Source organism: Delphinapterus leucas, chromosome 3, assembly GCF_059928025.1.
Source record: "Delphinapterus leucas isolate spDelLeu-1000000601 "Yukka" chromosome 3, BTC_Dleu_Yukka2, whole genome shotgun sequence".
NCBI classification, from domain to species: domain Eukaryota; kingdom Metazoa; phylum Chordata; class Mammalia; order Artiodactyla; family Monodontidae; genus Delphinapterus; species Delphinapterus leucas.
In genome coordinates, this window is record NC_143131.1 from 159,471,766 (window position 1) to 159,615,944 (window position 144,179).

Below are 144,179 nucleotides of genomic sequence, written 5' to 3' on the forward strand. Positions count from 1 at the left end.
GCAATGATGTAATCCTATTCCCTTTTCCAGTCAGGGCCCACGCTTAACCCAATCAGCCTTGGCATTTCCTTGTTGACCACATTTGTCTAGGGGCACCTGGGCAGGTCACCACAATTGGCTGAAGATGAGGTTTTTATTCTACAGATGAGAGAAGGCTTTCTCTCTTCCCACCCAACAGGAACAAGGAAATATGTTGCTCTACTTACTGCTGGCATCCATCTGCAGCTGTGAGAAAAGACAGGCTTGGACAAAGCCCATGCAAGATAGCCTGCCTGGAACCTCCTTTTCCGCTAGATTTCCTTCTCAAGTGAGTCAATTTAGGTCAGTGTTTCTATTACTTGCAGCCTGAAACGTCCAAATGGACCCCTTCCAGCCTGAGCCACTCTTAGACATGTTCCAGGAGCCACCTGACCCCAAGTTGGTGCTGGAGAACCTTCTGACTCTGAGCCCAGGACAACAGCAAGCCTGCCTCTGGTCACAGGTTGGGACTCCAAGTGCATCTGTTATTGTCCCTACCTAGATCTATGTCCCATATGCTTGTGAGTGCATCCTTGGGAAACCACTGTGTTTTTTTTCCACACCAATAACCAATTCCTCAACTGTCCAGACACCAGCCAATTCTGACAACAACTGGGTGTCCTATAATCTAATTCACTCCTGACACTAACTACTTGGAGTTAACATCAGACTCCACAGGTTAAGGGCTCAGTCCCACAAGACTGTCCCCACTTCAGATGCCAGTTGCAAGTATCAGATACCCAGGTAATCCTCACTTCTGTCCAGCTCCCCAGGTGTTTCCCGCCACACACACACACATGTTCCATATTTGATAGAATGACTCATAGGATTCAGTAAAATACTAATTATTACCAGTTCATTATAAAGGATACAACTCATGGGCTTCCCTGGTGGCACAGTGGTTAAGAATCCACCTGCCAATGCAGGGGACACGGGTTTGAGCCCTGGTCCAGGAAGATCCCACATGCTGCAGAGCAACTAAGCCCGTGCGCCACAACTACTGAGCCTGCGCTCTAGAGCCCGCAAGCCATAACTACTGAGCCCACGTGCTACAACTACTGAAGCCCATGCGCCTAGAGCCCATGCTCCGCCACAAGAGAAATCACCACAGTGAGAAGCCTGTGCACTGCACCAAAGAGTAGCTCCCACTCAACGCAACTGGAGAAAGCCCACGTGCTGCAACGAAGACCCAATGCAGCCAAAAATAAATAAATAAAATAAATAAATGAAAGGATACAACTCAGGAACAGCCAAATGGAAGAAATGGGGACAAGATATGGGGAAGGAGGGTGTGTGGAGTTTCCATGCCCTCTCTGGGCATGCCACCCTTCCAGCACCTCAAATGTGTTCACCAACCTGAGAACTCTCCAAACTCTGTTGTTTAGTAGTTTTATGGAGCTTCTACTACATAGGCATGATTGATGAAATGGTTGGCCATTGGTGATTAACTCAGTCTCCTCACTGGAGATTGGGGGGTGGGGCTAAGTGTTCCAACCCTCTAATCATGCCTTGGTCTTTCTGGCAACGAGCCCCTATGCCTGAAGCTATCTAGGGGCTCCCAGCCACCTCATCTCCTTAGCATACAGAAGATACTCTATCACTCTGTAGATGCCATGGTTTTAGGGGCTGCATGACAGGAACCAGGGGCAAATATCAAATACTTATTTTTTACTGTACCACAGGCTCCATTCTCAGTCCATGGAGTTGTGTTGAAGGGACTCCATGTCTGCCTCCAGGAGTGCCCACGTGGTAAGGTTTGGCCAGTCAGAGCATTTATCCACTTGGTCACAATGGCTGTCTCAGTGGTGAACTCATGAAATAAGACAAACCAATGAGACTCAGAATATAGAATGGAAAATCCATTGAGAAAGAAAAGAATTTTCTGTCCTGCTATGCCCTTCTGGGATTCTGAAAGAACAGAATGTTCCCCCTGGACCTGCTGGAGGTCATCTTGTACCCATATGGGGAGAGCCCACCTGAGAATGAAGGAAGGCAACCAAAAAGAGAGCAAGGCTGAGAGTGGGTCAGAGGAAGCCCAGCTCTGATGATATCATTTGACCTCTTAGATTCACTTGTGCCTGAGCTTAGACCATGCCCAGACCTTTCATAAGTGACCAAATAAAATTTCCTCAATAATGAGCTGGATTTCTGGTATCTGCAACTAAAATGGCCCCAATTAGTACATACCACCCCATGCCTACAGGGCCACCAGGCTGTTGTGGGGTCCGCCCCAACTGCTCTCTTCACTCATACCCCAAAATCCTCACTCCTTCTTCATTCTTAGAGTTGGGTCCCCTCAGTCAGGAGGCCTAATTTAAGAATCTTCTAAAATGAGCGGGACAGGTGACATTTGCCTTCAGGATGTCAAGACATCCAGAGGCCAGGCATAGAGTTTTTCTGCACTCCCACTTTCTCTATATCAGTGAGGGCTGCTTTCAGATACAAATAATGGGAAATCTTCCACACAGTGGTTTGAAAAAGAAGCACAAAAGAATACAGAAGGACCCAGGCTCCTTCACCCTCCCTTCTCCACCACCCTTAGTGTGTGGTTTCCATCCTCATGATCCCATGTGGGCAGAAGAAAGGGTAAGATGTGGCAGCAGCAGACCTTCCCTCCCAAGACACTAGCCAGAAATGCATCTTGGTTGGAATGTGCCCTGAGGGAGGGGATCTTTATTTGCTTATGTATTCCAAGTTCTTAGAACTGCTGCTCAGTCAAAATGAGCTCAATGAAGGAGTGAATAGATGAATGGATGGATGGATGCCGTACAGGAAAACTGAGTTTTTAACCTCCTATAGCCTCTACAGTGGAGTCAGGCAAGAGAGGAGGGGCTGGAATGGCCACTGAGTGATACCTCATAGCACCTGCCACCCATTCCCCAAGTTGGCATGCGGTCTCCTGGCTCTCCCCATGGCCCCTCATCCTCCACAGGTAGGATCTCTTTTCATACATCTGAGCAGGTCTGGATACCCCCACCCCAAACTTTCTTAGGAGATTCTCACCCACCAGGGGGCATATGCTTCACTGGGAGATGTGTTCTCCACGTTTTGGTAACGTCTCCTAGGGCAAAAATGATTGGCAGGAAGGATATCCAACTGTGACTGCAGCCTGGGTAACAAGCTGCTCCCCCCTGCCTTCAGTAACAACATTAAACCAAACTGGCACAATTTTTGAGTAAGGGCTAATAGGAATATTGCCTGCATTCATACCTGATGTGCTGCAATAATGTGAGATTTATCTTCAGCGAAGATGCACACAGTCAATAGACCAAATTTATGTCTATTTTTGCTCCAAGGGCTGGGGACGGAATCATTCAATGTATGGAGAGTATTAGTCCTGTGAAGGAGAATTTGACTGAGGGTCACTGGGAGCCACCGCCCCCCCAATTCTGCCAGCCCAATACTGCACAATCTCCTTACCCTTGGCTCCACAATCCCACTACTTCTAATAGGTTCCAATAGGTTCTTCAGTGGTCTCTTGATGGGTCATCAGAGATAGCTTTTTTATAATTGCAAAAGGAACACAACATTTTGAAAATAGAAAAAAAATGTAAAGTAAAAACAATTACCTTCTTGGCCTTATTCACACATGTGAACTTATTTTACAGAGTGATAACCAGAGATTTATTTTGTGTTCTGTGTCTACGCTCAACAGTACATCATAAGCATTCTTCACATTGCTACAACTTGTTCAATATATTAAGAGCTGCATAATCATCCTCAAATTTGTTGTACCATAATTTGCTTAACAAGTAAATGAGCTTATTTCCAACGTTTTGCCCATATAGCTAATGCTGCAATAAACATCTTTGCGCACATAGTTTTATTTTTCTTGTGTTGCACGTTGTTTTAAAAGCAGCATGAAGCCTGGTGTCAGCTCTGGACTGGCAGTTTGCTTTGCAGTAATCCCCAGGTGAGAGAAAAGCTGCTGGGACTCTAATATTAGTCTTGAAGCGGATCACAAATAAATGGAAGCAGCACGGCCTCCCAGCTGGATGACAGGTCTGAAGAGAAAGATTCGAAACCCCACTTCTACTTCTGGAAGAAACCAGCGGCATTCACCTGGCAGGAAGTAGGATCAAGCAGCCTGTGTGGTTTTCCTGCAGCAGACAGAGCTGCCCTTGTCTCCTGTGCCACTGGGCTATGTCAGCTCTGGGGGCTATTTCTCCTCCACTGATGTTCCCTTGGCAGGCTGACAGTCAAGGTGCCCTGAGTTACTAGGATCAAGGTGTAGGCACCTGACTCAAACTAGACCAGTCAGATGCTTTCTTCCTGAAGGGATGCAACGCTGACTTAGCCCAACAGCTGTGCCCTGATGAAGCCACCCCTCTGTTCCCACTGCTCAGACTCCCAGAGTCGGCTCGGTGTTGTCCTTTCTGAGACTGGCCCTGCTACCTTGCCTTCACCAGACAGCTTTCCAAAAGAGTCTCTTTCTGTACACATCTCTCCAGCCTGTGAACAGAGGGTCCTTCCAGATACAGCCAGGACCCCTGGCAAGGGGCCCTAGGGATCCCAGGGGCCACCACCCCAGGTCAGCCTGAGGACCAGCAGTCAGACATGAGGGCTGGTCTGCCCAGGCTAGCTCAGCCCAGCTGGCATCTCCTCTCTCAGTCATTCGTCACTCTGACCAAATAAATCTTGACAAAGGACGAGGTGATGCCTTCAATCCTGCTAAAAGGTTCCCACCCCAGCAGCCTGTGCCCACTCAGCATCGGCCCCAGGCCCCACCCGAATTCCTGGAGGAGCCTCTGGCTTCCTGGCCTGGGCCAAGTACCAGGAAATCCAGGCATCTTCTGAATCCTGAGCCTGGCACCAACCTGCAGGACTGAAATGAGTGAGGGTCCTAGAGCTGGCCAAGACTGGTCTCCACCCCAGGGACACCACCTCATTAGCTGGGACAAGTTCACTGGGCAAAAATCTCACTTCTCTGAGCTTCAGTCTCCTCATCTGAAGAATGGGCATACAATCCCTATGTTTCAGAGTCCTCAGGAGAATTAAATTCTGGACTCAGGACCTTTACACGTTCCAGATCTGAGCCGTCTTGTCTCTCATCACTCCTCCGTCTACAGGGATTTTCATAGCATCACCCAATCCAACGCCAGGCCCACTCTCATGGAGGTGGCCTATGAGCCCTGGGCTCAGAGGACCGCCAGTGTGGCAGGTCCTCACTCCCCACATCCCGCCATTACTTCCCTGACGCCACCCCACCAGGAAAGGCTGCCACTTCCTTCATCGAGTGGCCCTTTTGGAGGTGAGAAGACCCTGGGTCACTTCCATTTTTTGAGGTTCTTGGTATATTAAAAATGAGGAAATTTACAGTAACTGTGGTATAACTTAAGTGTCCACACAAAAAAGTATGAAACAATAGTATTCATATTATTGACAAGACAATGGCAGAAAAGGCAGTATATTTTCTGGTGAACTCTAAGCAGTATATCTGGGGTAGGACAGAAGCTCAAATTTGCAGGACGGCCATCTACTTCTTATGATCTGCTGGAGCTGGGCCTGTGACCTCAAAGTCTGAATTTCTAGAAAAAGTCATAACCAAACCCAATGCAGAAACTTCATTTGATCCCATTCAAAGAAAACATGGGGGCCAGGGGGGATTTTTAGACGTTTAGGAACCTTTGAATAGGGTAAGATATGGATTATTTTACAGAATTGCTATTCATTGTTTTGGTCATGGTAATATAGAAGAACAGCCCAAAGGGTCATAAAATGGTTCAGGAAAACAATTTAAAAATAAAAGCGATAGGTAAAGCAACCAAATGTTAACACTGGCTGAACCCAAGTGATGAGGTACAGGGCTTCACTGTGCCATCCTCCAACTTTTTCTTATACTTGAAGTTTTTAGTTAGGAAAGATTAAGAGTTTTGGATTACCAGTACAAATGTATTTTACATTTTTCTAAATAAAATGCTGTTACCTTGTGCCCCTGCTTGCAGTGGGGCTCCCGGTGCCTGCGTGTACAGGACACTGACCAGCCTGAGGGTCTATCCGTTCAGGACAGTCTGTTCTGGGTAATGGCTGTGGGAGGGCAGTACTGCAGTCCTCACTCAGGCAGCCACTCAAACCCTCACAAGTCCCTGTGCCTCCAGTAGCAAGTCAGAGGGAAATGGGGTGACTGCAGCAGCTATAGCTTCCAGGCACCCATCATCTGATTTGTAGCTCTCAGGACTATAGAGGGAGAGGTCATTAGTATCACTTCACAGAGGGAAATTGACCTCAGAGGGAACATGAGCTTGCAGAGGTCACACAGTTGACATGTAGCCAAGCAGGGATTTGAACCAGTGGCATTCTGGTACACCACTCACAACAGTCGAAAGGTTGAAGCAATCCAAGTGTCCATTGACAGCCTGATAAACAAAGTATGGTATATACATACAAGGGAATATTATTCATCCTTAAAAAGGAAAGATTCAGACACATGCTACAACATGACTGAGCCTGAAGGACATTATGCTAAGTGAAATAAGCTAGTGACAGAAGGACATATACTGTATGATTCCACTTATATGAGTGGAATAGTGAAATTGGTAGAAACAGAAAATAGAATGGTGGTCCCAGGGGCTGGGGGGAGGGAAAAGTTATTGTTTAGTGGGTACAGAGCTATCAGTTTTACAAGATGAGAAGAGACTGGAGGCGGATGGTGATGACAGTTGCATAATAATGTCAGTGTATTTGAGGGCTTCCCTGGTGGCGCAGTGGTTGAGAGTCCGCCTGCCGATGCAGGGGGCACGGGTTCGTGCCCCGGTCTGGGAAAATCCCACATGCCGCGGAGCGGCTGGGCCCGTGAGCCATGGCCACTGAGCCTGCGCGTCCGGAGCCTGTGCTCCGCAACGGGAGAGGCCCCAACAGTGAGAGGCCCGCGTACCACAAAAAAACAAATAATAATAATAATGTCAGTGTATTTGATATCACTGAACTGTGCACTTAAAATGGTTATGACGATAAATTTTATGTTAGGTGTATTTTACCACAATTTTTTTTAAAGGTAGCTTTGTATCACTACTTATAAATGAAAAATCTCTTGACCTAATGGAAAGGTCTCCATAAAATGAAAGACTATTACACTCCAAACGCAGGTTGTTGTTAACATTGCTCTAGATGCTGGTGCCTGCTGAAGCTGTGTACGAAGACCTCATCCCACTTTGTTTGAAGGGGGATCGTGTTAAAAGCACTTTAGATCCAACTTCCTCCTTGACAAATTCAGAAGAGCCAAAAGAGAGCTTGAAAGGACCTGCTTTCTCCCCAACTGACTTAACAGGGTGGCGTCTGTGGGTCTCTGTAATTGTTTCTCATGCCAGGGGGCAGGAGCACCCCACACTCTGAAACACCCTTGTAAGGACAAGGTACTAGGGGGCATGAGCTTTTCAAGCAGGGGCAGGCCACAGCATGTTAAGTAATAGGAGCAGAGTAAGCAGACCCCACCACAAAGAGCCCTACCATGTAGGCCCGAAGAGGCCCAGGACTGTTTGGAAAGGGAATTCCTAGGTCTCAGGTGCCTGAGCAGAGGTACCTTGGTTCCAAGGACTCCTTGCCCTGTGAGAGGGGTCCAGCTGTGAGAGGGCCAGAGCAGAGCCCTCTTTCAGTACAGGGCCTAGGATGGTGGCCTGGTTACTTCCTGTATGCAAGTAAATAAAACGCAGTCTCAGGACAGGACATGGACTAGACAAACAAAGGTAGTGGGGATGGAAGGGAAGGAATTGGAGGGAGAAATTGTTAAGAATGTCCATAAGAAGGCACCAGTGGACATCTGATGTGTTGGCCTGCACTACATCCATACCCTTTCCCTGGAAACTGCGCCTCAGCTTTCCTTCAGGATGCTGCCTCTCTCTGGGATTCTCAGTACAGTTGGTTGAGCAAGGATGACTTCCACCCCCTTTCCACTATAGGAGGCAGGAGATCCAGGCCTGGCTAGTCAGAAGATGCCATCCTTCCTCCCCGCTTCATGGCAATGATGAGTACGCTGCCCAATATCATATAAGCTCCTGAATTCAGCTACACCCAAATCTAGACTCACCCTTCCCTTTCATTTATGCTTTAGAAGGGTGCACAGCTTAACTGATACAGTGTGTGTGTGTGTGTGTGTGTGTGTGTGTGTGTATAGGGTAGTGTGTGTGCTGGGGGGTCTGGGGTGGGGGGAAATTCTCACCACAGTCTCCGCCTTGTCCAAGGGCCTCTGGAGGTTTCATCTAGTCTGTAAGGGGTCCTTCCTAATAACTCAGATGTCCTTAAAGATCCGGGCCTAGTGAGCCCTTGTACTCTTATTTGCACAGAAGCATCCTCCCTCCTGTGATGCCAATTATATGACTTGGAGTTGACCAGTTGAAATGTGAAATCCCATTGACATTTAATCTTTAATTTTAAAGTTTTAGCTCTTTTTCTTTTGTAACCTCATCTCAAACTCTTCCAGAGGCCCTTGGAAAGCCCCCAGGCTCCAGATCCTAGGCGCATCACGCCTGACGTACAAACACGGCCGGGCGCGGGTTAAGAAAGCGCCGGGGCCTCCTAGGGCCCTCGTGCAGGCGGGCGGGAGCGGACAGGCCCTCGCACGCATGCGCGTGGAGGCGGGGCTGAGCCCCAAGCCTGCGCCGTGCCACCCGGCTGACAGTGGGCGGGGCGGTGGCGAGCGCGCGCCTGAGGCAGCAGCTCGGCGACCGGGATTTTGTGCTCCAGAGACCCTTCTTCGGGCGCATCTCCCACCCCTGTCGTGTCCTTGCGAGGCGCCCCCACTCGGCGGGACCGGCCCCGGGGAATGGAGAGGGCCCGCCCCCATGGCCCTGGAGGGACCCGGAGGAGACTATCGCGCGCGGGCTGACCCGTCGTCCTCGCCGAAGGGGCCCATGGGCGCGTCCCCGCGGGCCAGCAGCGGACGTGAGGGCGGCGAGCAGCAGGGCCGCGGCACCGAGGAGGGCCGTGCTCGTGCCCGGCCCTGCACCGGCCGCGCGCGTGCGCTCCCGCAGCCGCGCCGGCCGCGCCCGCGCCGCCTCTCGGCGCCGGCCCGGGAGCCCGGTCCGAGAGCAGCGGCGGCGGCAGCCGGAGGGACGATGAGCGGTGCGGCGCGGGCGGGCCCGGCCCGGCTCGCCGCGCTCGCGCTGCTGACCTGCAGCCTGTGGCCGGCGCGGGCAGACAACGCGAGCCAGGAGTACTACACGGCGCTCATCAACGTGACGGTGCAGGAGCCCGGCCGCGGCGCCCCGCTCACATTCCGCATCGACCGCGGGCGCTACGGGCTCGACTCGCCCAAGGCCGAGGTCCGCGGTCAGGTGCTGGCGCCGCTGCCCATCCACGGAGGTGAGTGCCTGGCAGCGGAGAGAAAAGCCGTGGCGAAGCGGCGGGCGATGGTCCCCGGTCCCTGGCCCCGCGGGAGCCGCAGCCTGGGCGCGGGGGCGGCGGCGCGGCGCCCCCACCCCGGCCCGGATTGTCGCGCAGCTCGGCGGGCGGCCCCAGGGTCGAGGTTCCCGTCGTGTGCACCCCCGTCTGCTCACTGCTGGGATGAGGCTTCAGACGCGTTGTTGGGTTCTTCTTTTGAGAAAGACTTAGAACGTTCCTTTTGGTTTAGTTAGCTTGTTTACAGGAAGGCATTGAACTGCGAGTTTGCAGGGACAGCTCAGACAAAGGAGGTGGTGGAAGAGCGCAAAACTAGTTCATGATGGATGAGGTCTTAACCTGTATTTTGGAATCCGCAGGTTCGGTCCCGAAATCACAGACTTAGCGCTGCATTGAATCTCAAAGGATGACGCCCTTTTCTAATAATGTAGAAGCGTGCCGTTTTTCTTAAGTGGCAAGTGAGAGGAGGGTGGAGGAGAAAAATGGGCATCTTCCCTCTTGCTTTTGGCTGTTATTCTGCCCCACCAGCTTTACTGTAATTTGACGCCTGAAAATCACACGTTATGAAGAATCCAATACCAATTGGAACCTGTAGCCAAGTCTTCAGGTCACGGGAGTCTACCAAAGGGGAAATAGGTAAAATTTTCGAGAGCTGTCTCTGAAGCGTTTGGCTTAACCTTACGTCTTCCTATTATCATAGGCTCTGTTTAATTATTTGGTATAAAGCATATATTTGTATAAATTTCTGGCCATGTTTTAAAGGAAACTTTTCCCACACTGTGGAGTATGATTTTGTTTTTTGGCCCACAGCAAACTTTTTGGAAAAATGCCTACTATTCTTCTCAACCTCCACCCACTCTCACCCTGAGAATGCTGAGAGGGGACTTTTTTTAAGCTGCTGTTCATGTTAACATGACCTAAACTAGGCAACCTAAATAAGGTAATGGTGTTTGGTTTTATACTCTAAAATATTAAAACATCATGCGCCTTCTGAGATCTGTATTCGAATGCTAATGTGCTAAGCTGTTTTCTTCTTTGAGACAATCTAGCTGAGGAAGAAGAATCAGGTAAGGCTTTGACTGTAGCCTGTCCCCAGTTTACACCTGCCTTTTAAAAGTTCATTTTTACACCAGTAATCAAGTGTTAGGGTACACTTCTCATCTCCACTTTGTTAAAAAAGGCAGTTAGGGTCCCACCTTGCCCACAGAAACAACTTTGGCCTTTGGTTCATTCAGTAAATATTTGCTTGCTTGTTCTGTGCCAGTCACTGTGGTTGGGACACATAATGTTGCCAAACTATGGCACTGACAATGGTAGTCTATTTTCTGGTGCTGAGATCTGTGAGGGTCACGTGGAAGGGGAGGAAGAGGAAGAGAGAGAGGCAAACTGTTCTAGAGCAAGAGCTGGCCCTGTGCAGTATTTTGAAATCTGTGGTTTGCTTTGGGGCTTGATTCCCCCAGGCACCCCAAATACATGATCCTCATTTTAGATACTTACCTCATAAGTGATCCATGTTCTGAAACTACTTGTTGCTTGCCTGTCACCCCAAACAAAAGCTCCATCTTTAAGAAAACTTGTTTTAGGTGTTTGGATAGAAAGGTATTGGGCACTGATGTGTGGGTAAAGGTTAGTCCTATTCCCCTGTCAACGAGGTGGTAGCATTAAAGGATTAAAGGTTCTGAGTCGTGCTGTACATAAACTGTGTGACACTGGGAAAGTACTTTGTGACTCTAAGAAAGTAATTCGGCCTTTTAGTCTCAGTTTCATCTGCAAAGTGGAATGGTGAAATGTTTACACCATAAGGTTATTGAGAAGTTTAAATGATTCCTGCATTCTTACAAGAGGAGATTTGTTAACCTAAATGAACCTCTAAATTGGTGGAGTTTAAACACGGCATCAATGTGAATACATTGGAGCAGTGTGTGGAAACTGAGTCTGCAGTCAGTTTCCCTGAGTGTCTGTCTTCTCTTCCTGTCCTCTGTTCTCTAGAGGCTCAATTTGTATCTGCACAGCATGAGATTGCTCCATGTTTTCTCATGGTGTTGGTGGGATCCTGCAGGTTTGGGTCTGGCTTTGTACTAAGAGGTCTGCGCACATAGGTTCTTTCAATCCAGCAAACACTAATTGAAAACCTACTGGTACCAGCCACCATCCAAGGCACTGGGGCAGAGGGAGGGGCCACAGCAGTGAACAAAACAAATCTCTCTCCTCTTCCTGAATCTCACAGTCTAGTGGCGGTTTTTATGTCAGTTTACCTGTAAATTGTTTCTAAACCGATGGATTAACATGAAATCTAAGACATTTTTGTGCTTTTGCAGCAGGAATTTAGGATGTATTTTATTTTTGTTTCTTGGTTTTTTGGCTGCACCATGCACTCGCAGGATCTTTAGTTCCCTGACTAGGGATTTGCAGAGTCCCAACCACTGGATGGCCAGGGAAGTCCCAGGAATGTATTTTAAAAACAAGAATTGTGGTAGAAATCTCTTAAAACTTTTCCTGTTTAAGAAAATGGCTTATGTCAATTATACCTCAAATAAAAAAAGAAAGAAAACGGTTTAAAATTTGAGTAATATTTGGGTATTTCACATTATGATATTCTTGATTTAGTGAGTCTCAAATTTTTGTATTTTTAGAAAAAATTATGCATTCCTTCTGACTCTTAAGCTCTTATAATTTGATTCTTAACATGTTTATTGAAGATTTACTGTGTGTTGACACTGAACAAAGTGATGTTCAAATTACAAAAAACAGTTATGAGACAGAATTCCTGGCAAAAAAAACAGCTGTGGTCAGTAGATGGGAAATTAATGAAAATTCATTTTGAGGACAAATGTTTGGTAGAAATGAACATAAAGACAAAATAACTTTACAGTTTTCCTAGAGCTTAACATGATGACTCATTTTAAATCTATTACTTGGTTTGTGAAAATAAAAACCTTTCTTGTTATTTTGCATTGTTTCTGTTGATTAGGCATGTATGAATTACTGATCAAGATTTATTTGTCCTATATCTTTAAAGGGTAGATTGGCTATTTTTTCCTTAGATGCTTTAGTATTTTAAAAGTACATTTTGGAAACTTTAAACTTTATAAAATATTTCATAAACAAGTGTTGTACTTTGAAAATATATTCTTTATCATTAAATAGATGTAAATGGAGATTCATTTGTTTGGTGACAGCAAATTTCATATTTTAACTGATAAAGAATTCATTTTTAGAAAAGGACTTTTGAAAGAACACACCTAATATTTATGTACAGATCGTGGTTGTTCATGGTTGCTTTCTTACTACTTACTCAAAGGGTGAGCTTAGATCTAGAAACAAATGTAAACTAGCTAGCATTTACTGTGCAGTGGACATTGTAAATGTGCTTTATGTGTGTGCACACTAACTTTTTGTTTGACCCTAGCGTGGGGGTTGGGAGAGGAGAAGGCCCTGTTGTTGATGATGTCATTTTGTATGCAGATGTGCTGGTGGGAAGAATTTGGTAATGGCCACTTAGCCTAGAAATGTTCAGGATTGGATGTTACAGCCTTGGAGAGCAATTTTACCAAATAATAAACTTTTTTTGGCCATCTTGCTGACTGTAGGGTTACAATAACATTTTTTAAAAAATCTTAGATTCTTATGTTTTATGTGATTCTGTTGGAAGAATCCATTAAGCCTGAATTTGGTTTTTAAAATTCTGAGAGTAAAGACGATTAATGTGGAAACAAGATCTTGGATGAAAAGGGCCATGTGATGTTCAGTTTCATAATGGCAAAGGCAGGGGCTACTGGGTATAGTTAGAGATTTCAAAATATTCAGAGAAAAAGTAAGTGTGATCCTAGAAGGAGAGATCCTGAAAGGAAGGAAAATTCAGGAGCTGGAGGCTCTAAAAACCAGATTTTGATATAAATTAGATGACCAAGCAATATATGATAAATTATATTTGTGTTGAAATTTAATAATTTAGAATTTAACAATTTAGAAAATGTTTTTACATACTGTATTTTTCCTTTGCTTTTGGATGATTCATTAGCATATAAATATTTGAATATATATATTTAAACATTTGACCTCCCCACCAAATATCCATTCTGCTGTCATCCCATTTCTCTGTTTCTCTTTATGGCAAAGTGTTGTCTATACTTGTTGCCTTCAATTTTTCCTCCTGTTATTCTTCACATTGTGAAGTTCTTTGATTGTTGTGCCAGTGATTTTGATAAAGACATGACATATTTAACTGAAATATTGGACTACAGGATCCTTAGGATCTCAGTATATGGAATGGTGGGCTGAAACTAAGAAAAAAGTTAATAGGAATGAATATGTAGTCTTGATTTGGGTAAAAAAAAATAGCTGCAGGGAAGGGAGTTGAGAGGAGATAAGGCTTAGAGCTGCATGTCACAGGGCAAAGCCTGCTCACTGACGAGCTCATTCTAATTTTGCATGCGTTTGAGCATCTGGATCCTGGGTAGCACTGGTCGCACTTCGTTATAGGCCAAGCACACCTTTAGTTCATGTTCAATTCTGACTATGAGTTTTAAGAGATGAACAAACTACAGAGCATTGTTTTGATATTACAAAAGGGAAATCCTTCATTTGAAGGAACGTTCGATTAGATGGCTTCCAAGATTCTCTCCATCTTGAACAAAGTGTGACTGTAAAGTAATAAGACAAATCTTGTTAAACCTGCTGGAATAAAACCATTAAGGATACTGTTTTTTTCACACCAGTCACATGGGTGTGTATGTGTGCATATATATACATACATACTGTACAACAATGAAAACAAATTTAAACATTTAGAATTTGTTTTGTGAGATTATCTTTTTGATTGAACAATTTGAAAAATACATGCAATATACCAAATCTTTGTCTTTTCTGGATAGATTTTAATTTTGACAATTGAAAATTATTTTTGATGCAGTTTTTTAATGTGCTTGTGAACTCTTTCTTTAGATAATTCTCAAAGAAGTCTGGTAGTGTTTTGGACCATGTCCACATCACTGGGATGCATGGATAGTCCTCACAGCTGGTTCTTTTAAGTATAGCAACCTTGACTTATTTACAAAATGAAATTAAGTTGTCAGGATCATCAACATTTGTTTGTCTTATCATCTTAGAGTATTTTATGCACTAGGCATTCATTTTTTTCCGTAAATCATAGTAAGTGTAGATTTCTTTACTGCTGGAAGCAATTTTGAGTGAAATAAAGGGAACCCTTCAAATGTCAAATGAAGTAAATTAAAAAGTCCTTGATAAGCACCTACTCTGTGCTTGTGTTATACAGGTTCTGTGGTGTGTGCAAAAGACGTAGTATGTAATTCTACCTGAGAGAACTTGGTTTTCTTGTTGAGATCAGTCTTGTCTGGATGGCATAAACGGGACATGCCATTGTAGAAGGTGGTGCAAGCTGTCTGCAAACTCCAGCCAGGGGGCCAGCCACCTGTTATTGTAAACAGAGCTTATTGGAACACAGCCATGCCCATTCACTCACATGTCTGTGGTTACTTTCAAGGTACACTGGCAGAGTTGAGCAGTTATTACAGGAGCCTGTATGGCTTCCAAGCCTAAACTACTTATTCTCTGGCCCTTTAAGAAAACTTTTGACAACCCACAATCCCTGTTCTAAAGGTTCATTTATACCTTAGTTTTTCCCATTAAAACTATGTTATGGATTTATGGGTGAGAATTTGATTACTCAGTTGTCCCAAACTGTGAGCTCTTGGAAATTAGGGACAGTGTCTTCTTTGTTTCAGCCAAACACCTAGGACTGTGCCTGGCACTAGCAAGCCACTGTAATATGTGATTGCATTTAATCCTGTGGTGCTTGGTCTGGTAGTGAAACTGATAGCAGGCATTGCTGGAAGCTGTATGGTGGGATGGGGGATGGTGGGGTGTTGATGGACAGAATATACTGTAGGGTCTCTGTTATTATGCTAGATCGTAAATGGTACAAAGATCAGAGAAATGAAAAATTATTTGGACTTGTAGTCTAGAGAAGTTCCATTGAAAATGTGGAAGTTGAAGTCAAACTTGATTAGTTCTGCTTCCAGCCATAATGGAGTAACAGACACCAGGTTTATCTTGCCACCTCAAGTGACTGGAAAACCTGACAAAGGTTTAGAAATAGGTCAAAAAACAGCACAAGACAGTGATCCCTGAGAGAAAGGAAATAAACAACAGAGCTCTGTGACCGCCTCAGTTTACCTCCTGGAGAGTTTCCAAGCTGCAGCACAGGGAGGGGGGTACCCAGAAAGAATCTGGTGGTCTCCCCGAGTTGATGAGACAGAGTTCAGAGCTCAGGGAGGCAAAGGCAGCTTGAATGTGTGAGGAGGTCAAGTATAGGAGAGGAGGGAGCTGCACAGAGAGCAAGCTCTGGAAAGCTGCAAGGGGTACCCTCAAGCCTTTGTTTGAGTACCGATCTGCACGTTTTATGGAGAACTGTTAAAACTTAGCAGGTGGAAGAATTGTTGGAGTTCGCACAAGGCTGGGAATAGTTCATATTCTCACTAATCAGAGTAGAAAGACCTGATGCACAAGGCATGGAGTGAGGCCAAATTAGCCCTGGAGAAAGCCTGTTCTGGACCCACCTACCAAAGGTTAGAAGCAGACCTTAAAAGGATCAGATTTATTCGAAGTAACTAATCCTGAACAAACCCCAATAATATTTAAAGGAATACGGTAAAATCCAGCTCCCCAAAACATGAAATCCAAGACTAGCATCCAATCAAAAATTAGCAGACAAGCTAAGAAATAGAAAAACATGACCCATAACCAGACAGGAAACAGGCAGTAGAAACAGTCCCAGAAATGGGGCAAATGATGGAATTGCAGATAAGGATGTTAAAACAGCTATAACAAATATACTCAGTTTGTTCAGGGAGGTAAAAGAAAACTTGAACATAATAAGGAGAGAAATGGATCTAAAAAAGACCCACATCAAACTTCTAGCAGTAAACTCAAACCTGAAAAAGTATAGGATTTATATTGACAGAGGAAGGAGTATACTGAGAGGATGGTATTTCCTGCTTTGGTGTTCTCTCTTTATCCCAGGCAGTGATAGAGTTAATATATATTGGGTACCTACTGTGTACCAAGAATGGTGCCAAATACTGTACATGGATTATCATTTAATACTTGTAACAGCTCTCGGTGGTACTATATCCTCATTCTGTGGGTGGGAATTTAAGGCACTCCAGTCTCGCACTGAGTGTTTTTTTTTCTTTATAGCACTTAACATGGTTGGAAATTATATATCTATCTTGTTTGTTTCTGAAGGCAGAGATCCTGTCTCAGTGTCCACTCTTGCATACTCAGTGCTTAGTGTTGAGCCTGGAACATAGGAGGGTGGCACCGGTAATTAGTGTTGGACGAATTAAAGCGAGTGAGGTAATCCACCAGCTGAATCCTGTGGTGATTCAGTAGAGTTTGGACTTGAAGTAGGTCTGTCTGACTGCAGAGCTTATACTTTAACCACATCTTGTATCGCTTCCCAAGTGGGTTTAATAAATTATGATATATCTATTTAGTGGAATGTTACACAGCCATTAAAGGGGATCATTGTGAAAGCTGGCTATATCCTACAAAAGTAAATACATAGTGATTGAACTGTGACTGTGTTAAATATGCTTACAGTGGACAGGGACTCAAAAGTAATATGCAAAAATTAAAATGGTTGTGTTATGTTGATTGGATTGTGGGTGACATTTCTCATTTTCTTTTCTCTCTCATTTTTTTGAAATTATTTTTAATATAAAACCTTCTCCATAGGGGGAAAGTCATACTCTCTAAAGTGAACAAGTATGTGTCTAAGGTTGGTATTTATTTTAAGTTTATTCCCTAGCTTCAAGAAGAATTGAGTGAATTCCAAGCAGTGGTTAGAATGAGTAGAAAACTGGAAGATACTAGAAATAACTGAAGAGGGCATGTTTTTCACCAATAAGAAAAGAGGAACTCTCATGTTTTTCACCAATAAGAAAAGAGGAACTCTAAGACCAAGTATTCTTGTCTTAACAGGAATCAAGCTAAAATGTGTCATCGTTTTGAGCAGTTAGTGAATCCTAGAAAGGGACAGGACTTGGCTTTTGTATGATATTTTTATCATGATGATATTAATGCTTTTATTGGTTTTGTTGGCTTTCACTGTTTAAGATCAGTCTGTAGTTAAAGCATGAAGACTTAACTATGGGTAATCTCCACTTTTTGAAAGTTCGCTTTACACTTTGCTTTTATGAAAGACCTACATTAGTACCTTTTTTTTTTTTTTTTTTTTGTGGTATGCGGGCCTCTCACTGTTGTGGCCTCTCCCGTTGTGGAGCACAGGCTCCGGACGCGCAGGCTCAGCGGCCATGGCTCACGGGCCTAGCTGCTCTGCGGCATGTGGGATCTTCCCGGACCAGGGCACGAACCCGTGTCCCCTGCATCGGCAGGCGGACTCTCAACCATTGCGCCACCAGGGAAGCCCTAGTACCTATTTTTGATTTCCTCTTCAGAAATCTGAAGAGGATTTTCTCTTTTAATGGAAAAAAGGCAAGAAGCGAAAATAGCATTCAGCATTTGTTTTGTAGCCTGACAAGCCAGTGTAGAGGCAGCTGCACCCAGAGCAGTGAGAGCGGCCCTGCCAAGCTCCTGCCCTGGAACGACACTCAGCATCTTAACATTGAGCTGCTGTAGCTGTGAACCGTGTCTGTGAGCATCTGTGCTCTATCTTGATTTATTTTGTGGGTCCGTTAGCAAGATGTGTCCTGCAGTAATTGCTTCTTCTCTTTTTGCCATTTTGGCTTACAAAAGTTTTCACAGGAATGCTCGACTTTTGTGTAGCAGAGAAACCTGTATAATTGCAGACCAGAAAGGAAATGTTATCAACCTTAAGAGTATACAATTATAAATAGATGACAAAGCTGGAGAAATAGAAGAGAGAAAGGAGATATTAGGGACAGGTGAGGGCCAGTATCTTCATCTCATCTCACAGGTGAGGATTCAAGAGATAGTCTGTAATTGCAGAAACTAGAAAGGTTTAACTGCAGTGGAAAATAATGAAATAATAAAATCAGAAGAGGGGGAGGATGGAGAAGTGTTAAGTGAGCAAAATCCTAATTTGTGACATCGTAAATCCACAGACAGTGTCTAAAGTTGAGAAACCAGGAAATAATGGCTGTAAGCCTTTTTAGAACTAGTGGAAGGTGACCACCGGAAGAACTAAAAAAGAGCTAGTTAAAAATGGTTGCCTCTGGCGACTTGGGGTGATGGGGTGAATGGGACTGGTGCACTTTGCTGTATGCCATTGGGTGAATTTGTCTTTTTTAATCCATGTACACAGTATGATTCCCACTCTTTCCCCTGTGTGCACTGCAAATGAATTCTGCCCCCTATTTTTTTTTCTTTGAAGAAGCTCCCTGTTTTCCCAACATCTGAGCTCCTCTCCATTCATCTTCTCCATTCATCTTCTCCATGCTTTCTGTCACCCAAGCAGCTGAATGTTGCTGGAGAAAAATCTTAGAACCCAACTGACTGAGGTTTGAGATCATAAAACTTAAGCAAAAATAAATGGGCACTTAACAATATCCAGTAATCCAAAAATATTTTCTTGTAAAGAAATAAGAGAACTCTTTGTGACAACAATTTGTTCTTCTCTCCACATGCCTCCTGCGACAGCTTCCTGTATCTTTACTTTTAGCCTAATCTTCTCCTCTGAGCTCTGGATTCATATATTCAACTGCCTACTTGGTATCTTTAACTTAAATTTCTCAGAGACATCTCCAGATGGATAAGCTTCAAATGGAGCTTTTGATATATATTTATTTTTTGCCTTCCAGTCTGCTACCACTGTTCCCCAGTCTTCTCCATCTCAGTAAATGACATCTCTGTCCGCTCTTGTTATTTAAACAAATTTCATCCTGGCTTCTTTTCCTCACATTCCACATCTGATCCATCCTCCACAGTTTACCTTCAGGGTGTATCATATCTATCTGTTGCTTGCCATTTTCACTCCTGCCATCTTAGTACAGGCAGCTACCGTCTCTTACCCTTTTTTGGCCTTTCTGCTTTTTCTCTTCCATCAGTCTTTTCTCCTTGGTAGCCACAGTGATCTTGAAGCTTCACCCAGTCATGTCACTCCTTGCTTAAACTACCCTTCAGTGGTTTCTTATTGTCCTTAGAATGGAAATCTGAACTCCTTACTGTGGTATACAAGGCACTTGCTGCTTGGTCTGGCTCCAGCCTTTCCTTCCCTCAGGCCATTCATCTCACCCTTGCTCACCATGCTGAAGCTACCTGTATTCTGATATTCTTTCGTTCCTAGGGCTTCTAAGTTTTCTTCACAATGTGTACCTTCTTGCTGGCATCCCGCTCACCTCTACCTCCTACTCTCCCACACAGTGTTTGCTGTATTAGTAGAGCTTTATGGTTCTTTGATACTGTATAATGGCCAGTTAAAAGGGCCATGGAGATGGAGACATGGGGAAGGAATTTTAGAATCTAAGAACTTAACAGTCATCAGTGATCATCAAGTCTAACCACCCATCTGAGGCCTCAGCATTACTATCCGATGGTTTTACAGCTCAAGCTTGAACAAATGAGTGACAGAAATCTACCACATTCATCTCTGGAAAACAGAATGTTAGAAAGTCTTTTTTTCTTTTGGAGGAAAAAAAGGCAGTTCAAAAATTTGTAGACAGTAGTTAATTTCCTTGTCTGACTCAAGTCCTCTAACCCTTAGACTTCATATTCCTATTTCTATTGACCATTCTTAAGAATATGGTATTGTAAACCATAGAAAGCAATATTCCACTTAAAGGATGCAGTGAGTTGAATAGTGTCCTACAAAACTTCATGTCCACCTGGAAGCTCAGAATGTGATCTTATTTGGAAATAGGATCTTTGCAGATGTAAGTAGTTAAGGATCAAGATAAGATCATACTAGTTTAGGGTGGAGCCTAAATCCAGTGACTGGTGTACTTATAAGGAGAAGAGAGGATACAGAGAGACAATGGGAAGATAGAGGTAGACAGAGATAGGAGTTACGCTGCCATCGCCAGGGAGTGCCAAGGATTGCTGGCAACCACCAGAGGCTTCAGAGAGAGACATGGGACTATTTCTCCCTTGGAGCCTCCAGAAGGAGCCAGCCCTGCCAGCACCTTCATTTCGACTTCTGGCCTGAACTGTGAGACAATAAATTTATGTTGTTTTAAGCCACCAGGTTTGTAGTCATTTGTTACGGCGGCCCAAAGAGAAAAGCATAATTGAACAGTATTGCAACTTGGTTTCACCAATGCAGAAAAGAGTAGAATGCTTTTTTTCCATCATTCTGAACACCTGCCTACAGTCATGTAGGTTCTTTTGGTAGCCCTAATCACTGACTCATACTGAGATTACTGCTGATTAGACCTTCTAGGTCTTTTTCATAGAGGCTGCCCTAAGCCAAGTGATTTTACCTTTACAGGGTTCAGCCTGTTCATTCAGCCTTTCAGGATACTTTTTGAATCCTGATTTTTCATCCAGTCTTTACTCTTTCTAGCAGCTTTGTGTCACCCGTGAAGGTGATGAGCATACTTCCTGTGTCTTCATGTAGGTCAGTGGTTCTTAACCTTCTGGGATTATGGATTCCTATTAAGACTTTAATGAAAGCTGTGGACCTTTCTGATGAAAAATACTTATTTGTGTATATGTACACAGAGTTTTCAATAAAGTTTAAGAGGTTCAGATGCCTGTTGAGGCCTCAAGTGGTCCACGGACCCAAAGTTAAGAACGCTGCTCTAAGTTATTGATAAAAGTATCGAAGAGTGTGAATGAACAGACCCTTGTAGTGTGTTTCTAAAAACCTTCTAAGATGATTGACATTATTCCATTAATCAGCACTTCTGGGGGAGTGGGGAGGGCATTTAACCATTTTCTAATTCACTTTATTGACTTTGCATTTAGTACATATTTCTTTGTCTTATGATATCATAAAAGACATAATCAAGTTCTTTGATGGAAAAAAACAAATATATTGTATTTACTTTGTTTCTGATTTGCTAGGAAGGAGAAGAAGTGCGTTTTTATGGCTTAATAGTATGTTATTTTCCTATTGCCACTGTAATCAATTACCTCAAACCAGGTGGATTAAAAGAACACAAATTTATTATCCTACAGTTCTGGAAGTGAGGAGTCCTAAATGGGTTTCACTGGGCTAAAATCAAGGTGTTGGGCAAGACTGCATTCCTTCTGGATGGTCTGAGGGAGAATCCATTTCCTTGTTTTTTCCAGCTTCTAGAGAATGCCTGTATTCATTGGCTCATGGCCCCTTCCTCTATCTTCAAAATCAGCAGTGAGGCATCTTCAGAGCTTTCTGTGACTCTGATCTCCTACCTCTCTTCCACATTTAAGACCCTGTGATTACATTGGGCCCACCCACATAGTCCAAGGTAATCTCTTTATTTTAAAGTCAACTGATTACCAACCTTAATTCCCTCTTGTCATGTTACCTAACATATTCACAGGTCCCAGGGATTAGGATGGAGACATTGGGAGGATTGGGAGGAGGGCATTATTCTGTCTCCCACACATTGTGAACCTGTGCAAGCACCCCATGATTATAGCTTCCTCTTCTAAGTGTCTACAAATTATTCCTTGAATAATTATTTCTGAAATTTTTCTAGGGATTAATAGTACCCTAACTAGCCCATAATCTACACAGTCCATCTTTATCAGTTTATAAATATTGGAGTGCTATTTACACAGGTTAGTTTTCTAATGTCTCTCTTCTATGATTGCTCAAAGATCATTGTCAATGATGCAGTTTCTCGTTTGCATGTTGTCACCAGACTATAATTCTTCTGGATCAGAAATCCTAAACTCATGTGGGACAGCCCTTCAAATACTCATTCAGCAAATAATTGTTAAACACGTGTACGGCAGGCAGGACAAGAAGTTCCTTCATGCTGTCTGGTGGCTGTCTAGTGGAAGAAGCAAGGTGAGTCAGCCCCTGTGTATTGTCTAGTGGTGAAAACAAACATTAAACAGATAATAACACAAGTAATAATTTAATAATAATTCTTGGGGAAAGTATCAGGATGCTGAGAGAGCATAAATGAGAGAACTAATCCAATCTAGGATGCTCAGGGCAGGCTTCTCTGAAGAAACAATGTTTAAGCTGAGGCTAAAGCAGGAGCAGATATTAAACTAAGAGGGGCACAGAAAGGAAGACCATTTCAGGCCAGGAACATATATGAAGACCAAAAGGTACAAAGAAACCCTTGGTGTGCTTGAGGAACTGAAAGGAGTTGAGAGTAAGGGGAAGAGTGGTATACAGCAGAGGTGAAAAGGTGGGTCAGTACTTTCTAGGCTGTGTTAGGATTTTGGGCTTTATCGCAAGAGGAGTAGAAAATTATTGAAGGGTTGGTCGGTTCGTTTGTTCGTTTAATTTTTAATTATGGTAAAATACATGTAACATGAAGTTTACCATCTTAACCATTTTAGATGTACAGTTCAGTAGTGTTGACTAGATTCACGTTGTTGTGGAACCAATCCCCAGAAGTCTTTTCATCTTGCAAAACTGAAACCCTATACCCATTAAGCTATGCCTTTCCTTCTCCCCCTAGCCCCTGGCAGCCACCCTTCTACTTTCTGTCTCTATGAATTTGACTACTCTAGAAACCTCATATAAATGGAGTCATACAGTATTTGTCTGCTATAACATACACAGAAAAATACACCATCATAAGTCCACAGCTTGATGAATTACTGCAGCAACCACATTGACGTCACTCTGAACCTTGTCAAGAAATAGAGCATTATGAGCTCCACAGAGCTCCCTGGGAGTCCCCTTTCAATCACTACTTCTCCCTTGCTCCCTCCCCAAAAGTAAATACTGCCCTGACTTTGAACACTAGAGATTATGCCTGCTTTTTAACTTATATACATAGAATCATGGTATGTATTCTTTTTCATCTTGCTGATTAGTTTCTTTTGCTCACATCATACTGGTGAAATAAATTCATGTCATTGCATATAGCAATAGTTTTGTCAGTGATCCAGTGCATGAATATATCACATTTTACCTATTCTGCTGTTGAAGGACATGTGAGTTGCCTGTTTTTTGACTGTTACAAGTAATGCTGTCATAAACATTGTGTACATGTCTTCTGTTACATAAAATATATAACATTTTATTGGAGATATGCTTAGGGAGTAGAATTATTCTCTCCCTCTCAATTTTCTTTCAAGCCTGGTATGTCCACAACAGTTCATTATCTTTCCTCCAAAAATCTGTTTCTCCTCCAACGTTTGCTGTTTCAGTCAACACCACCTTCTACCCAGTGTGTTATGCCAGAAACTAGGACATCATCTTTAGACCCCCACCCCCTCATATCTAATTAATTACCAAGTCCTGTTGATCCAAATTCCTGAATATGTCTAAAATGTATCTATTTCTCTCCACATCCATTGCAACCTTCTCTAATCTCTTACCTAGACTGTGGCCTCCTAACTGGCTTCCCTGTGTCTACTGGTGCCCTCTCTAACCCATTCCCTGTAGTACTGGGGCACAGACTTTTTGGTTGTGTGTGTACATTTATCCCCAATATATGTATTATACTTAGAAATGTTAAACCACACTGTTGGTCTTCTTTGACATAGTACCTTAAAGCCTAACACTTAGGTTAACAGCTAATAACAGCTGTAATAAGTGTATTTCTAATAGTGTTTCATGATCATTTCTAATTTGGGGGCTTTCTTTTACAAATCTGATTAGTTGGGTTTTTTAAAACCTTTTATGGTAACTAAAAAGAGGTTGTACAGGAGTAGAAATGTCAGCTCTGCCAATTTATTTTTGCTTTATTTTGTAGGGATGTTTTTAAGGCATTGTCCATTTAATGAGGGACATTTAGTTAAAAGTAGATGGTATCATGTATAAATCCATGTAACTGAGTATATATGCTATTTTGCAATAAACTGAAAAAACATATGTGTGAGGGAGTCACTGACATCCGCTTTACATTTGTGGAATCACTCTTCATTCAGGATACCTCAGATACCATATGAGATACACCACCATCTGACATGGATTGAGAAAGGCAGCCTGTGTTAATCCATAATTAAATGTCATTAAACCTTTGTTTCTCATTTATTATTACAGAGTGATTTTTTTTTAAAGTTGAGTAAATTTAGAAAGGTCACTAGATACAAGATCAATACAAACACACACACAGTCAATTGTACTTCTGTAGACCAGAACAAACAATTAGAAAATATATTTGTAATATCATTTAAAATGTCATTGGCCCTGAAAACTACAAAATACTGTCACAAGAAATTCCAGAAGACCTAAGTAAATGGAAAGACATCCCATGTTCATGGATCTAAAGACTTAATACTGTTATAGTGACAGTACTCCCCCAAACTGACCTACAGATTCAATAACCCTAAGAAAATACCAGCTGGCTTTTTGCAGAAATTGGCCAGCAAAATGTATGTGGACATAGAATTTTCAAAACAATCTTGCAAAAGAAAAACAAAATTAGAGGGCTACATTTCCTGATTTCAAAACTTACAAGTCACTGTGGACTGGCATAGACATATAGATCAATGGCATAGAACTGAGAACCGGAAATAAACCCTTAATTTATGATCAATTGATTTTTGACAAAGGTGCCAACACAATTGAGTGAGGAAAAGAACAGTCTTTTCAACAGAGGGTGCTGGGACAACTGGATAGCCAAGAAGACTGAGAAGGAGAAGAAAGAGACCAAAGAAATATATATTGTCTCAAAAGTTAAGTGGTTTGCTACCTCTGACACTGCTGAGGAGGATGGCATGCTGAGGACTGGGAAGTAGTCTTTGCATTTGATGATGTAAAGCAAAGTGACTAGAAATTTGGAAGAAAGCAACTATAACATTTTTAAGTTTGCAAACACCAGGGCAAAGAAAGCTGGGTAATTATAAATTATTTTAATGGGATGAGAGATTACTTAAAGAAACCAGCATGAATGCACAAGCTATGAACAGCAGTTTTACTGAACTGGGAGACCTATCCTAAGAATATATTTGCTTTCTTATGAACTCAACCCATTTCCAGGGTGCTTTAGCCCTGCTCTGGTCGTCTTAGTTCTCAGGTTGTTCTCCTTTACAGGGAAACAAGAAAAAAAGTTTTTGAGAAATGTTTTCATCCATTGTTTTGTTGGCCCTGAGCGGTGGACCTATTTCTTTCCTATTCTTCTTGCTCAGAAAAAACTTAAATCTTTTGGGAAGGGATTGAGAGAAGCCCCTTTGCTTGTTCCTGTCATTATTGGCAACTTTCAACTCTTTCTGGGCTTTTTAGTTTTGGGGAGAATCTTTATAAGTCTATATTGTCATCCTGCATTGGCCTTTACTTTGTACGAGTCTTCCTTAAAGTTGAATTTATCTTGTGCATTCTTGCTGGCTTCTTCATTTCCTTTCTCATCAAGGTGATTTGTAATTACCCAGCATTTTTGCCCTGGGTTTTGCGTACTGTAAAATGATAGGTTGCTTTCTTCCAAGTTACTAGTCACTTCACAATCTAGGTATATGTTATGTTCTGGGTAGCATTTTCCTCTGGTTATCCCTAGCAATTATCCTTTGGGAGACAAAATGAACAGTAAAGCAGATCAGGAACTTGTTAGACATCCTGCTTTTAGCTAAATGAGATTTCTGCAGTTTTGTAGATGACTGGAATCCCTATCAGTACTCTATCTTGTCTGCCAGTTTTGTGATCTGTAAAGAACTTTTGTATTTACTCCATTTGGCCAGTTGACCTTGGTATATTGCCCCCGTCAAAGTCTCATTTCTATCTCTCAGACATATTCTGAATTCTTCTTTTCATTTAAATTTTCTTGAAGGATGTACATTGTCTTGATGTAAAATAACTGCTTTTCCTTTTTTCCTCCGAATAGTAGGTTCTTAGGTAAAGTATTCTTTTCTATTATTATCGGCCAATCTTGAGACCCGCTTCAACAAATCTCATTGGTTATTTTGTATATTTAGGATAAACTTTAAATATTTTTCTCATTACTTACATTTATTGGTTTACGAACATCTCAGATTATGAAAACTTTAAACTTCCTGTTCTCATTTGTTTTCTTATATGAATAGTTTCTCACCGTGTTATTTTTTTTCTAATTGTCCTCCATAGGGACTGATTTCATGATATTTTTTTTCATGTTCTCTTACCTCCTTCCTCAGCAGTTTCACTTAAAGTCCTTCCTTCAGTCAGTGGTCAGTTAGCCTCTGGACAAATACTTCTCCTGTTAGTGTGAGTGACATTGTTCCTAGCCCATAATTTTTTTTTTCATGAGAATGAGTCATCTCTTTTAACTAACATCATTAATTCAAGGGATAGCAGCAATATCACACACTTAGCTAGCACCTGTGAAATGTAAGAAATAGTGGGGAACTGTGTCAATAGAAATTTGCATGAAACAAGGACCCTTGTTTTTGTGTATGGTGTAAGATAGTGGTCCAGTTTCATTCTTTTGCACGTGGCTGTCCAGTTTTCCCATCACTGTTTATTGAAGAGACTGTCCTTTCCCTATTGCATGTTCTTGGCTCCTTTGTAGGAAATTGATTGACCATATATGTGTGGGTTTGTTTCTGGAGACTCTATTCTGTTCCATTGATCTATGTGTCTGTTTTTATGCCAATATCATACTATTTTGATTACTGTAGTCCTGTAATATAGTTTGAAATCTGGAAGCATGATGCCTCTAGCTTTGTTCTTCTTTCTCAAGATTGCTTTGGCTATTTGGGGTATTTTGTGCTTCCATACAAATTGTAGGATTGTTTATTCAGTTTCTGTGAAAAATGTCATTGGACTTTTTGTAGGGGTTACACTGAATCTGTAGATTGCTTTGGGTAGAATGGACATTTTAACAATATTAATTCTTCCAGTCTATGAGCACAGATTATTTTTCCATTTATTTGTGTCTTTTTCAGTTTCTTTTGTCAGTGTCTTATAGTTTTCATTGTACGGGTCTTTCACCTCCTTGGTTAAGTTTATTCCTAGGTATTTCATTCTTTTTAGATTTGATATATTTATTTATTTTTTTTTGTTGGGTCTTCGTTGCACACAGGCTTTCTTTAGTTGCAGCAAGCAGGGGCTACTCTTCATTGCAGTGCGAGGGCTTCTCACTGCCGTGGCTTCTCTTGTTGCAGAGCACAGGCTCTAAGCGCACAGGCTTCAGTAGTTGTGGCACGCGGGCTTCAGTATTTGTGACTTGCATGCTCTAGAGCACAGGCTTAGTAGTTGTGGTGCATGGGCTTAGTTGCTCCGCGGCATGTGGGATCTTCCTGGATCAGGGCTCGAACCCACGTCCCCTGCATTGGCCAGTGGACTCTTAACCACTGCACCACGGGGGAAGACCCTATTTCATTCTTTTTGATGTGATTGTAAATGGGATTGTTTTCTTAATTTATCTTTCTGATAGTCTGTTATCAGTATATAGAAACACAGCTGATTTACATATATTGATCTTGTATCCTGCAACTTTATGGAATTTGTTTATTAGTTCTAACAGTTTTTTGGTGGAGTCTTTGGAGTTTTCTATATACAATATCATGTCATCTACAAATAGAGACAGTCTTACTTCTTCCTTTCAGATTTGGATGCCTTTTATTTCTTTTTCTTGTCTAATTGCACTGGCTAGGACTTCGAGTACTGTGTTGCATAAAAGTGGCAAGAGTGGATATCCTTGTCTTTTTCCTGATCTTAGAGGAAAAGCTTTTAGGTTTTCACTGTTGAGTATGATGTTAGCTGTGGGCTTATCATTATGTTGAGGTACATTCCCTCTCTACCCATTTTACTTTGTTGAGAGTTTTTATCATAAATGGATGCTGAATTTTATCATATGCTTTTTCTGCATCTATGGCGATGATCATATGACTTTTATCCTTCTTTTTGTTAACGTGGTGTATCACATTGATTTGTGGATGTTGAACCATCCTTGTGGTGGGAGGAATACATGATGGATAGGAGCCAGCAGAAAAGAGAGCCTCAGAAATAGTTGTATTCAGTGTTATGATGCTTTTGTGGAATGGGGAGTGATGTGGATAAAATAATTAGCACTTGTGTAAGTGTACTATGATACCATGATTGTACAAGGACCTAGCAGTGATTTTTAGTTATTTTGATTTATAGCATCTCTTATGCATGAAGTATTTGTTACATCAGTTGTAATAGAAATTATTTCTGAACATGACTTTTCAAGTTAAGTGATTTGAGTTAGCCATCATTTAAAATTACTGTTAAGATGCTTTTTATTATGTCATGGAGAACATCCAACAGATATATATAAGTTCTAAGGATGTAAAAAATAATCAAAATCCATTTGAGATCTACAGTAACTAAGTATAGAAGACAAACGATAATGGATAGCTATTGGCAATTAAACTTGCTGACAGTTCAGCTACGTATGACCCTTCTTGCAATGTTGATTGATATATCCAGCACTCTAGGTGTACAGAAGATATTATATTGTTTCCTTTTCCTTTAAAATCCTATAAGAAAAGGTAGTGAAAAGTTTGTTTCTTCAGAATATATCCGAAGAGGTTAAAATTGGTGATTAATAGATCGTATTTATTTTACTTCTTAAAAATATTAGATGCAAAAGTAAAAAGTAGGTAACATTTGAGAGCCTACATAATTAAAATGTTTTGTTCAGCCTCTTCTCAACATAAGAAACAGAAGACAATGGAATATTATCTTTAGTGTGCTAACAGAACAATAACAATTTAGACTTTTTACCCTAATTTATCATTCAAGAATGAGGGAAAGTGAAAGAAGTTTTCAGATGTGTAAAGACAAGTTTACCCGAAAAAGCAAGTTTACCCTTAACAGATCTTCATTGAAAGAAGTTCTAAAAGATGTAGAATAAGTGAGAAGGAGGAAACACAGAAGGGAAAATTGAGATGTGAGGAGTACTGTGATGGTTAATTTTATGTGTCACCTTCACGGGGCCACAGGGTTCCCAGGTATTTGGTCAAACATCATTCTGGGTGTTTCTGTGAGGGTATTTTTCGATGACATTAACACATAAATTGATAGATTGAATAAAGCAGATTAAAGCAGATTGCCCTCCCTGTTGTGGGTGGACCTCATCCAGTCACTTGAAGGCCTGGATGAAACAGAAGGGCTGATTATCCTCCAAATAAGAGAGAATTCGTCTTGCGTGACTGCTTTCAAACTGGACATTGGCTTTTTCCTGCCTTCGGAGTTAAACTGAAACATCATCGCCCCCTGGGTCTCGTGCCTGCCAGCCTTCGGACTGGAACTCCACCATCAATTCTCCAGCTTGCTGACTTACCCTACAGATCTTGGGACTTGTCAGCCTCTGTAATCGCATGAGCCAGTTCCTTACAAAATAAATCTCTTTATACACACACAAATATCTTACTGGTCTGTTTCTCTGGAGAACCCTGACTAATGTAAGGACTGACAAGCATCTGTAGGTAAAGTTTAACAAACATTGACTGTATGAAACATTGAATATTAGGGAGGGGATAATTAAAGTAAGGTGGAACTGCATAGTGGGCAGTTACACATACGATGAAAGGTGGTGGTTGGAGTCTCATTCTGAAGCGGGGGTGAATGGTCGTCTCCCCAGAGTACATTCACGTCCTAATCCTTGGAACCTGTGAATGTGGAAACGTTATTTGGAAAAAATGTCTTTGCAGATGTAATTAAATTAAAGATCTTTAGATGAGATCATCCTTGATTGCGTAGGTGTGTCCTAAATCCAATGATGAGTGTCTTTATAAGAGACAGAAGTGAAGAGACAGACACAGAGGAGAAGGCCATGTGAAGACAGAAGCAGAGGTTGGAGTGATGCAGCCACAAGCCAAGGTCACCTGGAGCTCCAGAAGCCAAAAGAGGCAAGCAAGGATTCTCCACTAGGACCTTCAGAGGGAAGATGGCCCTGCCAACAACCTTGATTTAAGACTTCTGGCCTTCAGAACTGTGAGAAAATAAGTTTCTGTTGTTTAAACCACCAAGTTTATAGTACTTTGTTATGGCAGCCCTTTTAAGAGCCTTGTGTTATTTAGGAAGAAGATAGAGGCATTGATTAAATGTAAACTTTTTATCAGATATGCATGTTAATTTTTTAAGGGTAACTTCTAAAAAATAGAACTTGAGTATGTAGATGGAAGAAAAGAGGGTAATAAAGAAAATTTTTCTTTATTCATTCAGAAGTGGGGGTGGGGGTAGTATAAAGAAGCTTAGGGATAATAAGAACAAAGTAAAGTCATAGAAACAGATACAAATATATCATATAACTTAAACAAACTAAACCTGGTAGTTGAGACTCCTTTTGCAGTCTAGTGAAAAAGAAAACTGTGGACTTCTTCTCAGGATAGTGATCAGTACAAAAGTAAATAGGATTAAAGGAAACCAAGTATACTGAAACACAGTATCAATGTATTTAAAATATTTGTGACATAGTAATAGATGTGATTATTAACATATCAAGTAACAAGCTCTTGGTGTGGGTTTAATAACTTTAATTACCAGTATTTTGAGATCACAAAAATTAATGTAGTTGCTATTGGTTACAGAGTTACAGATGAAGAAAATGCTAAATGTCAGTTAGCGTTTAGTGAAAGTAAAGACGATTTCCCTGGCCTCCTGGATTCTACCCATGTATCCTTGTCAAGAACCCTTGCTTTAAATGTTAGTCTTCATACACTACCAAACGTAAGGTAGATAGCTAGTGGGAAGCAGCCGCATAGCACAGGGAGATCAGCTCGGTGCTTTGTGACCGCCTGGAGGGGTGGGATAGGGAGGGTGGGAGGGAGGGAGACACAAGAGGGAAGAGATATGGGAACATATGAATATGTATAACTGATTCACTTTGTTATAAAGCAGAAACTAACACACCATTGTAAAGCAATTATACTCCAATAAAGATATTAAAAAAAAAAGTTCGTCTTCAAGTGAAGCTCTCCACTCCTGAATAGCTACCACTCCCCTCGAGGGAGGGAGGCAAAGAATTGGCATCACAGCTGCCTCCCTGTGTCAAAGGACTTTTCCAAGAAGCTTTCTTCTTATGATTTGATCTTCTTGGTGGGTTTGAGTTGCCAAGGATCCCAATGGATTAAGAGAGCCCCTCAGCAGGGATAAAGCCCCAGTCTTGACCTTTGCCGCTTGACTCACATGAGAAGTGTGAGTGCTCCAAGTAACAAATTCCTGCTTAGATTGATTACAGATAAGGAGGACATTAATCCTGTGTCAGAACTGGAAACTCCAAGGTAGGGCAGCTTTCAGGGTTCAAAGATTCAGCACTCAGCAGTGTTACCAAGGATCTTGTCCCTTTCAGTGTCCCTTTGTCATCATAGCTTTAACTTTATCCTAAGATTGTTCCCCTCTTTATCACAAAATGACTGCCAGCAACAACTGGAGTCACATGTTTCCTATTCACATCCTGTGGAAAACAGAGAAAAGGCCTCTCCTTCATATGTAATTTAACTTCTGTGTGCCTCATCTTAGATTGTCTGTCTACCTCCCTCCCCCCTAAAGCTTGCTCTCAAGTAGGTGTCACTTAAAGCATATGACTGTGTAGAGGTGATGCCCAAATTAAATTAGGTTTCTGTTTCTAGTTTTGGTTTGGGGTGGGTTTTTTTGGCAACTGATAGAATCCATTTGAAACCTCAAGGTGATCCCATGGCCTTGCCTGGAAGTGGGGCAAAGCTGCCAGGAAACAAATAAATTAGAAAGTGACTGACTGTCCATACACCTGCCTACAGGTGCTCTCCTATGCCTCCTTCTGTGTGAACCAGTAAAGACATTCAAGAATGTCTGTTAGCTCATCAAAGCAAGACCATCTCTTCCCTGCATTTAATTATCTGTATTCCTCTCCTGATTCTTAGCATTCTGATTTAGTTGTATATATTGGAAACTATGGATTTATAGAAGTAAAATTTGAAAAATAGTTTCTCAGAAAAGGGCTGATTGGCATGAAATGTTAGTAAGCATCATTATTCCAGTAAAAAAAAGTCTGCCATCAACGTAGAGAGAATTCTAGCTCTGGAGAGTCTTAGACCTACATCCAAGTGGTTTGAGTGTTCATGTGGAGGGAATGGAGTCAGTCAAGAAGACTAGGAAGGAGGGCTGTGAAGGAAGAGGAGGAAGAGGAAAACCAGGAAGATGAGAGCCCTGAAAGCCAAGAGAGAAGAGTGCTCAGCTGGGACAGATGTTACTGCGAGGTCAGTTTGGAAGAGGATTAGGCATGTCCTGGGATTTAGCAACACCGAGGTTATTGGTGCCTTTTAATCAGAGCACTTTTAGTGGAGTGGCTGGATGCAGAGGTTAAAATGTGATGAGGAATGGGTGGATACCGAGGAGTTGAGAATCACAGGTACAGGCAGCTCTTGAGAACAGTGGCAGTAAAATAGAATCTTTTGAGATATCTTTCTTTCTTCTCCTTTATTTTAAGATGGAAGAGACAAGCAGGTTTAAATGAGAGGAAAAAGAAAAAGAGGGAATGATCATTAATACAAGGTTCCTGAGAAATCAAGAAGGGCTAGGGTCCAGATCACTTTTGCAGGCCATTATGATAACAGATCCTAACAGAAAAAAAATGTAACAGAAGTATGGGGTAGGGGGGATTTAAAAAAGTATATACAAGGTTAAGAGAAAAAATTGAAACTTACAAATAAGTTAGCAGAAAGTTAAAACAAAAGGAAGAGTAAACATTTTCAACTAGACTAAACAACTGATAAAGATAAGTAATAAAAAGAAATAAGATGTTAGATTTCAGTGAAAGTGTAGAAATAGTAAGAAAGTAAATTTATCCATGGAAGTGTGAAGGGATGAAAGCTAGATACTTAAGTCCAGTAGCTGAATGTATAAAATTAAGAAAATTGGGTGAAAAACAAACTTGTGGTTACCAAAGGGGAAAGGGCGAGAGGGAGAAATTTGGGATTAACAGATACACACTACTATATATAAAATAAACAACAGGGACCTACTGTATAGCACAGGGAACTATATTCAGTATCTATAATGGAAAACAATCTGAAAAAGGATATATATATGTATACATATACACACATACATACACGTACACACACACACATATAAAACTGAATCACTTTGCTGTACACCTGAAACTAGTACAATATTGTAAATCAATTATACTTCAATTAAAAAAAAAAGTTGGGAACAGAAATAAAGAATTCTATTTTTTCCTTTGAATCATAAAATTAAAATTTAACAAACGGAAAATAAAGGCAAGGTAGAAGTAAGAAATCTAAAGATTAAAGAGATTATAATTAATGTGAAAACAGAAAAGCAAATAATCAGAACGTACTAATAATGGAAACATCTAAATTTAGGGTAACTAGTTAGGCTCATTTTTATTTTTACTTCTTTTGTAGGAAACAACTGATAGAACATTACCCCTGTCAGAACATTACCACATGAAACAGAGAGGTCTTTGGCACAGCTTTTTCTTTATATCAGGTCTTGCTTAATCTCCCTCTGTCATTCTTCTCTTGCTCCCGTCATCAGGTAAGTTAAGTGTGTGCTGTATGCCAGAGATACTGGCGGAGATGCTAGATCTCATGCTTTAGGAGAGACTTAGAATAAACAGCCAGTTACTAATAAAGTGTGATAAATGCTAAAATAAATGGAATCTCAGGGTACCATGGAAACATGAATAAAGCACCCAACTCAGCCTTAGGAGACTGGGAAGGCGTTCCAGAGAAGATATTTTAGCACAATCCTGAGGCTTAGGAGGTGGTCAGCAAAGGAGTGGTGGGACTGGCATTTAAGGTGGAGGAAACAAGACACGCAGCCTCTGAGAGCAAGAGTCACATTGGGGTACCTGTGCTGTGTGCCTAAGGAATCCAGCAACCATGCATCAGTGCCCTAGCCCCACAAGGCTCTTGCAAGTTCTCAGGGCGCAGAAGGAAACATCACCCACACAACAATGTGGACATCACTACTTAGCAGATGGAGTGTTTGCATTTTTAAGAAATGGTGTGAAATTATTAAGTGAAATTAATCAAAGTGGAGAACTTCAGGCTGCTCTGGGGTAGGGAAGAGAGATTTTATTTATTTATTATCTACTCAGAGAGCCCTTTAAATGTTCATATATTTAATATCAGCCTTTCAATATATCATCTTATTTGATTTTCACAAGAGTTTGAGAGAGGCTCTTAATCTTTGTTCTGTGTTCTTGTGCTAGTCACTTGTATACCCGCCTCCTTTCTGCTTGAGCAGTTTTCAAGTGTTTTAGCCTCCAACTTCCACTAAACCTTGAACCATTATGTTGCTCTTTTCCTTTCCTAAATTTCTAAGCACTCTCTGTGTTGGCACTTTAAACTACCTAGCTGATATTTAATTTCTGTGCCAGGCATGCCTCCTCAATACATTTAGTGGTTCTTTAACATTTAAGACCAAGATGTTTGGTTCTATTGTATTTCTCCTTGGTATTTAGTACGATGCTGAGCATTTAAGTTAATATTCATTGAGGTGAGGATTCCATAATTGTTCCTGTCCAGAATTGTTTGGTTCTTGTCAAGGAATAAATAAAAGTCTCGTAACTATTTCTGGACTCAACAGGAAAGGCCATACAGAAAAAAACTGAAGTTTTTCAGTAATGTAAAATTTTTTTCCAGATTTACTGAGGTATAATTGACAAAATTGTAAAATACTTTAATATTTTATATCACCTATAATTTCACATTTTCATTATGACTTTTAATGAAAAAAATTTACTGGTTCATAGATCTTTTATGCCATACTACCATGTCTTCACTTAATAAATTGCTTCAAGTATAAACAACTGGTATTAAATTTTGCAGTAGTGCCACTTAATCACAATCAGTCATCAGTCCTCTTGGGAATTTGTTTTAGAGCTGTTGACATTATTTTCATTGTTCAAGTTATTTTTTAATTACAGAAAAGAATAGATAGATAAAATAAACATACCATGGTACTGATTATGAAAACCCCTTATTTTCTTTTTCTGAATAACTACTTCCTTGAACAAGAACTGGAATTTCTTATTATTGCATATTCTTACTGATACAAATGTTTTCAAAGACCTTTTGTGAATGATGATTTGGATAAATTTGGGGGAGCAGGAACATTCTTTTGCTCATACAGTCTGTTGTTGGCGTTTGTTTTGATGATGCAGTTGTTCATAGAATCTGTTCTTAGTGGGTGGGCATTCCTTAAGAGAATTTTAAAGTTTTCCTTCAGTGTATTTGATTTTGCTCTGTTGTTGCTCCCCTCGGTGTCTTTTCAGTGTTAGACATTGTGACAATTAGTGAACTGCTGTTCTTCTAAGTGGACAGTGATACTGTCAGAGCATCAGGGAGAAAGAATGAAACAGAGTGGTAGTTATTAGGAGCAAAGGGTATGGAGTGGAGGTGTGCTGCCGGGCTCTGGGTAGACTTCACACACATTTGTGTAGAACATCCCCATGGCACCAAGCTGGATCACTAGGACAAGATAGGATGGCACCCAGAAAACTAAGGGAAGGGAAGTTAATTTTTTCAGCACTCAAGGGTAGAAGAATTATTATAGACTTTTTCACATACGTAACTCTGGTAAGGTAAGAATTGTATTTCAATCTTTTTTTTTTTAATTGGGGTATAATTGATTGACAGTGTTGTGTTAGTTTCAAGTGTACAGCAAAGTGAATCTGTAATAGAAATACATGTATCCACTCTTTTTTAGATTCTTTTCCCATATAGGCCATTACACAGTATTGAATAGAGTTTTTTGTGCTGTACAGTAGGTCCTTATTGGTTATCTGTCTTATATACAGTAGTGTGTATGTGTCAGTCCCAAATTGGAAGATTGGGATTGACACATACAGTCTTTATAAATTAGTAGAAATAGAAGATCAGAAAATTGAATCTGTGACAGTGCTCGACTAAGAAATCGTTAATCTAGAATTTGGACCCCAGGTCTTGCTGCTTCCATAACTGTGTTGTTTTCTCTTTACTGCACTGTGAATGAGTAAGAAATCATAGGGAGGACAGGATAAGTCACAGGAAAAATAGTGAATGTTTCACAGAAGACAAGCATACAGATCTCTTCAGATATTCTTGAAAATTTTCCCAAGACATTGAGGTTATCATAACACATTGGCTAAACGCTTATATTTTTTTGTTGTTGTTGTTGTTTTTTTGCGGTACGCGGGCCTCTCACTGTTGTGGCCTCTCCCGCTGCGGAGCACAGGCTCCGGACGCACAGGCCCAGCAGCCATAGCTCACGGGCCCAGCCCACGCGGGATCCTCCCGGACCGGGGCACAAACCCGTATCCCCTGCATCGGCAGGTGGACTCTCAACCACTGCACCACCAGGGAAGCCCAACGCTTATATTTTTAAACAGCATAATTATCTGTGAAACAGATATTACTGAAAGTAAACAGTCTGTTTCAGGATTTCAAAGTTTCATGATGCCTTCACTGTGTCTTTCAATAGTTGACTACTAAAATCATGACATAAGCTTTTTTCTGTCTGTTCAATTTGACTGAGAAAGGACTAAAGTTTCAGAGTGCAGAAACTGTTTAAGGAAAAGGATGAGTCATAGTCGTCGACAATATCAACCATGGCGAATTGTGAAATCATTTATCTCCCACTTACTGTGTATTAGGAGACCCCTGGTAGCAAATATGCTCTCATTGCCATCCATCACCATGATAATAAGAGAATTTCTTTTGCTAAGCAATGTGCTTCTGGGGTGTAGAAAGCAAACATTTCCTCACTGGTGTTGTCTTTTTATACACTTTATTATTGATTAATATTTATTTAATATTTTCATTATTTATTTGCTTCTAGTGTTACCCTTTTGTGCTGTGTTCCCCTCCCTCCCTCCCTCTCAGCCCTCAAAGTACTGGTGACCGGCTCCAGGAGGGCTTGGGCCCATTGTCCTCTGGCACTGCATACCTGCAGTCTTCAAAATAACATTTGTGACTTTTTTCCTCCTTCTGAACTGCCCTTCCCTTTTCATTTTAACCTGTTATAAATGCGAGGATGAGGAGTGGAAAGAGCAACCGGGACAGCTTTTTAAGATTTGCAAAGAGTGCTTGAGCTATGATTACCGTATTTGCAGGATCAGAAATTGATGAGCTTCAAGTACAAATTTAAATGTACTTGAAAAAACTGTCCTTCCAAATCTAGGACAATGACCATGTAATTTATTGTCCCAAGGGATAGTTTTGGTGTCTTTATGTATCTTGTTAGACAGGTGGATATAGTAAGTTAATATATGTATGCTAATGTGAAACTGTAGGGTAATATTTACCAGTAAATATAAATTAGAGGAATAACATCTTAATTCTAGTTTCATGTTATTTTAGCTAATTTAAACTTTCAAATACAGGCCTGAACTTTTCTAATTTCCTTTGACACTGAGAAATTGGTTCAGGCATGCTTGAATTTCAACAAGACTGCTGGGTAACTGAACCAAAGATTAGCTTGGCTTCCTCATTTACCCCAAGCAAAATCAGTCTCCTTGTGGTGATGGTGGGAGATGGGGATCAAGAGATGAGTAACTGCAGATGAATGAGCAGAAGTCAGGGTAGCTCAGTCACTTGGGTTTCTGGGGGGTTCTCTGTATTTGCGTTTTTTCCCTCCTCTCTTCACCAGCCTACATTGGATATTATCAGTCTTTTATATTTTTGTCAATCTATAAAGTTAAACAGAATTTTTCACGGTTTTAATTTGCATTACAGGTAACATTTTAATGAAGCATCTCTCTCCCTGTGCAGATATAGATTCAGATTCATTGCATTGTCCTTTGTGGATGTATTTATAGCTCTGCTGGCAGTGAGCTGCTTGAAGTGCTATAGAGCTGTATGGTATCCAGAGAATAGTTGAGCACTTTGATGAAGACTTGATTGCTTTTATTTACTTGAGGAAAAAATTAATGTCTGTTTTCTTTTTCTTTTCTCATCTATTTAGTTGCTGATCATCTGGGCTGTGATCCTCAAACACGGTTCTTTGTCCCTCCTAACATCAAACAGTGGATTGCCTTGCTGCAGAGGGGAAATTGCACCTTTAAAGAGAAAATATCACGGGCTGCTTTCCACAATGCAGTTGCTGTAGTCATCTACAATAATAAATCCAAAGAGGAGCCAGTCACCATGACTCATCCAGGTAAACAAAAAAAGGAAACTGTAGACTTTGTTTTTCTTCTGAGAAATGATTGCTTTATAGGTAGGAATTCTACCTCTTGCTCAAACCATATCATTTCCAACATAATTCAATGATTATATTTATTTTTGGTGTTGCCATTTCTTTGTTGAGATGCATGTCTTTTTTTCCTTTAGTTGAACTTTTTTCTTAAATAATGACCATAAAAGCCTGTAAAACTTGCACTTATTAAGTAACTGGCTGTGACTGAATCCTTAGTCATTTTACATTTTACTTGATTACTTTGAAAAATAATATATTAGATTTAGAATCATTCATCCAAGTTATGTCATGGATTCTTAAGGATTACCTGTTTGAGAAGGATGCTTTTTATCTTATCAGGATAAATGTTGAAACTGACTTAGTAAGTATTATAATTACAGTAGTAATATTTCTTCATTTCTTGTGGAAGCATTTAGGATATTTCTAATGTACCTGTTTTAATAACAATAGTTGCAGTTTATTGAGCACTGCTGTATATATGGCAGGCACTATATGGCTATGAGCTTTTTTGGGTTTTAAAAGAATTTATTTTTTAGAGCAATTTTATGTTCCCAGCAAAACCTGGGCTTTTTTCAGACTGGGTTTTTTCATTTAGTAATATGCATTTAGGTTTCCTCCATGTCTTTTCATGACTTAATAGCTCATTTCTTTTGAGTGCTGAATAATATTCCATTGTCTGGATATACCACAGTTTATCGAGTCACCTACTGAAGGACATCTTGGTTGCTACCAGGTTTTGGCAATTATGAATAAAGCCACTATAAACATTTGTGTGCAGGTTTTTATGTGGTCATAAGTTTCCAGCTCCCCTGGGTAAATACCAAGGAGCATGATTGCTGAGTTGTGTGGTAAGAGGATGTTTCATTTTGTAAGAAACAGTCAAACTGTCTTCCAGAGTGGCTGTACCATTTTGTATTCCCACCAGCAGTGAATGAGAGTTCCTGTTGCTCCACATCCTCACCAGCATTTAGTGTTATCAGTTTTTGTATCTTGGCCGTTGTAATAGGTTGTTTTAATTTATGTTTCTCTGATGACATATGATGTAGAGGAGCCCCCTTTTTATATATTTTCGTAGCCAATCCTCACCATAACCACGTATGGTACAGGTACTCTCCCACTTACAGACCAGGAGACTGAAGCAGGCAAGGGCCAGCAGAAGAGAAGCTTAGACAAAGGTTTTTTGATGGTCTTTCAGTTCACCAGTTCACTCTCTTAAAATTGAAACCTAGATAAACTTTCATTCTGCATTCATAAAACTTTTAAAGATTAATGACTTATTTAAAGAATTTTTTTTTTTTTTTGGCTACGTTGGGTCTTCGTTGCTGCGTGCGGGCTTTCTTTAGTTGCAGCGAGCGGGGGCTACTCTTTATTGTGGTGTGCGGGCTTCTCATTGTGGTGGCTTCTCTTGTTGTGGAGCATGGGCTCTAGGCGCACGGGCTTCAGTAGCTGTGGTTCACAGGCTCTAGAGCACAGGCTCAGTTGTAGCACATGGGCTTAGTTGCTCCACGGCATGTGGGATCTTCCCGGACCAGGGCTCGAACCCGTGTCCCCTGCAGGAGGATTCTTAACCACTGTGCCACCCAGGAAGCCCAAGAATTAGCATTTTAATCATGTAGTTAATATTCACATAATCGATTTTAGACAGTTATCTTGCAAAGATCTCACCCTAATTGAGGGTCATTGATACTTTTGTGTGTATCTTGATAGGATAATGCAGACGGACTTAAATTTTATTGCTCTGACTTGTTTTCTTCCCTTCAAATTAAGAACTAAAATTTTTTTTTGTAATTGCAAAAGTAACACATGCTCATTGTAGAAAAACTGAAACTAAAGAAAAGTTATAAAGAATAAAACAGAAAGAACGTGTAATTTTCACTATCCAGAGATCACTTTTCATTTCTTCAGGGAAACCAAAAGGAAATTAAGGGTCAGTCTGATTTTGCAGGACATCGTGTGTGGGAACACTGAATTCAAGACTGGTTTTTCAAACTTTCAGTTACCAGGGGTAAGGTGGGGGGATAAATTGGAAGATTGGGATTGACATATACACTACTATATATAAAATAGATAACTAATAAGGACTTACTGTGTGGCACAGGGAACTCTACTTAATAACCTGTAATGGCCTATATGGGAAAAGAATCTAAAAAAGAGTGGATATATGTATATGTATAACTGATTCACTTTGCTGTACACCTGAAACTAACACAACATTGTAAATCAACTATACTCCAATAAAAATTTTTTTTAAAAAAGACTGGTTTTTCTGCTTAGGTCTCAGAGCAGGTGACAGTTTGCTCTCCTCAGCTGCCTTAGAGGTAAGAAAAACTTTGGAATTTTGGACCTTATCGATTTCTTCTTACTGAAAACATGAAAAATGAATAGGGAGAAATTCAGCTGAGCAGAATGTATTTTTCTTCCTCTGTGATGTTATTTTACATACACAGAACCACAGAGAAGTAGCGAGAATGAGTCTTTTAAGTATGAGAAGATCTGGGGATTATTAGAGAGGGAATTGAATTTTTTTAATGATTTTTGTTTAAAAAAGGAGGGAATTCTCTATAAATTAACATGGATTTCACATCTGTGTTCCTTGAAATGTTAGTGTATCCAGATATGTTCCATAGATGACCCATGGAGAAAAAAGGTAAATGATAAAATAAGTTTTGGAAAATGCTTGAAAAGTATTCCACTATTATCCTAATAAACATAATGAGGTCTCTGAGAAGTCTTAAAGACTTGTTTTAATTGATTAACCTATGGTTTCCTAAATTTATTTGACCATGTAACTTTTATCACATTTTAGTATACAACAACAAAAATAAGGAAATTTAGGGATAGAGTTTGAGGATATAGTCTTAGGAAATGGAACTTTTGTAAGGCAAATGGAATGTAGGAGCAATAGGAAATGGCTTTGTGTTGTAATTAGATACACAGAAAATTAGAAAGAATAATATGAGACAGTGACTTGATAACAATACTTTGGAGAGAAATTTAGCACCATCTGATACGTTAAAGAACTCACACATTGTGATCCAGTAATTTCACATCTAGATACGTGCTCTGGAATACTCTTCAAACTTTGATGTGAGTGTGGCTCCCCTGGAAATTTTGTTAAAATACAGATTCTGATTCAGTAGGTCTGGGGTATAGCCTGAGATTCTGTATTTTTAATAAGTTTCCAGGTGAGGCTAATGCCACTGGCCCACAGATCTTGCTTTGAGAAATAGGTAAAGACAAGAAAACTAGGTTTTAGTCTCAGATTTTCCACTGACCTCCTCTGTGATGTAGGCCACGTTGCCTACTGTGTGGGAAGACCTTTTTCGTCTCTAAATCTATTTCTCTGGAAGGCCATGAATCCCTATTATGTAGGATGACAACATAGAAAATCTTTATGCTCTGAGAACCACTTGTTTTCCTGGCTCATTAATGTGTCACTGCTTCTCTCTCCCTCCATAGAGCCCCTTCTTTTCCTGTTTCTACATGAGGTTCAAGGACCCTTCCATCAGAGTCACTAGATTCCCCCAGTGACCTATAACTCCACATCTCAAGGGGTAGACCCAAAGATCCATGCTTTAGTCCTCCCTTGCTCTCATGTCAATTCTATCCACCCTTCATTTAAGAAAAGAAACCTTTGTGCTATGCATTGTGACATGAACTAATACGAAGTGGTAAGAGTTGAAAAAAAGACCCCTGGTCACACCCTCAGTGAGTTTACTATCCAAGGCCCCTGCAGTCTTCACGGTGTCTTTTTGTACCTCTTGACAGTACTGTCCTTTTGCTTTTATGTTGTCATCATTTGCATACTAGACCGGCAGTAGAGAGAAGACTGCGGGTTTCTTTAAGTTAAAGTTTGTGTCTTATCTTTCTATTCTCTGCAGTGGGCAGCAGAATACCTTGAACAAAATAAGTATGTGCTACATTGAAATGATTTCATGAAGACATTTAGCTTTGTTAAGGTTTCTTTCCATTTAAGGATATATTTTATAACTAATTTTTAAATTTTACATTGTTAAGTATAGGTATTTCATTTTCTTGCCTTGTTGATGATGTTTCAGGAGCTTGTTCATGTTTGTTCTAATGAATGCCCTTCATCTGGTGACTGAAGGACATCTTTTCTGGCGTAGTGTCCATGACATCACTGACAGGAAAGACCGCTCAATTTGTGGTTTTATTTGTTACCTCTAGTTGGCAGAATAAGTTCTTTGTAGTGAACAGATATGTGGCAGTGTAAAGGGGGAAGTTATGGGCTCTTGGATAGTTTAAAATAATGCACATTAAAATAATACACATTTGTCTGAAAGTTAAGGATTTATTTTCCTGGTTTTTAAAAATTGATATAGACTTTACTGTTTAACAGTCATAAATTGTGTCAGATCGTTGTCAAATTGGAGATCTCTTTTATAGTTTTATTTGTATGTCTGTAAGAATCTGTGGACATTTTTTTCATTGTTAATAGGAAGATGAAGTAATTTAGATAAACATGTAACCAAATAATAATGTTGCTTTTCTATCTTTATGTCAGTTAGCAGTATCAAATGCTGCTTATTGTTTCTTTGGCTGGTTGAATAGAATTAGTTAAATAGCTCTTCGCCTTTTTCCCATCATATTCTCTTTTTAAAAAAAAAGTATAGGGCTTTCCTGGTGGCGCAGTGGTTGAGAGTCCGTCTGCCGATGCAAGGGACACAGGTTTGTGCCCCGGTCCGGGAAGATCCCACATGCTGCGGAGCGGCTGGGCCCGTGAGCCATGGCCGCTGAGCCTGCGCGTCCGGAGCCTGTGCTCCGCAATGGGAGAGGCCACAACAGTGAGAGGCCCGCGTACCACAAAAAAAAAAAAAAAAAGTATATAGCTCTATATTTATTATCTAGCAATGAATAGAAAAAAAACATACTTTGTAAAATAAAGAATAAATCACTTTGTGAATAGTAAAAATTCACACTTTATGAAAACAAATAAAGATAAATCACAAACATATTGCAAAATATCTTTAAATATCCATAATTTGGGGCCACTTAGTGTCAATCTGTTATTTTATTCTAAAGCCCATCAAGAAAATGGGCTTTTAATAATATATATTATTAATATATAATAATACATTATAATATCAATATAATAGTCATGCTATTGTTTTAACTGTTTAAAGTTTTTAGGTTTTAATTGTATATGGATTTAATTACCTCAGAAAAGGTTGAGCTTGCATTAAATGTACTGCTATAGCAGGAAACAGAGTCTTAATTGTATCTTTTGGCCTGAGTTTGCATATACCTCTTCTGTATCTTCCATATGATCCATCTACTTTTTCAAAAATTCATAATTATCAAGAAAAATCTGACACTGAAACATATAAGCAGTAGCTTTTAAAAAATAACAGCTTTTTAGGCTTCCCTGGTGGTGCAGTGGTTGAGAGTCCGCCTGCCGATGCAGGGGACACGGGTTCGTTCCTCGGTCTGGGAAGATCCCACATGCCGCGGAGTGGCTGGGCCCGTGAGCCATGGCTGCTGAGCCTGCGCGTCCGGAGCCTGTGCTCCACAACGGGAGAGGCCACAACAGTGAGAGGCCCGTGAACCGCAAAAAAAAAAACCAGCTTTTTAAAAAAATGACTGCTGATGATTCTGTTTAAAAACTTTTCTTATAAGCTCTAAATTTGTCCTTTATTTCTCTGGAAGTGGAGAGCCCCTCCCTCTGCCAGATACTTAAGACAACTTATCTTCTAGCCTTCCTGTCTAACACGGACATTGCAGGCTCAGCATCCTGAGTAAATTGTTTGGACTCATCACTTAATTTGCCTTTTTTAAATTAATTAATTTATTTATTGGCTGAGTTTGGTCTTTGTTGCTGCGTGGGCTTTCTCTAGTTGTGGCGAGTGGGGGCTATTCTTCGTTGTGGTGCGTGGACTTCTCATTGTGGTGGCTTCTCTTGTTGCGGAGCACAGGCTCTAGGCTTGCGGGCTTCAGTAGTTGTGGCTCACGGGCTTAGTTGCTCCGCGGCATGTGGGATCTTCCTGGACCAGGGCTTGAACCTGTGGTCCCCTGCATTGGCAGGCAGATTCTTAACCACTGTGCCACCAGGGAAGCCCCTTGATTTGCCTTTTTATCTTGCCTGTGCTTATCCTTTCCTCTCCAGAAACAGAAGAGGAAGAAGCTAAAATAATGTAAAGGATCTGCATGGGGTTTAGAATACTGGCTTAGAAATCAGTTCCATAGGTTACAGGACAAAAGACATTTTTTACTTGGTTTCTGTTCATATGATGATGACCTGGATTTACAGTTGCAAGCTCAGAATTAGTCCCACAGGCACAGCTGCTAAGGAAGATGATGCAGCCTGGCTGCATGTGTCAGAGGTCTGGTGAGGCTACTTACCCCTTAATTGATGCCTTACAGTGCTCCTCAATTCAGGTTTTTCAGGGGGTGGGATGTGAATCATATCGGGGCAGGATAATTCTTTGCTCTGCAGAACTGTCCTTTGTATTTACAGAATGTTTAGCCTCCCAGGCCCATTCCTACTAAATGCCAGAGGCACCCCTCCATGTTTGTAACAGTATAAAATCCCCCAGAGTTTCTAGACAGTCTCTCCCTAGGAGGGCTTTTCTACCTACTGTCAAATTCTAAGTCTACAGAGCCTTTAGAGGAGGAATGAAAAGAGATCCTTTGTTGGTGAGGGTAATGGCAACAGAAAAACTGATGAATGGAAAAGTGATAGGCTTTTATATTTACTCACATATAAGCATTTCTGGTGTTCTTTTTTTCTTTCTACAGTTACAAGTTCCATCTGGTGTCATTTCCCTTTCAATACAGAATTTTTTTTAATCATTTCTTGCAGTGCAGATCTGCTGTGATGAATTCTCTCATCATTCATTTACCTGAAAGTGTCTTTTTTTGCCATCATTTTTCAAGGGCATAGATACAGAATTCTGGATTTCAGCACTTTAAAAGTGTTGTTTGTTTTCTAGCCTCCTTTTTTTCTGATGAGTTGTTCCCTTTTATAGAATGACTCTTTTTAAAAATAAACCTTTTAGAACAGATTTACATTTACAGAAAAATTGCAAAGATAGTACAAATAATTCACATAGACCCTGCACCCAGTTTCTCTTATAATTAACATCTTACTTTAGTATGGTACATTTGTTATACTTAATGAACCAATATTGGTACATTATTATTAACTAAAGGCCATACTTTATTGAGATTTCTTTAGTTTTTATCTAATGTCCTTTTTTAGTTCCAGGATCCCATCCAGGATATCACATTACATTTGGTCATTATGTCTCCTTAGGCTCCTCTTGGTTATGACAGTTTTTTGAGGACTACTGTTCAGGTATTTTGTAGAATGTCCTTCAGTGGGATTTGTTTGTTTTTCTTATGATTAGACTGAGGATATGGGTTTGGGGAGGAAGACCACAGAGGTAAAGTGTCATTCTCATCATATCATATCATGTACTACCAATATGAGTGATCACTGTTGATGTTGACCTTGACCACCTGGCTGTTTGTCAGGCTTCTCCACTATAAAGTTTCTCTTTTAGGACTTCTTTAGTGGTCCAGTGGTTAAGAATCCGCCTTCCAGTGCAGGGGATGCAGATTCAATCCCTGGTCGGGAAGCTAAGATCCCACATGCCGTGGGGCAACTAAGCCCACGCGCCGCAACTGCTGAGCCCACACGCCACAACTAGAGAGCCTCTGTGCTGCAACTACAGAGCCCACGCGCTCTGGAGGCCGCATGCCACAACTAGAGAAAAGCCTGCGTGCCACAATGAAAAGATCCTGTGTGCCACAACTAAGACCTGATGCAGCCAAAACAAATTATAATAATTAAATAAATAAATAAATAAAGTTTCTCTTTTCTCTCTTCCATGCAACACTCTTCAAGAGGTCATTGTGCACAGCCCACACTTGAGTGGGGAGTTAGGCTTCCCCTCCTTAGGGTAAAGTATTACATATTTACTTGGAATTATTTCATCTGGATGATTCATCTCTTCTCTCTTTATAATTTATTCAGTCATTTATATGTATCAGTATGGACTCATGGATATTTATTTTATACTTTGTATTGTAATACAGTGTTACTTATTTTTTTGATCAAATTATTTCAGCTTTGGCCATTGAGAGTTCTTTCAGTTGACTCCTGTGTCCTTTGACATGTTGCCATTACCATGGGTGTTGGTTTTTTGTTTGTTTTGCTTTTTTGAGGACTTCCTTCTTTTCTGGTTCTGTAAGATGCTCCAGGATCATCTTGTATATATTTCCTGTCCCAGTCCTAGAATCAGCCATTTCTCTGAGGAACCCTAGGTTCCATTTATTGGAGAATGATACTAGAAACCAGGCTCTGGGTATTAGGTGTACTTGTTACTACTAAGGTTCTGTTGCTTCTGGGCCTTCCCAGTTGACAGAGCAAGGAAATATATGTGTGTATACTAATACCTGTATATGCACATATCTATAAATATTTCTACATATAACCATTTGCATCTATATTAAGCTAAGAATAAGTTCATACTTAGGTCTCCAACTCTAATCCATTACATTCTAATCCATTACATTACATAGATCATTCTAATTTTCTCTCTTTGCTTATCTGTAAACTCCCACTCCAAAAGCGAGAAACCTGGCTGACACCAACCACCATCCATTTTCTTAATTGTTCAGTTCACTGAGCTCTCAGACTTAGAAGTTCTTAAACATAAGTAACATATTGTAAGGCCTTTGGAGTGCTGGTGCTTGGTGTGAAAGCTAATGTAAATTACTTTCTTCTCAACCTGAATCTTCCCTGGCTGGAATGCCTAACTGTGTACTTAACTTTTCTTTCTCCACTCATTAAAAATTTTTTATCAAGAACTTGTACCTAATCAAACTTATAAGCTTTTATACAGCAAAGGAAACCATAAACAAAATGAAAAGACAACCTATAGACTGGGAGAAGATATTTGCAAGTGGTTCAACTGACAAGGGCTTAATTTCCAAAATATACAAACAGCTCATATAGCTCAATATCAAAAAACAAACAACCCAATCGAAAAATGGGCAGAAGACCTAAAGAGACATTTCTCCAGAAAAGACATACAGATGGCCACTAGGCACATGAGAAGATGCTCATCATCACTAATTATTAGAGAAATGGAAATCAAAACTACAATGAGGTACCACTTCACACTGGTCAGATGGCCATCATTAAAAAGTTTACAAATAATAAATGCTGGAGAGGGTGTGCAGAAAAGGGAACCTCTTACACTGTTGGTGGGAATGTAAATTGGTGCAGCCACTATGGAAAACAGTATGGAGGTTCCTCAAAAAACTAAAAATAGAGTTGCCATATGATCCAGCAAACCCCACTCCTGAGCATATATAAAGACAAAACTATAAATCAAAAAGATACATGCACCCCTATGTTCATAGCAGCACTATTCACAATAGCCAAGACATGGAAACAACCTAAATTTCCATCAATAGATGAATGGATAAAGAAGATGTGGTATATATATACAATGGAATATTACTTGGCCATAAAAAAGAATGAAATAATGCCATTTGTAGCAACACTGGTGGATCTAGAGATTAACATACTAAGGGAAGTAAGTCAGAAAGAGAAAGACAAATACCATACGATATCACTTAACATGTGTAATCTAAAATGTGTCACAAATGAACATATCTATGAAACAGAGACAGAGAACAGACTTGTGGTTGCCAAGGGGGAGGGGGTATGGAGGAGGGAAGGATTGGGAGTTTGGGATTAGCAGATGCAAACTGTTATATACAGGATGGGTAAACAACAAGGTCCTACTACTGTATAGCACTGGGAACTATATTCAGTATCCTGTGATAAACTATAATGGAAAAGAATATGAAAAAGAATATGTGTACATATAGCTGAATCACTTTGCTATACAGCAGAAATTAACACAACATTTTAAATCAACTAGACTTCAATAAAATTTTTTTAAATTGAAAAAGACTTATAAGAAAACATAAATATAAGTATCTTAACTTGAAAATGACACAAAACTAGGTGGATCTTGGAACATATAACAACAAAAAGAAAGTATTCATTAGGTCAGCCTGCAAATGGGTTTAAAAAAGTAACAAGGTTTTGTGGAGACGTGGCTTAAGTAACAGTTCAAGTGGAGGACAGCTGGGAACCTTCAATCATGTAAGCTCAGCATATGCTAACATGTGCCATGGCTGCTAAAAAAATATATTGAAGGCTTGGCCTGTATCCTTGTGAACATAATATTCAGATTAAGGAAGACATTAGTCTCATACTGCTCTTGATATTGGAAGTATTCATTCTTTGTTGAAAGAATTGAAAAAGACATTGAAAAATGATGTCCAAAAAAAGAACAGGATGGAAAAAGTCTATAAACGTGTTTTATCAAACACAGTTTGGAATTTGAGCATCAAAATGAATAATGATAGTGCTTTAGACCATTAAGTAAAAAAAAAAAATAGTAACTATGACTTCATACTGATGTAAAAAGTAAAATAAATTGAAAGTTTGATGAGGAATGGAATACTTACCTGGTCTCGAAATACCTCCCTACAGAATATTTAATAATTACTAGGGGAAAAAGAGTAACTTCACAGTGGAAATGCCTGGAGGACATCTCTTTTACAAAATGATCAAAGTGAATGTCACCAGTACTGGGATATATCAAAACTGCGCCACCTGGGAGTATTCACTGAAAAGAGCACAGCATCACTTCTGTGATGTTACTGCCAGAGGTATATGACCTGAGTCTAGCCACAAGGAAACACCAAATAAATCCAGAATGAGGGACATTATACAAAATAACTGGGCTGTAGACTTCAAAAGTGTCAAGGTCGTGAACATCAAGCAAAGTCTGAGAGACTATTCCAGACTAACGGAGACTAATGAGACATGACTGTTAAATGCAATACATGGCTCTCATCTGGGCCGCTATAAAGGACATTATTGGGAAATTGAGTAAATTGAATGGACTCTTAGATTAGTAATGTATCAGTGTTAATTTCTTGATTTTGATGGTTGTACTCTGTTTATAAATGGTTTTTTGTTTGTAAAATACACACTAAATATTTGGGGGTAATGTGGCATCATGCTGGTAACTTACTCTTGAATGGTTTGGGGGAAAGGTTTTTATATGATATTTCTAACTTGTAAATGTTAGATTCTTTAAAAAATCTTTTAAAAAAGAATAATTAGGGACTTTGTGACTAATTAGTATGGAGAAAAGATTGAGGTGGAGCCCCAGGGAAGATGTCTTTGACTATCAGAAGGACTGTTGTGTAGAAGAGGAATTTTCATTGATTCTAGAAGGTGTTTCTTATATTTGATGGCATCTTACAGTTTATTGACAGGATACAGTGATGATGCACCTTACAGTTGATGGTATCTTACACCATCAGTAAGTGAAATACAGTTTATTCAGTGGTGCTTCCAAGAGCCATGAATGGGCACTTAGGAATCAAGATTTTAGTTATAAAAAAAACCTTTCTAATACTTAAAACTACCCATGGATAGAACCAGTTACCTACAAAGAGTCAGTAATTTATAGGGTGTTACTGTATTATGTTGAAGATGACCCCTAAGAGCTCTTCTAACTAAAAGATTTGATGACTCTCTCAGTGTCTGGTGATGTCTTCCTAATTACTTTCCTACCTTTCTGCCTCTACATGAAGGAAGAAAGTGGCTTTCTTTTCCGCTGGTCTTTGCTCCTGCCGTCTTTTCTTTTTTATGATGTAGAGATTACCTGATGAACGCATATAGGCAGGAGATAGTATAAGAAAAGAAACTGACATTTGAGTGCTGGGCATTGAGCCTTTGCTCCACTTGTGTGATGTTGAAGAACTTCCTACTCAAGGAATAAAAGAACAAGGATTCAGTAGACCCTTGTTCTTTTTGAGGATAAACTACAGTCGAGGATCATCAGGAATTATCAAGCAACTCTGGAATCGCTCGGTGGCTCACACATGGAGCTCCTGTATGTCAGCCTTGGGGCAGGAGGTTTAGGTTCAAACTGCAGCACAATTTCAAGTTAGTCAGTGTTGTGAACCTTGTGGGCATCAGCTGTATACCCATGGTGCTGGCATTTTCTTGAATCAGTACAGCTGCTCTCAAACCAGTGCACTTCCACAATGACAAAACTTCACCTTTCATTCTCTTGCTCCACACCCTGTGTCCCTCCTTTATCACAGTCATTCACTTCCCTGCCTGTCACTTCTCAGAGGCCTTGACTCCTGACAGACTTACCCACACATGGTCCTGCAATCATCCTGGCCAACTTCAGAGTCCTTGTGGAGAGTGAACACCCAAACCTAAAATTCTTTCCTCAGATCCTTTGACCATTCCACCTCACCAGGAACCTAGGCCTCATTATTTCCTGGAATTTTTATATTCTGGAGTCTCAACTCCAGTGTCCTATTCTCCGACTATTGCTTCTTTTTCTCTCCCTCTCGTGTCATTTGGGTTTGTTGAAGCTTCCTGTTCCTTGGGCTCTCTCTCTGTTTTCTCCCACTTATCCTCCTCCACACTTCACACTTGCATTCTACTTAGATCACAAGCCACTATTTCAGTCACTTTGACAGCTTCATTTGGTTAAGAAGTGTCTACCATCACATGACTATCAGTTACCTTTAGGTCCATTTGCCTCCCAAAATGCCCTGAGTGTCAAGGAGTTTGAATTTTATTTAGTTGATGGAAGGGACACATGAAAGTTTTTGAACAGAGGAATGACATGACAGATGTGTTTTAGAAAAACCACTGACAAATCTCAGTAGGAGATATATAATTGATATAACCTGTCATCCACATTGATCAGAATTACTGCTGTATTCATTTCATAATAGAATGTAACATCTTTTTTTCTCCCTTGAATTCTTTAAGGGGTCAGTGAAGACACAAGTGAATATACTACGTTTGAATAAGTGAAAGTGTTGTAGATTAACATCGAGAAGGACTTAAGTCAGTGGAAGTGAGAGTTAAGAGAAGCCCTCAGATCATAAGTGAGCAGATTCATTGAGGCACAAGCACACAGGGCTCAGCCAGTCTGTGCAGTGTGACTGGTAGGTTAGTACAGAAAATCCCTGACCTACACCTACCTTTTCCTTCAGCAGCAGCCATTCTAGACCTTTAAAGAAATTTTAATCTCTTTCACTTACAATATATGGTGTTCTACTTTACATATAAAGAGGTCATTGAATTCTATAGGAATAACTGATGCCACTATCAGAAGTTATAAAAGTATCATTGCAGACACTTAATGTGGGAATGCAGCATTCCCCTGAGCTATTTTTTATGGGAAATTTCCTAAAATTATTTAAGAGCTTTAAAATTCCTTAAAACATTGGCAGCTGATTTGAACTTAACAAACAAGTTCATCTATTAAGGCATAAAACCTCTGCTAAATGGGATTTTGCAGGTAAGCTTATAGTACAAAAGTGAAAGAGCTTATAGTAAAAGCACTTTCTCCACTTGTGGCCTAGTGCCTCAAACAGTTCATTTGCTCTTTTCCTGTATCTGCCTTTCTAGAGTTAAAGTATCAGCTGCCCGGCTGAATTGGGCTTGCCCTGAGAGTCATTCTCAGGAGCGGGGTGACGAAGACAGTTGAGGGGAGAGGATGGTGATTTCTGATACTTCCCAACTGCGGGGACTCCCTGAGCTGAAGCTCAAATCCTCTTGGAAGCCAGGAGGATTGTGTTGGTCAGCAGATACCTGAGTGTTTCCCAAGGTGGTGGGAGAAATTAGAATAGGAGTTCCAAAATATTGTGGTGGGGGCTTTGTGGTTTCCTCCAAAGAATGCCTTCCTCTGCTTTCCATGAGTAATAATAATACAAGTAGAATAAGCTCAGTAAACTGTAGCATTTATTGAGCATAGGCCATGAAGCCTGCAGGTAATATCATTTTTTGAAAGAAGAAACTGAAGTTCAGAGAGGTTAAGTATCATGCTGGAATTTGAACTTAGACATCCTGACTTCAGAGCCCAAAGGAGGTTAATTCTGAGGTTCATTTTTTGGCCCCTGAAAATGGATTTTGTAGTCAGGATTATAGCAGCATTACCATATTTTTCCACTTACCCTTTTTTCCCATTAAAAAATAGAAGTGCTAAGTGTTGCAGGGAGGGGGACTCATTTTTACAGAAAAAATGCCAACCCAGAAGTTCTGTTTATTTAGTAGGAAAAAAAGATAAGTAGAAAAATATTGAGTACAGAACCACTTTACAAAATGTAGAAGAAATCATAGTGTTAGAAAAATCACCATTTTGCAAACACTATTATAATAACTGATTCAGGTGGGCATTAGTGGGTGCTCAGAACATTGAATGAAAGATTATTATTAGCCAAGTGATAAAATTCGCCTTCATCAATAAAGGTAAAACCCGACATATGCTTCCTGATGTAGCATACTAGAAGGACATAACGTCACCTGTGTAGCATTCCTACCAAAAATGTTTACTTTGGAGATCTAATCATGAGGAAACAATCAGACAGATCCAGGTTGAGGGACATTTTTAAAACATACTGCCTGGACTCATCAAAAAAGTTAATGTCGTGAATGACCAAAAGGGACTGAGGAACCTGTTTTAGATCAGAAGAGACTAACAAGAAGAGACAACTAAGCACAGTACCCACATCCTGATTAGGTACTGGGTACTCAACTAACCTAAACAGTTCTCAGAGTCATTATTAGAATCAGAAGTATTTTGAATGTGGACAGTATGTTGCAGAACAACGTCATATCAGAGTTCACAGTTTCTTGAGTATGATAAATGAACTGTGTCCTTGTTCTTAGGAGATAATACTGAAGTATTTAAGAAGGAAATGTCATGATGTTTGCAACTTATTCTCAATTGGTTCAGCAAAAATAAATACAGAAAAGGTGAAGTGTTACCAGTTGACAGATCTAATATAAAGTGCATGAGTGTTCATATAGTATTGAAATTATACTATAGGCTTGAAAATTCTCAAAAGAAGAACAGAATTGTTTATTAAAGTAGCCATACTCAAGCAGAGGAAACAGATTCACATTAAAGAATAACAATGGAGAAAGTTTTCAATAAAATAGGTGAAATCAGGTATCACAACTAGGTTTTTACTTAATTGGCATCTCTGGCAAATTAATCCTGGCTGCTGGGCATGTTGAAATGCATGGGATTTCTGGGGCCATATTCATGATTTATTAGTATTGTTTGCCAAGGGCTTCAGATGTGAGAGTGGTGATGAATGTTCCAAATATTTGTCATCTTTCCTTGAATGTTCACATCGTTACAGTCTAACTAGTTCTTAACTCTTTATCAGTCACTACTTGATCTAACCCTAATTTTATCCTGAGCTTACATATTCTCTGGCATTAATATCCTCCCCCCACCCCACCCCACCCCAGAAGCTGGGCCAAGGCTTCACAGTCTTTAAAAGTGAAGTGTCTGAGCCAATCCTTAAATTAAGTTCTTTGAGCCCAGATCACCTTTTATGGGTGGGGAATGAGGAAGTCTGTGAACCTCTCCTGAAATTAGAAGGGGGTGCCCTACTATCAGATTCTCTAAGGGATTTACGACCTAAAATGGTTGAGACTAATGCCTTTGCTGGTATTCTGATGATCTGCTGTAATCATTTTTCACTTTGTTTGACCAGCAGTGTTTTAGCCTCCTTTCCTGTCACTCTTCCCAGTCTCCTCCGTTGTAGTAGCATCATGACACTACCTGTGTTTGGCTCCTCTCTCTAGTCCCTTTAAAATTGTCCTTTGCTCTTTGAGAGCAGATGCAGTTTTCATGTAATTAAGAGCAAGTGTAAAGGAAAAAGCACTCTTGTGTGTCTCTTTTACTACTCACACAGAAAACTTCACTTCCGACACTTCTGGTCACCAAATGTTTGTGGGGGTTCCCCCATACCAAGCAATTTTCAGCAACACTAGCTGCGTGTCCTGTAATTCAATTTGATTCTGACACTATCTGCCTGGGGTTAGCATCAGATCCCACAAGTTAAGGGCTCAGTCCCACAAGACATCCCACCCCCCACACCACCGCTTCAGGAGCCAGTTGCAAGTCCCACGTTGTCACCAGTACTTCTGACCCACTAGCTGTAAGTTGAGGTTCCCACAACCCCCTCCTCCGGTCCAAAAATTTGTTAGAATGGCTCACAGAGCTCAGGGGAAAACTTACATTTACTGATTCATTATAAAGGATATAATAAAGAATACAGGTGAAAACGTACATAGGGCAAGGTGTGTGAGAAGGGGCTCTCTGGCATGCCATCCTCTCACCACCTCCATGTGTTCACCAATGTGGACGCCCTCTGACCTCCATACTTTGGCATTTTTATGCAGGCTTCACGTCTGTAGTCCCTCTCCCTCCCCAGAGGATTGAGGGGTGGGGCTGAAAGGTCCAAGCTTCTCATCATGGCTTGGTCTCTCTGGTGACCTGCCCGCATCCTGCAGCTATCCAGGAGCCCGCCAAGATTCACCTCATTAGAACAAAAGACACTCCCATCACCCAGGGAATTCCAAGGCTTTTAGGAGCTCTGTGTCAGGAACCAAGGTCAGAGACCTAGTATTAGAACAAAAGATGCTCCTAGTGCTGTCACTTAGGAAATTGCAAGGGTTTTAGGAGCTTTGTCCCAGGAACCAGGGACAGAGACCAATATGTATCTTTTGTACTATTTCACAGCAGATAATTTTCCACTCTCCTTGCAAAGTGAACATTAAGGAGCCTTGATGATAGGATATGCTCAATAAATACTGTTGAAGGGATGGTTGAAATAATTAAATGCTTCTTCTCCCAAACAGCTTTCCAATTGAAATTAGGTGGTGCTCATTTAGTGTTGTTTGAATGAATGACATTACATGGATTTGTTCCCTTGGCTACCTGTGCAGCTTTCCCACCTCCTTTTCCAGCTTGAGTCTTCAAGAGGGAGCCTCAGAACTGATTTCTAAAACCATTTGTACCTGGTGTGATTATAAAGCAATGAGACTGATTGTCATGTGTTGTTTGTGGGATCCGTCTCAGTTACTTTATAGCCATACCTGGTATCTTATACTGCAGATCATTGCCTGTTGAACAACATTTTAAAAGCACTTACGGTTTCTAAATGGAAATTTTAAATGGTTTAGCATCGTTTTATGATTTTTTTTCTGACTTATCAGAACTCTTACTTCAGAAAGATAATTAGAGTTAACTTTGTTGCTTTAATTTTGCAGTTTTCTTTCTGTTTTTGGATTTTTAATCAGTATTCTGATAAACTGCTGATAAATTCTGATGAAATGACTGGCACAATTTTGAATAAGGTTATACAAAGGTGTATGTTCCATTGGGTTAAACTTTTCATAAAACTTTTTATTATTAAATTTCTTTTCAGTTGTATATGGTCTTTTGACTGCACATTGTACAAGGATAGTCCTTTTAGTTAAATATGATAAATGAAACATATAAACTAAATATTTAGTAGTAGTAGTCATTGAAGCCTTCGAAAGGGCAAGTTTGGGGGGTTTTGATTTTGTTTTGGTGGTTTACATTTATATGCACAAACTTTATTCAAATTTAAGTAAATGGTTATAATTCTCTCTTTCCCAAAATAAAATGCCTGTTCTCCTTCCTTTCACCCCCACAGTCTCGGGGCTCTTTGAAGAAGGCCTATTGTAAAAGTTGCATGTTGCCACAGGCAGCTTCACCTTATGAAAGGATGATCACTGACAGCTGGATTGGTGATAGAAAGGCTTCCCTCTTTGCTTAAAAGAAAGTGGTAAATTATTCCCTTTCTGGAGAAGGAAAGGGATAGAAATTTCATGCTGTGCATAGGAGAGAGAGTCACTTGCCTTTACTGTATTACTGCTTATGTAATTGAAAGAACTGGACGACTAGGAGAGCAACTTAGAAACATCCTTATAAGTAGCTTAGATAGTGGCTGTAGCAGAACCTCTGGACAGCTGTTAGAAGCAGCAAATATTTTGATGCCAGACTAGTCCAGAGTTTTAAAGTTTGGGCATTTCTCAGGAAGGGTTTGATTTCCACAAGATTTCTGGGGTAAATGAAAAAGGAACCTTCCTCCAGTCTGATCTACACATAGGATCAAAGTTAGTTTCAACTGTTATTGATTAAAGATACCACCATTTGGCATTTTGCTGTTGGAACTCTTTTATCAGATTTGTGTCCTAAGTCAGTGAAATTATAAAACTGTATATCCTGTACTTCTGCTTCTTTCTATTCCTTGTGCTGGTTCTACACACAATAGGTGCTCCATAAACATTTGTAAGAAAAATTAATGTAAAAAGTACCAATTTTTGTACCATAAATGCTTTTCCACCTTTTTATAAGGAGTTGGGACTCTCAAAAGAACATTTTAAGATGGAAAAAGTTTTACAGTGAAAACCTGCCATGATTTTATCACATTTCTATTGCTGTATAATACAATGCTGTGTACCATCTTTTGTTACATTTGGCTGATTTAATAATCTGTTTTTTAAATATAGTTGTAAGATAAGTTACTATGGTTCTTAACACTGCAATCATTTTATGCTTTAAGTGCGTTTAAGTCTTAAGTAGTACACAACAAGTTTCTGTTCCCACTTGGTGCCAGCATACGCAACTGCAACTTCATTTCATTTGAAAAGTTGAATCTGAAAACCCTTGCCATTAGCAAAAATTACAGTAGTTTTGCTAAGTAGCATTTTTATATATTTGATGTTCTATAAATTTTGAATGTCACTTGAGTATATATATTTATTTTACATTACAGGCACTGGAGATATTATTGCTGTCATGATTACAGAATTGAGGGGCAAGGATATTTTGAGTTACCTGGAGAAAAACATCTCTGTACAAATGACAATAGCAGTTGGAACTCGAATGCCGCCAAAGAACTTCAGCCGTGGCTCTCTAGTCTTCGTGTCAATATCCTTTATTGTTTTGATGATTATTTCTTCAGCATGGCTTATATTCTACTTCATTCAGAAGATCAGGTACACAAATGCCCGGGACAGGAACCAGGTGAGCTACCAGTACTCTATATTGATTGATGCTTACTGGCCATAATTCATAGACATCTGTTGTAATCATACATAATATGAATATTTTTTCATTAAAAAAAGTGGTAACCCTCAGTCATTTTAATATGTTGAAAACATATCTACACAAGTATTTTAAGGATATTTGAAATACCTAAATGGATAAATTATTAAATTTACAGTGATCACTTGGAATATTCCAGGTAAATGGTTAGCTTAATATCATAGTGTGATCTAGGTAATTCTGGTAATTTGAAGAAATATTACAAAGTTGCATTTTTAAGCTGGTAACATCTGTTGTCAGTGGCAGGGGACTTGGAAGGGTGGGGGAGGGATACTTTTCACTATATATATTTTTGTTCCATGTGAAATTTTTTTCCTATGTGAATTTTGAACTATGTATTATCTATTCAGAAAAAATAAATTAAAAATAAATTATCTGTCCTATTTAAGCTTAGCCATGGGGCAGTGATGAGGTGGGGAAGGACCAATAGAAGAGATATATCTAGATAGTCATCCTAGAAATTCCATTGACCAGCACAGTGGATTTCAGATGAATGAACAAAGACACAGAAAAGACAATATACTGCCCTGTAGTAAAGGGCTTGCAGATGGTTTTCTGTGAGTTTATTACTTAGTTTGTTTGATGTGCTATATATAGAACATCTACCCTGGAGCCAGGTTTGAGGTATTAGGTCCCATTACCAGTCCTATGCTTTTCTAGGACACTAAGAAGTAAATTGCTTGGAGAGTGGTTTGAAGACAATTTTTATATAACACCATCCTCTCCTCAGAGTACATCTAAGTCCCCATGGAGGGGTGTGAAATTTTCATCCTTCCTCATTCTAGTGAAAAGAGCACAGACTTTGGTGTGGCGTTCAAATCCTAACCTTACCACCAGTTTGCCCTTGTCCCTCTTGCACAGTTTTTTTAGCTTCTCAACTTGTTTCTGCATCTGAAAATATGTATAAAATATCTGAAAACTATAATTTATTGAACATTTGTGTGCCAGGCTCTGTGCAGCATCCTGTACATCTTTAAAATTTTTATTATTTATAATTTCAGGCTTACAGAAAGTTGCAAGAGTAATATAAAGTATTTCCTTGCCCAAATTCTCCAACTGTTAACATTTTACCATATTTCCTTTTTAACCATTTGAGAGTAAGTTTGAGATAAGATGCCCCTTTACCCTTAAATACTTCATTGTGTACTTTCTAAAAAGCAAGAACATTCTCTTATATAACCACAGTGTATGATTATCAAAATAATGAAATTAACATTAATATCATTATCTGATCTATAGACCTTTTCTAAGTTTTGTGAAATTATCTTAATAATGTCCTTTATAGCAAAGAAAACCCTGGATTGATCCAGTCAAATTGTATGTTGTGTTCAGTTGTCACGTCTCTTTTAATCTGTTTCATGACATTGACATTATTGAAGAGTACAGGCCAGTTGTTTTGGATTTGAGCTTGTCTGATGTCTGATGTTCCTTCATGATTAGATCCAGGTTATATGCATTTTTGTCAGGAATACCAGTCCTTTACATTTGTTAGTTTTTTATTTTGAGATAGGTGTCATTTCACGTACGTTTATGAGAAATAATACAGAGAGATCCCAAATACCCTTCACCCATTTTCTCCCAGTGGTAAAATCTTGCATAACTATAGTAAATATCACAACCAGGATATCAACATTGATACAATCCACTGATCTTATTCAGATTTCTCCAGTTAAACTTGTGCTGGTGTGTGTATAGTTCTGTGCAGTTTCAGGTGACCACCTCCATAGTCAAGATACAGACCCATTATCACAGGGATCTCTTGTGCAAATTCTTTTATAGCCACAGCCACCTCTCTCCTACACCCCTGCATAACCCCTGACTACACTAGTCTGTTCCCCACTCTGTAGTTTTGTCACTTCAAGAATGCTATATAAATGGAATCACATAGTATTTAACTTCTAGAGTTTGGATTTCTTCATCTAACGTAATTCCCTTGAGATCCTTCCAAATTGTTATATGTCAATAGTTTATTCCTTTTTATTGCTGAGTAGTATTCTATGGCTTGGATGTACTATAACTTGGTTAACAAAATTGTTTCCAGTTTTGGCTATTATAAATAAAGTGACTATGAACATTCATGTACAGGTTTTTGTGTGAACATGAGTTTTCATTTCCTTGGCATAAATGTTCAAGAGTGCAATTTTTGAGTTATTATGATAAGCACATATTTAATTTTGTAAGAAACTGCCATACTCTTTTCCCAAGCAGCTGTACTATTTTACATTCCCAGTAGAAATGTATCCCTGATAGTTCATCTGCATCCTTGACAGCATTTGGTGTTGTCACTATTTTTCATTTTAGCCATTCTGATAGGTGTATAGTAATATCTCTTTTGTGATTTTAATTTGCATTTCTCCAATGACTACTGATGTTGAACATCTTTCATGTGCTAAATGCCACCTGTATATCCTCTTCAGTGAAATGTTTATTCGTGTCTTTTACCCATTTTCTACTGGGTTGTTTGTTTTTTACTGTTGAGTTTTGAGAGTTCTTCATACATTCAAAATACAAGTCTTTTGTCAGAACTGTGGTTTGCAAATATTTTCTCCCAGTTTCTCCCAGGGTCTTTTGAAGAGCAAAATTTTTAATTTTGATGAAGCTTAATTTATCAATTTTTCCTTTTATAAATTGTGCTTTTGCTGGCAAGTTTAAAAAAAAACCTCTTTGACTACCCCTAGATACCAAAGATTTTCTAACTTTTTTCAAAAAGTTTTACATTTAAGTCCATGATCCATTTTGAATTAATTTTTGTGTAAAGTGTGAGGTTTAGGTTGAGGTTCCTTTTTTTGCTTATGTCTGTCCAGTATTGCACCTTTGTCTAAACCACAAAGCTTGATTCCTTGCCCAGCCTTTTCCTCCTTCTAATTCTTGTTTCCCAGCAACAAGTCACCTCTTTCAACTCTTTCATCTGTTCCTTCTGTTATTAACTTCATATAACTAAGTAGCATGCTATACTCCTTTTTAAAATAAATTAAAGGTGTTTTTTAAATATATTGCCATCATGAAAGAGTGAAAGTAAAATGATCAAGAGTAGCTCTAAAAGGGTGTTCTTGACAAGAAAACCCTAAAATATTGGTTTGAATGTAGTGCATCTCAAGGACTTTTGAAAAAAGCAAATGGTTTGTCCCAGGAGCCTGCTCTTTGACGGTACTGCTTTAATTAGCACCCACCATGGGGCCTGTGTGTGATGAAGGACTCAGCATAGTCACCATCTGGCGCAGCCTGCAAACGGGAACTGGTTTTGCGGCTGACTGCGCGCAGACTTCCTAAGCATTCTTCTCCAGACGCTGCTGTAGCAGAGTGGTATTCTGACCTTTGTTCCTCCTTCCGTTTTTCCTAAGGTTGAGAAGCACTTGATGAAATTTTTATGTGGCTTAAAAAGCTTAGCTTATTAAAGTTTAATACGAAGGTGGCAGCAACTCAACTGGTTGATACCTTTGGCTATTTAAAAAGAGAAACCAGAACTATTAGTGAAGAAAAATAAGTGAGTTTAAGGAGAGACTTATTTTCTCCCACAAACTGTCATCGTGAAGCAGTTCTTTCTACAGAATATGCTACCAAAGAGAGCCATGTGTTGTGAATCACTTTCTAAGCACAGTGTAATGTACACAATTGACACCATTTTATACTGGAAATAAGAATCTAATGCTTTGGCTTTTTAGTGTACTGCCAGGTATCTGTGGTTGCTCTTCTTGAAAACTTGTTAGAATACATCTGAATACAAATAGGTCAGATGATGGCTGACGGTAAACTTAAATGTCACCTTCTAATAAGACAGTGATAGTTATTCCACACAAGAGGATAGATGTTTGGTGTGTTTTATTGAAAGGGTACTTAAGGTTTTTCTGAGAAATGTAAACTTGTTCACAATTACATAGTTAATATTGTACCCTTAATCCCAAAGTGGTCAAGTTTGACAAACCAGAACAATAAAACTTTTATTTTACTGTTGAGGAATAAGGCAGGTATAAAAAAATTCCATAACCTAGGACTACTGAGTTTAGAAGGTCTTCTTATGAAAATCCCCTGAAAATGCATATGGTTTTAAGGTATTTAAAACTTGTTATAGCTTCTTGCCAAAATGTATATGCAGTATTCTTAGACTTTATACATATCTCAAGGTTACTGAAATGAAATACGCTTTTGCTGCCCATTTTTATCTCAGAAGATAGCTAACTGAAGAATGCACTTGCACGTGCGAGTATGGAAGAACACTGAATGTTCTTCAGAGGAAGGCTAGTACTTTGCATGTATAATCTTCAAAAATGGTGGGTTCAAAAGTCTTTTCCTTCCAGATTGGAAGGGGAGAAGTTATTGTGCATACTGTCAAGGTTTTTCCCCTAGGAAAAGATTAGGTAGTCAAAAAGGGACAGATTTCTTCATAGTTGGATGGTAGATTGAATTTTATTATGTTTTTTAGGGATTGACAATTCCAGAAGAACTAGAAAAGGAAACTAGATCTTTGAACTGAGAATGTATTATTTTACCACTTTTTAAGTATATTGCAAGTGTTCTTTCTTTTTATGTCTTGCTATTATGATCAATTTACATAAATAAATACCACTTTCTATATTCAGAGACTATATGCCTTCTAAACATTATATCAAAGCTTAAGACTTTGTTTTTCTAGCACAAAATATTTTCTTGAGGGCTTCCCTGGTAGCGCAGTGGTTGGGAGTCCACCTGCCGATGCAGGGGACACGGGTTCGTGCCCCGGTCCGGGAGGATCCCACGTGCCGCGGAGCAGCTGGGCCCGTGGGCCATGGCCGCTGGGCCTGTGCGTCCAGAGCCTGTGCTCCACGGCAGGAGAGGCCACAACAGTGAGAGGCCCGCGTACCGCAAAAAAATATATATATATTTTTTTCTTGAGATCAGAGTGTTTCTAAGATATTCAGTTCTACATCCTTGGGGTTTAGCACAGGGCCTGGCATGTCACAGTATCTCAATAAATGCTTAAATGAATTAAAGAATGAGATTACATTCTATTGGGAAGGCAGACAGGTGTAATCAAAATACCGTGTAGTATAAGAGTTATTCTTTTGGAGCAGAGTGATATTACTAGAGTGTTATCCAGAGGAGATAGTGACATTTGAGCTGAATTTTAAAGGATGAATAAGACTTCATCAGACAGGAACTGGGTGGAAATTCAGGCAAAGGGATCATTTTCCACAGAGCTGTGGGGAGATAAAAGAAGAGACAGAAGAGTTGAATGGCATCAGAAATAGTAGGGAGGAGACCTGAGACTGAACTGATACTGGATGAGCATATTGACACTAGAAGATGAAGGGCTTGACTCTCATGCTGAAAAATTTAGACTTTACTCTCTAAGCAGTAAGGAGTCAGCAAAGGTTTTTTAGCAGTGGAGTGATAAAAGATTTTTTTCTATTAGGAGAGGCTTGGGGGAAAGAGTTCTTAAAGAGGAAAATATTGAAGAGCAAAGGAAAATAATATTAATAAAGCAAGATTATGTAGAAAGCTGGGGGAGGGATAGGGGCACAGACAAATGGTTACCTTGGAAAACTGTTGGGGATACTTCTTTTCAGGCAAAAGAGAAAAAGGTAGTAGTGATGAGAGAGTGAATGAAAGAAGGTGCTGACTACAAGACAGTTATTTCAGTCAGGGAAAAATTATATTTACAGCACCTGAATTTCACCAGTGTCTAAAAGAAGAAAGCCCTATTATCTGCTGATATAGACCTAATTCTGTATCTATGGGAGAGTTCTGATGACTGAACAGAAACCAGAGATGAGTCTCATTAAAGTGACCTGCCATCAACATATTGTGAACCATCTGGCTTTGAACAGATCATTCCTGTTAAATTAAGCAGTATGAGCTGTTTTAAATTGTTTTCTACCAATTTAAAACTTTTGGATACTCTGCACCCAAATATAGAATAGTGTTCACATTGGTATTCTTGATGTCTTTAACCAAGTGAAATAAATTAATCTAGCCCCTGATGGTCAATATCCCTTCATATTTTATAATATGGGAAGTCTTTTAGGCATTTATAATGGAAAAAGAACTGGACTAGAAGGTCAGGAGACCAAAGTTTCTGGTCCCAGCACTTTTACTAACTTTAGGTAGATCACCTTAGTTCTCTCTGGATTTGGGTTTTCTCCTTTGTATGATAAAATGATGCATCCCTGTGGTTTTGTCCCATTCTGTAATGTTCTGTGTGTGGTGAGGTGGAAACTTGAGTAACTTTGTTAACTAAAGTCAGAAGTATGGAGAATATGAGTGGGTAGAGGGTTATGGGAAATGCTTTGGAAGCTAGGGTTGGTAGTTTATACTTAGTATAGTGAGTCTCAAATTTTAGTATGCAGAAGAATCATGTGGAGGCACTTTTTCCCCCTCCTTCCCCTCCTCTTTTTCTTCTCCTCCTCCTCCTCCTCCTTTACTTTCAAAAACTGCAGATTCCCAAGACACCTCCCCCCTCCAGTCTTTTCAGGAAGTCTGGATAAGACATACTTACCAACTCTCAATCTGAGCAAATTACTTAATCTCTCTGTGCCTCAATTTCCTCTTCTGTAAAATGGGAATAATGTAATTCTTTCTCATAAAATGATTGTGAAGGTGTCATGAGTCAGTACATGTGAAGGACTTACCACAGTACCTAGCACATGGTATGTACTGAATAAATCTTAGTTACTATAAATATCATAATTATTTCATATTATTATTAAGTACCTGGCATGGTAGGTGACGGTAAAGGATCTTAAAAAAAAAATGATCTTCACAAAAGGAATTTGTGCTTCATCTTAGATATTTGAGTCAGTATGACGCAAATAGTATTAAAACCAAGAGGTGGGGGAAAAATGGCTTTTAGACAGATTGAAGTAAGAGAACAAAATCATAGCTGAGGTATACCTGTCACAAAGTGATGGGAAATGTTGAGGTAGGTATTTAAAACTCAAGGGATGGTCCAAAAGAAGGTAGTAACACAGAAGCCAAGTTCCAAGAAAAATATTACAATGAAGATATTTGACATTATTATCAAACACAAGGAAAAGATGTTTTTTACTTTTGCTGCAGGACATTTTGAAAGTTCAGAAGTGGAAGTGATGATATATCTAAATATTTATGGGAGATCTCTAATTAGGTGCCCTACATACATTCAGATCAACTTGCTGAAGCTGAACTCCTCCCATCAGTGCCTGCTCTCCTTTCTCTGCCAGTCTCTCATCTACCATGATTCCTCTCCCACATAGCCAGTCACTAACTAGAAAGCTGGGATGGCCATTCTTGACTTCCCTCTCTTCTCATTCCCCCGCATCAGTCAGTCATTAGGTTCTGTCAGTCTTAACTCCTAAATCTTTCTTACTTTGTCCCCTCCTCTTGCCCCACTACTACTTGCCTAATTCAAGCCCTACTTATCTCTCTGAAGTACTAGACTCTACCTGGCCTCTCTGTCTCCAGTCTTTTCTGTGTCACATACATTCTTCTCTGGAAGTCAGATCTGAATTCTCCAAAATTCAGATCTCATCATGGAACTCTTCTGTTTAAAATTCTTCAGTAGAATTCTGATCTGAGCAGGATGGAAGCAGTGGGTATTTTGTTTAATCTTCCCAAATCCCTTTAAAAAATACAAAGAACAACTAGGATAGCAAAAGGAAAAACCCACAGACAGCATCTTCAATGATGCCAAGGAGCAGGGTACCTCCAAGAACTTCTGGAAAAGGAGTGGTCATGCCAGACAACTAGCAGCAACAAGACCTGCACTGTAGCTCCAAGAAAAGGAGTCAAAAGAAGAAAAGGGTGGTCCTAAGAACCAGAAATCAGAAGGAAAGGGCTTGACTCAGAGGGGAAACCTCAGCAAATATATCTGAGAACAACTGGTAAAATAGATATAGCACCACAGACTCTAATTTGTAAACAATTGAAAAAAAGACCTTGGAAACCCATTAAGGAACTTTAGGGAACACAGGGTGGTGGGACAGCCTCAGCCCTTGAGGCAGTCAGTAACACACATGAGCATACACACTCAGCCTGGATGGATAGATGGATGGATGGATGGATGGATCAATCTAGGTAAAAACTTTAAAACTGTATAAAATCTATATGAGAAAAAGTACAAAAAGTACAAAAGTACAAAAAAGTATATATACAGTATATACTTAAACAAATGGAAAAGACACCGTCTTCCTATTGAATATAATCATTCAATACAATGAATATATCAGTTCTTCCTAAATTCACTCATAAGTTTAACTTAAGCCCAATAAAATTATTTTCAGATATTTTTCTGGGGTTAGATAAGGTAATTATAAAATTTATTTAGAAGAATAAGTAATGAAGAAAAAAATCCTGAAAAAGAGGAGCAGTGAACAGGTGGCTAGCCACACCAAGTTTTATAATACCTAATAAAGCCTCTTATTTAAAAGAGTGTTAAGAGTTAATCCATGAATAAACAGAGCAATAGAACAAAATGCAAAATCCAAAAATAGACACAACTGAGTGTTGAAATTTAATACAAAGCATCATCTCAAATCAGTGGAGAAATATGAACTTTTTAATAAATGGTATGGGACAATTGGAAAAAGACAAAATTAGATCCATTCCTCAGTTGTACACCAGGATAAATTTCAAATGAAGCAGAGATCCAATTATAAGCAATAAAACTACACATATTAGGAGAAAATGAAGGCTAAATTTTCCTTTTTGATGGAGAATTTGGAAAACTTTGAATTACAGCTCAAAATTCCAGTAGAGTAATAAAGATGATTGATAAATTTGACTATTTTTTAAAGGAAAAATCGAATAAATGAGTGACAAAAAAGATATTTGCAATTTACATTATAGACAAAGGGTTAACAACACTGATACATAAAGAAGACCTCCCCCCCCAAAAAAAGACAGAAAACCTGATAGAAAAAAATGGGCAAAAAAACGAAATAGTTCACCAGAAAGAAATGCAAATAGTTCTTAAAATGTTAAAAGATGTTCAACCACATTCATAAGTTAAATATGACTTAAAACCAAACTGAGATACACACTCATAAGTTAAATATGACTTAAAACCAAACTAAGATTTCTTATTAATCAGTGCAGGGGAAAAAATATTCTAAGGTATGACAACATACTTTCTTGACGAGGTTATAGGGAAAACAAGCATACTCATACATTGATGATGAGAATGCAAAATGGTACAGTTCCTGTGGTGGGGAAGTGGGAATTTGTAATATCTTGCAAAATGCATATGCACTTATCCTTTGTCTTAGTAACCTCACTAGTAGGAAATTAGCCTGATAATGAACTTGCAAAAGTAAAATATGACATATTTGTTATACAATTCATTGTAATATTATTTATAATAACAAAAGACTTGAAACATTCAAATGTCCATCAATAGGAGTTTGCTTGAATAAACTAGTACTCTACACATGAAATACTCTAAATGCAATGGAGTAGTGTATAGCTGTAAAAGAGACTGGCTTCTAAAGCTCTCTGGATGCTGCTATGGGGTGACCTCTTAGTGCAGAACAGTTTTAGCATACCAATTTATTGTAAGAAACGGGGGGGGGAGGACCATGAAAACATTGATATATAGAGAGAGATATACATATCACATATATATGCACATGTACATAATGTACATTTATTTTCAAAAGGAAACAATGTAAGGATAAAGCAAAAATTAACATAAAGAGTTATTATTTGGGGGGAAGGGAACAGGATGGAGGAGATAGAGATTGATGAGACTTCCCCGTACTGGTTTTATAGTTTTGACTTTGGAACCATCTAAATGTTTTAGATCTTATTTTTAAAAAACAAAAGAAATCATCAAAATTGAAAATAAATGGAACTTAAATATATTTCAAGATGATGATATAAGCACATAGAGAAAGGAATTGTTTTAGGGGACTTTTCTTTGACAGTACATTTCTATTGGGATACATTCAAAGGATTAAAAAAAAGTCTAAGCTGGAGCTTTCAGCAGCAAGGAGGTACTTGAGAACAAGCTCTTGTAAATGTGAAACTCTGGGCCATTGATAAGACAATGTTTTCAAACAACAATGACGAGGACAGGACTCATCAAGTATACCGAGTATATGGAATTTTTAAAAAGCAGCCCACAGGATAGAACCAAGATGGCAGAGTAGAAGGACGTGCTCTCACTCCCTCTTGCAAGAACACCAGAATCACAACTAACTGCTGAACAGTCATCGACAGGAAGACACTGGAACTCACCAAAACAGATAGCCCACATCCAAAGACAAAGGAGAAGCCACAATGAGACGGTAGGAGGGGTGCGATCACAATAAAATCAAATCCCATAGCTGCTGGGTGGGTGACTCACAAACTGGAGAACCCTTATACGATAGAAGTCCACCCACTGGAGTGAAGGTTCTGAGCCCATGTCAGGCTTCCCAACCTGGGGGTCCGGCAACAGGAGGAGGAATTCCTAGAGAATCAGACTTTGAAGGCTAGCGGGATTTGACTGCAGGACTCTGACAGGACTGAGGGAAACAAAGACTCCACTCTTGGAGGACACACACAAAGAAGTGTGTGCATCGGGACCCAGGGGAAGGAGCAGTGACCCCAGAGGAGACTGAACCAGACCTACCTGCTAGTGTTGGAGGGTCTCCTGCAGAGGCAGGGGTGGCTGTGGCGCACCGTGAGGACAAGGACACTGGCAGCAGAAGTTCTGGGAAATACTCCTTGGTGTGAGCCCTCCTAGAGTCCGCCATTAGCCCCACCAAAGAGCTGGGTAGGCTCCAGTGTTGGGTTGCCTCAAGCCAAACAACCAACAGGGAGGGAACCCAGCCCCACCCATCAGCAGAGAAGCAGATTATAGTTTTACTGAGCTCTGCCCACCAGAGCAACACCCTTCTCTACCCACCACCAGTCTCTCCCATTAGGAAACTTGCTCAAGCCTCTAAGATAGCATCATCCACCAGAGGGCAGACAGCAGAAGCAAGAACTACAGTCCTGCAGCCAGTGGAACAAAAACAACATTCACAGAAAGATAGACAAGATGAAAAGGCAGAGGGCTATGTACCAGATGAAGGGACAAGATAAAACCCCAAAAAAAGAACTAAATGAAGCGGAAATAGGCAAACTTCCAGAGAAGGAATTCAGAATAATGATAGTGAAGATGATCCAGGACCTCGGTAAAACAATGGAGGCAAAGATCAAGATGATGCACGAAATGTTTAACAAAAACCTAGAAGAATTAAAGAACAAACAAACAAGATGAACAGTGCAATAACTGAAATGAAAACTACACTACAAGGAATCAATAGCAGAATAACTGAGGCAGAAGAATGGATAAGTGACCTGGAAAACGGAAAGGTGGAATTCACTGCTGCAGAACAGAATAAAGAAAAAAGAATGGAAAGAAATGAAAAGAGCCTAAGAGACCTCTGGGACAACATTAAACGCAACAACATTTGCATTATAGAGGTCCCAGAAGGAGAAGAGAGAGAGAAAGGACCTGAGAAAATATTTGAAGGGATTATAGTAGAAAACTTCCCTAACATGGGAAAGGAAATACCCACCTAAGTCCAGTAAGTGCAGAGAGTCCCATACAGGATAAACCCAAGGAGAAACATGCCAAGACACATAGTAATCAAATGGGCAAAAATTAAAGACAAAGAAAAATTATTAAAAGCAACAAGGAAAAAACGACAAATAACATAGAAGGGAAAATTATTGAAAGCAGCAAGGGAAAAATGACAAATAACATACAAGGGAACTCCCATAAGGTTAACAGCTGATTTCTTAGCAGAAACTCTACAAGCCAGAAGGGAGTGGCATGGTATACTTAAAGTGATGAAAGGGAAGAACCTACAACCAAGATTACCCTACCCGGCAAGGATCTCATTCAGATTCGATGGAGAAATCAAAAGCTTTACAGATAAGCAAAAGCTAAGAGAATTCAGCACCACCAAACCAACTCTACAACAGATGCTAAAGGAACTTCTCTAAGTGAGAAACACAAGAGGAGAAAAGGACCTACAAAAACAAACCCAAAACAATTAAGAAAATGGTCATAGGAACACACATATCGATAATTACCTTAAACGTGAATGGATTAAATGCTTCAACCAAAAGACACAGGCTTGCTGAATGGATACAAAAACAAGACCCGTGTATATGCTGCCTACAAGAGATCCACTTCAGACCTAGGGACACATACAGACTGAAAGTGAGGGGATGGAAAAAGATATTCCATGTAAATGGAAATCAAAAGAAAATTGGAGTAGCATTACTCATATCAGATAAAATAGACTTTAAAATAAAGAATCTTACAAGAGACAAGGAAGGACACTACATAATATGATAAAGGGATCAATCCAAGAAGAAGATATAACAATTATAAATATATATGCACCCAATATAGGAGCACCTCAGTACATAAGGCTAACAGCTATAAAACAGGAAATCGACAGTAACACAATAATAGTGGGGGACTTTAACACCTCACTTACACCAATGGACAGATCATCCAAACAGAAAATTAATAAGGAAACACAAGCTTTAAATGACACAATAGACCAGATAGATTTAATTGATATTTATAGGACATCCCATCCAAAAACAGCAGATTACACTTTCTTCTCAAGTGCTTTCTTCTTCTGTTGCACAGAACATTCTCCAGGATAGATCACATCTTGGGTCACAAATCAAGCCTTAGTAAGGTTAAGAAAATTGAAAATTGAAATCATATTAAGCATATTTTCTGACCACAACGCTATGAGATTAGAAATGAATTACAGGGGAAAAAAACATAAAAAACACCAACACGTGGAGGCTAAACAATACGTTACTAAATAACCAAGAGATCACTGAAGAAATCAAAGAGGAAGTCAAAAAATACCTGGAGACAAATGACAATGAAACCACGATGATCCAAAACCTATGGAATGCAGCAAAAGCAGTTCTAAGAGGGAAGTTTACAGCTATACAAGCCTACCTCAAGAAACAAGAAAAATCTCAACCTAATGTTACACCTAAAGGAACTAGAGGAAGAAGAACAAACAAAACCCAAAGTTAGCAGAAGGAAAGAAATCATCAATATCAGACCAGAAATAAACGAAACAGAAACAAAGAAAACAATAGCAAAGATCAATAAAACTAAAAGCTGGTTCTTTGAGAAGATAAACAAAATTGATAAACCATTAGCCAGACTCATCAAGAAAGGGAGAGGACTGGAATCAATAAAATTAGAAATGAAAAAGGAGGAGTTACAACAGACACCGCAAAAATACAAAGCAACCTAAGAGACTACTACAAGCAACTCTATGCCAATAAAATGGACAACCTGGAAGAAATTCTTAAATTTAAGAAATTCTTCTTAAATTCTTAGAAAGGTATAACCTTCCAAAACTGAACCAGGAAGAAGCAGAAAATATGAACAGACCAATCACAAGTAATGAAATTGAAACTGAGTAAAAATCTTCCAACAAACAAAAGTCCAGGAGATGGCTTCACAGGTGAATTCTATCAAACATTTAGAGAAGAGCTAACACCGATCCTTCTCAAACTCTTGCAAAAATTTGCAGAGGAAGGAACACTCCCAAACTCATTCTATGAGGCCACCATCACCCTGATAACCAAAACCAGACAAAGATACAACAAAAAAAGAAAATTACCAATATCACTCATGAATATAGATGCAAAAATCCTCAACAAAATACTAGCCAACAGAATCCAACAACACATTAAAAGGATCATACACCATGGTCAGGTGGGATTTATCCCAGGGATGCAAGGATTCTTCAATATACACAAATCAATCAATGTGATACGCCATATTAACAAATTGAAGAAGAAAAACCATATGATCATCTCAATAGATGCAGAAAAAGCTTTTGACAAAATTCAACACCCATTTATGATAAAAACTCTCCATAAGGTGGGCATAGAGGGAACCTACCTCAACATAATAAAGGCCATATACAACAAACCCACAGCAAACATCATTCTCAATGGTGAAAAGCTGAAAGCATTTCCTCTAAGATCAGGAATAAGACGAGGATGTCCACTCTCACCACTATTAATCAACATAGTTTTGGAAGTCCTAGCCACGGCAATCAGAGAAGAAAAAGAAATAAAAGGAATACAAATTGGAAAAGAAGAAGCAGAACTGTCACTGTTTGCAGATGACATGATACTATACATAGAGAATCCTAAAGATGCCACCAGAAAACTACTAGAGCTAATCAATGAATTTGGTAAAGTAGCAGGATACAAAATTAATGCACAGAAATCTCTGGCATTCCTATACACTTAATGATGAAAAATCTGAAAGAGAAATTAAGAAAACACTCCCATTTACCATTGCAGCAAAAAGAATAAAATACCTAGGAATCAACCTACCTAGGGAGACAAAAGACCTGTATACAGAAAACTATAAGACACTGTTGAAAGAAATTAAAGATGATACCAGCAGATGGAGAGATATACCACGTTCTTGGATTGGAAGAATCAATATTGTGAAAATGACTATACTACTCAAAGCAATCTACAGTTTCAATGCAATCGCTATCAAATTACCAATGGCATTTTTTACTGAACTAGAACAAAAAACCTTAAAATTTGTTTGGAGACATAAAAGACCACGAATAGCCAAAGCATTCTTGAGGGAAAAAAACGAGGCTGGAGGAATCAGACTCCCTGACTTCAGACTATACTACAAAGCTACAGTAATCAAGACAATATGGTACTGGCACAATAACAGAAACATAAATCAATGGAACAAGATAGAAAGCCCAAAGATAAACCCACACATCTATGGTCAACTAATCTATGACAAAGGAGGCAAGGATATACAATGGAGAAAAGACAGTCTCCTCAGTAAATTGTGCTGGGAAAACTGGACAGCTACATATAAAAGAATGAAATTAGAACACTCCCTAACACCATACACAAAAATAAACTCAAAATGGATTCGAGACCTACATGTAAGACCGGACACTATAAAACTCTTAGAGGGCTTCCCTGGTGGCGCAGTGGTTGAGAGTCCACCTGCCGATGCAGGGGACACAGGTTCGTGCCCTGGTCAAGGAAGATCCCACATGCCGCGGAGCGGCTGGGCCCGTGAGCCATGGCCACTGAGCCTGCGCATCTGGAGCCTGTGCTCCGCAACGGGAGAGGCCACAACAGTGAGAAGCCCGCATACCACAAAAAAAAAAAAAACTCTTAGAGGAAAACATAGGAAGAACACTCTTTGACGTAAGTTACAGCAAGATCTTTTTTTTGCGGTATGCGGGCCTCTCACTGTTGTGGCCTCTCCCGTTGCAGAGCACAGGCTTTGGACCTGCAGGTTCAGCGGCCATGACTCACGGGCCTAGCTGCTCCGCAGCATGTCGGATCTTCCCGGACCAGGGCACGAACCCGTGTCCCCTGCATCGGCAGGCAGACTCCCAACCACTGCACCACCAGGGAAGCCCAGGAAGATCTTGTTTGATCCACCTCCTAGAGTAATGGAAATAAAAACAAAAATAAACAAATGGGACCTAGTGAAACTTCAAAGCTTTTCCACAACAAAGGAAACCATAAACAAGACAAAAAGATAACTCTCAGAATGGGAGAAAATATTTGCAAATGAATCAACAGACAAAGGATTAATCTTCAAAATATATAAACAGCTCATACAGCTCAATATTAAAAAGCAAACAACCCAATCCAAAAATGGACAGAAGACCTAAATAGACATTTCTCCGAAGAAGACATACAGATGGCCAAGAAGCACATGAAAAGCTTCTCAACATCACTAATCATTAGAGAAATGCAAATCAAAACTACAATGAGGTATCACCTCACATCAGTTAGAATGAGCATCATCAGAAAATCTACAAACAACAAATGCTGGACAGGGTGGGAAGAAAAGGGAACCCTCTTGCACTGTTGGTGGGAATGTAAATTGATACAGCCACTATGGAGAACAGTATGAAGGTTCCTTAAAAAACTAAAAATAGAATTACCATATGATCCAGCAATCCCACTACTGGGCATATACCCAGAGAAAACCATAATTCAAAAAGACCCATGCACCCCAATGTTCATTGCAGCACTCTTTACAATAGGCAGGTCATGGAAGCAACCTAAATGCCCATTGACAGACGAATGGATAAAGATGTGGTACATGTATACAATGGAATATTAGCCATAAAAGGGAACAAAATTGGGTCATTTGTTGAGATGTGGATGGATCTAGAGACTGTCATACAGAGTGAAATAAGTCAGAAGGAGAAAAACAAATATCGTATATTAACACATATATGTGGAACCTAAAAAATGGAACAGATGAACCAGTTTTCAGGGCAGAAATTGAGACACAGATGTAGAGAACAAGCGTATGGACACCAAGGGGGGAAAGCGGCAGGGGGGTGGGGGTGGAGGTGCGATGAATTGGGCGATTGGGATTGACATGTGTACACTGATGTGTATAAAATTGATGACTAATAAGAACCTGCTGTATAAAAAAATTTAAAAAAGAATTAAGAGAGATAAAAAAGAAAAAAAAAGAATACAAACAAGCTTTAGGAAAAGGTTTACTGGTTTGGTTGGTCCACATTTTCCTTTTTATGTTTGCAGAAGACTGATGCGTGATAAAAATATATGATCAATTAAGTCTAAATTTTTTTCTCTGTGTGTAAAATAGAAATTATAAAGAATAAGAAAGTATATAATCAAATATTAATTAGCAGTGTCTTTATCTTTCTAAAATATATAAAAATAATAATATGTCTTAAAATAATGGTACGTTTCCTTGGATTAAAAAAAGTTTGGTATTTTGGGCAAAAAAATAAATAAAGCAACCCACAGTATAAGACCGAATCATCTCTTGTGTGAGGATCTGTATTAAAGATCAGATGACTAAGATGAAAAGTTCCAAGAAGAAGTTTATTATCCTTTAATCCTGAATTTAACTTCCCAAATTAAATTCTTTTTATGTTGCAGTTCTGAGGTATCAAAAGCTTTTCTTTTCTTGATATTATATATTATCATAATAACTCAGTTTACCATAGGAATTGGAATAAAACACCAGCTTTTGTTTCTTAGGAATATACTGATAGTCACTGAAATTCATTTCTTTGTCTCTAAGCTTATTTTATTTTAAAGAGTATATATTTTATCATTAAAAAGAATATTGACAACTGACCTCTTTTGAAAAATAGTTATTTTGTCTAATTTTTCTTTTGAAAACAGAACCATCACTAAATAGTGATGTACAGAGTATGTGAGCTAAATGGGAGTGCAACACCAATTAAGATTTCATTTTTGAGAGCTAGAATGTTAAACTGGCCTTTTTGTTTTATATTTTTATTTTTGGTGAAGAAATGGTTTAAATGGTGTTAAAAAATCAAATTCATATTTTGTGTCAGTGATAGAAAAATCTTAATGGATATCTATTGAATTTTCTTAAATGCAATTTTACTGTTCCTTACTTGGGTATTTCTTTTGGTTAACTTATTGTTTCTGATTACATTGTTTTCTTCCACATAATTTTTTCTTTATATTTCTGGTAAAAGGGCAATAAAATTCAAATATGATATCATGTGAGACTATATTAAAAAATTACTCTATTGGCAAAAAAAAAGTCTAAGCTGCATTTAATAGCCTTATTGTTGGTAGTATTGATTGTTATTTTGAAACTATTATATGTAGATTATAGAATAAAGCAAATAAGTAATTATGTTAATGATATTAGAAGCCAAGAATCAGAGTAAGAGAATAAATATTTAAAATATAGAAATATTATAATAATCCTTTAATCTTATTATTGAATTAAAAATGTCAGTATGGACTCCTGGTTTATTTTCCTTTTACTAAAGAATACAGAGCTCCTCTGTCCATGGCAATGACAGCCCAGTAACAATGAATACCTCTCTTTATAGAAGAATTCCAACTAATAAATGTAGAAGGGGACTTCCCTGGTGGCACAGTAATTAAGGATCCGCCTGCCAGTGCAGGGGATGTTCTATCCCTGGTCCGGGAAGATCCCACATGCTGCGGAGCAGCTAAGCCTGTGCACCACAACTACTGAGCCTGTGCTCTAGAGCCCGTGAGCCACAACTACTGAGCCCATGTATCAAAACTACCAAAGCCTGTGTGCCCTAGAACCCACAAGCCACAACTACTGAGCCTGCATGCTTCAATTACTGAAGCCCGTGTGCCTAGAGCCCGTGCTCTGCCACAAGAGAAGCCACTGCAATGAGAAGCCCACGCACTGCAACAAAGAGTAGCCCCTGCTTGCCGCAACTAGAGAAAGCCTGTGTGCAGCAACAAAGACCCAATGCAGCCAAATAAATGAAGAAGGAATGACAGAATTAGAAAATTATTTTATATTCTTAATAAAATAATGAATCTCCACTCCCACCCCATTCCACCCTCAGACTGCTCTAGGGTTATTTTCAAATACCATTTCCCACTCAAAAAAAAAACACCCAGGCATCCTTGGAGAAAAGGCTTTTTTTAGGTTTAGGGAAGCAAATTTATAAGATGAATATTGTACCAATTAGCAAGGAAGCTATTGAAGACTACTACTATGGTGGTATCAAAATGACCTGGGTGCCATCTTAAAGGAGCTCCCTATATCAGTCAAAGATGAGACTGAGCATTCAGGGAATAAATATTGCAGTTGATTGAAACTGCAGGTTGTTAGAGAACCAATTTGTTTTTCTGAAAATCAGTTTTTAAAAACTGACTCATCTATTTTTTCTGTACAAATTGTATTGCATAGTAACCAGCTAGTTGATGAGGGAAACTTCTTTATAGAAGAATTCCAACTAACAAGTGAATTATAGAATTAGAAAATCACCATTTCATTACCCTCAATGAAATGATGGATTTATAGTGCTCATCTGTGGATGCTAAAATCAGATGAAAGACTGATGGGAGCTTCATAATGGATGGATCAAGCACTTAGGACTGTCAGAACCCTTTTTCTCTTCCCTCCACTACTTTAGCACAGCTGCTGATTGTGTATCTGTAGAATAATGCTGTAGTTTGTGGTTTGACCCCACCTACTTGTAGTCTGGGGTTTGTGAGATACCCTTTCACCTGGTTTTGTTAAAGATGTTTGTGGGCTTTTACTTTTACTCTCAAAGTTTCTCTGTGCATTTTTATGAGGAAATTTGGTAAGATTTTAAAAGGTACACTGACACCACCACCTTGTGCCAGTTGAAGGCCATTGCATCAGGCTTTTCTTCCTGTCCTTCCACTGAACGATTATTGTCGAGGCCACCATGACCTCTACTTGCCATCTCCAGTAGTCACTTCTTAGTTCTCGGGATACTTCCTCAAACTTCATACACCCAAAACTGAACTTTTGATTTCCCCTTCCAAATCTGCTCTTCCTGAATCTTCCTTATGTCATTAAGTGGTGTATGTATTCTCTAAGCTGCTCAGCATCATCTTTGACCCCTTTCTTTCTCCCATATTCCACACTTAATCTATCAGTTCTCTCAGATCTACCTTCAAAATATATCCTGTATACTAACACTGAACAAAAAGGACATTAAGGAAACAATTACATTTACAATAGCATCAAAAAGAGTAAAATATTTAAGAATAAACTTAACCAAGGAGGTAAAAGACTTATACACTGAAAACTACAAAACGTTGCTGAAAGAAATTAAAGATGCAAATAATTGGAAAGTCATACTATGTTCATGGATTAGAAGACTTAATATCGTAAAGATGACAATAGTACCCAGATTCAGTGCAATCCCTATCAAAATCCCAATTGCTTTTTTGCAAAGATAGAAAATCCTATCCTAAAATTCATATTGAATCTCAAGGGGTCCAAACAGTCAAAACAACCTTGAAAAAGAAGAACAAAGTTGGAGGTCTCAAACTTCTGGATTTCAGAACTTAGTACAAAGCTACAGTAATCAAAACAGTGTGGTGCTGGCATACAGACAGACCAATGGAATAGAATTGAGATCCCAGAAATAAACCCTCACATATATGTTCAAATGATTTTTGATAAGGTGCCAGGACCATTCAGTGAGGAACAGACAGTCTTTTCAACAAATGATGCTGGGAAAACTGGATATCCACATGCAAAAAAATGAAGTTGGACCGTTACCTTACACTGTGTACAAAAATTAACTTGAAATGGGTCAGAGACCTTAGCATAAGAGCTAAAACTATACAACAGTATAAGGGAAATGCTTCATAACATTGGATTTAGCAGTGACTTCTTAGATATGACACTAAACGTACAAGTAATAAAAATTATAGATAAATTGGACTGTATCAAAATTTTAAATGTCTGTGCAGCAAAGGACACAGTAAATTAGAATGAAGAGGGAACCCACAGAATAGGAGAAAATATTGGCAAATTGTGTATCTGGCAAGGGTTAATATCCAGAATATATAAAGAACTCCCACAATTCAACAAAACAGGCAAACCTGGTTTTTTAAATATGCAAAAGACTTAAAAAGACATTTCTCAAAAAGAGATATACAGGGACTTCCTGGTGGTCCAGTGGTTAAGAATTGCCTTCCAATGCAGGGGATGTGTGTTCAATCCCTGGTTGGGGAACTAAGATCCCACATGCCGCAGGGCACCTAAGCCCGCGCCCCACAACTAGAGAAGTCTGCGTGCCTCAACAAAAGATCCCACATGCCGCATCGAGGATCCCACGTGCCACAACTAAGACCCAAAGCAACCAAAAAAAAGAGAGAGATACAAATGGCCAATAACCACATGAAAAGATGTTCAACATACTAATCATTAGGGAAATGCAAATCAAAACCACAATGAAATATCACTTCACAATCATTAGAGCTAATATTTTTAAAAAAACATTTCTTGGATGAGGAGAAACTAGAACCCTTAGGCATTGCAAAACGGTGAGGCCACTGTGGAAGACAGTATAGCAATTCCTCAAAATATTAAACATAGAAATACCATATGACCTGGCAATTTCATTTCTGGGTATATACCAAAAGAATTGAAAGCAGGATCTCAATGAGATTATTTTATACCCATGTTCAATAGCAGCATTATTCACAATAGCCAAAATTGGAAGCAACTTGGGTGTACATCAATAGATGAATGTATAAAGGAAATGTAGTGTATACATACAGTATCACTCAGCCTTAAATATTATTAAGCCTTATTATTATTCAGCCTTAAAAAGGAAGAAAATTCTGACACATGCTACATTGTGGAGGAATCTTGAGGACACTATGGCAAGTGAAACAAACCAGTCATAAAAAGACAAATACTGTATGATTCCTCTTACATGAGGTACCTAGAGTAATCAAATTCAAAGACAGAAAGTAAAATGGTGGTTGCCAGAGACTCAGGGGGTGGGGGTGGAAGGAGGGAATGTTTAATGGATATAGAGTTTCAGTTTTGCGAGATGAAAGAGTTTGGGAGATTTGATGCATAAAAATGTGAATGTACATAACATTACCGAAGTGTACACTTAGAGATGGGTAAGATAGTAAATTTTATGTTACATGTTTTTACCACAATTAAAAGATTTTTTAATTTGTAAGATATTTGTATAAAGAAATGTGATAATATATAGTGGAGTTATATAAGTAAAATGGGTGACAACAATAGCACAAAAGCTGAGAGGGATGAAATGAAAGAATACTATCGTAAGGCTCTTACACTATATGTAAAGTAGTATAATCACCTGAAATTAGACTGTGATAAGTTAAAGATGCATACTTAAAACCTAAAGTAACCACTAAAGTAACACTACAAAGAGTTATAGCTAAATCCAACGAAGGAGACAAATGAAATTGTAAAAAGACAAGACAAAACAAAACAAAAAACTCAATCCTAAACAAAACAGAAAAAAGCAGGAAAAGGGAATAAAGAACAGTTGGGACAAAGAGATAACAAATACCAAAATGATATACATAAACATAATCATATCATAGCCACATTAAAGTATACCCTCGAAACACGCAGTTAAAAGCAGAGGTTAGCAGATTGGATTAAAAAAGGAAGACCCAACCATATGCTGCTTGTAAGAAACCTACTTTAAATATAAAAATATAAATAGGTTAAAAGGGTGAAGGAGGCTACACAAAACCAACACAAATCAAAATAAAGTTGAAGAGGCTAATTAATATCAGGAGATTTCAGAGCAAATCTGTTGCCAGGGATACACTTAAACACTTATGCAGGTAATAACAAAGCTAAAAAAAATATGAAGTGAAAACTGATAGACCTGCAGTGAGAAATAGACAAACCTGCAATTATAGTCAGATTTCATTACCCCTCTCTCAATAATTGAAAGAATAAGGAGACAGAAAATCATTGAGTACATAAAAGACTTGAACAGCATAATCAACTAACTTTACCTGATTGATGTTTACAGAACACTCCCTCTAACAAAAGCAGAACATAACATTCTTTGGAAATGCTCTTTGGGCCATAAAACAAGTCTCAAAATTTTAAGAGGACTCAAGTCACACAAAATATGTTCTCTGACCCCCTGGAGTTAAATTAGAAATCAGTAACAGAAAAATCTCTGGAAAACCCCCAAATATGTGGAAACTAACTTCTAAATAACCCATGAGATAAAGAAGAAATCAAAAGGGAAATTAGAAGATCATTTGAACTGAATGAAAATGAAAACAATATATCAAAATTTTGAATGTGCCACTAAAGCAATTTCTATATTAGAGAAGAATGTCTGGAATTAATACTCGCAGCTTACATCTTAAGAAATTGGAGAAAGAAGAGCAAATTAAACCAAAAGTAGACAGAAGAAAGGTAATAAGAAAGATCAGAGCAGCAGTTGGTGAACTAGAAAACAGAAAAACAGAGAAAATTACTCAAAGAATTAGTTCCTTGAGAAAGTCAATAAAATTGATAAGCCTCTGGCCAAACTGATCAGGAGAAAAAGAGAAGGCACAAATTAGCAATATCAAAAATGAGATGACATCGCTACAGGTTATAAAGATAGTAAGGAAATCTTGTGAACAAGTTTATGCCAATAAATTTGACAACTTCTATGAAATGGATGAATTCCACTAGTGTGATCATTCCATACTAATGACCAAAGCTCATTCAAGGTGAATAGATAAATTAAATAGCCCTATATCTATTAAGGAAATTGCATTTAAAACTATCTGAAAAAAGAAAACTCCAGGTACAGATGGTTTCTGGTGAGTTCTACAAAAACTTAAGGAAGAAATAATAACAATTCTATGCCAACTCCAGAAAACTGAAAAGATAGGAATACTTCCCATTTCATTCTATGAAGCCAGCATCATCCTGATACCAAAACCAGACAAAAACATTACAAAACAGAAAACTACAGACCAGAATCCCTCTTGAACATAGATTTTAAAATTCTAAACAAATTTTACCAAATCATATCTAACAATATATAAAAAAGATAGTTCATCATGACCAGGTGGCATTTATCCCAAGAATGCAGGTTGATTTAACATTCAAAAAATCAGGGTTTCCCTGGTGGTGCAGTGGTTGAGAGTCCGCCTGCCGATGCCGGGGACACGGGTTCGTGCCCCAGTCCGGGAAGATCCCACATGCCGCGGAGCGGCTGGGCCCATGAGCCATGGGTGCTGAGCCTGCGCGTCTGGAGTCTGTGCTCCGCAACGGGAGAGGCCACAACAGTGAGAGGCCCGCTTACCGCAAAAAAAAAAAAAAAATTAATATAATTTTCTATATTAACAGACCAAAAAAAGGAAAACCATATGATCTCAACAGATGCAGGAAAAAAACATTTACCAAAATCCAGCATATATTCCTGATTAAAAACTTTTAGCAGGGTGTCTGGGATGATATAGGGTCCAGGGACGGCAGTGTACAGGGCCTAGGGGTCAGCTGGCCAAGGGTTGGCCAACCTGCAGTATCCCTGGTCTCCAGCCCTTACCCAAGACTATCCAAGAGGACAAAGCCTCCCCAGTGGCAGGCTCAGCATGTGGGAACCACCTCTCTGAGGCCTTCCTTGGGCCCTGAGCCAGATGGAGGGCCTGGTTCCTGGAATGACAGGCTGACAGTGACAAGAGTCCCTTCCCCTTGGCTGGGCCCCTCTATAGCCAGGAGCCAATGGCCCAGGACAGAGCCAAACCCTGTGAGCTGAACCAAGAGAAATACAATGCTGATGACAACATGAAGATCATCTGCCAGTGGGACAGCACCATGGGCAAGCCCAAATTTATGGAGAGATTTATCATAGATGGATTTCAGCCACAGCAGTTGTCCACATACACCCTGACCCTGTATAAGCACATGGCCATGGTGGGCAGTATCTTACTGGTCTCATCTTTGTGGACTTTTTGGACACAGCAAGCCAGGAGCAGTTCCAGAGCACACATGCCTCCTACTGCAAGGCCCACACCTACATCGTGCTGTTTGATGTCAGAGGAAAGTCACCTACAAGAACCTGAGCACCTTGGGAAATGGGGCTTTGGGAGTTCAGGCCAGAGATCCTGTGCATCTGGTGGCCAAAAAAATTGTTGCAGACATAAAGGTGACCCCCAAAATCTTCAGTTTTGCCCAGTTCTCCCTGCTCCCATACTTTGTCTCAACTGCTGATGGTACCAACAGTGAAAAGCTTTCCAATGATGCAGTTCAGTTGGCTGTGTCTTAGAACACCCTGTACACTTCATGGATGAGGTTTTGCAGGAGCTTGAGGACTTTGACTTGGATAGAAGGAGCAGAAGGAGGAGGATATGCCCAACTAAGAAGCAATGGGGCAGCATTGTGAGCCCATCTCAAAACTGAGAAGCCCTTCCAAGCCATCTCCCACGAACCTCCTGAAAACCCACCAATCCCATTTGCCTCCCCTACTTCATTGCCCATGATACCTGACCTTCTCACAGTTGTCCCCTCCCCTGTACTCAGGGACAGGGATGGGGATAGCACCAGCAAGTGCCCTCAACCGATGTAAGAGGTCCACATTAGACCGTAAAGCAGAATTAGAGATCAGTATTATAACCTTCCCTCCATGGCCAGACAGTAAAGAGAATCAGGGAACATGCTTTGTGTGTCTCTTAGAAATTTAGGTGAGTTTTTTTTTTTCTTCCAGAACTGACCTCAGGGTCCATTCATTGCACATCCACCAAGGGAATGATTTCTAATCCTTGATTACCCCCGTTTCCATCCCCGTGGAATTTGGGAAGCCTCCATCCTTTTTATACATGACCTACCATCCTTTATCCTTTTTAGTCTCCCAACAAACTTTTTAAAAAATGGTTTTGAGCAGACAGCTGTTCACTCCACAGATTTTTGAGCACCTATGGTATTTCACGAGCTCTTGTAGGTACAGCCAGTACCTTGGTGAACAGTGAGGCCAAGACCACAGGCACAGATTTGCCATTAAAATCAAGTGAAAGGGCTTCCCTGGTGGCGCAGTGGTTGAGAGTCCACCTGCCGATGCAGGGGACACGGGTTCGTGCCCCGGTCTGGGAAGATCCCACATACCACGGAGCGGCTGGGCCCGTGAGCCATGGCCGCTGAGCCTGCGCGTCCGGAGCCTGTGCTCCGCAACGGGAGAGGCCACAACAGTGAGAGGCCCGCGTACCGCAAAAAAAAAAAAAAATCAAGTGAAAGGAGGTGTCAGATTTGGCCGTACACAAACTTTGTTGGTAAACGTCAAAGGTCAGTAGGCCATTGGGTCCAAACCCATTTGGATTACAAGAACTTGACTTCTTAAAGAGGTACTGTTAAAACCCCTCTTTCATCATATGAGGCTTTCTCTCATTTTTTGAAGACTAGTATAGACATTGTGTGACTCTGTCCTTTGGTGACAGAGGCTGCAAAAGAACCATTCTGCTGCCTTTTCCGCTTCTTTCTAGTACTTGTGGCTCACTAATGTGTTTTTATGATCATCTTGTGCATTATTTCCATTGTTTTTATTTTTTTCTGTTTTTTTTTTTTTTACAATAAGGGTTGAATTACATTTTAGAAATCTCTTAGCAAAGTAGGCATAAAATGTAACTTCCTTAAACTGAAGAGGGGCATCTATGAAAAACTGACAGCTACCATCATACTTAAAGGGGAAGACTAAATGGTTTTTCCTAAGATTAGAAATGAGACTGATGTGTGCTCTTATGACTTTTGTTTCCACATTATACTCGAGGTTCTAGCCAGCACAATAAGGAAAAAGAAAAATAAAAGGTACCCATATTAGAAATGAAGAAGTAAAACTGTCATTTGCAGATGACGTTATTGTCTATGAAGAAAATTTGACGGCATTTATAAAAAAGCCACTAGAAGTAACAAATGGGTTTAACAAGGTTGCAAGATATAAGATCATTATACCTTTTTATAACTATTTTTTTAATATTTATTTTATTTATTTATTTATTTGGTTGCACCAGGTCTTAGTTGCGGCTGGTGGGCTCCTTAGCTGTGGCTCATGGATTCCTTAGTTGCAGCTTGCTGGCTCCTTAGTTGTGGCATGTGGGCTCCTTAGTTGTGGCATGTGAACTCTTAGTTGCAGCATGCATGTGGGATCTAGTTCCCTGACCAGGGATCAAACCCGGGCCCCCTGCATTGGGAGCTCAGAGTCTTAACCACTGTGGCACCAGGGAAGTCCCAAGATCATTATACATTAATGAATTTTATTTCTATACAGGAAATGAATGGGAATTGAATTTTTTAAATACCATTTTCATTAGCATCAAACAGGAAATAAACAGGAAATTCTTAGAGATCTCACAAAAGATGTATAAGACCTATACAGTGAAATCTATAAAATATTGTTGAGAAAAATAAAAACTAAATAAATGGAGAGATATACAGTGTTCAGGGAACCACTCAATATTGTTAAGATGTCATTTCTCTCCCAATTGTTCTATATATTCAGTGCAATCCCAGTGTAGATCCCAGAAGGCTTTTGTTTTTAATAGAAATTGACAAGATGGACCTAAAATTAATATGGGAATGCAGAGGATCAAGAACAACCAAAAAGACATTGGAAAAGGAGAAAAAAATTGGAGTTGATTTGAGATTTGTTACAAAGCTACAGAAATCATGACAGTGTGGTATTTGCTTAATGATAGACAAATAGATACATGGTACAAAATAGTGTTCAGCCATAGATCAACATGTATATGGGCAACAGATTTTTGCCAAACGTACAAAGGCAATTCAGTGGAGGAAGGACAGCCTTTTCAACAAATGGTGCTGGGACAATTGTGTGTCATATGAAAAAAAGAACTTTGATCCATACCTTGAACCATATGCAAAAGTAACTCAAATGGATCAGAGGCCTACATATAAAGGCCTACATATAAACTTCTAGAAAAGAAAATAGGGAGAACTCTTGTAACCTTGAGATAAGACAAAGATTACTTAGATACAATACCAGACCACAATCAACAAATGAAACATTGATAAACTGACTTCATCAAAATTAAAAACTCCTGCCAGAGTGAGAGAAAATATATGCAAAATGAATTATATCTCGAGTATGTAAACTACTCTCTAGGTGGCTCTGTAGCACAATGGATAGCACACTGGACTTCTAGAATATGTAAAATACTCTCAAGTCAATAATAACAACTCTAGAAAAATGGGCCAAAGATTCTAGCAGACACTTCCCCAGAGAAGATATGCAGATGGCAAATGAGTACATGAAAAGATGCTTAACATCATTAGTCATTATAGAAATACAAATTAAAACCGCAAGGAGATACCACTGCACACCTATTAGAATGGTTACAATCAAATGAAAAAGACTGGGCATACCAAGTGTTGGTGAGGATGTGGAGGAACTGGGATTTTCATACACTGCTGGTGGAAATGTAAAATGGTACACTCACTTTAGCAAACACTTTGGCAGTCTCTTAAAAAGTCACACACGCCTACCATATTAGCCAGTCTTCCCTACTTCATAGCTATTTACCCCAGCACAAGGAAAGTATAAATCCTTACAAAGACATGTATGCTGTTTGAAAAGTAAAGACTGCTGTTTTTAGCTTTATTCATTGCAGCCAAAACTGGAAAACAATACAAATGTCCCATCAACAGGGGGATACTACATAGCATAAGAAATGAACTATTGATGCATGCAACAACATGGATTAATCTCAAGATAATTATGCTGAGTGAAAGAAAGCGTGCCCAAAATAGAACATACTGTCATTCCATTTATATAAGACTCTCAAAAATACAAACTATAGTAGCAGAAAGTAGTTCATGGAGGATGAAGTGAAAAGGTGGCAGGAAGAAGGGATTAAGAAGAGGCACAAGGAAATTTGGGGAGGATGATAGACTATGTTGATTGTTGTGATGGTTTCATAGTCAAGTTAAAACATCAAATTGTACACTTTATGCAGTTTAAGTCAGTTATATCTCCATAAGGCTATTTTTAAAATATTTATGTATGTATGCATGTATATGTATATATGCATGTATGTGATAGAGGGGACTCAGATTAAAAGAGACTTGAGACACATAGCAACCAAATGCAATGTTTGGACTTTGTATCCTGATTCAAGCATTCTGGAGGCAGCTGGGGAAATAGTCTGAGTGTTAGATTATGTTGATTAATTATTGTTAGTTTTGTTAGATAAGACAGTGGCACCAAACAAAAGCCCGTATCTGTTAGACATAGTTCACTTGGGGTGACTTTATGGGTGAAAGCCTACAGTGCTTGTGATGTGCTTTGAAATCCTCTAGCATAATAAAGAGGGGGGGAATAGATGAAGAATATAGGTAAATACTGATAATTGAAAGTCAATGATAAATACATTAAAGGTTCATTAAATTCCGGTTTCTTTTGTGTACTTTAAAATTCCTCCTAAAATTTTATGTTGTTTTTGTCTTATCCTCAGGATAGAATCCAAGGTCTCCTTTGTTTTAGCTCCCACCATACCCCTTCAGCCTCGTCATCTGCCTTGCACCACAGTTCAGGATCTGGTTATATGCAGGGTGACAGTCTGTCCCCGTGTGCCTGCAACAGACTTGGTTTGCGCCTGTTGTCCCAGTGTAATTATTAACCAGGCCCTCTGACTCTCAAAATATTCTCATTTGAGTAATACATGCTTACCCTAGTTATAGTTATCTCGAACTGTAATTTCCTTCACATACCTGTGCTTCACCCCTGTGTGTCTTTACTAGACTATTCCTTTGTCCAGAATCCCCCTTCCTATCCCAATGCTTTCCTTATCTAACTCCTTCCTACTCACTTTTCCGAGTCTTAGCTCAGGCATCATTTTCTCAAAGCCTTCCCTGGCAGTCCTCTGCTGCCCTATCCCACCCCACCTGCATTATTTTGCCTTCTTTGTGCTGCCACACCACCTGGGCATGCTCCGTCGTACAGCACTTGATGAAAATGTGTTTACTGGTCTGCTTTCCAATTCAGTTAGCTTTTCAAGGTTAGGGGTACACTGTCTTTTCATCCTTGGGTCCTTGGTGTCTAACAGTGTTGGCAATGTCTGCAAAATGCTGGATAAATTCAGCCTTAGAGATTTTCTGACTTAACCTTCTTAGATAAATGAGAAAAACTCAAGCTTGGAAAGGTAAATGCACCTTCCTAAGATCATGGAGCATAGCAGTGGCAGAGTCAGAAGTAGAGCTCATGATTGTATCCCTTCTCCCACACAGTGATATGATAAGCAATTTTAAGGAGCTTTAGAGGTGTCTTTTCACAAAGACAGAGCTTATATATCTAATAAGGGTCATCCTTGGAGCAGAACAGGAAAGCTGTTAGAACAGTGGCAGTAGCTCTGACATGTACAAGAACTAGATGTTGATAATGCTGTAATATTTCACATTTGTTAGATACAAAATGCAATGGTGATTATGACACCTGGCTTTTTTACTATATACACTTATTTACCAGAATGCTAAATCTGTGGGGAAAACTGCCAGTTTTTCTCTTTTTTAAATTATTTTTTTAGAATCCTCTCATATGATATGACATGGAAAGTAATGTAGGATAATAGGGACTTTATACATTTAATTATTTTAAAATAAAGAACATCATCTAGAGTGCATCTTAAAAGTTCTCATCACAAGAAGAAAAACATTCTGTATGGTGATAGATGTTAACTAGACTTATTGTGATCATTTCAAAACATACAACTATCAAATCATGTTGTACACCTGAAACTAATATAATGTGTATCTCAATTATACCTCAATTAAAAATTTTAATAAAATAAAGTTAGCTGAAATATCAGAAAAAAAAAAGAACGTCCAGAGATCTTGCACTTAATGTCTGTTTTTCTGTGCAATTTTCATAGCGTCGTCTTGGAGATGCAGCCAAGAAAGCCATCAGCAAATTAACAACCAGAACAGTGAAAAAGGGTGATAAGGTACAGTAATGAAATCACTTTAACACTATAAAAACAGTAAAGTATTTTGCTTTTGATTCGGTGGGCGCGAGTATACCCTAACCATTTGTGTCTCCTTTGTTAGATTATTCTTTTTCTCCAAGCATACTATCTAAACTAGCTTCTCTTTGAAATCTTATTTTTAGTATGCCTGTCATTCAGAGACCCTCCATACAGTTCTCTAATTTTCCTGGATTTTAAATGCTCCTGTCATAATTAGCATCACCGGACTACTTACAGTTTCCCTAGCTGTGGTGTTCAACAGTTTTCTTCTGCTAAAACCTAGCATATTTTGGGGAAGAACTCTAAGTAGCCAGGAATGTGCATTCTCTTCCTGTGCTTCATGCGACTTTGCGTCTCTCTTCTGTGTTTTAGTTCTTCACCAGTTAGCTGGAGAACTAGAGACCCACATTCAAGGGAGTGTTGGTTAACAAGGTGCTTTCTGTACAGTGGGCTAAGCAGTTTGAAAGAAGGGCACAGTTTGTTAGGGTTGGATCTAGTGGCTTAGGGGAGCTGACTCAGAGAGGTAGTGATAGAGGCCATCTATGGCTGAGATTCCTGACCCTAATTCTCCAGTCAGATCTCAAAATTAGGTAGAGCCCTGTTTCTGCTCTCTATGGACAAAACAGCAACTTAATGTGAGACCCTGTGTTCAATATATTTAAGGTTATCTAGAATGAAGAAATTGCATCTCTGAAGGTATAAAACCAAACCTGTCTTCTGCCCCAAAACCAACTCTAATTTTTTACCAGAGAGCTCTGGAAGGATAATTGCAGGTGATTCTCCATCCTCTTAAGTTTTACCACTTTCTTGACTTTACTCATTTTTATTCCCACTGCCTTGACACCCCACATCTAGTTTTCCTTAACACAGCTCCAGAAGATAGAAACATTTTCAGTGAACTTCATGGTATACTAAAGAAAGAAAAAAGTAAAAACACTTGCAGAAAATATAAGCAGCATCACAACAGCTGTACTTTAACCCCAGAGGAGTGGTCACCAATATAAATGCTTTTTTGACCTGGTAGCCTTCAGCTGCCACATTAATTTGAACTTCCCTGGAGCTCATCCAACCTACCCATCCTACTTTGTCCCCCCATGCTAATACAAAACCATCTTTCCTTATTAAAACCAACACTTTTTTAGAGTTTGTACCTCCTAGACCTGTCAAGAGTTACCCTACTGAGTTTCAGTCCAAGCGGCAGTGACACAGCAAATAGTGTTGCCTTTCCTGGTAGTGCTCTGTTTAATGACAAGGCATGGAAACCCTTCCCCAATCCAGAGGAGGAAGGAGATCAATTACCCTGGGTGACCAAAAACCTGGCTGACTCTTCCTGACCCTTGATAAAGACCTAGTATAGAGTTGAGTCCATGACTGTTCTCTACCCCAAATCTATGACCAGATGCACAGCTCCTATCCTTGGGGTGAGTCTTTTGGGGGCTCAGCCATCTTTTCTGCGTGTACTTAACTGTGTGGTCAGATGAGCGTCCTCATGAGGAAAACCTACTCAGACCAGTATAGTGATGCTGCACTAGATGGTCCAAGGTGATAGCTGATTTGAATCTTAAAAAAAAATTAGTATTCTGATTTCTAAGACGTTTCACAAAAAGAATTAGTATTAATTGTTACACCATAGTTTAAAAACAAAATAGACTGGCTTAGTTACAATTTGGGTCAATACAGTTAAGCAAATAGAAACGTTACATTTTTTTTTTTATAACCTTTCACTTTATAATCACCTGTTTACCACAGTTGCCACAGGAAAAATCTTAGCTGGATCGTATCTCCTCCATTTAGGTACTTATAGCTTTAGCATATAACTTTCATTGCTGTGCTTTTCATTTCAGGAAACAGACCCAGACTTTGATCATTGTGCAGTCTGCATAGAAAGCTATAAACAGAATGATGTTGTCCGGATTCTCCCCTGCAAGTATGTCAAATTTCTTCATTTAAAATAGAATGATACTGGGCTTCCCTGGTGGCGCAGTGGTTGAGAGTCAGCCTGCGATGGAGGGGACACGGGTTCGTGCCCCAGTCTGGGAGGATCCCACATGCCACAGAGCGGCTGGGCCCGTGGGCCATGGCCACTGGGCCTGTGCGTCCGGAGCCTGTGCTCCGCAACGGGAGAGGCCGCGGCGGTGAGCGGCCCACGTACCACAAAAAAAAAAAAAAAAAGAATATAATGATACTAATGTGATTTGTACATCTCCCTTTCAGAGTGGGTATCCACTTGCTTTTGAGAGCCACCTTACCCACGGCTTTTCTGGTAGGCAGAGGCCCAGCTGCACACTGCACATAGTGGTGAGCCATGTGCCTCAGCAAGAACTGATTGCAAAGCCTTTTCTAGTTATGAGAAACACAGGGGCACAACCTCCATAGGTTGTGTGGAGGCACATCAGTAGCCTAAAAACATTAAGGTCAAGAATTTTTATTTCTGTAACTTCTGTGGTTTTCAGAACTAGCCACTGTTCCTCTCCTTCTTAAATCAGAGTACATCACTAGGCTCTCTGATAAAGCCTCAGCAGTGTTCACTTGGTGCTGGGTACCAGAACTCTAGGACTTGGATTAAATCTTTTTTTGAGCCTTGGCTGTGTAAAGTGGGGAGGACTGGTATGTGCTGTGTGCCTGCCCCACGTCAGGTACTCTGCTCTGTGCTGTTTACATCTACTCTCTCCCCATTGTCCAGTAAGGGATGGCGAAGTCAATAGTAGAGCTGCCAGGGTCACACAAGTCAGAAATGGCAGAGCCAATATAAAGGTGTGCCTCTGTATTATTTCTGCTCTTTATGTAGGGCCACATGCCTCCCTCCAAAAGGAGGATGTTCACCTATACTCTGGTGCCCTAAAAAGAGTGTGTGGATTTCTACCATGGTGCTATGCCAAGCTAGGGAGTATGAGACACTAAGATACACAGTTCTGAGCATTGACTGGAAAAATATGAGGTCATCTACTGAGGAGCCTAAAATCAAAAGACTTTTCCTTCTCCCTTCTCTTTTAAAAGACATCCACATAACTCCTACCTTCTAATTATATGGAACATGTGAATGAATAGAATAATTAGTAGTAGTTGTCTCCATGAGGCTACTGGTGTTAGTTTACTTATTCACAAAGTTATATATTTTGAGCCTAGAAAGATCTGGGTTTTTTTAATCAAAACTTAAGAATAATTCCATATGCTGAAACAGAAAATGAAGATTCAGGAAGTCAAATCATTTAGTTTACATATAAAGGGAAATCTGTAAAACTAAATTTAACCTGTGCTATAGAAAATTAAACTATGTAATTACAGTTTTTCCAGTATAAAAACATGAGGCTAAAGGAAATACACATACAAATACAGTTGACCCTGTACAACTCGGGTTTGAACTGCACCGGTCCACCTATTTCAATAGTAAATACTGCAGTACTACATGATCAGCAGTTGGTTGAATGTGCAGAACTGCGGATACGGAGGGCTGACTGTAAAGTTATATGTGGATGGGGGCATCAACACCTCTAACCACACCCCACCCCTAGGTTGTTCAAAGGTCAACTATGCAGATCAGGGGAAAGATTAGTATGATACATTATAAAGCATAATCAGCTCTTACTTGCTTTTAAAAATTGTTTTTACCTGCACAGATTTCTTTTGACACTGGAATAGCCAGGAAGAAGCCAAGTCTTTCAAAATTCTCTGTCTTCTTATCTCAGTCCAGGGGCCCTTGGGACCATCTGAGACCTAAGAACGAAGGCTTCCAAAACCACTGATGGTTATTAATAAGGTGACACTGTTTTCCTCAGGGGAGCCTCAGCTGAAAATAGATTATGCTGGGAAGTTTGCTCCATTTTCTCTCTGTCCCTCAAGCATTGGCTTTTCAAGAGTTTCATTCTTATTTCCCTTTTTTTCTTCCAAAAATCAGAATCAGTGGGGAGCTTTCAGAAACAAATCCTGAGGGGAGACCCAGGCATGTTTGTTTTTATTAAGTACCTGGGTGACTCTGATGCTGCAAGACCATACCATCTATTTTTTTTTTACATCTTTATTGTAGTATAATTGCTTTACAATGGTGTGCTAGTTTCTGCTTTATAACAAAGTGAATCAGTTATACATATACATATGTTCCCATCTCTCTTCCCTCTTGCGTCTCCCTCCCTCCCACACTCCCTATCCCACCCCTCTAGGTGGTCACAAAGCACCGAGCTGATCTCCCTGTGCTATGCAGCTGCTTCCCACTAGCTATCTATTTTACGTTTGGTAGTGTATATATGTCCATGCCTCTCTCCCGCTTTGTCACAGCTTACCCTTCCCCCTCCCCATATCTTCAAGTCCATTCTCTAGTAGGTCTGCGTCTTTATTCCTGTCTTACCCCTAGGTTCTTCATGACATTTTTTTTTCTTAAATTCCATATATATGTGTTAGCATATGGTATTTGTCTTTCTCTTTCTGACTTACTTCACTCTGTATGACAGACTCTAGGTCCATCCACCTCATTACAAATAGCTCAATTTCATTTCTTTTTATGGCTGAGTAATGTTCCATTGTATATATGTGCCACATCTTCTTTATCCATTCATCCGATGATGGACACTTAGGTTGTTTCCATCTCTGGACTATTGTAAGTAGAGCTGCAATGAACATTTTGGTACATGACTCTTTTTGAATTATGGTTTTCTCAGGGTATATGCCCAGTAGTGGGATTGCTGGGTCATATGGTAGTTCTATTTGTAGATTTTTAAGGAACCTCCATACCGTTCTCCATAGTGGCTGTACCAATTCACATTCCCAGTGCAAGAGTGTTCCCTTTTCTCCACACCCCCTCCAGCATTTATTGTTTCTATATTTTTTGATGATGGCCATTCTGACTGGTGTGAGATGATATCTCATTGAAGTTTTGATTTGCATTTCTCTAATGATTAATGATGTTGAGCATTCTTTCATGTGTTTGTTGGCAGTCTGTATATCTTCTTTGGAGAAATGTCTGTTTAGGTCTTCTGCCCATTTTTGGATTGCACTGTTTGTTTTTTTGTTATTGAGCTGCATGAGCTGCTTGTAAATTTTGGAGATTAATCCTTTGTCAGTTGCTTCATTTGCAAATATTTTCTCCCATTCTGAGGGTTGTCTTTTGGTCTTGTTTATGGTTTCCTTTGCTGTGCAAAAGCTTTGAAGTTTCATTAGGTCCCATTTGTTTATTTTTGTTTTTATTTCCATTACTCTGGGAGGTGGGTCAAAAAGGATCTTGCTGTGATTTATGTCATAGAGTGTTCTGCCTATGTTTTCCTCTAAGAGTTTGATAGTGTCTGGCCTTACATTTAGGTCTTTAATCCATTTTGAGCTTATTTTTGTGTGTGGTGTTAAGGAGTGATCTAATCTCATACTTTTACATGTACCTGTCCAGTTTTCCCAGCACCACTTATTGAAGAGGCTGTCCTTTCTCCACTGTACATTCCTGCCTCCTTTATCAAAGATAAGGTGACCATATGTGTGTGGGTTTATCTCTGGGCTTTCTATCCTGTTCCATTGATCTATATTTCTGTTTTTGTGACAGTACCATACTGTAGCTTTGTAATATAGTCTGAAGTCAGGGAGCCTGATTCCTCCAACTCCATTTTTCGTTCTCAAGATTGCTTTGGCTATTAGGGGTCTTTTGTGTTTCTATACAAATTGTGAAATTTTTTGTTCTAGTTCTGTGAAAATGCCAGTGGTAGTTTGATAGGGATTGCATTCAATCTGTAGATTGCTTTGGGTAGTAGAGTCATTTTCACAATGTTGATTCTTCCAATCCAAGAACGTGGTATATCTCTCCATCTATTTGTATCATCTTTAATTTCTTTCATCAGTGTCTTATAGTTTTCTGCATACAGGTCTTTTGTCTCCTTAGGTAGGTTTATTCCTAGATATTTTATTCTTTTTGTTGCAATGGTAAATGGGAGTGTTTTCTTGATTTACCTTTCAGATTTTTCATCATTAGTGTATAGGAATGCTAGAGATTTCTGTGCATTAATTTTGTATCCTGCTACTTTACCAAATTCATTGATTAGCTCTAGTAGTTTTCTGGTGGCATCTTTAGGATTCTCTATGTAAAGTATCATGTCTTCTGCAAACAGTGACAGCTTTACTTCTTCTTTTCCAATTTGGATTCCTTTTATTTCCTTTTCTTCTCTGATTGCTGTGGCTAAAACTTCCAAAACTATGTTGAATAAGAGTGGTGAGAGTGGGCAACCTTGTCTTGTTCCTGATCTTAGTGGAAATGCTTTCAGTTTTTCACCATTGAGGACAATGTTGGCTGTGGGCTTGTCATATATGTCCTTTATTATGTTGAGGAAAGTTCCCTCTATGCCTACTTTCTGCAGGATTTTTATCATAAATGGGTGTTGAATTTTGTTGAAAGCTTTCTCTGCATCCATTGAGATGACCATATGGTTTTTCTCCTTCAATTTGTTAATATGGTGTATCACGTTGATTAATTTGCGTATATTGAAGAATCCTTGCATTCCTAGAATAAACCCCACTTGATCACGGTGTATGATCCTTTTAATGTGCTATTAGATTCTGTTGGCTAGTATTTTACTGAGGAATTTTGCATCTATGTTCATCAGTTATATGGCCCTGTAATTTTCTTTCTTTATGACATCCTTGTCTGGTTTTGGTATCAGGGTGATGGTGGCCTCGTAGGATGAGTTTGGGAGTGTTCCTCCTTCTGCTATATTTTGGAAGAGTTTAAGAAGGATAGGTGTTAGCTCTTCTCTAAATGTTTGATAGAATTCGCCTGTGAAGCCATCTGGTCCTGGGCTTTTGTTTGTTGGAAGATTTTTAATCACAGTTTCGATTTCAGTGCTTGTGATTGGTCTGTTCATATTTTCTATTTCTTCTTGATTCAGTCTTGGCAGGTTGTGCTTTTCTAAGCATTTGTCCATTTCTTCCAGGTTGTCCATTTTATTGGCATAGAGTTGCTTGTAGTGATCTCTCATGATCTTTTGTATTTCTGCAGTGTCAGTTGTTACTTCTCCTTTTTCATTTCTAATTCTATTGATTTGAGTGTACTCCCTTTTTTTTTTTGATGAGTCTGGCTAATGGTTTATCAATTTTGTTTATCTTCTCAAAGAACCAGCTCTTAGTTTTATTGATCTTTGCTATCGTTTCCTTCATTTCTTTTTCATTTATTTCTGCTCTGATCTTTATGATTTCTTTCCTTCTGCTAACTTTGGGGGTTTTTTGTTCTTCTTTCTCTAATTGCTTTAGGTGCAAGGTTAGGTTGGTTATTTGAGATGTTTCCTGTTTCTTAAGGTAGTATTGTATTGCTATAAACTTCCCTCTTAGAACTGCTTTTGCTGCATCCCATAGGTTTTGGGTCGTCGTGTCTCCATTGTCATTTGTTTCTAGGTATTTTTTGATTTCCTCTTTGATTTCTTCAGTGATCACTTCGTTATTAAGTAATGTATTATTTAGCCTCCATGTGTTTGTATTTTTTACAGATCTTTTCCTGTAATTGATATCTAGTCTCATAGCATTGTGGTCGGAAAAGATACTTGATACAATTTCAATTTTCTTAAATTTACCAAGGCTTGATTTGTGACCCAAGATACGATCTATCCTGGAGAATGTTCCATGAGCACTTGAGAAAAATGTGTATTCTGTTGTTTTTGGATGGAATGTCCTATAAATATCAATTAAGTCCATCTTGTTTAATGTATCATTTAAAGCTTGTGTTTCCTTATTTATTTTCATTTTGGATGATCTGTCCATTGGTGAAAGTGGGGTGTTAGAGTCCCCTACTATGAATGTGTTACTGTCGATTTCCCTTTTTCTGGCTGTTAGTATTTGCCTTATGTATTGAGGTGCTCCTATGTTGGGTGCATAAATATTTACAATTGTTATATCATCTTCTTGTATCGATCCCTTGATCATTATGTAGTGTCCTTCTTTGTCTCTTCTGATAGTCTTTATTTCAAAGTCTATTTTGTCTGCTATGAGAATTGCTACTCCAGCTTTCTTTTGGTTTCCATTTGCATGGAATATCTTTTTCCATCCCCTCACTTTCAGTCTGTATGTGTCTCTAGGTCTGAAGTGGGTCTCTTGTAGACAGCATATATATGGGTCTTGCTTTTGTATCCATTCAGCCAGTCTGTGTCTTTTGGTGGGAGCATTTAATCCATTTACATTTAAGGTAATTATCAATATGTATTTTCCTATTCCCATTTTCTTAATTGTTTTGGGTTTGTTATTGTAGGTCTTTTCCTTCTCTTGTGTTTCTTGCCTAGAGAAGGTCCTTTTGCATTTGTTGTAAAGCTGGTTTGGTGGTGCTGAACTCTCTCAGCTTTTGCTTGTCTGTAAAGATTTTAATTTCTCCATCAAATCTGAATGAGATCCTTGCGGGGTAGAGTAATCTTGGTTGTAGGTTTTTCTCCTTCATCACTTTAAATATGTCCTGCCAGTCCCGTCTGGCTTGCAGAGTTTCTGCTGAAAGATCAGCTGTTAACCTTATGGGAATTCCCTTGTGTGTTATTTGTTGTTTTCCCCTTGCTGCTTTTAATATGTTTTCTTTGTATTTAATTTTTGACAGTTTGATTAATATGTGTCTTGGCGTGTTTCTCCTTGGATTTATCCTGTATGGGACTCTCTGTGCTTCCTGGACTTGATTAACTATTTCCTTTCCCATATGAGGGAAGTTTTCAACTATAATCTCTTCAAATATTTTCTCAGTCCCTTTCTTTTTCTCTTCTTCTTCTGGAACCCCTATAATTCGAATGTTGGTGCATTTAATGTTGTCCCAGAGGTCTCTGAGACTGTCCTTAAGTTCTTTTCATTCTTTTTTCTTTATTCTGCTCTGCAGTAGTTATTTCCACTATTTTATCTTCCAGGTCACTTATCCTTTCTTCTGCCTCAGTTATTCTGCTATTGATCCCGTCTAGAGTATTTTTAATTTCATTTATTGTGGTGTTCATCGTTGCTTGTTTCATCTTTAGTTCTTCTAGGTCCTTGTTAAATGTTTCTTGCATTTTCTCTATTCTATTTCCACAATTTTGGATCATCTTTACTATCATCATTCTGAATTCTTTTTCAGGTAGACTGCCTATTTCCTCTTCATTTGTTAGGTCTGGTGGGTTTTTATCTTGCTTCTTCATCTGCAGTGTGTTTTTGTGCCTTCTCATTTTGCTTATCTTACTGTGTTTGGGGTCTCCTTTTTGCAGGCTGCAGGTTCGTAGTTCCCGTTGTTTTTGGTGTCTGTCCCCAGTGGCTAAAGTTGTTTCAGACGGTTGTGTAGGCTTCCTGGTGGAGGGGACTAGTGCCTGTGTTCTGGTGGATGAGGCTGGACCTTGTCTTTCTGGTGGGCAAGTCCACGTCTGGTGGTGTGTTTTGGGGTGTCTGTGAACTTATTATGATTTTAGGCAGCCTCTCTGCTAATGGGTGGGGTTGTGTTCCTGTCTTGCTAGTTGCTTGGCATAGGGTGTCCAGCACTGTAGCTTGCTAGTCGTTGAGTGAAGCTGGGTGCTGGTGTTGAGATGGAGATCTCTGGGAGATTTTTGCCGTTTGATATTATGTGGAGCTGGGAGGTCTCTTGTGGACCAGTGTCCTGAAGTTGGCTCTCCCACCTCAGAGGCACAGCACTGACTCCTGGCTACAGCACCAAGAGCCTTTCATCCACACGGCTCAGAATAAAAGGGAGAAAAAGTAGAAAGAGAGAGAGAGAGAAAGAAAGAAAGATCGAAAGAAAGAAAGGAAGAAAGAAAGAGGAAAGGAAGCAGGGAAGGAAGGAAGAAAAGGAAAAGAAAGAAAGAGGAAAGAGGATAAAATAAAATCAAGTACAATAAAATAAAATAACGTTATTAAAATAAAAAATAATTATTAAGAAAAAAAATTTTTTAAGAAAAAAGCGGACAGATAGAACCCTAGGACAAATGGTGACAGCAAAGCTATACAGACAAAATCTCACATAGAAGCATACACATACACACTCACAAAAAGAGGAAAAGGGGAAAAAATAGTAAATCCTGCTCTCAAAGTCCACCTCCTCAGTTTGGGATGATTCGTTGTCTATTCAGGTATTCCACATATGCAGGGTATATCAAGTTGATTGTGGAGCTTTAATCCGCTGCTTCTGAGGCTGCTGGGAGAGATTTCCCTTTCTCTTCTTTGTTCTCACAGCTCCCGGGGCTCAGCTTTGGATTTGGCCCTGCCTCTGCGTGTAGGTCGCTGGAGGGCGTCTGTTCTTCGCTCAGACAGGACGGGGTTAAAGGAGCAGCTGCTTCGGGGGCTCTGGCTCACTCAGGCCGGGGGGAGGGAGGGGTGTGGATGCGGGGCGAGCCTGCGGCGGCAGAGGCCGCCGGGACGTTGCACCAGCCTGAGGCACACCGTGCATTTTCCCAGGGAAGTTGTCCCTGGATCCCGGGACCCTGGCAGTGGCGGGCTGCACAGGCTCCCCAGAAGGGAGGTGTGGATAGTGACCTGTGCTCGCACACAGGCTTCTTGGTGGCGGCAGCAGCAGCCTTAGCGTCTCATGCCCGTCTCTGGGGTCCGCGCTGTTAGCCGCGGCTCGCGCCCGTCTCTGGAGCTCCTTTAAGCAGCACTCTTAATCCCCTCTCCTCACGCACCAGGAAACAAAGAGGCAAGAAAAAGTCTCTTGCCTCTTCGGCAGGTCCAGACTTTTCCCCGGACTCCTTCCCGGCTAGCCGTGGTGCACTAACCCCCTGCAGGCTGTGTTCACGCTCTCCCTGCGCTCCGACCAAAGCCCAGCCTCAGCTCCCAGCCCCGCCCGCCCCGGCGGGTGAGCAGACAAGCCTCTCGGGCTGGTGAGTGCTGGTCGGCACCGATCCTCTGTGCGGGAATCTCTCCGCTTTGCCCTCCGCACCCCTGTTGCTGTGCTCTCTTCCGCGGCACCGACGCTCCCCGCCTCCGCCACCCGCAGTCTCCGCCCGCAAAGGTGCTTCCTAGTGTATGGAAACTTTTCCTCCTTCACAGCTCCCTCCCACTGGTGCAGGTCCCGTCCCTATTCTTTGGTCTCTGTTTATTATTTTTTCTTTTGCCCTACCCAGGTACGTGGGGAGTTTCTTGCCTTTTGGGAGGTCTGAGGTCTTCTGCCAGTGATCAGTAGGTGTTCTGTAGGAGTTGTTCCACGTGTAGATGTATTTCTGGTGTATTTGTGGGGAGGAAGGTGATCTCCCCGTCTTACTCTTCCACCATCTTCCCAATCTCTCCATACCATCTATTGAAGTCTAGAGCTTTGCTAGATCTCAGCCATTTCTATGGCTGCACCTTCCACCAGAGGAGGGGTCTCAACCTTTGTGTTTGTGGTCTGCTTTCCAGTATGAGAATTTGGCAAACTTAACAGCATTTCTATGCACCTTTAATTAGGTCACTGCTCGCTTGGTTGTCCTTTATTCCTAGATCCTTGTCTAGACTATACATGCCCACTGCCCCGACTTCCCCTTTTGCTTTGAAGCAGGTTGTAGCTTTCTCTGTGTTGCACAGCCTCCTCAGCAAAACATTTCACCTAACTGAAGTGGTGACAACAGCATGATTCTCAGGTGTAGTAAAGACTAACTTTGCACATCAAGCAACATTTTGTATGACCCAAGTTGACAACTTTTGACCTAGAGCAGGGTCTCTCCACCTGGGCACTGTGGACATTTGGGACCAGATAATTCTTTGTTGGGCAGGTTGGGGTGCTGCCTCTGCATTGTGGGTTATTTAGCAGTATCTTTGGCTCCACTCACTAGGCGCCAATAGCACCCCCCCCACACAGTTCTGACAACCACAGATGTCTCCGGTTGAGAACCACTGACCTAGAGGATGGCTCAACACAAATACTCATCTTTACTCCATATCTTCTCCAAGCCTCTGTTTTCCAGTGGATTCCTCTCAAGTACCTTTGAATTAACTCTAGTGCCGCTACTTGCTTTTTTCCCTCTGCCTGAGATACCCTGCCCTTCCTCTTTTGTCTATAGGTCTTTAAAACTGAGCCGAGGTGTGACTCTGCTATGTCTTCCTTTAGCTCTGGTTGCCAGACAGCTCTGCTACCTCCCTGCCTCCCGTGGGGCTCCAACCAGCCCTCCAGCTGGGCCGGGAGCGCTGCCCGGAGCCCCTCTCTTTCCCTGGTCATTTCTCCCGACTCCTCAAGCAGCACATCCAGGTGTATTCATTCTTCTTAAACACCCTAACTCATCCCTTTATTCCTCACTCTCATCAGGTAACTTCACCATAAATCTCACAGAAAATAATGGCTGTTAGACAGCCGAAATTCTCCCAGCCTGCTGTCCCCAAGCCTTCATGCGTACCTGCCTCCACACCCACCCTTGCAGCCTTCCCTCCCATTAGGATGGAGAGGACAGCCTCCTTGGTTCTAATGTGCTCTTTCAACCTAGGCCTCTGTGTGCCAACACCTTCCCTTCCTTGGGGACCCTGCTGTATTGACTATCTGCTCCCTCCAGTTTTTGTTCTTTCTGTCTCTACCCACCAGCATTTCATCACGCTCAAGCATTTTCTATCCAGTTTTTATAATTCTCTTTCAAACCCACCTCCAAAGCTGTACCACTCTACAGCTTCTCCCCTTTACAGCCAGACTCTGGAAGGCATCTGCACTCACTGTCCCTTCTTCCCCTGAGTAAGGGGAGGAGAAAAGCCCAGATACCTTTGTCTGTCCTTCCTTTTAACAAGCCTATCTCGAGACTGAACTAAGACTTTCTGTAGATAGCAAACCTCTCATGGATTGCTAGCTTTCTGTTGCATGACCTTTACTTTTTACCTTCTGTCATGTTAATTTACTGTGGACAGATGGCAGTTGGCATTGCTCTGGGACCTCATACTTGTGGCAGTTGATTACGGTTGATCATCCTTTGGATGTTAGCCAGCACATCTTAGAAACTGGAAAACTGGCACTTTATTTAGGCCTCTTTTATTTAAAGGTCAGCCACAAAATGTTTAGTGGTTAAAAATACTTTTCAGAAGTAGAGTTCTGCAGCTTAGATAACCGTATGTCTAAGATGCCACTTCGGGAGCTAAGATGGGTCAGTCATCTGGCTGCTGGCAGAGGTATTACCGTGATGCCCCCTCCTCAGAGGGAGGGCCTGTTTCAACATTGTCTGCTGCCAGTCCCAGTTCAGGGAAAAGAGTTCTTTCCTCTGACCTTTAATAATCCTGGATCCTTTTATATTTGCCAGGTTCTTGCACGGCACCAAGAGGCTGCAGAACTGTGAAAACAACTCACCCTCAATGTAGACTCCTCACCCCACCCCCAGCCGTTGTTCTGATCACTCTAGCTTATGGTGTACGTGGGAAGTGGGAGAGTGGGAAAGCATCGTATTTCAGTATTATTGGTTTGGTTCCTTTTATGTTCTATACACTTCACATTCTGTATCCCAAAGTATTTCTAATAGGAATAAAGGACTTTTGTTGAAGCTCTGATACGCTTATCCTTTTCACATTTCACTGTTCCTCAGCACATCACCTGCTTTCCATTCCCGTACACCACTCAGCCCTAAATATGTTGGGCCGTTTTCTGCTTTTATGTGCATTTTTATTATTCAAGTATTCTATAAAAATGAGAAGGGGGCTTCTTTTCAAGGTCTGGCTGGCCCCAGCTGCCGCCCTCTGAGGTGTCTGTGCATGCTTGTGGTATGTCTGCAAGCTTGTAAGAGGTCACTCTGGTGCTGGGCATGCTGGGACCTGAGGCACACTCAAATGTTCTGACCACGTATCAGGATATCATGTGAAATGTTGACGTTACTTTGCCTGAATGTATGTTTAATGACACCTTTCATCTGCATGTCCTTGGTGCCTTTTCTAGGTTTTTCACTTACTGCTCCAAACAGCTTCACAAGGTAGATGGCAGGCAACCTTCCCCACTGCGCCCCAAACCCGCAGTGTTCAGATGAGACAGCTGGGAGTCAGAAAGGGCAGTTTGTCAAGGCTCAGAGTGTTGTAGTAGCAGAACTTTCCCTAGGAGGAAGGGAAGGCCATGTGGAGTTTGGTAAAACAGTAGACCTGAGAAGATAGAAGCAAGAGGTAAAAAGGATGGGTGACAAAGAAGCAACGAGTACAGGACAGCTCTTCACCACAGTTCTGTCAGTGACCTGAAGCAGAGTGATAGGCATGTGTCAGAAGGGCCAGTAGGTGAAGACAAACATTGTCGGGTTTTGTTTTCAGAAGAGGGAGATGTGCTGTGGGAATCGGACTGATGGTCTCTGGGCCAGGTGCAGGAGCTGGACTGTTGGGAACCTGGAAAGACAGCACAGGTGGAGGAGGGAGTGTGGGAGGGAGGGAGGGATGGATCACTGGCTGGGCTGGGGACAGGGGGTAGGAAAGCCATGGGGTAAACAGATAGTCAAAAGGAAAAGTTATTTTTTTATGAAAGAAAATATTTCGTGGTGATTTTGAGTTAGCTAAGGAGGGGAGGCTTTCTTTCTCAGCTTGTCCCTAGAAAACCAGTTAGTCTTTGTTTTCCTTCATTACAGTGCCCCACAGCAGGGGACCAGATACTTTCTTTTAGATCAGCAAACCTACAAGGAAACAATTAAGAACCCCAACATAAGAGAAATCCATTTATAACTAAGGTTAAAGGAACAGATAAATAGAGAACACTCAACTTATGCAGCTTTAAAAATTAAATATAGGATTATACCATTTTGTTCCTTTCTGAATAACCAGTAATAGAAAAGACCAGACAATAAGAAAAGGGGAAAGCAAAAACGCTGGTAAGAGTGGGAAGGTGAAAGCCAGGCCACCGCTGCTGGCTTAAACCAAGGTCTCCACAAACAGCCGGCTCAAGTCAGCTGCCCCACACCAAAGCAGCTGCATCAGAGATCACAAAACCTTATCTCTTCTGTCACCTGCCAGCTGGCCAAAGTCCATTGTCCACACTACATAGAACTGGCTTAGAGAACCTTCCCAGCCACCCAACACTAACTAAACCCTCAGTGGTCCATAGGCCTTTCAAAAAGTATGCCAGATATTAGGCAGATGCACCCTTGCAAGGGGGAGGATCTGTCATTTATGTCAGACCTAAAGGGTATGTATCTTCAAAAGGACTAGAGGTCTTGTTCTAGTCTTTGTTAGGCCACAGCCAGCACTGGCACAGTTCACAGCTGCTGGGGAGTAAACCCCACATCTGAGAACACGCCCTCGGTGGAGCCCTGTGGTAATGAGCCTTCATCTCCCTTTTGGAGTACACTCATACTTGGATGCAAGGAACAGGAAACAGACGTGACAGTGCATTGTGTATACTGAATGAATTTAGGTCTTGCCTATGGTTTGATGACTTTCACCTCTTAAGTAAAAACCTTCAGTTTTAAATAAAAGCCTCCAAGGATGATGAGGTTCTTGTTCATTGCATTATCTGTAAATTTCAGACTAGATGAATATATTTAATTGTCAAGATTTTTATTCTTACCCCAAACAAATGGGTACAAGGCTACCAAGTGATGTTAGGTTGTTTGGGTTGAAGCTGTAAGCATGAATGTTTCTTCCAAATCCCAATTTAAAAAGTGAGTTTTCTAGATCTCCTACTTTTTAAAATCAAAACTTCATTTTAAAACAGGTGTATATAACTGCTTATAAGTTATATATAAATTGTACATTAACAAAGTTTAAAAGGCATACCATGGTTCAATTTGATATCTTTCTCAAAATTTATTCTGGCTTATCCGAACACTCTGATTATAGCGCTTCCAAAGGTGCCCGGAACATCTGTCCTGGCACCTGCCCCTGCCCCTGCTTGGCCAGGACTCTGGGGCTTCCGTGTGGCCTCATTTCAGGTTCTCAGAGCTACCATGGAGAGGTACTTGAGCTTGAGAAATGATGTCAACAGCTCCTTCACAATCTTTTCTCCTTTCCAAAGGACACAGGCATCTTTTTCAAGAATGCAAAACCGTCCATGATTTATTTCCAGTCACAAGGATGTGACTTTCTGCTTTCTGGAATAAGAGAGAAAATCACCCATCCTCTCTCTCCCTTCAACATTTCAGCTGGAAACTGCTACTAAATGTTATCTGATCCTTAAGCACAGAGCATCCCTAAAAATATTTCCAACCACCCAATGTTTATAACTTTACAAACATTTAACCTGGGTTGCTTAGAAGTCTTTTTAAATAATATTTTAAATGACATTTAAACAGAGGTCCATGAAACTAATTATATAGAGAACTCTTCATTTTAACTTCTGGTTAATATTTTCTTGAAATTCTATTTCTACTTTAGATATTATTGAAAACAACTGATTTATAGCGTATAATTCATTATCTTCATTGTTAATAAATTTCCTACTTTTCCTCAAATCTTTTTTGGAATTTGGTGGAGTAAAAAACACCAAACAGCCAAATACTACGTATCAGTACTCATTATACAGTGCTATCAACATACAAGATTGGATTCAGGAGATTTTCTGCAGCTCAATTTTAATACATCCCCAATATTTGTCTCTTGGTACCAAACAGACTAACTAAAAATTCCATTTCTTTACATTTTGGCCTAGGAGATTTTTAGTATATAATTTGTGATATAATTCTCCATTTTTTTTATAGGCATGTTTTCCACAAATCCTGCGTGGATCCCTGGCTTAGTGAACATTGTACCTGTCCTATGTGCAAACTTAATATTTTGAAGGCCCTGGGAATTGTGGTATGTTTCCTATTTTGTTAATACATTTGTGTAGTGTTATCTCTAAGCATAACATAACATAGCACAAGTGGATGGTTAAAAGTCTCACAAGAAAGCACTGGCTTTCTCTGCCAGATAATCCTGTTAGTCCAACACTGCCTTTTTTCCCACATTACTTAAAGTCCAGCCCACCTCAGGGAACTTCTGGAAGAGCAGATAAAGAACTGTGCTAGTCCACTTTACAGCCTGCTTCTGTTGGGTGGTGGATGTGTGATGAAGAACTGAGGTAGAGAGAAGGACGTGGTTTTCCTCTATTCCAATATTTTTTTTTTTAAGGAATAGAATGTAGACTTTTAACTCTGGTCCAATAGTAATTTTTTCTGCATTCAGCATGGTATAAAACTATGTCATCACTTATGTTCCTTCCTCTTAAATTTGGCTTTGCTCTCCTGGGCGTTGGTAATTGCAGTCAGTGAAGGTGGGCAGTGCCAGCCCTGGGCAGACCTTTGACAGCTGGGCAGGGGTTTTGGTTGGGTGCCGGCCACATAGGGCACTTCAGCCCTGGCCAGGAGAGTCAGCACTGATTAACTGAGGACCTTGGAGACTTCCTGCAGTTCCTTCCTTAAGAGAAGTGTATGTCCAGGATTATTGCTTTTTAGAGGAAAGTGAAATACTTTCTGGTCTCATAAAAGAGTGAATGAATAATCTCCATATAGAGAGGAAAGCTTATTTTGACCCAACAGATGAATTCCTTGTTTTAGCTTTACAGATCTAAGTAGTCCTATTTGAAATATGTTATCAGATGACAGTTTAGATGTAATCTAGTTAGGTAGTGATGTCCCATTTATCCTCCATCTCCAGAGATCACATCAGTGATGTTGTAGTTTCTTCACCTCTTCACCACTGACACTGGCCTAGGTAATTCCTTCTGGTGAGGGCCGTCCTTGAGACTGTCTAGCAGCATCCCTGGCCTTTCATATCCACTTTTTAGTTGGTAGGCTTTGACCCCACAGCAGCTCTGTACTACACTCTTCTTCAGCATTAGATGCTTAGGTTTTTTTTGTTGTTGTGCTGGGTCTTAGTTGTGACAGGCGGGCTCCTTAGTTGTGGCATGTGAACTCTTAGTTGCGACATGCATGTGGGATCTAGTTCCCTGACCAGGAATCGAACCCAGGCCCCCTGCATTGGGAGCGCAGAGTCTTAACCACGGTGCCCCCAGGGAAGTCCCAGTGCTTAGGTTTTGAAACATAGTTTTCTTAGAGTTCAAAAGTCTTTTCAATGTTGATCTGCTCTTGGTTGTATGCTTTACTTATGTTTAAAGATAGAAGATATTTAAAAACTGACTAGCAGATAGATGGGGGTATTACAGAGAAGTTAATAGGGTGAAAGGATATTTTATGTTACCTGTATTAACATACGAGCCAGTGATACACTGCACTGTTTGTCAGCTTTATAATAATGAATCCCTCTGCCTGTGAGCCATGTCCACAAAAGGTTGTCACTTTATAAAGATGAAGTGTTCAATTTTCTCAGTTCTGCAATGGATTTTGGCTTTCCTTAGTACCATTTTGGGGAAGAAATCATCTGTTTCTTTTAAATAAAAATTCTTGGAATTAGAGTGGAAGGTGTAGATGGGGAGAGTAATGAGAGGAAATCATCTGGAAAAAACTTGGTAAAGTCTTTGCAGCAGGATGTCAAACATTTAGAATTGTATAAAACGATTTGTTAATCTTACAAGTACTTTTAATCTGGAAATATTTTGCAGCCAAATTTGCCATGTACTGATAACGTAGCATTTGATATGGAAAGACTCACCAGAACCCAAGCAGTTAACCGAAGATCAGCCCTAGGTGACCTCGCCAGTGACAACTCCCTTGGCCTCGAGCCACTTCGAACTTCGGGGATCTCGCCTCTTCCTCAGGATGGGGATCTCACTCCTAGAACAGGAGAGATCAACATCGCAGTAACAAGTAAGTGGGCCCTGTGCCCAGGGCACAGGACAGATTTGCTGCTGGTATTTGACGTGTGGTGGAGAGTTGAGGCAATCACCAGGGACAGTGACTTAGTCTGTAACTGAGAAAGTAATGGTTACTTTTGTTAAAACAGATATTTGGAATAACAAAACTTCCTTTATAGTAAGAAGCTTGTGTACTTGTGTGTAGTTAATAGGAATAGTTGCCATTTGATGACTAGTTGATCAGAGGTTTGTCTTAATAGCTGTTTATAAGCCTGATTTGAAACGATTGCATTGCAGACAGGGATGTAAGGTAGGACGTCAGCAGCATCTCAGGTGTGTCGTGTAACTGTGAGCACCAGTGGTCTCTAGTACCTAGGCTGCAGACAACCTAGTAAAAAACTAATCCAGAATTTGAACCTAAAAATTCACAACTTTAGGAACAGTTGAGATGGCCAGCTGCTGCTCACTTTATTTTACACTTTTATGAAATTTGGTGTCTTAGCACTTACCTCTTTGGTATAATTGTACAAGAAGTGTGAGAAGACCCAAAAGGTAATCTTTTTAAATATGCTCTGGGCTAATTATGAACGTCATGATTGTTGAACTGTTGACGAGAAGAAAAAAAAATGCTCTGAATGTTTTGATGGCCTTGCCAAAGTATGAGTGGGCTGGCAGGCGTGCGAGTGGGCCTCGTGGACATTCACCCCGTAACAAGCCAGCTGTTTTCAATCCATTCTTTATGTGTTATTTTCATCTAACAACCTTTCAACCCATCTTCCTCGTCATCACTCTGGTGCTGCCTTTTTCAGTATATGCTGTTGCTTACCTATATCTTCGAGCCCTAACCCTAATGGGACTCCTCTCAACTCTGGGAGTCAGTAAAATGGATAAAGCTGTTAAAAAGAGTTTTCCCTTAAATAGTAAGACTTGTGTGGTCTATTCAATTGAAGTATACGTGATCTTAACTAACCAAAAATTATTGTTAGAAAATGATTTCCCAAGTTTTATTTTCTCATTTTCTAAACTCAAGGAGACTTCATTCAGTTATAAAATAAGTAAAACTATTCTTTGAGACAATTTGACTGATTTCTTACCATTTACCAATGGTTTGTTTTAACAGCATTTCATGTTGTCCTGCTTTGACATTTAGGTTTTATGGGCTAGATTTTTAAAAATTGATCTAACAATAATAAAGGAGACAAAGGTTGTCTGTTTACTAATGAGTTTTTGGTAGGTCCTTCATTGATCGACATTTATTGAGCACCTACTACTACATAAAGTACTGATCCCATTATATTTTATATAGAAATATCCTTTCAAAATCTTATGTTTTGATGATAAAAATATTACTTCATGTATCAAATTAATCACCTTTAGCAGAATTTGTACATGTTAATAAATGAAACCCATGTGGTTAAATTAGACCAAAGCTACCTCTACTTTAACATCAAAGCTCTGTAGTGCCATAATAACCACAGTGCATTCAACCAGCATCCACCGTTTGCAAGGCACTGTGCTAACTACACACTGAGGAGAACAGAGGTGACCGAGATCCCAGCTGCAGTAGGTTGGTGCTAAAATACCTCTGGGCCCATCGGGTATTATTACGACAGTGTTTACTTCTTTTTGGTTACTAATTTTTATAACTGAAATGCCATGCACGTATGGATGCTATATTCAAAATTGGAAACATAGACATAATTGAAGTTCTAAAAGTTAGTCTGCTTATCATGTATAAAAGTCTAAGAAGAAAAAAAATAAAGAATGCTATGTTAAGCTTCTTGAAATTGATTATCAGCCATCTCTTAATTTTTTTTAAACGCCAGTATATATTTTTTTCTAACTTAAAATATATGTGGGTAAAAATGGTGGATTTTGCATGGGTTCTTAAATGTTTATTTTGACTTAAATAAAAACCTTGTAAATTCACTCTATTGATGAGGAATTTGTATTCCAAGAAGCAGTGGCTGCACTGTTATCTAAAATGAAAGAGTTTGCTGTGCATTTTAATAATGTAAACCAAGGTGGGCAGAGAAATGCGCATAGAACAACTCAGCATCCTGGAATCCTGAAGAACAGTTCTTCTTAACCTTTTGAAGATCACAACCTTTAAAATTCAGTGAAAGTATAATAACCTTTTTCTAGAAAAATTCCTAGGCACACACAGTTTTGCATAGATGTAGGATTCATGAAAACCAGATTAAGAAACGCCCGTGTTATACAAAGCTTTCGCATATAAACATTTGGCATTCCAAGTATAAATTTCTTCTCTGCATTATTGCAGATGTATAGGTAACTTTACTGTGTAACACTTTGTTAAACCAGCCCTAGTTTGTTTATATTTTAGGAAATATAGTTAAGACTTTTTAGGAAGTCAGATTGGTTCTCAGGTTATTTTTGTGGTTCTCAGTAAGTACAGTTTTTGGAATGTTACCTTGATGATAAAGAGTTTGAAAACTTAAGGGAAAATATTAACCTATTTCCTGGATCTAGAGAGAAACTAGATAAAAACCTTTAGAGTTCTGTGTACCAGAGGTTTTCAACTCTTTGATGAGCCAAGAGTTGGAATAACCTACCCTTTCTACTTCTGTTTAATAAAGCCAGAACAGCCAGTGCCGCTTCCCAGCAGTGGGGTTGTGAAGGGTAGTTCTCTTCTTTGCAGGAGACACCAATAAGATGTCCTTTTTAAATAAAGACTATAAGTAAACCCACTCATAAGCGAAAAGAATATAGATGTGAATGCCATGGAAGGCCAGCCCACAGACTGCTTGGAGTACCCACGAGATCTTTGGGAACCACTGCTCCATATTTCTAAGCCTTTCTTTAAGAATGAGGGACACAGCCATGCAGAAGTGACAAAATGAAGAAAGAAAGGTTATAAGTATGGCTAGTCCACTTTACTGTCATTTAAATTAACAATATTTAAAACCTATGTCCATGTGCGATTTTATATACATCTTTTTACTACATACTTTTTGGTGGCCACACTTCTCACAAACCTCAGGACTTTTAACTGGAAGAAATGTTTGGGCCATGCTTTCCTTTCTCCCTTGCAGCTTTCACCACTACTTCCACTAACCTTCTCCACTTAGTAGCTCTCTGGCAAACCTCCTCCTGCTTCACTTCCTTGGGCCAGTCTTGGCTTACACCTCCGTTGACGTCTGCTTCGTTGCATTTGAGGGAAATGTTGACATCGATTTGACATAAGCCTTCTCCCCAGAGTGATTTCCTCCCTTTCCTTTGTCAACAGAAGAATGGTTTATTATTGCCAGTTTTGGCCTCCTCAGTGCTCTCACACTCTGCTACATGATCATCAGAGCCACAGCTAGCTTGAATGCTAATGAGTAAGTAACCAATTGTTTCTTGGATTGCATGTGCCAGATGATCCCAAGAAAATATGTAATTTTCATAAAGATCATGAGAATTGCCTTCTACCAATTTCATACTGATCCTGATGGGATCATACCTAGGAAAATAGTTTATTTCATGAACAGTAACACTGACTGGGAGTTCACCTTGCTCAGCAACAACTGCTCACTTTAGAAAAGATCTCAGGGCTTTCATTAGCCACAAGCTTAGAATAAATCAACAATGGAACAAATGCCAAGGGAACCAATACGGTCGTAGTATGTGGAGAATGCCCGTGTCCTAATCATAGACAGGATTAGCCCCACTTCGCTGTGTGCTTATCAGACTTTACCTGGAGTCTTATCTACTTAGCTTTTGGTGGAGTACTGGCACCCTGGCCTATGGTCAAAGGAACATGGATGTTTAACCTGCAAGAAAGAAGCAGTCAGAAAGACCTGTGACTTCCAAATATTAGAAAGACTGTCAGGAGAAAAAGAAAATAAGCATAAACTATATTTCCATAGGACAAAATGAGGACCAAAGGGTAGGTTACAGGAAGGCAAAAATTTCACCTTGGTAAAAAGAAGAACATCTGTCAGCAAGGCTATTTACCAGTGAGATGGTTTGCCGTGGGGGTAGGGAGTGCTCAGGACTAAGAATGCAGGCGGAAGGAAGCTGGGTGTTACTTGTCAAGGCTGTTGTCGGTAAAACGTTTTTCAGAGGATGGAAAATTGGGCTGGGTAACAGTTGAGGTCCATTTTGATCCAGTGGTTTTCCAAGAGTAGCTTTCCATGGGGGTAAGATAAAGAAAAGGTTTTATTGGCTTTATTTATTTTGCTTTAAATTTTTGGCATTTACTGTAGGATATTATTCAGTCCTTTCTTTTAAGGAGTATTCATGAAAACTAATTCAAGATGAAAGCATCCCTGGGACACTGCCCAAATTTGAACCCGAATTGGTAGAATTCCTGTGCTCTCTATATTCAGTTATGTCCTGGCATTTTAATTGATTGATAACAACCAACCAAGCTCATTTAATTGATTTAATTAAATACTCATAGTCCAACTGTAGAAACAATGGGCAAGTAACCTCCACTTCCAATGACATGATTTTATTACCTCTAACCTGATCTTTTGGCTAGATACTTGTAAGAAGTACCCTTTGGCATCCTTGACATATTATATATTGGGAGGATGTCATGTCAGTTGGCATTCTTCAACCTGCAGATAAGTAGCCTCAGCCTCATCCAGCAGGTCAACAGCTAGCTGCTTCTGTTGGGCCCACCTGATGCAGTTTTACTTCAACATAGCACAATGTTAATTGCCCCGATTCTGGAGTCAGGCATACCTGGACTTGACTCCCTGCTCCTCCATATTTTTCTTGTGAGACCTAGGCAGTTATATTTATCTGAAGCTTATTTTAGTCATCCATAAAACAAGAAGTTAGGAGTACATCATAGGGTTGTTGTGAGAATTAGCATATAAAGTGCTTAGCACAGTGCCTCGTACATAATAAGTGCTCAATAAATGTTAGCCAAAACAATTCCTCTGCAATTCTTTCAGAGTTCTATGAATAAGATGGCCATCTGCCTTTATCCTTTGGCAAATGAATTTAATTTTCTTCCATGAAGTAGAATACTGAATCATAAGAGCTTGTGAGTACCTGTCATGCAAACCTCAGTTTGGAGAGAAATATTTATTTCACCTGCAGTCACCTCTTTTGCTTACTCCCATACCAACCCATCAAACTAGATGATAATGTAAGCCCACTTCTTTAAAATTTCACAAAAGAGTGAAAATAAATCACAGCAAGTAGCTGCACACTGGGCACTTTTAGAGAATTATTAAGTAATTTAGTAGTCACCTTACTGCCACTCAGAATCAGCCAGGTGCTCAGTCCATGTATCAGATATTTTAGAGAATGCTCAATAGACATGTTACCTATTGTAAGTTTGAGTTCCGCTCATAAATGCCTGCATGACTCAGAATCTAAGTCATAGATCTTAGATCCATGTCTTAGTCCATCCCTTCTCCCATTAGCCTTTGTAGAGGGTTGATACTGCAATTGTTCATTTGACTATTATTTCTGTGCCTTCAGTCAAAACCACTCTGAAGGACAATTTCCATGATTCCATTTAGAGAGAGAAATTGAGAGAGAGAGAGGGAGGGGGAGAGAGAGAGAGAAACAGAGAGAGAGAGAGAGAGAGAGAGTGTGTGTGTGTGTGTGTGTGTGTGTGTGTGTGTGTGTGTGTATACACACACATATGGATGCATGAAAGGATGGTCACCAAAATATTAATGGTGATTATCTTAATTTAGTACAATTTTGGGTGATGTTTTGCTCTCCTGTTGTGCTTTTATGTGCTGATTTTTTTTGTAACTGTAATTACTTAATTTTTTTAAAGACCCTTTTAATTGTAGGGGATAAAAAAAATAATAGCCAGGAACTCCCTGGTGGTCCAATGGTTAGCACTCTGCACTTCCACTGCCAGGGTCTTGGGTTCGATCCTTGGTCTGGGAACTAAGATCCCACAAGCCATGCAGTGCAGCCAAAAAAAAAAAAAAAAGATAGCCACTCTTACTCAATGTCTCTTTCCCAAAAATGTTGATGAAAAATTCCTGTGTGGTTTAATTCCGGAGAAACGTTTATTTTAGCAGATAAATTTATAATTATTCTTCATTAATGAAGTCTTTGAAACCTATCTTACCTTTTCACTTTCACCAAAAAATTACAATCAAAGTGAGATTGCCTTTTCAATTTAATTGCTCTGTTTCAATTTTCTGGGTAACCTCATCCATTTGTAAGATAGTCTTCCGTATAAATAGATTCTATCTTTTCACATTTTAATGATTTGTCTGGAAATTATTAGTAAATTCCACCTTATGCTTTCTACCTACTGTTATAGTTTACTTTTCTGACAGTGTTACACTGATTGTATTGTGATGTCAATAAGACCTTGACCCAGTCTAGTCACTGGTGAAACCCTGTGGGCAAGATGAAACAGTACTGGCCATATATAAAGGCAGGGCTGCGGAACCCAGGCAGGTCCAGGCCTCCATGGGTTGCTGCTCCACTAGGGGTGAAAGCACTCCACCTCCCTCACTACGCTCTGCGTGTTCACTCAGGGCCTAACTCAGAGATCAATGAAAAGTCCATGTATCTGGGGTCACCCCCTTCTATCGTGATGAAATGCTATTTATGTAAGTACTCAACCATGACTACAAATAAATCTACTGAATTTTGAGACTTTGCAAATTTAAACAGGATAGTAGTCAAAGAGGCAAATAAATGTAAGTTAAATATATTTATACATATTAGCTTCCCTAACACTTGTTGTACCTAAGTAAGCAACATTATTGAACTTCAGTTCCCAAAGGAGGTTTTCTGCTCTACTTCATTATTCAAGTAAACCTTGTTAAATCCCAACATTTACCAGCTTACATTTATATAAATCCATTTTTCCCTCAACATAAAAAAGTAAATATTTATTTGAAAAATATTTGTTTTTATTTGAGGAACAAGTTATAAGATATGTGGATGTTGTAGGAGAGATTTTGAGTCAAATGGGAGGTTCAGCTAGGTATTCTCTACAGCCCTTTTTTAGTTCCTGGATTCTGATGCATAGAAATCATGTTCTGAGATTTGCAGAGGATTGTAGCCCAGGCATTCAAGATTCAGAACAGTCGCAGGAGGAGGAAACGAATCTGATGTGGTTAACTTGATGAAATAACTGGAACAAATATGAAATCCTGTAGCATAACTGAAGACCAAGAAGCCCTAGCTCTGCGGCAGGTCATTGGGCTTCAGTTGTCCACACCAGTGTTCCCCTTGAGCTGTCCTCCTCTGAGGTTAGTGGTAGAAATTTTTAAGCCAGGTCAAAGGAACTGATGTTTCTATTTTACTCTCTACTCAATATTTCTGAATTGTTTTGCTCGGACTCTTTAAGAGGAACGTTGACATATTTCAGTATGAAAGAGTCTGAAAACGTAATCATTTCTATCTTAGGGATGCTTACCTTAGAGGAGACTGGGGTGATGTAAGAGGTGTCCCCAGGTATTTGGAGGACCACCAAAGATGAGAACAGTTACTGTTTATTGTATGCCTACCAAGAAATTACTCTTGTTTTGGGCTCTGTTACTACCCACATTGCCCCATTTAATACTCATAATGGTCCTGTGGTGACTAGCCAGTGCATACAGAGGGTGATACTTACTGTGTAGCTCTGGAGATATCTACAGGGAGGTAGATTTCCATTTCATGTAAGAAAGAACTTCCTGCCAGTCAGAATTGTCCATCCCTGACATGGGCTGTGTTGAAAGCTAATGAGCTTGCTGGGACCTGCGCATTCAGACAGAAGTTACAAGGCTGAGCTGTTTGGAGGCAGATCCTGAGTCAGGTAGAAGTTCTAAGACTCCTTCTAGTTCTCAGAGTTCCTCTTAAATTGTCTGTCCTAAATGGTCCCTTCCTAGGAGAGATCAGAGCCCAAGGAGAGGGGTAGGGGTCTCTGCTGGCTGCCTCTTTTAGAACCTTCAGGGTCAAAAGCAATGTTTTGTTTGTTTGTTTGTTTTTAACTTATTTATTTTTGGCTGAGTTGGGTCTTTGTTGCTGCGCGCCAGCTTTCTCTAGTTGTGGTGAGTGGGGGCTACTCTTCGTTGCGGTGTGCAGGCTTCTCACTGCAGTGGCTTCTCTGGTTGTGGAGCACAGGCTCTAGGTGCGTGGGCTTCAGTAGTTGTGGCTCGCAGGCTCTAGAGTGCATGCATGCTCAGCAGTTGTAGCACTCGGGCTTAGTTGCTCCACTGCATGTGGAATCTTCCCAGACCAGGGCTCGAACCCATGTCCCCTGCATTGGCAGGTGGATTCTTAACCACTGTGCCACCAGGGAAGTCCAAAAGCAATGTTTTTAAAACTCTTTTTTTAACCATCTCCTACTGTAAGAAATACATTTTATATTTTGACTGTGCTTCCGCATGTATAACTGAAACAGAAGTTTCACAGACATTTTCCTTACTACATCAGTATTCTCTGATCTATTCTTCTCTGTGCTTTTTTGTTGTGTTGTTGTTAATGTTGGTCATGAACTCCTGCATTGATTTTATGATCCATTAATAGGTTACAGCCTGCAGTTTGAGAAACACTGATCTAAAGATTTTTGAATTTTTAGTTTTCAACCTAAAAACTTTTGCTCACACTAGCACACATCTCTGATTGTTTATTTTCCTGAGACAGCCTTTTTTGTAGCAATACCAGCAAAGATTTGCCCCCAGTTTGATCATGAATACTCTTCTTTGTCTTAGTATTTAGTTCTTTTAGCCACTCTGAGCCTGAGATATATACACAGAGGAGCACCCTGAGGCCCAGAGGGGCTGAGTGACCCCCAAGAAATGCCATAGGAAGAAGGGCATGGAATTCAAGCCCAGCATTTCTGGTTCCAACTCTTTCCTTTACACTGCTTGTCTTTGACTACTCCAGAGAGCCATTTAAGGGCTCCAAATAATGCAGATGAAAAAGATAAATTTTGTTTTCTAAAAACATGGTGACAAAGAGAAGATTACAGCAGCAGAAGCCTTGACTGGACTTCTGTCTTTAACAGTGGTCAATCTTCCATTTTTCAGAAGTGCCTTTAATGTTTGGCTGCATAGTTGTTTATAATTTCTTAGGCAGAAAAAAAAAAGTAAGTTTAAAAATCTTTATTTGCCCATTAAAAGTCTTATATCCAGTTTTTCAGAGGAAATGTTATAAAAACAATGTGTTGTCTTAAATATGACCTACAATAAACAAGTGTAGAGCCCTGTTTGCAGTTTCTGTGAATGGCCTTCATACCCAGCCTTTCATTCATTAGGCACCATCTCCCCAGTGTTTGAGGCACCAGGCCTTGCCCTGCAGGAGCCCTGGGGAAAGGGAAGGGGGCTGCACTGCTCAGTGCTCTGCACTGCGGTGTTGGTTGAAGTGACGGAAGAGCCAGGGAGCGCCTGCGGACCCAGCACAAGATGACAGGAGTATCACACAGACACAGGGGAACTGCTGCTTTTGCCCTGAGGGAGTTGAAAAAGGCTTCCTGGAGGGAGTGACTTAGAAATCAGGCCAGGCATAATTAAAGCACAAGGTGAGAAAAAGCAGAGCAGGTTCAGGGAGTTGTGTGGTTTGACGTGTCTGCTGTAGGTGGTGGCGACAGTATGCAGACTACAGAATTTGGACTGTTTTTTTGTAACTAGCAGGTGATATCTAAGGCTTTTCAGCAAAAAGAAAATTGCTGATGGTTGAGAAGTTGCTTTCATGGTAGAGACTGGAAGCAAGAAGGTAGGTTAGGTGAAAATACAGAGCTGAAGGAGAAAGTCAGGATGATGGGGAGGAGATGCTGGAGAGTTGTATGTTGACCAAAGATTAAGAGGTTTGAAGTATGGGTCTGGAATTCTGCCGGGAAAAAAGAGAGCAGAATTGAAGATATGATGTGGGAACCATAGAAATGAACCAGATTCTATAAGGGTTCAGGAACTAGGGCAGTCCCACAGTGCCAGGCTGCAGAGGGGGCAGCATTAGCCTGAGGGTAATGCAGGAAACTTCCAAAGATGTCAGGTACCTTCAGGCACCTGATTTAGGGACACACACACACACACACACACACACACACACGCACACGCACGCACGCACGTAAAATCTGGGGAATTCCTGTAAGAAAGCCTTACATCCCTGGGAGTCTGTACTCCTCAAATCTTACTTCAAAATAAATAATGACATATTTGTTTGAGGTATAAAGCAGGAGCATATTGTAAAGACAGCAGCTACAGATTTCAGGGCACTCAGCACTTAGAATATGTGTTCAAACCAGGAAAAGTTGTAAATTGTACGACAGTTGTCCCTGCATTTTTAAACAAAATGCTGTTAACCTGTACTTTTCCCTGCCTTCCTTTTGGAAGTACTAACACACTTTTAAGTGACTGAGCCACTTGACCTGAGATCTATAGCTGCTGAGTTCAGGAAAATGCCAGTGACTTACTGGCTTTACCAAATTGGTCTGGGAAATACTTGGGGACAACCCCAGGCCACCATTCAGTTAGGATTACTTTCTCTGTTATTTTAAAACATTGACAACTACCCGTTAACTAATTCTTGACCTCTCTTTTTTCCTTTTATTCCATAGGGTAGAATGGTTTTGAAGAAGGAAAAGAATGCTTTCTGACTGATTGCCTTGAAGGAAAAAAGAACCTATTTTTGTGCATCATTTACCAATCATGCCACACAAGCATTTATTTTTAGTACATTTTATTTTTTCATAAAATTGCTAATGCCAAAGCTTTGTATTAAAATAAATAAATAATAAAATTAAAAGACTGTGTTGTTGCGTGTTATTCACCCACTTGTGTTTGGAAGGCTGATTTGGAGATCACATACCCAAAGTTCATTTGTGTGTGTTTCAGAGACAGAACGTGCTCATACTCCCCAGGGGAGGAACAGTGATGCTGTTTCTTTTGGTCTTTTCACATTGGCTCCTGTTGTGCCCAGGTAGGACCCAAGTGTGGGGACATCCTGTGTGGTGATGCTCCCTCGGACCCTGAACTGAGTTGCTCCATTTTGTTTTCTTCAAGGTCGCCATTCACTCTCTGATAATTTCTTGTTCCTTTGTCGGTGGTTGATCTGACTCCTCTAGAACGTCAGCTCCACAGCCACAGGGACATTTAACTGTGTCACTTGCCACTGTATCTCTGGTACCTAGTAGAGTGCTTTGCACATAGTAAGTGCTCAATAAATATTTGGTGGGATGAAAGCATGAGTGTACGAAAAATTTTCCAAAATACATAACTGATTAGTAATAAATTATATCTGTCCGAGATTTTTTTTTATGTAGTTTGTACTGTATTCTTTTAAAAACAGTGAATTCTGAAGTTGGATGAGAGCAATTTTACATGTATAAATGAAGTTTTTTTGCATTACTTGTGAGGAAGATGTTGAAATATTTTATGTTATATGAATCTTATGCTTGAAGGGATTATCAGTATGTGTAAATGTGCCCAACCTTCCACCTCAGCATACCTGAGAGTTGAGAATATTCCCACTAGTAGTAATAGGTCCACTACAGCAGTCAATACTCAAATCAGTAGGGGGTTGAAGATTCTTTTCTTTTTTTAATTGAGATATTATTCACATACCATGAAATTTACCCTTTTAAAGGGTAAAGCCACTGCAGTGGTTTTTAGTATGTTCACAAGGTCGTACAACCATCACAACTATCTAATTCCAGAACGTTTTTGTCATCCCAGAAAGAAGCCTCATACCCATTAACAGTAACCTCTCACCCCTGCCAGCCCAAAAACCACTAATCTACTCTATGTGTCTATGGATTTGCCTGTTCAGGACATTTTTTTTGTTTGTTTTTTGTTTTTGAGGTATGCGGGCCTCTTACCGTTGTGGCCTCTTCCGTTGGGGACCACAGGCTCCGGACGCGCAGGCTCAGCGGCCATGGCTCACGGGCCCAGCCGCTCCGTGGCATGTGGCATCTTCCCGGACCGCGGCACGAATCCGCGTCCCCTGCATCAGCAGGCGGACTCTCAACCAGTGCGCCACCAGGGAAGCCCTGTCCAGGACATTTTGTATAAATAGAATCATACAATATGTGGCCTTTTGTGTTTGGCTTCTTTCACTTAGTATACTGTTTTCAAAATTCATCCAGTTGTAGCATGTATCAGTACTTTGTTCTTTTTTGTAGCTGAATAATATTCCATTGTATGGATATATGCTGCATTTTTTTCATCCATCCATTGATGGACATTTGGGTCGTTTCCACATTTTGGCTTTTATGAATAATGCTTCTATGAACATTTGTATACAAATTTTTGTGTGAACATATCTTTTTAATTCTCTTGGGTATATCCCTAGGAGTAGAATTGCTGGGGTATATGTTAACTCTAAGTTTAACTTGTTGAAAAACTACCAAACTGTTTGCCAAGCATCTGTACAATTTCACATTCCTACCAGCAATGTACAAGGGTTCCAGTTTCTCTACATCCTCACCAGTGTGTATTATTTTCCTTTTTCTAAAAACTTACAGCCATGTCTAGTGGGTGTGAAGTGGCACCTCACTGTAGTTTTGACTTGCATTTTCCTAGTGACTAATGACGTTTCACATCTTTTCATGTGCTTGCTGGCTACTTGGATATCTTCTTTGGAGAAATGTCTATTTAAGTCCTTCGCCCATTTTTAATTGGATTATTTGTCTTTTTGTTACTGAGTTGTAAGAGTTCTTTATACATTCCAGATACTAGGCCCTTATCAAATATATGATTTGCGAATATTTTCTCCTATAAGTTCTCTATTCACTTTCTTGATAGAATCTTTTGAAGTAAAAGTTTTTTTGTTTTGGGGTTTTTTGGGGGGGAGTCCAATTTGTCTATCTTTTCTTTGGTTTGTGTTTTAGGAGTCATATCTAAGAAACCATTGCCTAATTCAAGGTCACAAAAACTTTCAAGAGTTTTATAGTTTTAGCTCTTATATTTAGTTCTCTCATCCATTTTGAGTTAATATATGTATATGATGTGAGGTAGAGGTCCAACTTCATTTTTTTTTTTTTTTTGCATGTTGGATATTTATTTGTCTCAGTACCATTTGTTAAAGAGATTATTCTCTCTTCCCCAGATGAATGGTCTTGGCACTCTTGTCAAAAGTTAATTAGGGGCTTCCCTGGTGGCGCAGTGGTTGAGAGTCTGCCTGCCGATGCAGGGGACATGGGTTCGTGCCCCGGTCTGGGAAGATCCCACATGCCGCGGAGCGGCTGAGCCTGCGCGTCCGGAGCCTGTGCTCCGCAACAGTGAGAGGCCCGCGTACCGCAAAAAAAAAAAAAAAAAAAAAAAAGTTAATTAGGCATAATATATGAGTTTATTTCTAGACTCTCAGTTCTATTTTATTGGTCCCTATTCTGTCCTTGTGCCAGTATCCCATGGTATTGATTACTATTACTTTGTAGTAAGTTTGAAATTGGGAAGTGTGAGTCCTCCAGTTTTTTCACAATTGTTTTGGCTATTCAAGGCCCCTTGCATTTCCATATGAATTTTAGGATCAGTTTTTAATCTCTGCAAAAAAAGCCCCCTGGGATTTTGATAGGGATTACCTTGAATTTGCAAGTCATTTTAGGTAGTAGAGTCATCTTAACAATATTAAGTCTTCCAATCCATGAACAGGAGATGCCTTCCTATTTATTTATTTAATTTCTGCAGAAATGTGATTGATTTTTGTACATTGGTCTTTTATCCCTGCAACCTTGCTGCGCTCATTTACTAGCGCTAATAGTTTTTTAGTGGATGCCTTAGAATTTTCTATATACGAGATCATGTCATCTGCAAATAGAGATAGTTTTACTTCTTCCTTTCCAGTCAGGCTGCCTTTTATTTCATTTTCTTAATTGCCCCTGGCTAGAGCCTTCATTAGTAGAATGTTGAATAGAAGTGGTACAAGCAGACATCTGTCTTGTTCCTGATCTTGAGGGAAAAGCGTTTAGTCTTATCACTGTTGAGTATGATTTTAGCTGTGGGATTTTCACTGATGTCCTTTTATCAGGTTGAAAAGTTCCCTTTTGCTTCTAGCTTGTTGAGTGTTTTTATCATAAACGAGTTTGGGTTCTGTCAAATGCTTTTTCTGTACCTGTTGAGATGATCGTGTGGTTTTTGTCTTATTTTATTAATATGATATATTAATTGATTTTCATATGTTGAACCAACCTTACATTCCTGAGATAAATCCCAGTTGGTCATAATAGGATTATGTTTTTCTATGTTTCAGGATTCAGTTTCCTAGTATTTTGCTGAGGATTTTTATATCTATATTCAATGAGGAATATTGGTCTGTAATTTTCTTGTGATGTCTTTCTCTGCCTTGGTATTAGTGTAATGCTAGCCTCATATAATGAATTATGAAGTGTTTCCTTCTCTTCTGTTTTTTGAAAGCGTTTGAGAGGAATTGGTGTTAATTCTTAATTGGTAGAATCCACCAGTAAAGCCATCCGGTCGTGGTCTTTTCTTTGTGGGAAGTTTTTTGATTACTGAATTACTCTCTTACTTCTTATAGGCCTATTCAGGTTTTCTATTTCTAGTTAAGTCAATTTCAGTAATTTGTGTCTCTCTAGGAATTTGTCCATTTCATCTAGGTTATCACATTTGTTGGCATACAATTGTCCATAAGATTCCCTTATAATCCTTTTTGTTTCTTCAATGTCAGTAGTAATGTCCCCTTTCATTCCTGATTTTAGTAATTTGAGTTCTTTTTTGCCTGGTCAAAGATATACGCACCTAACACTTATCCATGGTTTAGCTAGTTATGCCTTGCTAAAGGTTTGTAAATTTTGATCTTTTCAAGGAACGAACTTTTGGTTTTATTGCTTTGTCTATTTTTCTATTCTCTACTTTATTAATTTTCACTCACATCTTTATTATTTTCTCCCTTCTTCTTGCTTTGGGTCTCATTTTTTTTTCTTCTTCTCTTAAGTTGGAAGATTATGTTATAGATTTCAGATCTTTCTTTTTTAATATAAGCATTTACAGCTATAAATTTCTCTGTAAGCACAATTTCACCCATCCATAATTTTCGTATGTTTTGGTTTTTATATCATTCATCTTAAGAGTACTTTCTAGTTTCTGCTACGATTTTCCTTTTGATCCATTGGTTGTTTAAATCCCACCTATTTGTGAATTTCCCAAATTTCCTTCTGTTATAGAGTTCTAACTTCTTTCCATTGTAGTTGGAGAACATACTTCGTATGATTTCAGTCATTTTACTTATACTGAGGCTTGTTTTATAACCTAACATATGGTCTATCCTGGAGAATGTTCCATGTGCAGTTGAGAAGAATATATAGATTGCTGTTGCTGGGTGGAGTGCTCTATAGGTCTAGTTGGTTAATAGTGTTATTTAAATCTTCTCTTTCCTTCTTTATCTTCTTTCTAGTGTTCTATCCATTATTGAAAGTAAAGTATTGAAGCCTCCAATGACTGTTGTTGAATTGTCTATTTCTCCCTTTGATTATGTCTGCTTTTGCTTCATGTGTTTGGAGGCTCTCTTGTTAAGTGCATATGGGGTTAAAGGATTTTCAAAAGCTGCACAGGTTATTCATTACATCATTATTCATTGAGATTCACTGGTTCAGTGGTCCTCCTGATATTTCCAGCCAACTCTAAATGCTAGAGAGTTAAGCTCAGTGTGTTTGATCTTACCCTGTAGAATGGGTTCTGTTGCCTTGACATTCTCCTTAATACCTACAAAATGTTTTTCACTTATTAGTATTTTCATCAATTAATAGTATAGTTCCTCCCCACCTACCTTTATCCAGTGAAAATCAAATTAGTTGTTCCCTCTCCTCTAGTTCCCATTTATGATGAATTGTTATTTTCCTTCATCAACAGTCAGGAGATGTAGGACTATTTAATGGCAATGTTACTGTTTCTATTACTGTTACTTTCACCCTTTTCACATTATTTCAAGTCCTAGCAGAGAGTAAGACTAAGAAAAGTAGGTGCTGTTCGGACCAAATACAGACTTTTTACAAAAGCTAAGAAATAAAATGAGTGAATTACTAGGATAGGGCTTTCCATTAATCTTAGGGAAAATTTGCATCATCCATTGAAATTTGAACCTTCTGTTTTGTGGCTTTGAGATTGAACTGACATCGTCAAGTTTTTACATCTCAATTATTTCATGGTCTCAGTGCTCTTTAAAGTGTGGGATTTGTTCCTTAGAACCAAAGTTAGAATTAGCATCAAAATACAGTTGCTTATTTCTTCATGGGCATGGTGCTATCAACTAAGAAATCAGCTTTATGAATTGAAGCAATGTATGAAATTGAATAATTTCTTGTTTACTATTTTAAAAATTATTGAGTGATCAGAAATTAGTCTGGAACAGATGTGATATTTCAGAGTTTTTAAACCCTTCTTGGACAAACTTTTGTAATGCATGAGGCATAGGTTGTTTTGTTTTTTACACACACACGTAGTATTATTCAAGAGTATTTTATTTCAAGGAAGCCTCAGTGTTTACAATAGACCAAAAGTTGGTAAGAATTTAGTCCAAAGAGCCTCCAACAGGAATGCAGCTTACCTGATCCTGCCTGGCAACTTCAGACCTGAAGAAATTAAATCTGACTTCTCTTTGGCCAGCTGGGTTGTAACTTTAGGCTTTTTAATAGTTGAGAAAAGATCCTGAAGGTTCCTTGACTTTTTATCTACCAAATTATTTGGTTATGCTAAGTTGCTTATCAAGACAGTTTAAGAATAGAACTTAATGGCAACAGATAATACAAAGAATCCAGTTGAAATATAAACTGCCATTCTAGATCTCTGCTGTGAAGCTGGGCAGGAGAAAACTTAACTATAGCTACCAGTTCAGATCACAGGATGTGCCAGACACCATGCTGAGTGTTTTATATACATTATAATTTTCATCTTGGCAGCATCTCAGTGAGAGAAGTTATAGCTCTTCTCTTACAAATTAAGAAATTGAGGCTTAGAGAAGGTCAAGTAACTTGGCCAAAATGACTCACCTATTAAGTGGCAAAGTCAGAAATGAGACCCTGGCAGCCCAGGGTCATTGTTCCTAACTGCTGGCCACCCTTCATCCATGAGACAATTGGGCCAGTATTTGTTAGGTTGTGCACAGTTTTTTTTTTGTTGTTGTTGTTGTTGTTTTGCGGTACGCGGGCCTCTCACTGCTGTGGCCTCTCGCGTTGCGGAGCACAGGCTCCGGACGCGCAGGCTCAGCAGCCACGGCTCACGGGCCCAGCCGCTCAGTGGCATGCGGGATCCTCCCGGACCGGGGCAGAAGAGTCGGCAGGCGGACTCTTAACCACTGCGCCACCAGGGAAGCCCTGTGCACAGTTCTTGTACTTGAGGAATTCAGAGTCTCAGGAGAAAAACAGGAAAATAAACAGAGGGAACTGAAGGGAAAGCTTTATATATGCACACATATTATATATATATATACACACACCAATATATAGTGTATGTATTTATTTGTTTTATATACAGTGTGTGTGTATCACAGAAAAATGGACAGAGTATATATACACACACTATGTTTTTAAAGTTAATGAATAACCACAATAATAATAGCTAACCTATAGTGCTTACTATGTGATAGGCACTCTTCTAAACATTTTGCATATATTAACTCATTTAATCCTTGCAACAATCCTATTGTTAACCCCATTTTACAGATGAGGAAACAAGTTTAGAGAAATCCAATAACTTGCCAAGGTTAAAGTGCTAGTAAGTAACTGCAGCTAGACTCCAGTGCATATAGCCTGGCTCCAGTGTCTGTTCTAAACCCCTTTCTGTTTTGTCTCTTAGAGAAGCTCACCAAGTGGAAGGTAGGTTACAGGGCATGCTGACCACAGGACCCATGTGTGCAAAGCATAATAGTAGGAAAGTCTGAGAAGTGTGATGGGCTTGGATTTAGGACACAAGCAGGGCTGGTGAAAAGAGTTTTTCTAGAGCTAGAGATGGCGATGCTCTGCACAGAGCATGGGCTTTCCAGTGGGGAGCCATGAAGAGGCTCATGCATTTTAGCAGGTATGAATTAGAGGCAGACTGGCTCCTGAAATTAAAATACTGGGATCACTGAAGAAAGCAGGTAGAGGTGCTGGTTTAGAACATTACAGCTTAGAAGCTACCTTAAACAAGCCAGCAGGTAAGAAATGGGATGAAAACAGTTGGGTCAGTGACAAGGGGAAGATTCTAGAAACCCGTAAGTAAGGAGACCTCTAGGAAGAATTCACTCAGTGCAGCAGAGCTTTATGAGTGCATTTATGCTGACTCAGAGTACAGCTCAGAGAGGAGTTTTGAAATTGTCTTGGGGAAATACTTTCTTTACTGAGGAGTCAGAAAACAGGTATAAATAACAGGAGCTAGGGTAGCAGCTAAACCTGAGTTGGACCTGAGCATAAGAAAGGGTAATGGCAAACCCAGGTGATAAAAAGATGCCCAAGATGGGTGGGCTATATTGGTGGCAACAGCCTGGCCATTCTTTGATGAGGCTTCAAAAAACTGAGAAGAAATCTAGTAAATCTTAAAATTATCCAGTTCCTTTTTCATGAAAGTTCCTTTTGAGGAAAGTGTCAGTCAGTCTTTCCTAATCAAGGGAAAAGGGGTTTTCTCACCCTGGGTGAGGAAGCTGAGGCACCATTGCCCTCTGCCTTAAGGGGGTGCCTCTTCCTGCTCAGGCTGCCCCAAAGCTCAGGGCGAAGTTGGGCACTTGGCCAGAGGTGGACCTGACCTGACCCTTCCTCTGGGAGGCTTCTTGCCTCATGACCTCCATACACACACGCTACCACACGTGACTAAAACAAGAACAGCCTACACACGTGGGCAACGAAGAATTGTTCAGAATTCAAGGCACAAATGACTTAATTTCTGTCCCAGAAAAGGGAGTTCTCCAGGATTTTGCTTTTGGTCACAGGCATATCATAACTATAGTGTAGGGAAGTTGTATCTTAGCAGGTAGGGGTAGTTTATAAAGGCAAAAGACAAAGTGTAGCCCAGATTACATTTGAAAAATCCCTCAAATCCCAGTGAAATGCTGACAGGGGGTATACAGGAGACTGCAACTTACTGAAGAAACGTCAGAGTCATGTACTCCTGTCACTCTTCTAGCAGGGCAGATACTCCTGGTATGGGGTGACAGGCAGACTCACCCCCACTGTTTAAATGTTCTCTCTCTCACCCTCCTCTTCCACCTTTCTCTCCTGGCATTTATTGTTGAGTGGGTATAAATGTACATTGAAACTCAGGCTCCCACTCTCTAAACCGGGCTGGAATCCTCTTCAACAGAAGTATTCATGCGCAGCCTAAGACAGACATAAAAGTTCACAGCAGCAGAGCATAGTATTTAGGTTCCTGTCAAGGCCAGCACTGCTAAGCTTTGGGAGAAGCAAATTGAATTTTTATTGACCCTCTGAGTACTTCACCTACACAGCCAGCTAAGTTAACTGAAACAACAAAGCAGCATCTCTTTGGTGCTATAGACCGATGTGATCCACACATTCGAACGTGTAGTCAGGTGACAGAGGTATGAGTCCCAGACCAGCCCCTTCCTGACTGGGTCAGTCACTTACCCTCTCACAACCTCAGTTTCTCAGCAGTGGAATGAAAGTTACAATAATAGCCACACAGGGCTGTGAGAAATAGATGATTTGTGAAGGTGCCTGGCATATAGTGTTACCCAATAATGTTTGTTCCTTCCTTGTATGGAAAGATGGACTGACCTATAAAAGTCCTTCCTAGTGTTGATAATAGGAAAGCCTTGCTCAGGCATCCTTCGGACCAGGAAAGGCTCCACACTGCTGAGGTTTTACAACTGGTCTTCTATTCCATGCTTGGGTCCATTGGGCACCACTACCTCTCCCTCATGTCTACCCATGCTCATCTTCATCAAGGAACAGGGGTCCTGGGTCCAGGTGAGAACTCATGAAGCCCTTTGAAAGGTCTCTTGGAAAAGCTGTCTCACCTCCAACCACGATCCCTGTTTTACATGAGGAAAGCTTATGTGAAAATTCTGGTCATTTATCACTTTTCAACAGGTGCAACCACCATTAAACCTAAAGCTTTGCTGCTTGTGAGCAAATATTTGCATCTGATCTAGAAATGGGGCCCACAGGCTAGAAATGACGCAAAGAAAATAGGAGGAAAGGGGACTAGGAAGGGGGGTGTAGTAGCCCCCATTCACAGAGCTAAGCACCGTCACCCCTGGAGCCTCACTCCAAGTGAACTCTTGATTCCTCAGGGTAAAGAAGACTTGAGCATTGTCTAATTTCTTTAAGAAGACACAAGATAAAGATTTGTAGATTACATTGTTACATTAATTGTAGGAGTGCAAGGTTTCCATAGTGAAAGTAATTCTTAAAATTTGCTGAAAACTTGTGTCTTCACTTATGTTCTATTTTTTTAATTTCTTGAAAAGAAAGAGAAGTAGTAGCAACATTGTATTTTTTTATTTTTTTTATTTTTGGCTGCGTTGGGTTTTCGTTGCTGCGCACGGGCTTTCTCTGTTTGCGGCGAGCAGGGGCTACTCTTCGTTGCGGTGTGTGGGCTTCTCATTGCGGTGGCTTCTCTTGTTGCGGAGCACGGGCTCTAGGCACGCGGGCTTCAGTAGTTGTGGCACACATGCTCAGTAGTTGTGGCTCGCAGGCTCTAGAGCACAGGCTCAGTAGTTGTGGCGCACGGGCTTAGTTGCTCCGCGGCATGTGGGATCTTCCTGGACCAGGGCTCGAACCCGTGTCCCCTGCATTGGCAGGCGGATTCTTAACCACTACACCACCAGGGAAGCCCAACATTGTATTTTTTAAATCCAAGTTGTTACCAGGACTTTTGTAAAGTCCTTGGGAAGTTTTTGAAGTTTAATTAAATTTTGATTGCCTCAGAAAAAGTATACCTTCTTATTTACTATTGCCATTTCTTATGCAGCATAAGAAACAAATCAGTTAATGGTGTTGCAACTAGGGTGTTTTAAATTATCGTTAAACGTTTTTTGCAGTTTGATCATAACTGTAATCCAAGTTACTTATGTTTTAAGAGTACAAAACTGAAAGATAACTTAAGTTTTGGATTCAGATTTACCAGGATTCAACTTCTAGCTTTATGATCTTGAGCAAGTTTTTTAATCTCTCTGAGCCTTAGTTTCCTCTCTGTGAAATAAGAATAACTTTTCTATCTTATGGGATTGCTGTGAAATTGTATATAAATGTTAAGTTTTCCTGGGACTTCCCTGGTAGTCCAGTGGCTAAGACTCTGCGCTCCCAATGCAGGGGACCCAGGTTCAATACCTGGTCAGGGAACTAGATCCCACATGCTGCAACTAAGAGTGTGCATGCCACAGCTAAAAACCCGCATGCCACAACGAAGATCCTGCACTCGGCGACGAAGATCTCGCATGCTGCAACTAAAACCCGATGCAGCCAAATAAATAAATATTTTAAAAGTAAATGTTAAGTTTTTCCCTTTTATCCCCTTTTTCTTGTACTTAGAAATCATTTTAAATTATTTTTCTGAATAAATAATGTATGTACATGGTTTTTTAAAAAGTCACAATAGTACAGAAGGGTGTAAGGTGAAAAGTACATCTCCCTGTCACCCTGACCCAGTGCCCCAGGCCTCATCCAGCAGTCTCTGTTGCCTACATGTACAGTTCCAGAGAGATTTCATGCAGAGAGAAGCATATTCTTTCACACGCACCTTTTTAAAACAGTTACTAGCATCATATATGATGCTTCCCCCCCCAACAAAATCTCTCCTACACATAGTTTTAAACATATTATCTATTGGTCACTGATCTATTAATTTTCCTTTATCCCCAAAGGAAAAAAAAGAAAGACATTTCTGAGGCTTTCTGCCAAACCAAAGAATTCCTACCTTACTTATATCCACAGAAAACAGTTAGATGACAAGTTAGCCTAGGGTGTTTCAAGAATTAAATGTTAACATCCCTGAAGAAAACTTTACACCTTTGAAGTAAAGAAATCTCAGAAAGAGACTCACAAATACTGTCACAAGATGCTCTAATGGTTACATTTGTAAACAATTAGGACTTATGCTTTTGTGAATGTTTCCTGTCTTCATGTTAACCTTACAAGTGTCCCCTAAATGGCTCTACAGGATTCTCTTTCGTTTTTACATCTGCATCAACTATCCCCTTAACTGTCTAAATTCCTTTTTACAAAAGCTTGCAATGTCAAGGCATAGACAGGCTTCCATTTTCTCTTTGCTAGAACTGAGTCAGAAAACATATACTTAACACTTGAGACCAAGAATTTAGGAAACAATAGGTTATCCAGAAAAGAATATGCAGACCATTATATTCTTCTCCCCCAATATTTGGAGATTTTCCCACATCAGTGCATACAGATCTGTCTGCCTCATTTTCTTTAATATTAACAAATGCATTGTGTATTGAATCAGTTCTTAATTGATGGACATTTCAGTTACTTAAAATCTTCATAATCTTTATGATAGTCATATAGCTGCCAAAAATCAATGATATACAGAAGTAGCAAGTGGTGGTTAATTACTGGCTTTTTGATTGTATCTTACTGTGAAAGCCCTTTTTATTTCATGCTGAGAGAGTTCCAAGTTAAAACTATTTAAACACTAATTAGTGGTTGCTAATTGGGATAGTATACATCCCAGTCAGCTCAATTTTATGGAGTATTTACTGGCCCAATGTGAAGACACTGAAATAAAATACATCTGAGTTGTATCCATGAGTAGTTTTTGGTCTAATTGGGGAAGAAAGATTAAAAAAAAAAAAAAAACAGCAAGTAGGACAACACACATAATCAGGTACTTATATTTTGCAGAAAATTGCAAAATCTTCTCTTTTATCTTTTTAAATTGCAGTCATCAATTTCAGGATTTGAAGGTCTAGAAGGGACTTTAAGCCACACTAAGAGAACTCTAAGCCATTGATAAAAAATTGATCAGGTTTCCACTATTGGAAATGTGGTTATGTCATTACTAGCTTGTTGCAGTTCAACCATCATACCAAGCACAACCAGCAAATATGGAAAAAGCATTTTTTCAAACATTCTATCTTAAGACATTGAAGAGCTATCAATGCAGTGAGGACTTCAGGAGCCACAAGCCCAGAGAAAAGGAAAGTTCAACAATGAGCATTTGAGGCATTTGCTAATTCATAAACAATAGCTGTGAAGTGACCAAAATGTGGTGGCTGACGGACGGAGATGAGGAGAGCTCAGGCAGTCCTGTTGGGCTTGTGAGACAAAACTTAGAGTTCAGGGCCCACCAAGGAGAACAAACCCTGATAAACACCCTAGGCTTTCCATTGGAATCCCCAAAGGGCTACACTCTGCAACTAGAGGATGAACTAGAATTTGACTAGCCTTCTCAAAAACTGAAGTGCAACTCTGAATTTGCTTAATTTCTGATTGGATTAACATGACATACCCATACCCTAAAAGTGGTATGTTTCCACCCAAGGCAATAGGAAATCCTCTGGAGGAAGGTACCACCATCAGCAGCCTCAGATTATCACAACACTTTTCATATATAATGTCTAGCAATCCATCAAAAGTACCACGCATATCAGATGACCAAATGACCAAAAAAGAGAAAAAGCAGAGAATAGAACTAGATCCACAAGAAATACAAATATTGGAAATATAAGACATAGAATTTAAAATAACTTTAAGTATTTTTAGGAAACCAATGACAAGATGGATAATTTCAGCAACTAAATAGAAACAACAAAGAATTATATGGAATGTGAGGACTGAAGAATATACTAGTTGAAAGTAATAACTCAATAGAAGGTTTAACATCAACTTAAACATCACTGAAGAAAGGATTTATGACCTGGAAAGGAGAAAATATGCAACCTGAAACACAAAAAGAAAAAGAGGAGAAAAATACAGAAAAAGGCATAAGAGAGTTTAGATTGTGATGAAAAAAATCTAATTTACATGTAATTCAAGTCATAGAAGGCAAGGAGATAAATTGAGGCAGAGCAATATTTGGATAGATAATGGCTGGGAATTTTCCAGAACTAACAAAAGACATCAAACCACTGATTCAAGGAAACCACACCAATAGTAAAAGTGAAAAAAAGAAGGGCAAAGAAAAATTTTAAAGCAGTTAGAGGAATAAAAGATACTTCCTTAACTGAGAAGAAATTCACATAACAAAAAATTAACCATTTTAAAGTGAACAATGGCATTTAGTATATTCACAATATTGTGTAACCACCACTTCTATCTAGTTTTTTAAAGTTTTCAACATCCCAAAAGGAAACCCCCTACCCATTAAGTCATTGCTCCCTATTCCACTCTCCCCAGCCCCTGGTAACCACCTCATCTGTGTTCTGTCTCCATGGGTATGCCTGTTCTGGATATTTCTAATAATTGAATCATATGGAATACGTGACCTTTTTTGTCTACCTTCTTTCACTTAGCATGTTTCAAGGATCATCCACATCATAGTATGCATGTATCTGTGCTTCATGCCCTTTTATGGTTGAATAATAGTATAATAGTTTGTTGTATCTATATATATGCCACAATTTGTTCATCCATTCATCTGTTGATGAACATTTGGTCTACTTCCACCTTTTGGCTGCTGTAAATAATACTGCTATGAATTGGTGTACAAGAATTTGTTTGCATCCCTCTTTTTTTTTTTTTTTTCGTAGTACATGGGCCTCTCACTGTTGTGGCTTCTCCTGTTGCGGAGCACAGGCTCCGGACTTGCAGGTTCAGCGGCCATGGCTCACGGGCCTAGCCACTCCACGGCATGTGGGATCTTCCCAGACCGGGGCACGAACCCGTGTCCCCTGCATCGGCAGGCAGACTCTCAACCACTGCACCACCAGGGAAGCCCCTGCATCCCTCTTTTTAATTCTTTTAGGTATATACCTAGGAGTGGAATAGCTGAGTCATATGATAATTAATTCTATGTTTAACTTTCTGAGGAACCCCCAAGCTGTTTTCTACAGTGGCTGAACCATTTTATATTCCCACCAGCAATGTACAACGATTCAAATTTCTCTACATTCTCATCGGGACTTATTATTTTCCTTTTTTATTTTAATTATAGCCAATTCTAGTGGGTGTGAAGTAACACCTCATCATGGTTTTGATTTGACTTTCCTAATGACTAATGACATTGAGCATCTTTTCTTGTGCTTGTTGACCACTTATATGTTCTTTAGAGAAATGTATATTCAAGTCCTTTGCCCATTTTTTATAAATTGATTTATTTTATTTATTTATTTTTGACTGCATTGGGTCTTCATTGCTGCATGTGGGCTTTCTCTAGTTACAGCGAGCGGGGGGCTCCGCTTTGTGGCAGTGCACGGGCTTCTCACTGTGGTGGTGGGCTTCTCATTGTGGTGCCTTCTCTTGTTGCAGAGCACAGGCTCTAGGCACGCGGGCTTCAGTAGTTGTGGTGTGCGGGCTCAGTAGTTGTGACTTGTGGGCTCTAGAGTACAGGCTCAGTAGTCGTGGCGAACAGGCTTAGTTGCTCTGCAGCATGCGGCATCTTCCCAGACCAGGGCTCAAACCCGTGTCCCCTGCATTGGCAAGCAGATTCCTAACCACTCTCTCACCAGGAAAGCCCTGCCCATTTTTAAATTGGATTGTTTGTCTTTTTGTTACTGAGTTGTAAGAGTTCCTTATATATTTCAGATACTACACCTTTATCAGATATATGATTTTCAAAGAGTTTCTTTCATTCTTTATCTATTCACTTTCTTGATAATGTCTTTCAAGCACAAATTTTTAATTTTGAAGGAGTCTTTTTTTTCTTTCATTGTTTGTGTTTTTAGGTGTCATATCTGAGAGACCATTGCCTAATTCAAAGTCACAAAAACTTCCAGAGTTTTGTAGTTTTAGCTCTTATGTTTAGATCTTCATCCATTTTGAGTCAACATATGTATGTGATGTGAGGTAGAGATACAAATTCTTTTGCATGTAGATATCCATTTGTCCCAGTACCATTTGTTGAAGAGATTATTCATTTTTCCCTGTTGAATATTCTTGGTACCCTTGTCACAATTCAGTTGAGCATAATATATGAGTTTATTCATGGACTCTCAATTCTATTTTATTGACTCTATGTCTGTCCTTGTGCCAGGATCACATGGTATTGATTACTGTTGCTTTGTAGTAACTTTGAAATTGGGAAGTGTGAGTCTTCCAACTCTGTTTTTCCTCCTTCAATATGAAATATATTACTTTCTTAATTTTAATTTTATTGGAGTATCATTGATTTACAATGTTGTGTTAGTTTCAGGTGTACAGCAAAGTGATTCAGTTATACATATAATATATTCATTATTCTTTAGATTCTTTTCTCTTATAGGTTATCCTAGAACATTGAGTACAGTTCCCTGTGCTATACAGTTGGACCTTGCTGGTTATCTATCTTATATGAAATATATTACTTTTAAAGTAGCAACAGAGGACTGACAGTTGGTGTCTTGACAGAAACAATGGAAACCAGAAAACAGTGGAATGAAGTGTTACAGGAAAAACATGCCAACCTAAAAACCTAGGGAAAAAAATTCATCAAAAATAAAGATGAGGGGACTTCCCTGGTGGTCCAGTGGTTAAGAATCCATAGTGCAATGCAGGGGACACCGGTTCAATCCCTGGTCAGGGAACTAAGATCCCACATGCCGCGGGGCAACTAAACCCTCATGCCATAACTACAGAGCCCACTCTGGAGCCTGCACACCACAACTAGAGAGAATCCCTCACACCACAACAAAGAGCCCACAGGCTGCAACTAAGACCCAATACAGCCAATAAATAAATAAATAAATATTTTTAAAAAATTATACTTTTAAAAGTTTTTTTAAAAATAAAGATAAACTTATTAAAATAAAGATGAAACAAGACATTTTCCAACAAACAGAAACACTGAAAGGGAGTTCTTCAGGCAGAAGAAAATTATTCCAGATAAAAACATTGAGATGCAGGAAAATTCAAGAGCAACATCAAGGGTAAATATTCAGGTAAAATGACAATCGATGTAATATAAAAAACTAATAATAATGTCTTGTGGAAATTAGTTGACATTAATTGCACAAAAAGATGGGAGAGGATAAATGGAATAAAAGTATTCTTAAGACACTTGTATTTACAGGAATAATTAAAAACACCAATTTATATTAGATGTTAATAAATCAAAGATACATGTTGTGATCCAGGGTAACAACTAAAAAAATAATGGTCTCTAGGTTAGCAAAACCACTAAAAGAATAATAAATAATATATAATAAACTTATGAGGGAGAATGGAATAATAAAGTCATCTTTAAGAAGAGTTAAAAATAAAAAGGAGGAAAATAATATGGAACAGGTCGGATAAATACAAAACAATATAATGATAAATTTAAATCCCACTATGTCAGTAATGAATGTAAATGGATGCTTAAATACTCAAAGATAAATATAGACTAGATTTAAAATTTATATACATATACATCAATGAATGTGTAATAGTTCTTTAATATGAGACAGAAATGTTGAAAGTAAAATGATAGAAAAATATATACCATGTAAATATTAACCAAAAGAAAATTCTTATATAAATATAACAAAATATGCTTTAAGGCAAAGAGAGACACTTCATAATGATGGAGTTAATCCATAATGAAGAAAACAGTTCTAAATTTTTGTACCTAATATAGCTTCAAAATATATGAAGGAAAAATTGACAGATCTAAAATAAGACAGTTCCACTATCACAGTGGGAATTTTATTTTTTTAATTAATTAATTTTATTTATTTATTTTTGGCTGTGTTGGGTCTTTGCTGCTGCACTCAGGCTTTCTCTAGTTGCGGCGAGCAGGGGCTACTCTTCATTGCGGTGCACGGGCTTCTCATTGCAGTGGCGCCTCTTGTTCTCTTGTTGAGCACAGGCTCTAGTTACCTGGGCTTCAGTAGTTGTGGCACACGGGCTCAGTAGTTGTGGCTCACGGGCTCTAGAGCGCAGGCTCAGTTGTTGTGGCATACAGGCTTAGTTGCTCCGCGGCATGTGAGATCTTCCCAGGCCAGGGATTGAACCCGTGTCCCCTGCATTGGCAGGCAGATTCTTAACCACTGTGCCACCACCAGGGAAGCCCCAGTGGGAATTTTAAACACACCTCTTGGTAACAAGCAGAGAAATACTCATTAAGGATCTAGATTTGAACAACATAATTAATAGACAAAATGTAATTGACATATATATGGCACTCGTCAACTACAGGATATATATTATTTTCAAGTGTACATAGATCATTTACTAGAATAGACCATATTCTGGGTGATAAAGCAAATGTCAACAAATATATAAGGATTGATGTCATACAGAGTATGTTTTCTGACCACTGGAATTAAGTTAGAAATCAATAACAAAAAGATATTGGAATGATAGGAATCAAGTAATAAACTTCTAAAAAAAAACCTCATGAGTCAAGAAATTGCAGTTGTAATTATAAAAAAAATTTTAATTGAATGCCAATAAAATCACAGCGTATCAAAACTTGTGTGATGCAGCTAAAGCCATGTTAGAGGGAAATCTGTGGCTTTAAATGCATATATTAGAACAGAAGAAAGGCTAAAAATCAGTTTTGTAAGCATTCCTCGCAGTTAAAGAACAGCAAACTGAATCAAAGGAAATAATAAAGATCATAAATTAATTTACTAGAAAACAAATATACAGTAGAAAAAAAATCAACCAAGTAAAAGTTGTTTCTTTGAAAAGACTAATAAAATTGACAACCTCTGCTGATCAAGAAAAAAGACCCAAATGACCCATAAGAAGAACAAAAAAGAGGACATCAGTACAGAGCTTACATACATTAAAAGTAAGAATAATAAAGTTCATAAAAGCAGAAAGTAAAATGGTAGTCACCAGGGATCAGAAGGAGGGGGAAAAATGGAAATTGTTGTTTAATGGGTATAGATTTCAGATCTGCAAGATGAACAAGTTCTTCAGATGTTTCACAACAATGTGAATATACTTAACACTACTCAACTATACACTTAAAAATGGTTAAGATGGCAAATTTTATGTTATGTTTTTTACTATAATAAAAAAATTAATAAGAGTATTATGACAACTTTGTGTTAAGAATCTCTGAAATTTAAATGAAAATGGACAAATTCCTTGAAAAATACTAATTACCAAAATTGACACAGAAGAAACAGGAAATCTGAATTCTCCTACATCTAAGTAATAAATTAAAGTCATATTTTAAAATCTTCCCTCAAAGAAAAACTCTAGGGGTAGGAGATTAACACGTACAAACTACTATGTATAAAATAAGCAAGATACAAGGATATAGTGTACAGCACAGGGAATATAGCCAAATTTTATAATAACTTTAAATGGAGTATAATCTATAAAAATATTGAATCACTATGCTGTATACCTGAAACTAATGTAACATTATAGATATTATATTATTAATGTTATAACATCAACTATACTTTAATTTTTTAAATAATTAATTTAAAAAAAATTTTAAAACTCTAGGCCTAGGTGGTTTCACTGATGAATTGTTTATAACATCTAAGGAAGAAATAAAACAGTCTTACACAAATTTGTCCAGAGAATAGAAAAAGAGGAATACTTCCAAGTCCTTCACTGAGACCAGCATAACACTAACACCAAATCATGACAAAGACCTTACAAAAAGGAAAATTACAAGTTAATTTACTATATGAATATAGATACAAATATTCTAAATAAAATATTAGCTAAATGAATCTGACAATATATAAGTAGGAAAAATTACAGCCAAGTTAGATTTGTTAAAAAATGCAAGGTTGAAAATCAGTGCGATTCAACACATTAACAGAATGAAAGTGAAAAGTCATATTTTTATCTTAATAGATACAGAAAAGACATTTGCTGTAATTCAGCACCCATTCTTCCTTATCTAATAGTGAGTATTTTCAAAACTACAGCAAACATCATACTAAATAATGAAATATTTAAAACTTTTCCCTAAGATTGGAAATCAAGATACCTCCTGTGATTTCTCCAACATTTTATTGGCAGTCTTAGCCAATATGATAAGGCAAGAAAAAGAAATAGATGTAAGGATTGGAAAGGAAGAAATAAAACTGTCACTATTTACAAACAACATAGTAGTATATGTAAAAACTCCAAAAGACTCCACAAATCAGCTCTTAAAATGAATAAGTAAATTTAGCAAGGTCAATTTTCTTTCTATATGCCAACAATAAGCAATTAAAAATGAAATTTTTTAAAAGATACGATTTACAAAAGCATCAAATATACATTAAATACTGAGGAATAAATCTAAAAGAATATGTGCAAGATTTCTACACAGAGAACTATAAAGCATTATTGAGAGAAATTAAAGATGATTGAAATAAATGAATATAAAAATGTTAATTCTCCCCAAATTGACCACTGCAGTTTCAAACAGACCCCAGTAGGGGTGTGTGTGTGTGTGTGTGTGTGTGTGTGTGTGTGTGTGTGTGTGTAAAATTTGACAAGCTGATTGTAAAATTTACATGGAAATTTAAAAGGCCAAATATAACAAGACAATCTTGAAGAATGATGAAGTGGAGGAATTACTGAACTCGATATTAAGACTTTTTATAAAGGTATAGTAATTAAGATTGTGAGGTATTGATACAAGGATGGACAAATAGCTTAATAGAACAGAATATGGTCCTAAAACGACCATGCATTTATGAACACTTGAATCATGCAAAGGTATCACTGTACCGTAGTGAGTATAAGGATGGTCTTTTCAATAAGTGGTGCTGCATCAACTGAATATCTATAAAGAAAGAATGAATCTTGATTCCTACTTCACACCATACTCAAAAATGAATTTGAAGTGGAGCATAGACCTAAATATGAATGGTAGAACAATGAAGCTTCTGAAAGATAAAGTAGAATATCTTCAAAACCTTGGGATAGGCAGTTTCTTAAACAGGACTCAGAAGAGCACTAACCATAAAATAAAAGATAGATAAATTGGTCCACACTAAAATTAAGAAATTCTGTTCATCACAATACACTATTTTAGAAGAAAACCTATAATACTTATAGCAAAGTAATAACTAATACATATATTACTTACATAATGTCATAAGTAATACTTACGACAAAGGACTCACACTCAGAATAAAGAAGGAAAAGACTGACAACCTGATAGAAAAATGAGCAAAAGAAATAAATACATGTTTCAGGATGAGCAAGATGTACAAATAGCCTAAAAACATATTAAAAAGTGCTCATCCTTTTTAGTCATCGGGGATGTAAGTTAAAACCACAATGAAATACCATTGTATACCCACCAGAAGTGCAAAAATTTAAAAGTCAGAAAATATCAACAATTAGTGTAGATATAGAACAACTGGAATTCTTATCCACTGGTGGGGGTAAAAATTGTTACAGCCACTTTGGAAAACTGCCAGTATCTGCCAAAACTGCCAGTATATGCATACCCTAAGACCCAACAATTTCACCCCTAGTTTACCTAAGAGAATTGCATACACATGTACAAAAAAGAAACACAAGAATATTCCTAACAGTAATATTCATAATAGCTCCAAAATGGAAACAAAGCAAACGTCCATCAGTAGAAGATTGGATAAATAAATTGTGGGGTAGTCGTACAATGGAATATCATGCAGCAGTGAAAATGAACAAACTACTGCTATATTCATGGATGAATGTCACAACATAATATTGTCTGAAAGAATCCAGACACAAAAGAAGATATACTCTGTTTCTATTTATGTAAAATTGAAAATAGACAAAACTAAACCATGGTCTGAAAAGTCTGGATTGTGGTTTCCTTTGGAGGAGAAGAGAGGGCCTAGTGACTGGGATCAATAGAGGTCCTTGTGGGGTGCTTGTAGGGTTCTAGTTCTTGATCCAGTGATTTCATGGGTGTGTTCTCTTTGTAAAAATTCACTGAGCTGTATACTTATACTTTGTGCACATCTGTATATAGGTTATACCTCAAGAGTTTACTTAATAACATTACATAGCCAATAACAAAAATAATGATAATCAGTTAATCAGTAAATAGGATGTTTCCAGGTGCTGAAAAATATGCTGTGCTTTCTTGGCAAAGCCAGCATCATGCCTTTCTCTGAAATTCAGCTGCTTATGTGTTCCTCTCTTGATATTATATTTTTCTCAGGTAAACTGGTTAATAGCTGGGTAGATTACTGAGTAAATTCTGACCCATTATTTATTACCAAAGATTTAGTGTCAGCTGATCAGTACACTAACACAAAAACTTAGGTCATTTCCACTTCTGGCAGCTTTAGTTCTTCCTGCAGAGCAGGAAGCCTCTTCTTTTGCTGGATTTCTTTTGTTTGTTTGGTTTGGTTTTTAAATCTTTAACCCTGGGACTTCCCTGATGGCACAGTAGATAAGACTCTGAGCTCCCAATTCAGGGGGCCCGGGTTGGATCCCTGGTCAGGGAACTAGATCCCACATGCGTGCCGCAACTAAGAGTTCACATGCCACAACTAAGGAGCCCACATGCCACAACTAAGGAGCCCTGGAGCCACAACTAAGGAGCCTGCCTGCTGCAACTAAGACCCTGTGCAACCAAATTAAAAAAAAAAAATCTTTAACCCTTTAGCCCTGTTGGACTATGCAGATTCCTCTGAGGGTTGAGACTCAGCTGTCAGAGATCAAAGATCCCATCTTTTACTTGAGACTCCTCTAAGAGGTCTGCTTATACAGATGGTAAGCATCTTTGAATTCATCCCAGTTTTTTAAATGCAGAAGTTTTTAATATAGGAAAGTTAAACAAGAAAATAGAAATGGTCCTACTACTCATACTAGTGCATGAAATGCTTTCATTTAATACTTGTCTATACTCCTTATAACAGCCTTCCTCTCCTCCCTGCCCATCATATCATTTGAACAATAAGAACAAAGTTACAGAACTTATAATACCTGATTTCAAGATTTAAAAAGCTGTAGTAATCAAGACAGTGTTATATTAGTGTAAAGATAGACAAACGAATTGCTGGAATAATGCCCAGAAAAAGACCATACACATTGATCAATGGATTTTCAACCAAAGTGCCAAGGCAATTCTATTGGGAAAGGATAATCTTATAAACAAATGATGCTGGAACAATTAAATATCCATAGGCAAAAGCTGAACTTCAACCTTTATTTCTCACCATATACAAAAATGTATTTGAAGTGGATCATCTAAATGTAAGAGCTAAAAATATAAAACATGAACACATAGGAGAAAATCTTATTGACCTTGGATTTGGCAAATATTTTTTTATTCAGACACAAAAAGCACAAACTATAAAAGGAAAAATCAATAAATTGGATTTTATCAAAATTCAAAACTTTTTGCTTTTCAAAGGGCATTGTTATAAAAATTAAAAGGCAAGCTACAGACCAGGAGAAAATATTTGCAAAACATATATCTGACAAAGGACTTGTTTCTAGAATTTTTTAAAAAAAACTCTTACAAGTCAATAATAGGAAGACAACTAAATTTTTTTAGTGGGCAAAAGATTTGAACAAAAGGCTTCACAAAAGAAGATACACAGTTGGCTAATAAGACAGGAAAAGATGCCAAATATCAGAGAAATGCAAACTAAAACCACAATGAGATACTACTACACTCCTACTAGAATGACTGAAATGTAAAAAATTGACCATGTAAATGCCGACGAGGAGCCAAGGAACTGGAGTTCTTATTCACTGCTGGTGGGGTACAACCATTTTTGAAAAGTAAACATACTTTTCCAGTGATTCCACTCCTAGGTACCTACCAGAGAGAAAGGAAGGCACATGTCCACACTCAGACTTGTACACAGATGTCCATAGCAGCTTTTTATTTGTAAAAGCCAATAAATTACCATATGATTCCACTTAAATCAAATTCTAGAAAGATGCAAACTAATCTGTGGTCTACCTGGAGAGATAGGAGTAGAGTTGGAGAAGTGCAAGAATTATCAGAGACACCAGGAAACTTTTGAAGATGATGGAGGTGTCCACTATCTTGATTCAGGTGATGGCTTCAGGGGTGTATACATATGTCCAAACTTGTCAAACTGTACACCTTAAATATGTGCATTTTGTTGTATTTTGTTGTATTTCACATATACTTCAATAAGGCTGTAAAAACAAACAGTTGTTCAGAAAAGGAAGGACCAAAGTAAGCATGGCTCAGCTCTGAATAGCACAAATAGTCAAATAATGTAGACACAATCTTTTAAATCTTTTTTTAAAATTAATTTATTTATTTGGCTGTGTTGTGTCTTCGTTGCTGCCTGCGGGCTTCCTCTAGTTGCAGCAAGCAGGGGCTACTCTTCGTTGTAGTGCAAGGGCTTCTCATTGTGGTGGCTTCTCTGGTTGCGGAGCACGGGCTCTAGGTGCGCGGGCTTCAGTAGTTGTGGCACGTGGGCTCAGTAGTTGTGGCTTGCCGGCTCTAGAGCACAGGCTCAGTAGTTGTGGTGCACGGGCTTAGTTGCTCCACAGCATGTGGGATCTTCCCGGACCAGGGCTCGAACCCGTGTCCCCTAAATTGGCAGGCAGATTCTTAACCACTGCGCCACAAGGGAAGCCCTAAATCTTTTTTTAAATTGAAGTATAGTTGATTTACAATGTTGTGTTAGTTTCTGGTATGATTCAGATATATATATGGATATATAGGTATGTATCTATATATATACTTTTTATATTCTTTTCCATTATAGTTTATTATAAGATATTGAATATAGTTCCCTGTGCTATACAGTAGGACCTTGTTGTTAACACTGAATTTTTTAATCAAAATATAGTTATATTGGGGCAATGGAAAATATGTGTGGATGTGGTAGAGGGGAGGGGAAAAATCCTCATTTTCCATAGGAGGAGTGCAGTAGATAAAGTCTAAGACTGAAACAATTAGGAAGGATCAACACAGGCATATTATTTAGGGACATGGATCAGCTCAAAGTGCCTGTCTGAGAAAGGAGGACTGGAGATTACTGGTCTTAACATGTGTAGAATTAACCATGTAAATGAACTTTGATATAAATAAAAACTTCTTAATGCATTATCAGAGCTTCAAAGTCACATCTGTCAGTCTGCTCAGCTGATGACTCTGTGCCCACCCTACCCCCACCATCGGGCTCAGCCCAGAACAGGTGCTCAAACAGGAGGTTTGACAGTTCTCCACGTGACTGTGTGTCCCCAGACAGAAGTCTTCAAATGTATAAGTGGAATCTTTTTCTCTTAAGAAAAAGACAGGCAGCTTTTGCTTGAAGAACTCCAGTGGTTATCTCTTGGGGATCCAAGCACTGGAATTTACGTGTTTAAAGTGTGCTTACACTGAGGGATGCCTGTATTCTTTTCATGATAAGAGCCCAAAATGGAGATATTTGAGAAAATGTGATCGTTTGAAGTAGTCTGTGTTCTTTCCTTCAAGCCATGTGGGGAGTATAGGCCTGACGACCTATTAAGTCTGTTTTTCTTGTTCCTTTTTTAGGCGGTCACTTCTTTCATCGGAACTCTCTGTCCCCTCGGAGCCTGGTGTATGAAAGTGAATTCTCCACAATCGAACCTTCTTTGGACATGTATGATGAGAACAAAACCTGATTTTTAAAAATGGGCTGTCACCTCTTTTGTGATTTGATTTATGATCACCTTTCTTATTTTGTATTCTTCTGTCAGTGTCCATTTTGGAAGAATGGCAGTGCTTTCCAAGCACAGGTTGGGGCTCAGGGTTAAATTGCCAAGTTCCCCCAAGGTGAGGCTTTGAGGACAACGTTATTGCCCAGGTAGCCTCATGGCACCGAAAACCTACCCAAAGCTAGCCACTGAATATGGGCCCCAGCAAGCCTGGCTGTTTCCAGAGAAGAGGCGGGGCCCAGGGGTTAATGTTGCATTGCCAACGTGTCTCTGAATAATCACATGCTATTCTGTGTTGGGGTGCCGCTGGGGGTTTTTAAATACCTTTTGTGCCCCCCACTTATAATGCATACTAAAGCCTGCAGGCACTGCTTCTTACTGATGTAGGGCACAAGTTGCTGCTCCTTGGCCCCCTCTGTATTTTCCTGTCTCCTGTCCTTTAAAAAGGACCTCTTTTTAAAGGTTCCTAAGAGAAAGCCTTGCCTTTTGTCCCTCCTCTGAGACTGACCCAGCGCACTGCAGTGGAGCTGCAGGCTGTGCAGGATGGGCAGTTGTCTGTGTTGTTGCCAGCGTCCCTCATAGAGCATGACATAAGGTGACAAGTGCTTATGTGACCACTGAAACACTGAAGGCCCTGTCCCTGAGGCCAGTGGACTTGTCTTCTTGGCAATTGCTGAGGTGTATGGGGAGATAGTGCCCAGGAGGCCAGCTGGGCATGGTGATCCCCAGGTGACGGCCAGTGGTTGTCAAAATCAGAATGTTCTGAGTGCTTTCTTGAGAAAACCAAACCACCTCCTTGCTGTTAGATACCATATAAGCACCCGTCTTCAGTCTTCACACATCCAGCCCAGTCCCCTCCCACCAGCCTCAGCTTCAGCATGAAGCAGGCACAGGAGCTTACAGGAAAGCCTTGGTAGCCAGCGTGGCAGACATGAGGGACACACATGCTCTTCCCACATGCCTGGGATGACGTCAAGTTAACATCGCAAGAAACATGTATCTTAAGAGTAACCCCAACACAGAACCACAGTGAGTAAATTTATAAAAATTACGCATCCTTTTTGCTTGAGGACACATCATAGTTCAGCCTGTTTCTCCCATCGATATAAGCTATGGAGAGATGTAAATGTAAATCCTCACATCCTTGTATGAGAGTGGAAACTTCAGTTCCATATGCCTAGATCCAGCAGCAAGCCATGCAGAGTTGCCCTGTGATTTGTATTGACTCTGTAGGACAGAGTTTGAAGTGAACACTTGCCATTTTTCGTGTGCAGCTGGCTTCTCCTCTTGTGATGTGTTGCTAAGATGCCTCAGACACAGTTGTGCCTGGAACAAAACCCCTCAGAGAACCAGGGAGTGACGTCACCTCCGAGTGACCAGCAGCATGTTATTATCATTTGAGGCTGGAACAGTGCAGAGTTTTAAGGTTGTAGCAGCTTTTTCTTTTTACCTTTAACCAAGGGCTTTTGTTTGGTTTTCCTTTGTACTATAGTCTTTGTACTGTAAAAATATTTTTGATAAACAGTTCCAAGAGAACACTATTCAGAAAGACAGGTTTGCCCCACTGGCTTTACAGTGAGAGAATATGTCTCAAGGAGATTAGAACTCAGTCTGCCAGAGGTTCCAGACGCTCAACTGCGTTTATATTTAGTTTGGCTCACCTGACAGAGAAAATGGCTCAGTTCTGACTATGTCGACCCTACCATGACCCTGTTTTCCTGAACCAGAACTCAGATCCGAATGGAGTGTTTTCTTCTGATTAGTAAAATCTTATAAAAGCATATACAGGGGCTTCCCTGGTGGTGCAGTGGTTAAGAATGCACCCGCCAATGCAGGGGGCACGGGTTCGAGCCCTGGGCTGGGAAGATCCCACATGCCACAGAGCAACTAAGCCTGTGCGCCACAACTACTGAGCCCACGCACCTAGAGCCCGCAAGCCACAACTACTGAGCCCACTTGCCACAACTACTGAAGCCCGCGTGCCTAGAGCCCGTGCTCCACAACAAGAGAAGCCACTGCAATGAGAAGCCTGCGCACCACAATGAAGAGTAGCCCCCGCTCACCGCAACTAGAGAAAGCCCAGGCACAGCAACGAAGACCCAAGGAGCCATAAATAAATAAATAAATAAATAAAACAACTACTACATTTCATATATATTTAAAAAAAAGCATACACATTAAATTTCACTCCAGACATTACTGAAAAGAAATGAAATTACTTGAGATGAAATTAAATATTCAGGCGCCTAAAAGTCCACCTATTAATATAATATTTGAATTTCTGGTAAATCTAGGCACACATTCACTGTCAAATAACCAAGGAGGCATTTCTGACAGGGGAATTCTCTCAGCATAGTGCTTCAGATCCCAGCTCAACACCCTTTTCCTAAAAATTGGGGCCACTTTCCTGCTCAGCTAGAGAATGTCCTGTCTTTG

General features: G+C 39.5%; 1 protein-coding gene and 1 pseudogene across 4 annotated transcripts; both read left to right on the plus strand.

Annotated features, from left to right (window-relative positions):
- The first annotated feature begins 8,670 nt into the window (after positions 1-8,670).
- On the plus strand, positions 8,671-116,952 carry RNF130 (ring finger protein 130). 4 transcript variants are annotated; one of them, XM_022563401.2, is made up of 9 exons: positions 8,684-9,315; positions 38,249-38,443; positions 57,179-57,429; positions 87,661-87,732; positions 89,598-89,680; positions 104,241-104,337; positions 106,082-106,286; positions 109,524-109,617; positions 116,760-116,952. In XM_022563401.2, exons 1-9 carry the CDS (start codon positions 8,796-8,798, stop codon positions 116,773-116,775), a joined length of 1,533 nt encoding a protein of 510 aa, XP_022419109.1. In that variant the 5' UTR covers positions 8,684-8,795; the 3' UTR covers positions 116,776-116,952. The 4 variants fall into 4 exon arrangements, with proteins under 4 accessions (XP_022419111.1, XP_089765941.1, XP_022419110.1 ...); XM_022563402.2 differs by lacking the exon at positions 109,524-109,617 and having other exon boundaries at positions 8,680-9,315; XM_089909815.1 differs by lacking the exons at positions 106,082-106,286; positions 109,524-109,617 and having other exon boundaries at positions 8,673-9,315.
- LOC149749877 (rab-like protein 2A pseudogene) lies at positions 57,436-87,733 on the plus strand (annotated as a pseudogene).
- Positions 116,953-144,179: the final 27,227 nt, after the last annotated feature.

Coding starts and splice junctions, on each gene's coding strand:
- RNF130 (XM_022563401.2), top strand. CDS start 8,796: ATGGCCCTGGAGGGACCCGGAGGAGACTATCGCGCGCGGGCTGACCCG. Junction 57,430..87,660: donor ATGCCCGGGACAGGAACCAG/GTGAGCTACCAG, acceptor CAATTTTCATAG/CGTCGTCTTGGAGATGCAGC. Junction 89,681..104,240: donor GTCCGGATTCTCCCCTGCAA/GTATGTCAAATT, acceptor TTTTTTTTATAG/GCATGTTTTCCACAAATCCT.